This window comes from Notamacropus eugenii, chromosome 4, assembly GCF_028372415.1.
Source record: "Notamacropus eugenii isolate mMacEug1 chromosome 4, mMacEug1.pri_v2, whole genome shotgun sequence".
In the NCBI taxonomy this organism is placed as follows: domain Eukaryota; kingdom Metazoa; phylum Chordata; class Mammalia; order Diprotodontia; family Macropodidae; genus Notamacropus; species Notamacropus eugenii.
In genome coordinates this window covers 81,654,939-81,799,117 of record NC_092875.1, presented here as the reverse complement: position 1 = coordinate 81,799,117, position 144,179 = coordinate 81,654,939, and the positions used below count along the sequence as shown (strand labels likewise).

Genomic DNA, 144,179 nt, shown 5'->3' with positions numbered 1-144,179 from the left:
GAGAAACTTATTCTTTACATGATCAAAGCTAAATTTGCCTCTTGGTAACCTCCAGTCTTTGTCAGTTTCCCTTCTGGTCACTGTTGCATTTTTCTTTCTTATGAACCTCTCAAGTTCAGTCTCATTAGCTCTATATTTTTCACCATGAATGTTTCATTCAGCCATAAGATCCTGCTCAAGACAAGACAGTTTTTGCTCAGAGGTAATCGCAGGGTCTGGCACAGTATGATCTGAAGATAGAAACATATCCTCAGACACAACTCTGGTCCTCACCGAGCCCAGGACTGGCCTCCCTAGTGCATAGCCCCCTCATGTCAGGAACCACCTCCCAAGCCTATTACCATGTTTTGATCCTGGTTGTTCCCCTTCAATGCAAGACTTAGTCCACAGATCAGGATTCTTATCTCTAGCATTATGACCCCTTTTCCTAGGATACTCCTTTCCATTCTAGGACCCACATTCCAATTCCAGAACTCTTTTCCCTAGCTTAAAATTTTACTTAGCACCCTGTAATGCCACTCCCCAGACATAGCTTATATCTCTATCCTTCAGTGAACCCAGAATGGCCCTTCTTAAACTAAAGCATTCCTCTTTTCCACCTCCATCTCCCTGAACTCCATCACCCAGAGGTTAATCATGCCTGGCCAGTGGAATACATGTATTCCTTTCCCAAGGTGTTTCACGCAGCATGATATTGTATCATTCTCACCAACCCTGCCAATCTGAACACCACCATAGGTGCCACTGGCCAAAGGAATTACAGTAAGAGTCTGGGCTGTGTTGAAAGCCGAAGGGGAGGCCAGAGACACATTAAGTTCCTTAGGGTAGAAGTTCCTACTCAGGCAGGCCACAGAATCCTGATCCCTCACCAAGAATATGCTGGGTGATGGGGGCTTGAGATTCTGCAATCAAATGAAATCTTCCTGTCCTTTATCTGGACCTAACCCAGATGTGGGAAGGAAACACATATGACTAACATATAATTTTGAAAAACAATTTTTAACCCCATATTTCCTGCCCCCTCTTCATGTCAGCCTGAGCCTATAGTTAGCGAATAGATTCATGTGACCAAGTAACTATAAAAAACAAACCTCAGCCCCATTTTCTGCCCCAAAACTCAGCCATAGTCTAGTTCCCATATACCCAACTCATATGCCTATGCTGCCCCATAGACCACAGTCTCCTTTCCCCTTCCCAACTCCCCCAACTCCTGGTAGTCACTGATGTTGAAAAGTATCAGGATTTCATTGCTGAGTATCCCAAATCCATGGATTTTATTATGATATGACCCCCAAAGTCCTTTAATGACCTACCATAACCCATCCCCAGGGATTTTAGCTCAGAGTGGGAATGTTAGCTTTGCATGGTCAGAAAGTACACTGTGGTGGCAAGAGGGGACTGGGAGATGGGGAACCTGGTTTCTGCTCTAGACCCAACACTGACTGACTGTGTGACCTAAAGTCTTTGGATTTTCTTAGGACTGAGATAGTAGAAGCACTCAGCAGGCTCCACAACCACATCGATACCACAACCAAAAAACAACTTGTCTGTGTCATCTCCATTGCCCACTCTCCTTGCATGGTGCTATCGGCCACAATCTCTGAGCCCCATGCCCTCAATCTGTAGGAACATCTGGCTGCCAGTGTTTTCCCTGGAGGTGGTGAGTCAAGTCTCCAGCAGCATCTGTAGAACTACTGTTGAAATTGCTTAATCACAGTGGAGCATAGCTGGGGGCTCAAAGATACCAGTCAAGTTTGCTTATCTTGAACTGGAAACCAAAATTTTGGCATTTTAGGTTCAGGGTCTTTCCAACTTGGTGGGAGCCTCCCTCTGACTCCTCCAGCATTGTCTATTCCACTGAATGAATCAGAGATGGAGGTAGTGTAAATAGGGGCAGTCCATCCACAGTGTTTTGATTCCCCTAAACTCCCTCATAACCACACTAACCCATCTCTCCATCTCCACTACAAACGTAGGTAGGGAAGGATATGGGGGATAAAGGACCTAGGACTTCAGGAAAGGCCAATGCTATTGGTGGGATCTAGGAAATCACAGGGGTCAAGGTCAGTCCTGGATTCATCAGGATAGTTCCTGGGTCCAGAGACTTCCCATATTATCAAAGGCTCTTAGCTTCAGAAGATTCCCAAGGGTAGGGAGATAGAGGTTCATGGGTATGGGAAGATTGGCAGGATTATGGTTTCTGGAGTGGGCAAGAGGGAGGGTCTATTTGAAAATAGTGTTAGACAGAGACGTGCATCACCACTGTTCTGGACATAGGATGACTGGAACTACTAATCCAACACAAAGCCACACAAACACACACACACACGCACGCATGCATGCATGCACACACATACACATCCCTGTAGCCATCTTGGGGTCTAACAGAATGTCATGCTTTCCTTACCCCTATACACTTTCCTTGAAAACATGGGAACTTACATGGCAAAACAGTAACTTCTATTCTAGGGCCAAAATTTTCTCATGGTGACACAGGAAAGAACTTAAACCCCTTGTCTCCAGAGAATGGTCCTTAAGAACTGTGGAGGAACATGAGCGTGGCAGGAAATGAGATGAGAATTCCTGGAGTTGATCCCGGGAGAACTCATCAAGGTCATGAAGCTCAGTGAAATGTCTTCAGGTAAGTGTGAGGGACCTCTGTATATACAACCTGTATCAGGTATAGAGATCCTTTTCATGTTACTAATTCAGCTGTAATCAAATAAAGCAGCATTTAAATTTTTTTCAATTAGATATAATTTAAAAATATAGGTTATTTTGTAAATAATCTAACCACTATGTATTTAGTACTTTCAAATAATGTTAACATGAAAATTAAGAAAGGTCACAGGTTCCCCATCCCTGTCCTAGATCAACTTGAAAGAAAGGCTCCTGGGAGGCTAGACATTTAGGAAGAGCTTCACTTTTGCAAAGCCTCAGATCAATGACTTCTGGGGTAACTACATTAATGACTTGTTACCCTTGGTTCTTACCAACTCAATTGCACGAGATTAATTGATCTATTCCCAGGCTAAGCCAGGTAACACAAGATAAGGCTTGAAAGGGAAAGCACCCTGGGATCCATTGGGGGAATCTGATCATAGACTGAATAGTCAAGAAGGAATGGAGACACTCAACAAGCAAGTATAGTTGCCCAGAGATGACTACTCTGCATGTCTCTTCTGGACCTGCTGTACACCTCTCCAAATTATGGCTGACCAATGTCTTAAGAGGATTTTGGGATTTTTGCAATTACATATCTCCCTGTGGAGTTTGGGAACACTTAAGCCAATTAATCCTCCAAAGGTGTTTGGAAATAATTCAGCGAACTACTGAAAGGACTCTGATGCTCCTACAAAGACTCTATCTACACACCCCCATGGAGCATTCCAGAAGGGTTTTCCAATTCTGGTTTGATGAATTCCAAATCATCAGGAATTCATATGATGATATAATTCTCACCTGCAACCTCTTTTCTTCTAAAACTTTTTTATTGATATCTTTTTTATGATTCATTGATTTTCTTTATAAAGATTATCTTCTTAAATTTGACTTCCAAATTTTCTCTAATCCTCCTACCACTCCCCCACACATTAAGAAGACAAGCAATATTATGTAGCATACATAGGAGGTTATGCAAAACATATTAGCCATGATTTTAAAAAAGACAAGAAAAAGAGAATTTTTAAAGTATGCTTGAAGGGTGCAGTCCAAATGGCAGAGCAGAGGGATGGATCTGCTCTAGCTCTCCCCCATAGCCCATAAAATGCATATAAAAAAATGACACTACAAAAATTCTAGAGCAGCAGAAGCCGCAAAATGACAGAGAGGTGTCCATCCCAAAACAACCTGGAAGGCCAACAGGAAATGTCTACCACACTAGGCTTGGAGCAGAGTGCAGCCCAACCTTGGCCATACATGGACAAAACTGGAGCAGACTTCAGGGTGTGGAATCACAGGTAGCAGCTGCAGTTCCCAGATTTCTCAACTCACAAACACCAAAGACAACTTCAAAAGTCAGCAAGAAATCTCTTTCACCTGGGTGAGAGGGACATCTGATCTGAGCTCTGCCTCCAGAGTGACAACAGCATCCACTTTTGGAGCACTTAACAAAATCGAGCAGGTGATTCGAGCAGCTGATCTGGGTCTGAGTTCTGAGTGGTAGTCCTAGGCTGAGGAGGAGTACTGGTGTGGTGGACCCTACTGGCAGATCCTGGGCAGAAAAGAGTGCTTGTGGTTGCTCACAGATCAAAGCATAGGTCAAGAGAGGAGCAAATGCCTCTCCCTTGATTGTGCCACCTTGGAGTAACTGAGAACTTACAGGTACCTAGAATATACCTTCCACGTGACAAAGGATTCAAAAGTCAATTAACTGACTGGGAAATTACCCCCCAAAAAAAGAGGAGGGGAATTTAGACTGTAGAAGGTTACTTTCTCGATGAAAAGGTATTTTCTTCCATTGTTTCAGATGAGGAAGAATAAAGCATACCATCAGAGAAACGCATCAAATCAAGGCTTCTACTTCCAAAACCTCCAAAAAAACATATGCAATGGTCTCAGCCCATGGAACAGCTCAAAAAGAATTTTGAAAATCAGGTAAGAGAGATGGAGGGAAAATTGGGAAGAAAAATGAGAGCAATGCAAGAAAATCATGAAAAATGAGTCAACAGCTTGCCAAAGGAGACCCCAAAAAATGCTGAAGAAAATAACACCTTTAAAAATAGACTAACCCAAATGGCAAAATAGAGATACAAAAAGTCAGTCAAGAGAAGGATGATTTAAAAAGCACAATTGGTCAAATGGAAAAGAAGGTTTGAAAGCTCTTTGAAGAAAATAGTTCTTTAAAAATTAGAATGGAGCAGATAGAAGTTAATGACTATGGGAAATCAAGAAATTGTAAAACAAAGCCAAAAGAATGGAAAAATAGAAGAAAACTTGAAATACCTCACTGAAAAACAACTGACCTGGAAAATAGGTGCAGGAGAGATAATTTAAAAATTATTGGCCTAACTGAAAACCATAATCAAAAAAAAGAGCCAAGGCTGCAAGAAGTTATCAAGGAAAACTGTCCCAATATTCTAGAACCAGAGGATGAAATAGAAATGGAAAAAATTTGCTGATCACTTCCTGAAAGAGATTCCAAAAGGAAAACTCTGAGGAATATTTTAGCCAAATTCCAGAGTTCTCAGATCAAGGAGAAAATATTACAAGCAGCCAGAAAGAAGAATTAGAGTACTGTGAAAATACAATCAAGATTTAGCAGCTTCTACCCTAAGGGATAGAAAGACTTGGAATATGATACTCCAGAAGTCAAAGGAGCTAGGATTAAAACCAAGTATCACCTACCAGTAAAACTGAGTATAATGCTTCAGGGAAAAAAGTGGAATTTCAAAGAAATAGAGGACTTCCAAGTATTCTTCTTGAAAAAACCAGAGCTGAATAGAAAATTTGATTTTCAAATACAAGAATCAAAAGAAACATGAAAAGGTAAACAGCAAAGAAAGGCCTTAAGGAACTTATTAAATTTGAACTGTTTACATTCCTATATGGGAAGATGTTTTTGATAATTCATGAGAACGTTTTCAGTATTAGGGTTGCTACAGGGAATAGACATACGTATATATGTGTCTGTGTGTGTACATGCATATATGCATACATATATGTAGGTGTGTATTTGTATGTATGTATATGTATACTATATATGTGTAGATATGTGTACATGGGTGTATGTATGTATGTGTGTACACATACATACATATATATGTATATATACACATACATAGACAGAGGTCACAGTGGGAGAATACTTTAAAAAAATTTACTGTTGAATGTAATGTACAAGGAGTAAGAGAAAGGGAGGGGTAGAATGTTGCAAATCACTTCACATGAAAGAGAGAAGACAGAGTTTTTCCAATGGTGAAGAAGAGGTGGGAGATGAAAGGAAATAATTGAGCCTTACTCTCATGGAATTTGGCTTAAGGAGGAATAACACACTTAACTGGATATGGAAATCTATTTTACCCTGCAAGAAGGCATGGGGGAAGGGGATAGGAGAGGGAAGATAATAGAAGGAACAGAAAATTGGGGAAAAGGATAGTCAGAACCAAAGAGTATTGTAGGAGGACAGGTCAAGAGAAAGAATGGAATGAATTGAGGACAGGTAGGACAGAGGGAAATGTGGTTAATCTTTTATAACGTAACTATTATGGAAGTGTTTTTCATTGTTACATATGTATTGCCAATATCGAACTCCTTGTTTTCTCAGTGAGGGTGGGTGGGAAGGAGGGAGACAATATGGAACTCAAAACATTAATAATGAATGTTACAAATTGTTTTGCATGCAACTGGAAATTAAGCTATACAGGCAATGGACTGTAGAAATCTATTTTGCCCTACAGAAAAATAGAGGGGAAGGGGGATGGAAGAAGGGTGGGTAAAGGAAGGGAGTATAGACTACGGGAAGGGGTGTATGGGGTGCATACTGTTATTGAGTGGAGGGAGAAAAGAGATGGGGAAAAAATTTTGAATTCAACTTCTTGTGGAAGTGAATGTGGAGAACTGTAAAATAAATAAATTATGTAATGTTTAAAAGTTAATTGATTGATTGATTGATTTTGATCTTTCAATATTCAGTTTTATAAGATTTTGAATTCTAACTTTTCTCCTCCTCCCCAAGATGGCATGCAATTTGTTGTAGGCTATACCTGCATAATCATATTAAACATATTTTCACATTAATCATGTTGTGAAAGAAGGATGAATGCAAAACAGAAAAACCATGAGAAAGAAAAAAAGAGAGAAAATTGTATGCTTCAATCTGCATTCAGACTCCATATTTCTTTCTCTGGATGTGGATAGCATTTTCCATTGTGAGTCTTTTCAAGTGATCTCAGATCACTGTATTACTAAGAAGAGCTAAGTCTAACAAAGTCACTCACCAAATAATGTTGCTGTACAGTGGTGTCCTGGTTCTGCTCACTTCACTTAGCATCCATACTTTCCAGGTTTTCTGAAATCCACCTGACCACCATGTCTTATGGAACAGTAGTATTCCATTCCATTCTTATGCCACATCTTGTTTATCTATTTCCTAAATGATGGGAATCCCTTCAATTTCCAATTCTTGGCCACCATAAAAAGAGCTGCTATAAATATTTTTGTACATATGGTCCCTTTTCTTTTCTTATGATCTCTTTGGAATACACACATAGTAATGGTATTGCTGGATCAAAGGGTATGCATAGCTCTATAGCCCTTTGGGTACCTTGATAATTTCTTGAAATGATTTCTTGGCTCTGTTTTTAATCATGGCTTTCAGGCAGTCCACTAATTCTAAGTTATCTATCCTGGATCTATTTTTCAGGTCAATCATTTTTTCCAATGAGATATTTCACATTGTCTTCTATTTTTTTTTTCATTCTTTTGGTTCTGTTTTATTGTTTCTTGATTTCTCATAAAGTCATTACATTCTATTTCCTTCATTCTAATTTTTAAGGAATTATTTTCTTCAGTGAGATTTTGGACCTCCTTTTACATTTTGCCAGTCCTACTTTTTAAGGCACTCTTCTCCTCATTAGCTTTTTGAACCTCTTTTACCATTTGCTCGGTTTTTTAAGGTGTCACTTTTTCCAGTAATTTTTGGTGTCTCCTACACCAAGCTGTTCACTTTTTTCCCATGATTTTCTTGCATCAATCTCATTTCTTTTCCCAACGTTTCCTCTACCTCTCTTAATTTGTTTTCTAAATCCTTTTTGGGCTCTTCCATGGTCTGATACCAATTCATATTTTACTTGGAGGCTTTGGATAAATGTTTCTGAAAGTGAATGATACTACCCCTTGGGTTGTGTTGAAAAAATCCAGGAGGGTGGTATTAGCATCTGGAACAACTGAGAGCTGTTGAATAAAAAATGAGGGGACAGTGAAGAAAAGACAAGAAAACCATTCACATATGATTTATCTGTTGTGTAACAGAGCTAATGCTCTCTATTTTATTAAATATCTATTTTGCCTCCTAAAGGATTGCGTTCAATTGAGCTGGGCAGGTGAATATTGGTTGTAATTTGACATTTGTTCCTTTGACATCTGAAATATCATTTCCCAATCCCTCCACTCCTTTAACAAGGAAACTGCTGAATCTTGTGTGATCTTGACTTTGGTTCTATGATATTTGAATCATTTCTTTGTGACTGCTTGCAATATTTTCTCCTTGACCTGGGGAGACTGGAATTTGACTACAACATTCTTGGGAGTTTTCATTTGGGGACTTCTTTCAGGAGGTGGGTGTTTCCAAATTATATTTGAGCATCAGGATGTAAGATATTAGAATGGTTTTCCTTTCAAATTTCTTCAAGTATTATATCTAGGGCCTTTCATTGATTATACCTTTCAGGCAGTCCAGTATGCTTAAATTATGTCTCCTAAATCTAATTTCTGGGTTAGTTCTTCAATGAGATGCATCATATTTTTTCTATTTTTTCATTCTTGTTTACTCTATTTTATTGTTTCTTGATGTCTCAGTGAGTAATCAAGGTCTACTTGCTCATTTCTATTTTTTAGGAATCATTTTCTTCAGTGAGTTTTTGCACCTCTTTTTCCATTTGACCACTTCTGCCTTTTAAGGTGTTCTTTTCTTCAGGGAATTTTTGTGCCTCTTTTACCATTTGGCCAATTCTGTTTTTTAAGGTGTTATTTTCTTCAGTATTTTTGGTGTCTCTTTTATCAAGCTGGTAATGCTCTTTTCGTAATGTTCTTGCATCACTTTCATTTCTTTACCAATTTTTCTTCTATCTCTCTTACTTTAGTTCTTCCAGGAATTATTTTGAGGTTTGTGTCCTATTTTCATTTTTCTTTAAGGCTTTGCTTGTAGTTGTTTTAACATTGTTGTGTTGCCTTTATTTTCCTCACCACCACAGTAGCTTTTTAAGGTCAGGTTTTGTTGTTGTTGTTGTTTTCTCATTTTTCCAAACTATTTCTTTACTTAGAACCTTATGTTGTTAAATTTGAGCTCTATTCATTTTGGGGTGGGGAGGCACTGTTCTAAACTTCAGGCTTTTTCTGTGTTGCTTTTTTCAGAACTAGTTCTATGGGTCTCGATGTTTTTGGCACTTCCAAGGTGGCATTAATCTCGGAGAAGTGTGGTCATAGCTCTCTTGATCTGTGCTCTGCTTTTTACTCAGGAAAGGCTCCTCTTTTTCTGTAGCCACAAGCACTAATGTTCCTCTCTGCCTGGAATTGTGACCAAGGTTTCTGCTCCCTTGTGACTGACCACAAGTGCTCCACTCCACCCTAAAACTGCAAAACAGAACTGCATATAGGCAACTGAGTTAACATACAGAACCTGGTCCCATACCCAGTGTTGCCTGAGTGTCCTCTATAAGCTCTTTCTGATGATTTATCCAATCCCCTTACCATCTCTGGGCTGAGAGTTCCTGAAATTCTGCTGAAACTATCACAGTCATCTCCAAGGTCCACCACTGATGCCTCTAAATATGTGCTCCAGGCTGGCTGCCAACTTGATGTCAAAAACTTCTGGTCAAATCCTAAGGTGCTTTCAGATGAAATTATGGCTTATCTCAACTTTTTCCTAACTCCACTGCTCCAATATTCAATGAGACATGTTATTTTAAGGTTATTTGAAGGAGAATATAGAAGAGTTAAGCTGGATTGTCTCTTCTACTCTAGCATTCAGAAATTCAGAAACAACAAATTCCAAAAATGATAAGGAGAAAGTCTCCCAGATACAAAGGAAAGGTCATTTGAATAACATAAGACTATTTTACACCTGGGCAACTAGAAGTCCAGTGGATAGAATATTGAGCCTGGAGTCAGGAAGACTCCTCTCCTTAGTTCAGATCTGACTTCAGACTTACTAGTTGTTTGACCTCTAGGCAACAAAAACTAAAATTGAAGGGATGGAAAAAATTACTATTCATCAAGTGAATCCTAAAAAACCGGGATTCATCATCATGCTGTCAGACAAAGCAAAAACAAACATTTAAAAAATTTAAAAGGAATAAGCAAGGAAACTATACTGTGTTTAAAGGAACCATAGATGGCAAATGAATGAATACCAGTAACAAACTTGTATTTACTCCAAATACTTTGGTATCTATATTCACTAAGAAATTATTATGTGAGCTGAAAGAAAACATAAATAACAACACATTAGTGACAGGAGATTTTAATATCCTTCTATCAATTTTGGATAAGTGAAACAAAAATATAAACAAAAAAGGGTAATATAAAACTGATGAAATTTCTGGAAAAGCTAGACCTAAAAGATTTATAGTGTTTTCTAAATGGGATAGCAAAATATTATACGTTTCGCAGCTCCATGTGGAACTTTTACAAAAATTGACCAGGTACCATGGTACAGGTGTTTAGCTTTAAGTACCTGTGTTATGAGGTAGAAACGGTGATAGAAAAAAGGGGATAAATGTGATAAATGTGTTAAAGATGGAATTCATGAACTTGTAACTAACCAACTTTACCAATGAGTGAGCTTTCACTTGGAGTCCTTCAGGGGTAAAGAATCACTAATCCAAAGAGAAACAAATTTAGTTTCAGGACATTTCTGATGGTTTAGATATTTTCCCTTACATTGAACCAAAATCTGTCCATTCAAAACTTCTATGCAGTTCTGCCTTCTGGAACCAAGACAACCAAGTCTAATTTCTCTTCCCCACGATAATATTTCAACTACTTAAAGGATTTTTATCCAAAAGGATACTAGAGGAGGGAAAGAGCCAGGAAGCCTCCAATGAATTAGCCAAGGCAAGGCCTGATATTGGCCTGTTCAGTTCTATAAGGGCTCCATCTTACTGGGGACCTACGTCAAGGCCTGAATTTCTTATCTGTAGCCTTGTCCCCTCCATTCTACCCCCAACTGCTCTGGTGGCAGAAGGGCTAAGTCCACGTTGATTAAGGTTTCTGGGATATTGTAGCATCAAGGAATGTCTGCATGACTATAAGTCCCAGGTGTCCTTACCACAGCTGCCATCCCCTCCAAATGTCTGGCATGTTTTTATCCCAGGTGTCCCTGAGATCACATCACTGTGTTCCCTTCCTTATCCCCACAGTGACACATGGCTCACTATAAACCCAGAGAAATGGGATCCTGGCAAGGCTACAGAGGTTCTTAGGGAGGATTCACAGATCTAGGAAAAAGCATTTAAAGAAGATGCACAGTTTCTTACAGTGAATACACAATTCAAGCAAACAAGCTATGGATCTACAAAGAGGAGGCACAGACCTTGACAAAAGTACACTGAAGTGTACAGGGGATGTACAGGTTCTACACAGAATTCTTCCTAGAGTGAACTGGAGGTCTGGTGAGGCCCATTCTCTTTACAATGTATGTAGTGGTCTTTATAGAGGACAAACAAAGGATAAACAGGCCCTGAAAAAGATGCTCACACCCTTGATGAAGAATATAGAGGATCCTTAAGGAGGGTGCCCAGGCTCTGCTGAGAATGTCTCTCTATTTCCAGTGAATGCATGTCCCTCTTTAAAGAATGCATAGGTTCTACAGAAGAGGCAAAGAAGACAAAGAACTTACAGAGGTTGTAGAGATTCAAGAAGAATGTCCAGGTTGTTGCAGAGAACATGCAGTCGAGCAAAAGATGAACCAGTGCAATATGGAAGAATCACACGGGATACTTGTGTTCTTTCAGAAGATGAAGAAGATGAAATGCTGTCACAGGGGTGGAGCCAAGATGGCAGAGTAGAAGGAAGAACCTGTAGAAGCTGCACCCTCCCCTTCTTAGCCCATAAAATACCTGTAAAAAATGACTCTGAACAAATTCCAGAGCAGAAAAAAACACAAAATGACAGAGTGAAAGAGATTTCCAGCCCAAGACAGCCTGGAAGGCTGACAGGAAAGGGGTATCACACTGGACGTGGAGTAGAGCACAGCCCAGTTGACCGTGTGGCAGAGACAGGACTGGAGCAGCCTCGAGTGCAAAATCTCTGGCAGCAGCTGCAGTTCCCAGATTCCTCAATCCACAAACACGAAAAGCAGCTTGAAAGGTCAGTGAGAAAGTTCTTTCACCTGCATGAGAAGGGAACACGTTCTGGCCCTGGTGGCCCCAGGGTAGCAGCATTTGCTGCTGCACAGCATCCATTTTAAGAGACCTCAGCCTAAAGCCCCTGGAGGAATTGTGTGGGTGATCTGGATCTCAGCCCTGAGTGGCAACCCTGGGGTGAGGAGGAGTGTTGGCAGGCCTGGTGGAGCTGGTAGAGGCTCTGGAGAGGAAATCCTACTGGTAGATCTTGGGCAGAACAGAGGGTTTGTGGTTGCTCACAGACAAGAGAACAGGCCAGGAAAGGAATAAACACCTCTCCTTTGATTGTACCACCTTGGAGGAACTGAGAACTTACAGTTCCCCAGAGTATACCCTCCTCTTGACAAGGGACTCAAGAGTAAAGTAACTTGCTGGGAAAAAGACCAAAAAGAGGGAAGAAAATAAGACTATAGAAGGCTTTCTTGGTGAACAGGTACTTTCTTCCATCCTTTCAGATGAGGAAGAACAAAGAGCACCATAAGAGGAAGATCTAAAAGTCAAGGCTTCTGCATCCAAAACATGCAAAATAAAAATGCAATGGTCTCAGGCCACGGAAGGACTCAAAAAGGATTTTGAAAATGAAGTAAGAAAGGTGAAGGAAAAATTGGAAAGAGAAATGAAAGCAATGAAAGAAAATCATGAAAAGTGAGTCAACAGCTTGCTAAAGAAGACCCCAAAAAATGTTGAAGAAAATAACACCTTTAAAAATAGGCTAACTCAATTGGCAAAAGAAGTCCAAAAAACGAATGAAGAGAAGAATGCTTTCAAAAGCAGAATTAGCCAAATGGATAAGAAGGTTCAAAAGCTCATTGAAAAAAATAGTTCTTTAAAAATTAGAATGGAGCAGATGGAAGCTAATGGCTTTACGAGAAAACAAAAAATTACAAAACAAAATCAAAAGAATGACAAAATAGAAGACAACGTAACATATGTCACTGGAAAAACAACTGACCTGAAAAATACAAACAGAAGAGACAATTTAAAAATTATGGGACTAGGGGGCCAAGCCAAGATGGTGGACTAGAAAGACACACTTACGCAGGGTCCTCCCCACAGCCCATAAAATACCAGTAGAGAGGGACTCTCAACAAATTTTGGAGCAGCAGAAGTGGGGAACAAGGGAGTGGAGGAGATCTGAAAGGCCCACAGAAACATCGGTTATGCAGGACACAGAGCTGAGCATGGAGCCCAGCCCAGCCTTGGTGCACAGCACCGTGGGATGAGACTCTGGGAGGAGGATACCTCGGGGGCAGAATCTCCAGTCACAGTAGCAGGTCCTCAGATCCCTCAGCCCACAGGCACCAAAGGTCAGTGATGAGGTTTAATCAGCTGGCCAGGAAGTGAGAAGGGACTTCCCATAGCTCCAGCAGCAGGCAGCAACCACAGAGCCAGCACAGCAGCCCTTAGAGAAGCTCCATTGTTTGAGCGTAAAAACCCCTGGGGTCACTGAATCACTGAGTCTTACCTCAGCCCTGGGTGGAGGACCTGGCCCAGCTGGTCTCTGTCTCAAAGTGAATGGTGGCCCTGCCCATCCAGCTTATCAGAAAATCAGCCCCCCCATGCTGACTTTGGAACTGGAGGCCAGGTGGCTGTGGAGAGATAACTGCTAAAATTCTGGGCATAAATATGACTTTCTGCATCAAGACCAGTACACGCTTGATTGTGCTACCTTGGAGGAACTGAGATCTCACAGACTCCCAGAGTATACCCTACTCTTCACAAAGGACCCAAAAGTCAAATAACTGGTTGGGAAAATGCCCAAAAAAGGAAAAAAAAATAGGACCACAGAAAATCACTTTCTTGGTGAACAGATATCTCCTCCCATCCTTGCAGATGAGGAAGAACAATTCTGACCATCAGCAAAAGACAAAGAAGTCAAGGCTTCTGTATCCCAAACATCCAAAATAAATATTCAATAGACTCAGACCATGGAAGAGCTCGAAAAGGATTGTGAAAATCAAGTTAGAGAGGTGGAGGAAAAACTGGGAAGAGAAATGAGAAAGATGCAAGAAAAACATGAAAAGCAGGTCAACACCTTGCTAAAGGAGCCCCAAAAAATGCTGAAGAAAATAACACCTTTAAAAATAGGTGAACTCAATTGGAAAAAGAGGTTCAAAAAGCCAATGGAGAGAAGAATGCTTTAAAAAGCAGAATTAGCAAATGGAAAAGGAGGTTCAAAAGCTCATTGAAGAAAACAGATCTTTCAAAATTACAATGGAACAGATGGAGGCTAATGACTTTATGAAAAACCAAGAAATCACAAAACAAAACCAAAAGAATGAAAAAATGGAACATAATGTGAAATATCTCACTGGAAAAACAACTGGCCTGGAAAATACATACAGGAGAAACAACTTAAAAATTATGGGACTACCTGAAAGTCACGATCAAAAAAAAGAGCCTAGACATCTGCTTTCATGAAATTATCAAGGAAAACTGCCCTGATATTACAGAGGGCAAAATAAATATTGAAGGAATCCACCAATCACCTCCTGAAAGAGACCCAGAAAGAGAAACTCCTAGGAATATTGTGGCCAAATTCCAGAGTTGCCTCGTCAAGGAGAAAATATTGCAAGCAGCGAGAAAGAAACAATTCAAGTATTGTGGAAATACAATCAGGATAACACAAGAGCTTGCAGCTTCTACATTAAGGGATAGAAGGACATGGAACAGGATATTCCAGAAGTCAAAGGAACTAGGACTAAAACCAAGAATCACGTACCTCGCAAAACTGACTATAATACTTCTAAGGAAAAAAATGGGCTTTCAATGATACAGAGGACTTTCAAGTATTCTCGATGAAAAGACCAGAGCTGAAAAGAAAATTTGACGTTCAAACACAAGAATGAAGAGAAACTTGGTAGACATCAAAGAGAAGTCATAAGAGACTTACTAAAGTTGAACTGTTTACATTCCTACATGGAAAGACAATATTTGTAACTCTTGAAACTTTTCAGTATCTGAGTACTGGGTGGGATTACACACACACACACACACACACACACACACACACACACACAGCACAGAGGGAATTGTATAGGATGGGATCATATCTTAAAAAAATGAAATTAAGCAATGAGAGAGAAATATATTGAGAGGAGAAAGGGAGAAATGAAATGGGGCAAATTATCTCTCATAAAAGAGGCAAGCAAAATACTTTTCAGTGGAGGGAAAAAGAGGGGAGGTGAGAGAAAAACATGAAGCTTACTCTCATCACATTTGACTAAAGGAAGGAATAAAATACACACTCATTTTGGTATGAAAACCTATCTTAAAATATAGGAAAGGGGGGAGAAGGGGATAACCGGGGTGGGGGATGATGGAAGGGAGGGCAATGGGAGGAGGGAGCAATTAGAAGTCAACACTCGAGGAGGGACAGTATCAAAAGAGAGAATAGAAGCAATGGGGGGCACGATAGGATGGAGGGAAATATAGTTAGTCTTACACAACACAACTATTATGCATGTCATTTGCAAAGCTACACAGATATGGCCTATATTGAATTGCTTGCCTTCCCAAAGGGAATGGTTGGGGAGGGAGAGAGGACGAGAAGATGGAACTCAAAGTTTTAGGAACAACTGTTGAGTATTGTTCTTGCATACAACTAGGAAATGAGAAACACAGATAATGGGGTATAGAAAGTGGTCTTGCCCTACAGGACAAAAGAGAAGATGCGGACAAGAGAAAGGAGGGATGTTAGAAGAGAGGGCAGATTGGTGATACGGGTAATTAGAATACTTGGCGTTTTGGGGTGGGGGAGGGGAGAAATGGGGAGAAAATTTGGAACCCAAAATTTTGTGAAAATAAATGTTAAACGTGAAATAAATAAATTTTTAAAAAAAATTATGCCACTATCTGAAAGCCATGATGAAATAAAGAACCTAGACATCATCTTTCATGAAATTTTCAAGGAAAACTGCCCCAATATTCTAGAACCAGAGAGTAAAATAAAGATTGAAACAATCCACCAATCAGCTTCTGAAAGAGATCCAAAAAGAGAAACTCCTAGGAATATTGTAGCAAGATTTCAGAATTTCCAATTCATGGAGAAAATATTGCAAGCAGGTAGAAAGAAACAATTGGAGTATTGTGCAAATACAATCAGGATAACACAAGACCTAGTAGCTCCACATTAAGGGACTGAAAGACTTGGAATATAATATTCCGGGAGTCAAAAGAACTATGATTAAAACCAAGAATCACCTACCCAGCAAAACTGAGTACAATATTTCAGGGGGGGAATGGTCATTCAATGAAATAGAGAACTTTCAAGCATTCTTGATGAAAAGACCAGAGATGAATAGAAAATTTGACTTTCAAACACAAGAATTAAGGGAAGCATGAAAAGGAAACAAGAAAGAGAAATCATAAAGGACTTACTAAAGTTGAACTGTTTACATTCCTAAATGGAAAGATGATATTTGTAACTCCTGAAACTTTTCTCAGTATTTGGGTAGTTGGAGGGGTTGTGTACATTATATATGGACAGAGAGCATAAGGTGAGTTGAATAGGAAGGGATGATATCTAAAAAACTAACATTTAGGGATGAGAGAAGAATCTATTGGGAGGAGAACGGGAGAAATGGAATGGGGCAAATTATCTCTCATAAGAGAGGCAAGAAAAAGCTTCTTCAGTGGAAGGGAAAAGGGGGGAGGTGAAAGGGAAAAAGTGACACTCTCATCACATTTGGCTTAAGGAGGGAATAACATGCACACTCAATTTGATATGAAAATCTATTTTACACTACAGGAAAGTGGGGGGAAGGAGACAAGTGGGGTGGGGCAGGAGATGATAGAAAGGAGGGCAAATTGGATGATGGAGCAATTAGAAGTAAACACTTATGAGACGGACAGGGTCAAAAGACAGAATAGAATAAATGGGGGATGGAATAGGATGGAAGGAAATATAGTTAGTCTTACACAACATGACTATTATGGAAGTCTTTTGCAAAACTACACATATAAAGCCTATATTGAATTGCTTGACTTCTCAGTTGGAATGGGTGGTGAGGGAGGAAGGGAGACAAGCTGGAACTCAAAGTTTTAGGACCAAATGTTGAAAACTGTTTTTGCATGCAACTGGGAAATAAGAAATACAAGTAATGGGATACAGAAATCCATCTTGCCCTATAAGAAGAGAGAAGATAGTGATAAGGGAATGGAGGGGTGTGATGGAAGGGAGAGCTGATTGGGGAAAGGAGTAACCAGAATGCCCAGTGTTTGGGGGTTGGGGAGGGAAGAGATGGGGAGAAAATTTAGAACTCAAAATTTTGTGAAAATGAGTGCTGAAAACTAAAAATCAATAAATAAACTTTAAAAAAAAGAAGATGGATAGGCCCATCCCAAAAGTTACATAGGTTCTTTCAGAGGATACACAGGGTCAACAGATGATTTACCTGTTCTTTGAGTGGGTCCACATGTTACTGCTCCCCAAACACACTGTCAAGGTCAAGAGGGTTATGATGTACCATAGTAAGCACTGATTTTTTCTAAGGACTTTATTAATTCTGAATAGCTCTAGCTAAAAACTATAAGGAGGGATTATTTTTGTTCATTTTCTCTCCTTTGGACTCCCAGACTAGTGTACAGATGGGACAGTGGGGAAGGGAAGCATTTTATCTACCACCACCATAGACAAAACCTTCTACAAAAAGAACAGCGAAAGCAACTTAAAGTTGGAACCCATGGCAGTGGAATGCATTCAGCATGAGAGGAGAATTATTACCCCTCTAAATCTGAGCTGCTTACCTCTGCTATTCTTTCTTTCTCCCTTTCTAAGAACAGGACAGAGAGTAGGAACTATAATTATGGACATTTCATTTTAGGAGTTACTTCATGGGTAATTCTGAATTCAAGGGTCCTCAGAGTGCTAAGGTTTCCTGAGTTCTAAGAGCTGGACACCAACCACCCAAAGGGAGATTGCACACTTTTAACAGCACACTTTTCAGAGGAGGAAGAGGACTGCTAACAGGATCATTCTGTAGTTGAAAGGCTAAAGCCCTGCCATGAGGATCCAGAAGCTCTGGATCTACCAACATTCCATGAATTCACTGTGAACTGCTCATATGGCGCAGATCTGAGGTCTCTACTCTCCACTCCTGTCCTCTGGTTTTCTGCATAGGGGAAGATAAACTCCATGACCAAAAGCTTCCTTTTTTCCTCTGGGTTTACTGGCTACAATTCTTGCTCACAGATCAAGCCTTAAACCCAATTCGCTCTGGAGCTCAAAGACTGAACAAGTTCCCACCCACCTAGCACAGAGTGGATGTAATAACTAAACAGTAATTATTTTGCTTTTACCCAGGAACTCTGATGGTCTTCCCCCCCAGTTTGATTTTTTTTTTTAATTAAAGGGACCATCCCTTGAGTAACTTAAAGAAGCCTATGCATTGCATCAGTATATCTCACTCAAATAAGATTGTGATAAGACCTAAGCTTGAAAAACTCAGGGTCTGCATCCTGGGCCCTCTCCAGTTGTCCTCATGAATATCATGCCACTGGACCCAGATGACTCAGGAGAAGAAAGTGAGGTTGGTGACATTGCCCAGTCCTCCCTCACTCAAATCAAAGTCAATTGCAAGTCATGTCACCAAGTTGATGCCATGGTCTTCTGCAAGAATGACGGACAAACACAAGCAGATTTGAGGGAAATAGGTAGTATGAGGTAACTGGAAAGCATCTTTACCTCATGGAAGGCATACAATGAAATATCGTCATGGGTTTTATTCCTATACTTGTTCATGCATGCTGTGAGTCCTTTGTATCTTAACAAAAATCTGTCCTAGATCATTTTTTAAAACTATAGGAAAAAATATGAATCACAAAAGGACAGTTTCAAATCACTAATAAAAAGAGCAATACTAATTAACACAATAGTGAGATTTTGCCTCATGCCCAGAAAATTAGCAAAGATCACTAAAGAAAAATAAGCAGCGTTGGAAGGGCTAAAGGAAGAATGGAACACTGAAACATTGTTGGTGGACCTGAGAATTTCTCCAACTTATTTGGAATTAGGCAAGAAAAGTCATTAAACTGTTTATATTCCTTACCTGGAAGATATTCCACTGTTGGACATATGTTCCCAAAAGGACAAAGATAGAAATGATACCATATGTAACAAAGTATTCACAGCAGCATTTTTTGTGGTAGCAAAAAAAAAACCCCACAAAAACAAAAATTGGAAACAAAGTGTGTACTGGTCAGCTGGGGAATAACTGTACAAATTATGGTATATGACAATGGATTATTATTGTCCCTAGAAAAAAATGTGGGGAATTCAGAGGAAAATGGAAAGACTTACATATCTTGGGAATGAACTGCTGAAGCATGAAATGAGCAGAAATGAGAAAAAAATGTATACAACTGCACAATAATTTAAGTAACAATAACGCTAAAAATAAAGTCAAGCACTATATAGTTATAATGAGTAATTCTGGCTCTGTAGAACGTGTAAGGAAATGTACCTCAATGCTTTCCTTGTATAGAAATTAGAATGTTGTCATTACTGTCATTGTTGTCATTACTATCATTGTCATAACAGTCATTACTGTTAGATGTGGTCACTAGATCAAGAAGGGCGATAGGGAGAGAAGAAAATATGCTTAAATTTGCCCTATGAGTCAATCAGCTCTCTGATTGTTCACCTCTGAAGGTGGACAATATCTTTTCTCATTAGTCCCTTGGAATTATGATTGGCCACTGTGATGATCAAAGTTTCTAAGTCTTTCAAAGATGATTTTCTTTACAATATTGCTGCTATTATTGTATTCACTTTGCATTAGTTCATACAAGTCTTCCCAGGTTTTTCCTGAAACCATCCCATTCATCACTTCTTTTTTTTTTTTTGTAAATAGTATTTTTTTCCAATTACATATAAAGATAGTTTTTAATATTAATTTTTTGTAATTTTGAGTTTCAAATTTTTCTTCCTCCCCAAGACAGCAAGCAGTCTGATATCAGTTCTACATGTGCAATCATATTAAACATCTTTCCACATTAGTGATGTTGTGAAAGACAAAACAGAACAGAAGGGGAAAACCATGAAAAAAAAAAACGAAAATAGTAAGCTTCAATCTGCATTCAGATTCCATAGTTCTTTCTCTGGATGTGGATAGCATTTTCCATCATGAGTCTTTTGGAATTGTCCCCTTCATCATTTCTTACAGTACAATAGTATTCCATTGTATTCATATACCATAGCTTGTTAAACCATTCTTCAATTTATGGGCATCTTCTTACTTTCCAATTTTCTATTGGCACCACAAAAAGAGGTACCATAAATACTTTTTAACATAATGAGTCCTTTTCTTCTTTCTTTGGTCTCTTTGGTATATAGACCTAGTAGTAGTATGGCTAAAGGGTATATAGAATATAACAGTTTAGGGGGCTTAGTTCAAAAGGCTTTCCAGAATGGTTAGACTAGTTTACAATCCAATCAACAGTACATAGAGTACCTGTTTTCCCACAGCCTATTCAGCATTTGTCATTTTCTTTTTTGTCATCTTAACTAATCTAATACATGTGGAGGGATAACTTGGAGTGGTAACTCAGAGTTGTTTTCATTTGTATTTCTCCAAATATGAGTGATTTAGTGCATTTTTCATATAGCAACTGATGGTTTGGATCTCTTTCTCTGAAAATTATCTATTTATATACCTTGATCATTAATTAATTAGGGAATGAAGATTTTCTTGTAAATTTGACTTGATTCTCTAAGGATTTTAGAAATTAACTCTTTGTTAGAAAAACTTACTGCAAATATTTCCCCCCAGTTTCCTGATTTTTTTCCAATTTTAGTTACATTGGTTTTGTTTGTGCAAAAGTTTTTAATTGTATATAATCAAAATTATCTCATTTTACCACCTGTGAACCTCTCTCTCTTATTTGTTCATGAATTCTTCCCTTATACATAGATCTGAAAGGAAAATTCTTCCATGTTCCATTAATTTTATTATGTTGTCACCCTTTATGTCTAAAGTATTTGCCTGTTTTGAGTTCATTTTGTTGTAAGATGTTGGATTCTTCCTAGCTTCTGCCAGACTAATCAACACAATATTGAATAGTAATTGTGATGATGGATATCTTACATGGCTACCTTTTTTTGTAAAAGTTTCTGGCTTATCCCCATTATATATACTGCTGGCTCTTGGTTTGAGATAGTACTTATCACTTTAAAGAAAGTTCCATTTGTTCCCATTCTTTTTAGTGTTTTCAACAGCAATTGGGTCTTATAGTTTGTTAGAAGCTCTTTCTGCATCCATTGAAGTAATTATATAATTTTTATTGTTTTGTCATTGATATGGTCGGTTATGTTCATAACCTTTCCTAATATGGAGCCTGTCCTGCATTCTTCATATAAATCCAGCCTGGGTATGGTATATTGTCTTTATGTAGTCTCTTTGCTAATATTTTATTTAAAATTTTTTAATCAAAATTCATTAGAGAAATGGATCAATAATTTTCTTTCTATTTTTTTCACTCTCCCTGGTTTAGATATGAAGAACATATTTGAAACTAATATTCTTGATGAGTTAGGATTCAAAAAGACCTATACAAGACAAGCCACATCATCAAGCAAAATCTAGTACAGTGGAGTTGAAATGGGATAAATGTAAAGTCTTATACTTGAGTTCCAAAAAAAACCCAAACAACAACAACTTCACAAGTATAAGATGGAGGAAGTGTGACAAGAGAAAAATTCTCCTGAGGAAACAATAGATCTTGGAGTCTTAATGGACTCCCAGGTTCAATGTGGCACTTAAGAAAGTTAGTGCAATCTTACTCTGAACTAAGAGTTATAGTAGCCAGGACTGGGAAAGTAGCAGTGTGGCCAGATTTAGGTCAGATGATCGTCGTGGTGGTGGTGCGGTGGTGATGATGATGATGATGGTAGCAACCAACATCTATATAATACTATATGCCAAACACTGTACCAAGTGAATTAAAATGATTATATCATATGATCCTCACAACAGCTCTGGGAGATAGGGGCTATTATTATCCCCATTTTACAGCTGAGAAAACCCAGTTAAATACATATTAAGTGATTTTCCCAGGGTCAAACTGCTAGTAAGTGTCTGAGGTCAGACTTGAACTCAGGTCTTTCTGACTGCAAGTCTTAGTTTAAAAAGGTCAAGGTCACCCACCGTTTTCTGAGTTATTGCAATTCAAGTTGAGCATTGCTGCTATTTTCTTCTTTTCTTTCTCCTTCATCACATGTGGTCCTTCTGTCCACATGGGGAGTCATACCCTTACATGTGGGTACTCTGTCCAAAGAAATATAAATTTTGGTCACTGGTATTTTGCAAGATATATTGTGGTTCGGTGGCTACATTTTCTTACTTTCCTATTTATTTATTTCATCAATTTGTTTTAAAGCTGGGACAATTAGCTCTTTTCCTCACAGTTTTAACTTCTGCTTTCTTGAAATATAGCTCTGAAAAAAAAAAGGCTTTGAAAAATCCCATTGTAATTCAAATGGAAAAGAGGGATAGAAGATGGATAGAAGAGCTTCATGAGACCTAGGTGCTCTGGAGAAGCACAGCGATAGGAATCAAGCGTCTCTGGGCTTCTCTCCTTGTGCTCCTCCTTGCTATGTGTATTTATTCCCTTCATCTGAGTCTTGCACAACATGCTGAACTGCAGAGCTGACCAAAGTCTGAAGTACAAAAAGCCCCAAAGGACTTGATGGTGACAAGATTATTACACAAGTTTAAAGAAGGCTGCATCCTTGATGGCACCTTTGGAGCCTTTCCCATTCTTAGGTCCAAATTAGAGGTTAAAAGAACTTGAAAAGGAGGATTCATGAGATCTTACAGGCCAGCAAATGATCAATGCACTGTTGAGAGCCTAAGAGACCCAAGGTAAAGTGAAAGGGGCAGAGGGTCTGCAGGCAGGAAATTCAGGAGCAGACCTGAGTCTCTTCTGCTTAACCTAGGGAAGGGAAGGGAAGGGAAGGGAAGGGAAGGGAAGACGGGAAGGGAAAGGAAGGGAAGGGAAGGGAAACAGAGGGAGAGAGAGAGAAAGAGAGAGACAGAGAGAGAGAGAGAGCACAACACAGTATTAGCATCTGGGGCTCTAATCCCAGATTTGTGTCAAGGCCTCTGCCTGAGCCCTAAAAGAGTGAATCTGGTACAGTAATATTTACCTGTCTTCCTTTAGCAGCTGGAGCAAGGGCAGGGACACACTTTGGGCCTTGTTGTTCCAGCTGATGAAAGCCCTGCCCTGAATTCTGGGCTGTACTGTCTGATACTGCCAGTTTTGGGACTGATGCCAGCCATGAACTCCCTGTGGTTCTCAGTTGGGTACCAGTGACAAGACATGGAATAATTCTTGAAGTTAAAGTCAGAGGCCCTGCAGATCAGACTCACAGACTGGCCGTCAGGTGTCACCTTCCTCCTGTCTCTACTACCTGCACCTTGGACCAGGACCCTGCAGAAGACATACCAAAGAGATTAAATCCAACACAAAACTTCCATGAGAAGCCCAGAGATTCCAGGTAGAGGTTCTGATCCCAACCGAGGTTGCCAAGGAGAAAAAGTCAAGCAACTAATAGAAGGAGAAGCTAAGCTTCCAGGACCCTACCACCAGGGAAGAGATAACAGGGAGGAGAAAGGGATAGAGGCATCTAGAAGCTGATTTAGAGCCTCAGTCCCATACAGAGGGTGAGGAAGAGGAAAGAAGCAGTGTAGACAGGACAGATACTTGGGAGAATAAACAATAGCCCTAGGAGGTAGATACTGGAAAGAAGAGTGAGGACCCTGACAGACATACTGGTGACCCTGGCAGGGCTTTCTAAGTAGGATGGGGTCAGCAGTTGTGGTCTAGAGCTGATAATATTTGCATAGATAAAAGTTCTACCCAGATAACAAATGCTTTTAAGAAGGCAGCTGAGCTCAGTGAGCTGTGCCTACCCCACCCCCACCCCCACGCCCACCCCACCCTCACCCAGGAGTCTCAAGGAGGAAGTGGAGCATGAGGTAAATAAACAGGAGCCTGGGCAGGAGAAGGAAGGTAGCACAAAATAACTGTGACTGCAGGGCTAATTGCAAGTTCTACTGGCATTCAAACACTCACGTTTAGTGTTTCTAGTGATGTGGGGTGTGCACCTAGTGTCCTGAAGGATGGGGGTGTTTGGGACATAGATCAACATCTTGAGGTCAACACCATAGCTATACAGTCTAACTCAGCACAGATTAGAAGGTACGTCTGGCCTTTCTAAGCTGTCTCCTTGCTTTACCTCAACCCAGTCCTCCCTCTTTCTCTGTATTCCAAGACTCTGAGGAAACTGGATTCTTGGACACTACACCTTCAGAAGCAACACCAGAATCCAGGAGTAGAACATTATCACAATAGGCCCAAGAGCTACTATGGATTCTCAGGTACCCATGGTCCAGATGACATGTCCAGACTATGGAGTCAAGGAGAGGAAGGAGGGAGCATTGCCAGCTGGGGCAGTCACAGAGGAATAAGTAAGTTGGAATGGTTCATAGAGTACTAGGCTTAGAAATTTAGAGCAGCCAGCTAGTGCATTGGATAAGGACCTTGGACTTGTAGTCAAGAAGACTTGTATTCAAATCCAACCTCAGGCATTAACTAGCTTTGTGACTCCAGACAAGTCATTTAACTTCTATCTGTTTCAGTTTCCACCTCTGTTAAATGAGGATAATAAGTGTACCTATCTCCCAAAAGAATTGCTATGAGGATCAAAAGAGACGATATTCATAAAGCAATTTGAAATCCTCAAAACTCTACATAAATACTTGCTATTATTGTTATTATTAGAACTAAAAGGGACTCCAGAGGCCATTTGTCCAACCCCATTCATTTTACAAATGAGGAAACCAAGGTACAGTGAAATTCAATGATGCCCAAGGTAAACAGATAGACAGAGGTAGAATTTCAACCCAGGGCTTGTGACTTTAGAGTACAATTTATACTATGCCATGCTGGTTAAGTGGGGTAGATGTGTTTGAGAGGAAGAGGTGGTATGAATATAGCAGAGTGAACAGGGAAGAGTAGATGAGATTGGGTGGACATGGTAGCACATGAGGGCTAATAGTGGCATGTGGTAGAGTAGATAAGCCAGAGTGGATGGAATGGAGTGGAAACAATGAAGTGGAATAGTTGAATAGAGAAGGTATTGTTGAGGAGATGTGCTGAGGTTGGGGTTGATAAAATGTGTTGCAGTAGAATATGGGATCAGCATCCAGGGTCCTCCCAGTGGAATGCAGGTGTTCTTTAAGTAGAGTGCATGGAGGGTCAGCAGGTTGGAGTAAATGAGATAAAGGCTCTAAGGGATACTGGATGTTCTAAACATAAAGTGTTCATAATAATAATGGCTAGCATTTACATACCACTAAGGTTTTCTAAGCTGACCTCATAGTAATATGCTTGTGAAACATGGACAGTCTACCAGTTCCATGCCAGGACACTGAATTACTTCCATTTGAACTGTCTTAGGAAGATTCTGAGGATCACCTGGCAGGATAAGACACCAGACACTGAAATCCTTGCTCAAGCTGAAGTGCCAAGTATTCAAACTATGTTCCAGAGAGCACAACTCCAATGGGCTGGCCACATTGTTCGAATGCAACTATACGCTTGCCCAAAAGACTATTTTATGGAGAGCTAGCATGAGGCAGGCAGTCACATGGTGGCCAGAAGAAGCAATACAAGGACACTCTCAGGGTCTTTCTCAAGAACTTTGGATTTGACTGTGCAACATGGGAGACACTGGCACAGGATCGCTCAGGATGGTGTGCCCACATCGGAAAGGGTGCTGTGCTCTTTGAGCAATGCAGAATTGAGTCAGCACAAAGTAAATGTAAGATGCGCAAATTTGGAATATCCACCCCAAATATTCACACAGAATATCTGTACCCAACCTGTGGTAGAGCATTCCGAACTTGTATTGGTCTGTTCAGTCACAGTAAAATACAATGAAATTTCACTTTATCATGGTGATGTCATTTTGGTCCTCTTCAAAGATGAAGGACAACAGCCAACCAACCAACCACATGCACGTTATCTCACTTTGTCTTCATAATCCTGGGAGGTAGGTGCTATTGTGATGCCCATTTTACACATGAGAAAATTGAGGCATTAAGAGCTCAAGTGACATACTTCTCCAAGGTCACATAGCTAGTAAGTATCTGAGGCTGGATTTGAACTCAGGTCTTCAGGACCTAGATCTAACACTTTATCCACTGTACCATATAACTTTTCCAGGCCATGGTGGAGGGGGTGAGGTAAGGAACAGGAAAGGGTGGAGTGGACAAGATCAAGTTAATGAGCTGAGCCACTTTCTTTTCAATAAACGTTTATTGTGTACCTACCATTGGACAAGGCTTTGAGGGAGATGTGAGACATGGACGAGGCATGGAAGCAAGCCCTCATGGAATTTACAACGCAAGTCTACTCAGTTCACTCAGGGAAACTCCCACTGTTCCCATCCTGCTTCTTCTTTTCTTGAATTCTCCTTCCCTGGTTTCTCTTCTACTTCAGAGCCCCTGAATACTACTGGAGAAAATCACCAAAAATCCAGTTGATTTCAGTGACTCCAAATGAATAATGCAAAACCTCAGCAGAGAAGCAGTGAAATAGTAGCTAGAAAGGTGGCTATTTTTCAGGTCTCTCCTTTGTCTTCTCCTTACTCCCTATATTTTACTACCTTGATCTGTGATGATAGTCTCCTCCAGAAGAATATGAGCACTGACAGGGCCAAGCTGTTGTTTTTTTGTTTGCCCAGCACAGTCTCATGCAAGTAGCAGGGACATGGTAATAATTGTTTACTTAAATTAGGCCCAGAGAGCAAGGATCCACAAGTAGGAATTGCAGAGGGGCAAATTTGAACTCTACTTAAAGAAAAGGTAATGTTGCCTGGTGAGTGAACTTGTTACTTTCTCCTTCTCCCTGTCCAACCTTGCCTTATATTACTCCCCTACTCATACACTACATTCTGACCAAACTGGACAACTCTCTACCTAGAACATGCACAGTGACCTAACATTACTATGCCTTTTAGGCTATTTATTATGCTTGTAAAGCATATGTACAACAGCTACCCACTGTGAAGATCTGATATATTTCCTCTATGCTGTCTGAATTGTTGGGCCCCAAAGGGACACAGAAGTGTGGATCTGAATAGCCAAAAGGAATGCTAACACAAAGAGCCTTTCTTGTAGGGTCTAGAGAGAGCTCAAGCTCCAGTGGAAATTCTAATGAAATGAGGCATCTCTCTCTTTGGGGCTTTTATTTGCTCACACTTCCAGTAATCTAAGCTCTCAGTGTTCACACTGGTGACTAAAAGAAAGCTAACTAGGCATGACATCATCAAGCAGTGACTTCAAGCAGGGACAGGGAGTTTAAGGAGATCACAGGTTCAGGAGATGGAGGGAGGTGAATGCAGTGAGCTAAAAACGACATGGTCTTTTAGTCTGATTATGTCTGCTGATGGAAAGAGCCTGAACAAAAGGCAAAACAGAGAAGTGCAGCATGGAATTCAACTGGGGCTGCCTTTAAAGTTTCTTTTTCTTAAATTGTGTAATATCACTTTCTATTTGTTTTAGTAAACATTTAATCTAGATGTAGATTAAATAGTCCTACTGGGTTCATGCTAAGGATTGAAAAATAGACCAAGGACAAAATAAGATGCAGTAAAAATGAGTTACAAATTATGAAAATGAAGGAAATTCAGGTATACCCATAGGCTATATAGGGAAGGCGATAGGAGGGAAAGGTTGCTGAGATATGATTCTGCTAAGGTCAAACAGCCCATACATTAATGAAAAAGAGCTGATGTTTTTCAATATTAGTGTGCCACCTGGTGGCTTTCATGGATAGATCAACTTGCGTAGTTCTTTCAGATCTATTTCTCCCCTTACTGTAGGGATATGCCCAGAAAGACAAGAACACATTAGGTAGGTCGATGGCCTCATATCATTCTCTAAAAACTTTGGACACACTCTCTCAAGCTAGAGACTGCTCCAGAAATCCAGAAGTTGTGGGCGCCACCTTGCTTAGTTCCATAGTGAGATACTACTAGCTTTCTACCTCCCCCAGGATGCTGTTAAAGGAATTGGCTTATAACAAGATCCCAGCTTGGTTCACCTCATCAGTTAATGCTGCTTTTCTCTCCTCAAGATGTAGTACTGTTTTGTACTGGGGACGAGGGTAGAAGTCAGCACATCCAGTGTCTCTTGCCTAAGTTCTACTTATTGAGAACCCCCTGGGTTTGATAACCTATCAACTCAACAAGGAGAGTCTCCTGGTTATTTAAATTATGTAGCATCTAGGAGGTACAGGGGAGAGATATACAAGACTTGGAACTAGTAAGACTTGAGTTCTAATCCTACCTTAGACTCTTGCTAGATGTGTGACCCTGGGCAAGTTTTCTCAGGCTATTTGCTCACCTATAAAATAGTGATAGTAATAACACCTCACAAGGTTGTCATGGGGATTATATGAAATAATATTTTTAAGGGGTCATAGGAAGTAATGTAACTGTAAAAATGCTTTGCAAGCTTTTCCAAGCCTTAAAACACCAGAGAGTGATGGTGATGATGATGCAATAATCAATTAAAGTTGATAGCCATCTCCACTAAAATTCAGATAAACGGTCAGTGTCCAGCCATCATGTGAGTCCTGACTATAGATCTCAACGTGTTCACTCTTCCAAATCATCCTAATTGTAAAGGAATCCTATCCCACTCCACCACCCACTTCCCCCATGTCTTAGATTAGATCTCCCTAGATCATTGCAATTTGTGATCCTATGTCCAATAGTCCTGGGAATATTTGTTTTCTGTGCCTCCATCCTATTTCACCACTACCGCAGCATAAGACTTCCTGACAAGAATGATAGGGCCAGAGGCATTTGTGGGCTGTAGGGGGAGGGAAAAGGGGCAAAAGGGGATTATTCAAAGTACCGAAAACTTCCTCCTGGGACCAAGCGCAGCGACACCCCCGAACCAGGGGCACCTCCGGTGGGGCGGAAAGTTATTTCTGTAAAAAATCCCCTGAATGTTTGCAGTGGCCATTATTTGGAATTATGATGACCTGATTTTTTTTGACCCAGAAGTTTATTAAAACTGGCAAGAAACAGCTTGAAAGTGAGTTGACAACAGTGAACAATTTTACTGCTTCACCACAGAAATACAGACACTTCAGAATCTGAGTCCATAACATGTTGTTTTAAGGGTTAAAGCAGTTCACCTGGAAGAATTTTGCTGATTTTTTTATTTTAGTTAATATTCTTAAGCCAGAACTGTAAGATACGTTTAATCTGTGTAATGAATAATTTAAACAGTTTCAAAATACTGTTTAAACATTGCTGAAGTTTCATGGCAGATATTTTTACCACTATTATAAATTTTAGGTATTTGGAAGTCCACCCTTCTCACTTTGCCATGCATCCTCTTTTTTAGATGAAGAGATAATAAAATCCAGGTCTTTTTCTTCTTCTGTTTAAGTGTAAATATGTTTTCTAAAATGTTGCCCTTAACCAGCAGTGTGGTGGTATTGAGATAGCTGTTGTCTCTCTGCATATGCTGATGCTTAGGAAGGCTCTTCACTTCAGATGTGAAATCTGCTTTTTGCTTTTCACTTTTTGTGTTATAAAACTTTTATTTCATCTGAGTGGTTGCTTATGACAGTGACATGTACACCAGATAATAAAGAAGAAAGGTTTCAGAAAATTTTACGATGTTAAATCCAAGACTAATTCTTGAAATAGCCATATGAGTAATTTAAAACAAAAGGATGGGTAGTTGACTTGAAGTAGCTCTATGTCAAATAGCCAAAGGTCAGGTACCTTCAAGGAACTTGGATATCATTTCAGAGGATACCAAATAAAAAAAAAAAACTGAAAAGAGTGAAGATTCCAGAGAGAAAACAAACATCTTCGTGTACAGTCCTGTTGGGTTTTGGGCTTGCTATAAGGTGTTGGAACCTTGTTTCAACTGAGTTGGAGGGACTGGACCTAAAAAGTGCAGTATGACTTTGCTCCAGCCTGGCTTAATTTTCCTACTCCACCATCATCAACAAAGGATAGAAATTCCAGTCGATTTCTGGAACACAGAAGTCATCACTGAATTTTGAGAAACACTCTGAAAACTTCCAGTGGACAGAGAATCATTTTGATGTTTATCATAGATGACACAACTCTTCAAATGGCTTTAATTCTGGTATTGGATGTCCTAACTTTGGAAACTTTGGAAGGAAAGAAAAAACTGGATGGCCTTCACATGGAAGAAATGGTGCTGAAGACATAAGCCATCGAGGGGGATACCATGGTAGAAGTTCCTGAAGTTTTCGAAGCAGTGCTTTCCATTCTGGAAAAAGCCAAGCACTGCATGAAAACAATACCTCTGACAATGAAACTGGGAAAAAACAAGACAAGGAAGAATGCAAATAATTTGAGGCTGAGGATTTTCCATCTTTAAATCCTGAATATGAGAGAGAGACACCAAAATAAATCTTTAGCTGCAGGTGTATGGGAATATCCTCCGAATCCTAAATCTAGAGCTTCAAGAAGACTGGTCATTAAAAAAGCTAGTACAAGAGATTTACAGGTATCTGGATTCCCTGCAATAGAAAATCTTCATTCTCAGCCAGTTAAAAATGGAACTGGTCCAAGTGTTTATAAAGGATTAGTCCCTAAACCTGCTGTTCCACCTACAAAGCCTACACGATGGAAAAGCGAAATTAAAGAAAATAAAGTTGGAACTCCTTATCCTGATGAGTCTACATATGGCATTGGCAACTTTAATGCCTTCAAATCAACTGCCAAGAATTTTAGTGTATCAACAAATTCAGTTAAAGAGTGTAATCACTCAAATTCCTCTTCTCCTGTGGACAAACTCAATCAGCCTCATCTAACCAAACTGACTGGAATGCCCACTGATAAGAAGAGTGAATTCTTAAAAGCTTTGAAAAGGCACAGAGTGGAGGAAGAACATGAATATGGAAGTCATATTGGACCAGAAAAGGATGATGACTCATTTAATTTGCATAACAGCAACAACACTCACCAGGAAAGGGACACAAACTGAAATTTGATGAAAATGAAATTTCTCAAGAGGACGGCAGCGCCTACATGGTTTCCCAAGAGATCATTCGGTCTTTTACCTTTCCACAAGCTGATGTCCTTTCCAGTTCACTTGAGGAAGAACATAAGTTGCTAAAGGAGATGGCTTGGCAGGAAGACAGTGAAAATGATGAAACGTGCTCCCTGAACAGAGGATGAGATAAGGGAATTCCAAGTCATTAGTGAACAGTTACAGAAGAATGGTCCTAGAAAACATGGTATTTTGAAAAATGGCCTGATCTGGGACTTCAAGTTTGAACTCTGGAAAAACAGGGTTTTCAAACCCACTTTGGGAATGATGACACAGAGACAAGCAGCAGTGACACATCAGATGATGATGATGTGTGAAGGATTCTCTAACAGTTTTAGAAGTTTTACTGTGATACATCTCATACAGGTTGGGGTGAATTGTAAAAATGAACAACTATAATTTATATAGTAAAATACCCCATTAGAAGAAAATATTGGGGGACCTTCTTTTGGAAGAAAACCAAGAATGTTGTGTTGGGCTGTGTTGAACATTAGTATAATTTCTTTGTAAATGAATGCTGTAGAAATGAGGACTTTGGTTGATCCAACATTGACTTTCTTCATCACTGAAGCATTTCTCTATCAATGTAATGATGTAACAAAGGAGATTGTTTCTCATTTCATAAAAAAAAATGTGCGATGTCTTGCAAAGCTGCTGTCTTAAAATGTTCAGGTCTTTAAGAAAAAGGACAATTTTACACTGAAAAAAAAAATGATAGGACCAAGGACAAATCAGTTTGGGAAACATTGACCCCTGCCCTATGGGCCATACTCTTCCCTCAACTTCTTTGAGTCTGGATAAAAGGGTAAGAGGAGGGGGAGTGGGAGCACTTGGCCTCCCCTCCCCCTGCCCTGAGCCACCAGAGCCTCCACACTAAGGTGCTAAAAATCTTGCTATTTATTTGTTCCTTAGGAAGGAAGGCAACAAGCATTTATTAAGGGTCTCCTGTGTGCCAAGAACCAGTGCTAAGTAGTAAATATTATCTCATTTAATCGTTCTGACAACCCCAAGAAGTTGAATTTGAGCTCAGTTCTTTCTGCCTCTTGGACCAGAGCTCTGTCCACTTCTTCACCTAGCTGCTCCTAAGGAGTCTCAGGTTTTATTAAAACCTGAAAAAAAAAATCTATAACTCCCATAGCATAGAATCTATTTCATTCATAGCTTGCAGAGGATCCTTTTGCCCCAGATAATGTCATTTTTAGGGCCTGATGCCCTAAATTTGCCCGAGCCAAGTTTCTTAAGTTCATGAGCACAAGGTCCTAAATCTCCCCAGGGGTGGCCACAAGTAAGGACAGATGGAATCCTCAGGCAGGGGGCCGTAGATCATTTCAACTATGCCAGGGAGGCCACTGGGTTTGCTGGGCTGCTTTCAGAAATTCTTTTGGGAGGCAGTCCACATCAGGAGATCCCTTAACCAGCCTGGTTTAGATTCCTGGGGAAAGTTCCCCTTTGGGAACCATTGTAACTACACTGCAACAGGATATATCCCCTTGCTGGGGCCACACTTAAGTAATTAGCTGAACCTACCATGCTATCAAGGTGCTTCAACTCACTGTCAGTAAGGTTAACTTAACAAGCACCATTGTCCAGTGGCCAAAGAAGCCATTTGAGAAGCATCTCCCAAGACCATGGAAGGAATATGGTTTGTAACTGACCCGGTTCCTCAGAATTTGACTTTTAGACTAGTACCTACCCCACCTGACAGGCTAGATTGGGGATCACAGCTAGGTAGGCTTCTTCCCATTGGCGTAAAGAAAAGGAGCTTTGAAAGGTCTGTACCAAACTACAAAATGGAGTGCCCCATACTCCAACCCAGGGTGATTGTGTGGAGTTTCCATTCAGTCAATTATTAAATCATTTGTTAAGCATTGACTATATGCCTGGGGCAGTACTAAGCACCAAGAATACAGGGAAAGGCCAAAACACAGTCCCTGCCCTCAAGGAGCTCACATTCTAAGCAAAAAGACAACATGCAAACAACTTTACTATATACCATGTAAATAGAAAGCAATTTCAGAAAACAGTCATTTGCTATAGAGGGAGGGACTAGGTAGGACCCAAAAAGGTCAGTGAAAGGATGGGGAGTAGAGAAGTGGGGTGGAGTATGTGAAAACTGTTGTCTCTGGATCGTAGAATATAATTAGGAGAGTCAAGGTGGAAAAGGCTGGAAAGGTAGGAAGTGATTAGGTTATAAAGAGCTTTAAATGCTAAAAGGAGAATTTTATATTTGATCCTGGAGGTTATAAGAAGGCATTGGGGTTTATTGAGTTGGGAGGTGGGAAGGTCAGAGTCAGACGTCCACTTTGGCAACAGAGTGGGTGATAGATTGGAGTTTGCCCACCCACCACTCAATACCTGTAGATCTTACCTTCCATATCCTATGGTTCCCCAAACTCAGCTCTAGAAGACCCAGCTTCCAGAGGGGTTAAGTGGGGGTCACCCAGCCTACAAGCAGTCCAGAGCAAGCTCCTGTCACCCTTTCCTCCTTTATATCCTAGCAAAGTCAGGCTATTTCCTCTCTTGCTTCTTTATTACAATAAGACCAGCCAGGGGACAGTATCCCTTCCACTATTTAGTCCTTGTAGGTTCCTATCTTTTTGTATGCATCTATCTCTGTCCTCAGGCTCAATGGAGACATCCTTCCCAATCCCAAGTTGGAATTTATCTCACAGGTCCCACAGTTCTTGTGTGATCAGTTACCAGGGGCCATAGTAAGCCATTTTAGCTTCAGAGGGAGGGGACAGGTCATGTCTTCCTGACTGCCGCTCTTTCTGAACTTCCTCTCTGGCCATTGAACATGATCCTGCCAACTCTGACAGTTGTTTCAAAAAAGGATCTTACCTGGTACAGTTAAACCCTAGTAGTCTGGGTATGAAAGCAAGTGGTTCCTGAAATAAGATGCTATGGATTATCATTCCCAAGCAGCAGTACCAGAATGAAGGACTTATTGACCCAGGTGTAAACAGACAGTACAAGGATTAGGAAAAGGAGGGGAGGCAGGGGATAGAGTACAGGGCCTGGAGGCAGGAATTCCTGAGTTCAAATGTGACCTCTGAAACTGGGAGGCCCTGGGCAAGTCACCTGACAACTGTTTGCCTCAGTTTCCTTGTTGTAAAATGAGGATGAAAAATAGCACCTATCTTCCAGGTTATAATATTTGTAAAGTGCTGAGAAGAGTGCCTGGCACATAGGTGGTATGTAAATGTTAATCATTATTATCCTTTCAGAGATGAGAAATTAAACAAGAGTAGGTAGAGTTGACCTTATATGTCTGTGGGAAGCCCCTCCCTATGAGTTTAATCAAAAGCTAGGTAGGTCTGCATTCCTTTTCGGTTCTACCAAGTTGCCTCTTCCTGCTATCTACCTAATGACTCCTGAGCTGCCACAAGCCCCAATCTGTGAAAGGCAATTTTTTTCCCCACAAGCAGGATTGGGCAAGGAAGCTACACAAGAGGAACTGGGGGATGGGATGTGGGTCTCACATATCTGAGCCAGGAGTCTTGAGAACAACCTTTAATGGACAGGCTTGGGAATGAATGGCATGGGATGAGGATGGGGGCGGGGGAAAGAAGTAGGCTCAGAATACAGGGAGGAAGCATGAACAAGGAAGATGCTGGTATGTCCATATCCCCAGCATCTCGTTCCCCACCCTTATTGTCACTGCCCTTCAAGGCAACATGGCAGACTCATTGTGACCTCATCATTGTAGGTTGATATCCACACAAAAGTTTTGCAGGTTTCACCATCCATGAGCCTCAGACGACTAATTTATTTGATATGAGCTGAGGGAAGACGATGAGTCAGTTTTATGACCCAGACTCCTCAGATATCACCTCACTCATTGAGTTTAATCCCTGAACACTTCTTTGTTCATTTGTGAGTTTTTGTTGTTGTTGTTTCCTCACACTTGTGACCAAGGGGTCTCTCCTTGGCTTCTGGTCTTCAAAACCATGTCCCAGCAATGCCTTCCCTTAGCACCTGGGGCCTCCTCACCCTGTGACATCCTAATGTGCCTGCAGTCTTTTCAACCTGGGATATGTCTCTATGGAGCCCACCCTCTTTTCCCATTGATGAATTCCACTTGGAGTCCCCATTTTGTAGAGGGACTCAGGCAGGCCTTTATTGTTCCCTTGGTCCTATTCCTGGCCTCTGCACTTCACAACTGTGCCCTTCAGTGTCTTCATTCTTTCCCTTTCCTCCTTATTACCTCCTTTTTGTGTGTTTTCTTCTCCAACCAGAATGGGAACTCCTTGAGGACCACCACTGCCTTTCTGTGCTTATATTTGTATCTCCAGAACTCAGTATGCTTCCTGGCACATATAAAGTGCTTTATAAATGCTTTCTTCTTTCCTTCTCAGGGAGTGTCAGCATTTGAGGTTAAGCTTAAGTACTAGACCCCCAAGTCATTTCCTTATTCTTTTCTCTTACAGCCTGAGGGATTGTGCTATTCATTCCCATTCTTGGCCATTGGTCCTTATCTCCCACTAGGGTTTGTCTCTTCCTGCACCCCTGGGACCTCCTGGATTCCTTCTAGAAGTGTGTACTCCCTGGGGCCTCCTTCTATTTCCTCTCTTACCAGGGAAACAGTGGTTCACACAACACTAACATTTGATCTTTGAGGGTACACAGGACTCTGATTAGACTCAGTTGCATCTCAGAGGAAATCTAGGCTCTAAGTTGTGTCCTAAAGTTTCCTGATAACCCTTACCTCAGGAATAGCCTCGGGGAGAGGTATAGAACATAGATAGTATTAGGGGTTCAAGGAGATCTTGCACCAGGAAGTCTCTCCCTACATTTGACCTACAAATTTAGACTCCTACCCCATGTGATTCCTTCCTTACCTATAGGACAATGGTGACCATCCCAGGGACACAGTAATAGAAGGTAGGTACTGGAAAATGATGAGGCCAATTTTCTCTCCCCTGGGTCCCCAAACTTCACAGTCTGACTTCTGTCACTGTATGCAGCTCCTCCTGACTCCAAGCAGCCCATATGCTGGTATTCATCCAATGAACATGAAGTGGAGGTCACAACCTGAAAATAAGCCTCATGTAGGTAATAGTGGGAATTGTTGCTGCTACCCAAACTGTGGAAATCTGGAGAATGTGAGCTATGAATATCTGTTCCTCCCCACTCCCACTTCCATACCTGACTTCTAAAGAAAGGAATATGCTATTTCAGGGGACACAGACTGAGGATTGACTATTCTGAATCTCAGGGGGGAATGAATTTAACTGAGATCACCGGGATCATTCTGGGGCTCAACTGGTCATGACAGGGTCCAAATGGTGGCTCCCAGAACTTTGTTTCCCAGGCTTCTGGAAAAGCAAATGTCACAAGTCAAGAGTCAGGGAGTCAAAGGCAAAACTCGTCTTGAGGCAACTTATTCCCTTCCCTTCATTTCCCTTTTCCACACACATAAGGGACATCACAGGGACAGAAAGAATAATAACCAAGAAAGGAGACCTGGAAAATAAAGAAGAATCTAAGGGATCAGAGGGTTGAAGGCAGAGAGAAGACTCTGAAATGTCTAGGGGAAGAGGCATGAGATTGTAAGATTGGGTAGGGGGAGATGAAGAGTCAGGGAGGAGACTGAGAAAAAAGAAGCTGAATATGAATGGGGGCTAGGGAGGACAGATACTTGGAAATATGAGGGAGTAAATAATAGACAAGGATTAATGGGATAATTTCATGGGATGGAAGGAACATCAAAAGATCAAGAACACAGTGGTGAACAGGATGTTGATAGCCACAGTCTTCATCAATAGCAGCCTCAAGCCTAGTAGTCCCAGGAGCACCTGGTTCCCTTGCTCAGGTCCTGGTTCCCCTGTTAAAAGAGAAAAAGTTTAAGATCAGGGGAGAAAGGTATTTTGGCTTAATTAGGAATCAGTGATGAGACCTTACAGTCTGGAGAAAATAAGCCCACATTATGAGCTTCCTCTAAAGAAGGGGGTGTTTCACACATGCTGGGTACTCACATACACTTTGCCCCAGCATGGCATACCACGGCATGCTTTAATTGTTGTTTTATCATATGCACCCTTAGTTTTGAGCTATGAAACACACTGAACCAAGAGAATCTGAGTCCAAGGGAAATCATGCCCTAAACAATGGCTTATCTCAGTCACTAAGGTATCACGTACTCTGAGCAATGGATTGTGACACACACTTTGGCCACTTGGTTATTCCTGGTTATTGTGTTGTGGGCTATCACAAGCACTGAGCATGAGTTACTCCACCCTTTTCCCAGGTGATCACACATTCCAATTCCTAGATTATTCCCTTCCCAGTCTGATGCTTTTTATTAAAGGGGCCATCACTTGACTCCCTTCTTAAAGAGGACTCTTCAATGAATGGGTGTTACCTCACTCAAAGTGAGACCCTGAGGAGATCTTAGCTTAAAAGGACCAGGGTCTCCCACTGCATCCTGGACCATCTCCAATCATCCTAATGAGTATCTGGACACTGGATCCAGATGACTCTGGAGGAGCACGTGAGGCTGGTGACCTTGCACAGCCTCCCTCACCCAAATGAAAGCCAATTGCAAGTCATGTCATCATCTCCCTGGTGTCATGGTTCCCTTTGCAAATGAAGGACAAACACAGCAACAAGGCATACACAGAGTTAATTATAATATATAATTAGTACATTATGTACAAAAAGTACATTAGAAAGGTACAAAACAATCTGCTGTCTGAAGACTGAGGGGTAATTAAACTGAGAAGTTTTTGCACAACCAAACCCAATGCAAGCAAAATCCGGAGGGATGTAGTAAATTGGGAAAGAATTTTTACAGCTAAGCTCGGGGATAAAGGCCTCATTTCAAGAATATATAGAGAACTGACTCATATGTATAATCATACAAGTCATTCCCCAATTGATAAATGGTCAAAGGATATGAACAGGCAATTTTCAGAGGAAGAGGTTAAGGCTATCTATAATCATATGAAAAAATGCTCTAAATCACTATTGGTTAGAGAGATGCAAATCAAAACAACTCTGAGGTACCACATCACACCTATAAGATTGGCAAACATGACAGAACAAGAAAATGATAAATGCTGGAGAGGATGTGGGAAAGTTGGAACACTAATTCATTGTTGGTGGAGCTGTGAGCGCATCCAACCATTCTGGAGAGCAATTTGGAACTATGCCCAAAGGGCTACAAAAATGTGCATACCCTTTGACCCAGCAATATCGCTACTAGGACTATATCCCCAAGAAATCATAAAAATGGGAAAGGGTCCCACATGTACAAAAATATTTATAGCAGCACTCTATGTAGTTGCCAAAAACTGGAAGTCAAGGGGATGTCCATCAATTGGGGAATGGCTGAATAAATTATGGTATATGAATGTAATGGAGTACTATTGTGCCATAAGAAATGATGAACAGGAAGACTTCAGAGAGGCCTGGAAGGACTTATATGACCTGATGCTGAGTGAAAGGAGCAGAACCAGGAGAACTTTATACACAGCAACAACCACAGTGTGTGAGAGTTTTTTCTGGTAGACTTAGATTTTTGTAATAACACAAGAACTTCTTACCAAAAAAAAAAAAAAAAATCCCAACGGTGGATCTCAAGGCAAAATGCCTGACACACTCAGAGAGAGAAATATGGAAGTCACTCACATATTGTAGCAGATCATGTTTGTGTATGTGTATGTGTTTATGTATCATGTTCTGATTTGTTATACGATTTCTTTCATTTATCTTAGTCTGACTACATAGCATGACTATAGTGAAAATATACTCAATAGGAAAGTATATGTAGAATCTATACAGAATTGTATGCAGTCGTGGGGAGGGAGGGGGGGAGTGGGGGGTAGGGGGGGGATAAAATCACAATTGTATGGCAGTGATTGTTAAACATTACAAAATAAAAATAAATAAATAAATAAAGAAAGAAAAAAAAAAAGACTGAGGGGTAAAGTCACTGGGGAATAGGAGCTTCAAGGAAGGATAAATGGACAAGGTAGAATTTGAATTAGATTTTTAAAGGTGGGCAAGAATTCAACATACCAAGAAGGGGACACTGAGAAGTTATTGAACACATATGGAAAAACCTGAGAAAATGCAAAAAAATGAGGAAGAACATCTGGTATGTTCAGAGGGCCATGAGTAGGTCAGACTGATGAGAGCTTAGACTATATGGAAGAGAGTAAAATGAGATCACGGTGACATCAGATGGTGGAAGGCCTTGGATGCCAAGCAATAAAGTTGGGACATCATGTGGGAGACCAAAGGAAGTCACTAAAAATTTCTGAACAGGGAAGTGAAATGACTCTGTGTGTGTCTGTGTGTGTGTGTGTGTGTATGTAAAATCTTCCATATATGTAGAAGATTACTCTGGTGATTGCATTGTGATGTAGAAGAGAGAGCAGAGGTGGGAAAACATAACAGAGTAATATCTCAACAATCCAGGAAAATGATAATTAGGGCCTTAACTAGAAAAATGACAATAAGAATGAAGAGGTGCAGACAGGAGTAAAAAATGTAGAGGCAGAAATGGCAGGACTTGGTGACTAATTCACTGTAAGTCTGAAGAGAGATGGAGAACTTACAGTCACTCCCAACATAGGAGAAGAGGTAAACTGAATAGCAGCTGAACACGGGGAAATTTGTCCAAAAATGGGAGAAAAGAGAATAAGCTCCATTTTCGAAATGTTCAGTTTGATGGACCAGTAAGAGAAGTAAAGGCCTGGAGATACAGATTGTGAGTCATCAGTGTGGTCTCAGTAGTGAAGCCAGGGAGTGAAGGAGATTGACAAAGGAGAGAGAAGAGAAAAAAGTACTGGAATGATCCTTAAGGAGTATTCACACTAAAGAGGGTCCAGAGAGGGAGATGGAGAAGGAGCAATTAGAAAGGAGAGTGAAAAATGAAGATAATATAGTGTTTCTGGAGGACAGTGGAAAGGGTGTTCAGTTATGACTGATAGCCTCCATAAAAAGTTGCAGAGAGATCAAAGAAGAATGGAGACTGAAAGGGGCCTCTGGATTTAGTGGTTAGGAAGTCACTGAGAGAATTCACTGTGCAGGGGGGAGGAGTGTGGAAAACAGAGTGAAGAGCTTGGGGAGAAAGTGACTAGAGAGTGATGACAACTCCTAGAATTTTGGCAGTGAAGGGGAGAGGACTGTTGCTATAGAAGTGGGTGGTAATTAGGGTAAAGGGGTTTGGGAAGACCCAAGTTCACCATCAGAGGGAAGTAGCTAGGAGTATAGGAGACATTGGAGATGAAGCAAGGCCCTGGAGGAGGCAGGAGAAGACAGGCTCAATGGCAGAGACTGCACTAGGGACTACTCAAGGTCAGAGTGATGAATTAGAAAGAGTGCTAGACTTAAGAGTCAAGAAAGACTATTATGAAGCATTCTATTTGGATCTCCCTGCTCCAGGTTTTTCACCACTCAAGCTTATTCTCAACAACCACCAAAATGACTTTCCTGAAATGAAGAGCCAACTGCAAGTTAGAATCCAGCCTCTGACATTTACCAACTGTGTGTTGTTGTTCAGTCATTTCAGTTGTGACAAACCTGTTGTGACCCCATTTCGTGTTTTCTTGGCAAGGGTACAGGAGTGGTTTGCCACTTCCTTCTCAAGGACATCCATTTTGTCAGGGAATGAGAAGTTAAATGACTTCCCCTGCATCACAGGAGAAGGAAGTATCTGAGGCTGGATTTGAACTCAGGTCTTCCTGATTCCAGGCCCAGTACTCTAGAGGTCCACTAAGCCACTGGCTGCCCTTTTTATCAACTGTATAATTATGGACAAATCACTAAATCTCTCTGAAGCTCAGGTTTCTTATTTATAAGAAGGAGGAGGAGGCAATAGCTCTGGTACCTCCTTCACAGGGCACTTAGGAGGCTCAAAGGAGATGCTGTATGTAAAGTCATTTGTGGACCTTAAACTGCTGGATACATCTTGGCAAACATTATTCTTTGGTCAGAGGGTGGGAGTATATGATGAAGCTAAAAAAGCATGAGCATGAGAGTGAGGACCAAGAGGGAGACCACCCCTACAGGAGGGCCTCAGGCTCCTTAGGGAAATAGAATGCTGAGATGTCTCCCAAAGCTGCAAGAGTTGTGGGCTGATGAGAGGGTAGAGGAGAAAAATAAGTTATACTGCTATAGGGAATAAAGCTAGAAATGGTGTCGGATTCATTTCACTGGTAGAAGGAAATCCTGGGAGTAACTCCCGCCATCAATGCAAGTTGATATTTTCTCTGCAAATTATCATGTTAGAGATCAGCCTGGAACAACAATGTGCCCACGGGCACACAGCCAGTATACATTAGGGGCAGGATTCAAACCTGGGTTTTCCTAACTTGAAGCTCTGCTCTCTGTTATAATGACAAAAGAAAAGTTAAATAAATACAAATTCAGAGTGAGGACCCAGCTTAAATGCTATGGCATAAATCTATAATGAATAAAGTTAATTCAAGTTAGGTATTTCCTCTACTGAGACTCAGCATCCCCAAATGAGGAGCAGACAAGGTGGGAACTACCAAGGGATGAGAGCGGCTAAGAAAGTGAGGACAAACAGAAGTGAGCTAGTCCCCACCTTGAGCCCTGGATGGGCATGTTCCCTGAAGTTTGGATCTTCACGTAGTCTAAAGGTCTAGGTCATCACTCCCTCCAATTCCTGAGCCACAACTCACACTGAGCCCTTCTGCACATGCTCTGAGCCCTGAGCTATCACATACCTAGGCTGTTTATGTCATGCTTTATAACAAGGCCATGAGGAACCCTGGGGCATTACATTATCAGAGTGGGAGACATGGAGACTATCAGACTAAAACAGACAGAAGTGGTACTCACCAGGGTCCACAGCCACATTTGTCCCAGAAGCAAACATCATCCTGTCTGTATCACCTCCATCACCCATCCTTCTTATGCAGTGATAGTCACCAAGGCTAAGGTCCTGAATCTAGAGAGAAATATGACAGCTGGTGTCCTCCCTGACAGAGGTGATGTGGCCCTCTGGATTATGACAATGGGCTATCCAGGCTGGTCAGCCACAATGGGGCATGTCCAGGGGACCAAAGATACTAGCCTAGTCTTCCTGCATTAAACTGAAAGCCAGATGCTTGGCACTTGAGGCTCATTGTTCTTCCAGCCAGGGGTGGGCCTCTCCCAACTCTTTCAGCAGTATCTCATCTCTTGTACAGGAAAAGGGTGATGGGGGCAGAGTAAGGAGGAACAAATATCTATCCCTCCTAGGAGTGCACATCTTGTGTCCTTATGTCTCCTAAATATCATTCTGTCCTAAACCCTTCTCCCCTCCTTCCAGACTTTAGATGCCAAAGTCAGGGACCATTTTTCTTGAGATATATCATAGGGAAAGAAATGGAAGACATGAGTCCCAGAGCTACATGAACGGGCAAGCATGGTCATTGACAAGGTTCAGGAGTTCCCAGGAATTACGTCTTTTCTTGAGGTTGGCAGGGCAGGAGGGTAGGGGAAGAAGAGGTGAAAGGGAGGGGAAGCTCCCTGGGTCCAACAGTTTCTCAGGTTTGGGGAATTTCTTGGGATTGGAAGGTTAGGTTCCTAGGATCAGAAAAGGGGAAAATCAATACCTTTGGGTTCTTAGGTTTGGGATTCAAAGATTTAGAGACTCACTAGTGTTGGGGATTCCTGGAGTCAGGAGTGGAATATCCTAGCATAAGAAGATTGGGCTGGCTATGGAATATACCCCACATAACCACCACAGGCTTGGGTAGGTGATGACTGTGGTCATCAGCCCAGTCCAAGATTCCTCCCATAATCCTACAGGTTTTGGGAGGTCCAATGGAATAGGATCCCTGCCCATCTTCTCCCACCCAGTTGAGAACATGGAAACTTATGTGGCAGCACAGTCACTTCTGTTCCAGGACCAAAATTTTTCCATTGAGCTCTCTGTGCCACAGGTAAGAACTTAAATTTTCATCCTGGGGAAGGGGAGAGGAAACAGAAACTGGCAGGAGGTGTACTGGAAGATAACAGCAGGATCTAGAAAGAAAGAGGCAGAGACATATGTTTTCATGCTCATGAGAACGCACCAAGTTCATGAAGCCCCAATAAAATGGGGAACTTTAAAAGGTAACCTGACATCATAGTATAGCCTAAGGGTCAGGAGACTTAGGTTTAACTCTGACTCCAGCATGGACTTACTGTATGACCATGGGCAAGTCACTTAACTCTTCAATGTCCCAGTAAACTTTCTAAGACTAAGTTTCAGAGAAGTTTTTGCTCTGCATCGCTGAAGAGAATTTCCTTACTGAGAGCTCTCTATGTCAACAAAACATAGGAATGGTTAAAAACCGTGCTGGGCCACATATTGGGGTCTGGCTGAGGGCAGGTCAAAGCAGACTCAGAGATTCCTCCAGGGTCCCTTCCTTGATAGGATCCCAGGAAGGCCAGACCCTTGGGGATGTCTGGTCTTGGCTAAACTTAAGAATAACTATTGAGATGATTCCTGAAGTGACTACACACTTTTCCTTTCCCATTCTCACTAAGAAAAAATGAGTTAAAGCAATGGTTGGAAAACATCTAGAAAGGAAAATGCTGATTACAAGAAGCCAGCACAGCTTCTTCTAGAACAGGTCATGACATATTGACCTCACAGACGTTTTTATTAACACTGTTACTAAATTGGTAGATGAGGGGGATGCTGTAAATACAGTTTACCTACATCTTAACAAGGCTTGTAGAAAAATTATACTTTGGAGAAGATAAAGAGATGTAGACTAGATGATAAAAGAATTGGATGGATTAAGAGTTAGCTGGTTGGTTGGACAAACAGGAGTTATTAATAGTTCAAAAATCAATGTGTCAGTAGGTCTCCAGTGGAGGGCCCCAGGGATCTGTGCCTCTTAATGCTATTTAATATTTTCACTAATTATTTGTGTAATGGGAAACTGGAACATTGACAAGTGCATTGGTGCATTCCATTGAAGGAAATCCCCATGTGGAGAAAACTAAGGAGCTTGGCTCCAGAAAATACCTTGGAAATAATATGGAGCATGCATAGGCATTCTATAACTGCTTCTAGACTATTAATCATGTGGCTAGGAGGAGCTTTTGTCCATTGGTGGTATAGACAGAACTGGGGGCTTTGTCAAGAAGGCTGTCTGTCAGCTTTGGCCTAGTGTCTGCCTCCTTGTCTTCAGCTGCTCTCTGGAAAGGTCTCATTGACCTGGATTGTAGTGTCTGGTGAGAGACAAAGGAGTAAGGAGAGTGTTTTTGAGGAGCTGTCCCTTTTGTGGCCATGTGGACTTCACCTCTGTCCTTGGCCTCTGTAATGAATGTCCTTTTTCTCTTTGGGGTTGAGGAATAGAATTTCCTATAATGTGCGTTTCAGAAGGTCCAGAGAACTCTCCAGCACACTGGTGTTCCAGAGTCTGGGTTCTGCAGTCATGGACTGAGGTGCAAGGAGTGTTCTTTGGGAGCTACCTTCTTGGATCAGGCCAGTAATGATTGACACAAGGATTCATCTGTCATCCAGACTGCAGGAACTTGATGAGATCCATATTATGTAGGAATTAAACAAAGAGTTTACTCCTGAGGTGTTGAGAGGAAATGTTTATATGTTTGTTCTTGCTGTGTCTTCACTGAAAATACGCCTTAATAAGAGCTCATTGATGTTAAGTGTTAAATGGAACTGGGATGCTCATTATTGGTACCAGACTTGGCAGGGAGTCCTAGGAAGGAATGGAATTGGAAACAGCAACAGCAAAGGTCATTTACTGCTGAAGACATGAAGTTCTCATCACCAACACTGTCTTCCGTTTACCTAAAGGCAAGAAAACTTCATAGATTAGTATCTAACTGTAGAATGGAGGGAGATATGACTAGTAGGACCTCAAGCCAATGGCAGTAGACACACACACACACACACACAACACCACCACCACCACCACCACCACCACCACTACTACCACCACTACCACCACCATCACCACTACACCTCACCAGACAAAAAATACTTCCAGTGCCTGGAACTCAGAGCAGGAGATGTATGTAGGCTGCTGGGATCCCTTTGCACCACCAGAGTCAAGACTGTTTAATTGCCTATACTTAGATCTGGCTTGCAGTCCTAGGTTTTAGTCTTCCTGACTGCGTCTACTCCATCTTGTAGTTTCTCCCAAAGGTTACATGCATCACACAGATCAGTACCCCCAGTTAAAGAAACGCTACTTTAATTTCATTAGGATTAACTGCAAACTCTTTCTGTAAAGCAATCAAGACCTCCACAAGATGGCTCCAATCTAACTTTCTATCCTGGTTATACATTACTCCTCTTCACTTTATGCTCCAATCAAACCCACTGACTACTGTTCACCAAACATGACATTCCATCCTCTCCCTCTCCTTTTCCCCCTGTGATTTTACACTGAAGAGTTCCCATTTCTGGAATGCCCTCCCTCCTCACCATTACCTCTTGGAATCCCTAGTTCTTTTTTGTGCTTAACTCAAGAGACACCTCTTTCAAGTAGCCTTTCTTAATTCTCTCAGGTTTTATGACCCTACCCAATCACTTTTTTTTTTTACATCCTGTATTAATCCAAGAACTCATTGTATAAACCTAATAGAAGGTAAGTTCCTTAGGTAGGAACTATGTTATGTTTAATGTTTATGCCTGCAGCACCTAGAACAGTTCCCAACATGTTTTATTGCTTTTGAGTTGTTTCAGTCATGTCTGACACTTTGCAGCTTTATTTGGGTTTTCTTGGGAAAGATACAGGAGTGGTTTGCCATTTCCTTCCCCAATTCATTTTACAGATGAGGAAACTAGGGCAAAGAGGGTTAAGTAACTTGTCTAGCATAACACAGCTATTAAGCATCTGAGGCCAGATTTGAACTCAAGAAGATTTCCTGACTCAAGCCCAGACTCGCCATCTACTGTGCCATCTTGTTAGTACATAAGAAACTTACTACAGATAGTTCTCACTTTATGCATTGTTGAGGTTCAGCAGATCTCTACATAAAGAAACTTTTATGCAAGATGAAAACAGTAGGAAGAATATGGAGACAAAACCAGCCACCTATGTGACTGTCCAGAAACAAAAGGAAAAACACTTAGGGTCAGACACAGACAGGAGAGGACAGGCAGCACTCTGGGACTGGGAATAGAAACAGAATACCTGAGCATGAATGGATGGAAGAAAGACAAGAGGGGGCTGGACACAGGTTGGGTGGGCTGAGTAGAGCAAAGGTCCGCTCTCTTAGCACTGGAAGTCTTAAGCCAAACCCCCAGTCCCTGCAAAATGTCAGTCTCTCCAGGAGGGACTGCTTTTGCTGGAAGGGGTTTTTTGATGGATAGTTTGGGGAGGGGAGTGGGGAAAGGCTGAGCAGAGAGGCAGGAGCAGAGAGAGCAAGCATAGTACTATGCAATAAAGACTAACATAGGTGGAGTTGTCTTTTTTTTGAATGCTGATTTCTTTCAGAATTCTTTATGTGAAGTCAAATTTGAGTAACGTGAATTTAAGTAAAGCAAAAACTACCTACAAATGTTACTTGGTTGATTGATTGGGATTCACGGAACTTAGTGTACACTCCAGGACTCACAAAGGATTAGTGTCTCACCTTCTGTCTACCCCATGAGTGATTCACACAGGTTAGTAACTCCCTGAGCTCAGTCCTCTTATAGGTCAGAGCCTCCCTGCAAGTCAATAAATGTCCCAATTCCTACCTCTTAGATGGGTCAATAACCTCACCCTCTACCCCAGAGCTCACGTTGCTTAATCACCAAATATTTCTACACCTCATTTTCCTTAGTTGCAAAGTGTAGGGTTTGAATTAGATGATCTCTAAAGCTTATCAGCTGTGAATCTAGGATCCTGTGGTCCTATCGGTCATGCTTCTAAGGCTGGCATCCTCAGAGCTGCCTGTGATTCTTCATTCTCTCTCACTCCCTAAATCAGTCATTTGCTAAGTCTTATAGATTCTGCCTCCCTAGAATCTCTCACTCACCTCCTTCTCCCCAGTCATACATTCACTACCCTAGTTCAGGTATTCATCATCTCTTGACTCAACCATTGTAATAGCCTCCTAATTGGATGCCTGGCTCCCAGTCTTTCCACTCTATAATCCATTCTCCACACAGCTGCCAGAGTAATCTTCTGAAATCACAGAGCTCACCATGTTACTTCCCTGATTAAAAATCTCCTTTGCCTATAGGAAGAATTTAAGGTCTTCCATAATTTGGCTCCCATATACACTTTTAGCTTTATTTTATACTCTGCTTCCTTTCATAAATTCCACATTCCAACTATGGGACCAGCAATATTGCTCTGCTGCATAGGGTGGAATAACTTTTCCTTTCCTTTTTATTTTATTTCTCTTTATTTATTATCTTAAAAAATTTGTTTTAAACTTATATACAAAATGAGAAAAGAAAAAAATTGCTTTGTTTACAGCAGACCATAAGAGAGGATTCATTGTAAAGCAAAAAATTTCCATTTCAAGAATACCTATATAATAAACACTATATATTGTATTCAAAGCTACCCAGCTATTCTTTGCTTCCTTGTTGGCTTTCTTTTGTTCTCCGCTGTACACTTTTTATTTTATTTTTCCCTCCTTTCCCCAATGTCCCTAAAGAAGACTGAAATTAAGCATAGCGATATGTGTGTATACATATATGTGCATGTGCATATGCGTATATGTATACATGCATATATATACATATGCACAGATATCTATAAACATACATACATATATATACACATACAAGTTCATACACGTATATGTAAGACTTTACCGCGCTTATTTCTTCCTATTATCTGTTTCTCTGAAGGTGCATAGCATCTTCCTTTATAGTTCCAAGTCTTTCCAATTTTTTCTAAATCAACCAGATCATCATTTCCCACAGCAATATTTCAACCCAATCACATCCAGAGGGATTGCCTATGAAAGTTTATTTTTCTGAATTTTCTGCGTTCCTTCTATTCTTGGCTATATAGGCTTTTTTTGTACAAGAAAATTTTATTTAAAATTATCAAAATTATCCTTTTTGTTCTTCAAAAATACTTTCATCTTACAGATTATGTCTGATACTACTGAATTTACTTCCTTTACATCCTTTTCCCCTGGTTTCTTCCAAGTTCCTGATGTTTTGTTCTTGAAAATGAAAGTTGTAATTTTTTTCTAACTCAGTAAAATGCATTTTAAAATAATTTAATTGGTATAATATTGAATAAATAGATTTATCAGGTAAAACTGTCATTTTTAAAATTATCTCAGCTTGACTTATCCAAGAAAAATAAATATTACCTCAATTATTTATAATTGAGCTTATTTGTACAAAAATGTTTTATATTTATGCTCATATAGTTCCTGTGCCTGTTTTAGCAGTTATACCTTCAAGTATTTTCTGCTGTCTAGATATTTTAAATGGCCTAAAACAATACTGGAAAACATTGCTGACACATAGTATAGTTTCTCTATTTTTCATTTTTGATTAAATCTATTTTAACTTCAAATTTGTCTGAGATAATAACTATCCCTGCTTTTTTTTACATACTAAGTTTTACTCCTGCTCCTAATTTTATCTTTACGTGTATCTCTCATTTTTATAATGTTTCCTGAAAACATCGAATTCTAATTTTTTAATCTGTTATCCATTTTTGTTTTATGGGTAAATTCATCCCATTCAAATTCTAGGTTACAATTACTTAACGTGTATTTTCCTCCTTATTTTTTCTCACTATCCCTCTCACCCTATTTACTCTCTCTCCTCATTCCTCTGCTTTATTTCTACTTACTACCTTGCCTTCCTATTCCTTAACCAACCCATCCCTCTAAGAATTCGTCCCTTATCCTCTCCCCCAAACCTCCCTCCTTGCTCTCTTATTTCTTTCTGAATTTAGAAGATACTAATATCCTCCTGGATGTGTGTGTGTGTGTGTGTGTGTGTGTGTGTGTGTGTGTGTGTGTATTGTTTCCTCTTTAACCCATTCTCAATGAGAGCAAGCTTCCAGCACTTACTGCCCTTCCCCCCACTACCTTCTTCTTTACATTTTTTTCACTTTATACCTCATTTGTGTGAGATAATTGCTCCTTTCTATGTCTCCCTATGGTTTTATGTTTTTAGATTCAACCCATCCTACTCAACTCAGCCCATCCCTTTCTTTCAAACTACCCAAATAATGATGACAATCATAAAACTGCTGCTAATATTTTAACATATATGAAGTAAATAATTTGATCTTAATAAGTCCCTTCTATTTAGTATTTAATATTTACCTTACATTTCTCCTGGATGTTATATGTCAAATTTTTCCTTAATTTCTAGGGGTTTTGCCACAAAACCCTGAAAGTTTTTGAGTTCATTAAATGTCCCTTTTATTCATTCAAGATCATACTTAACTTTCCTAGGTAAGCTCCTCTTGGTCATAACCCTAGCACTTTTGCCCTATGAAATATATTGTTCCAAGACCTATGGTCCTTCAACATAGTAGCTGTTAGCCCTTGTATAATACATATTGTAGCTCCATGATGTTTAAATTGTTTTTCTTTTTCTTATTGCTTTCAATATGTTCTCCTTAACTTGGGAGCTTTGAAACTTAGCCATGATATTCCTTTAAGTTTTTCTCCTGGAATCTCTTTCAGGGGGTGATTGGTGAATTTTTTTCTATTTCTTCTTTGACTTCTTGTTCTAGGACTTTGGGGCAATTTTCCTTCATAATTGATTGTTATAGGGTATCAAGATTCATTTTTATTGTAATCTTCAGGTAGTTCAACTATTCTTATTTCTCCTCAATCTATTGTTTTTCTGATGAGATGTTTCATTTTCTCTTCTACTTTTTCATTCCTTTGATTGTGTTTAATCATTTCTTGATATTTTAGAATGCCATTAGTAAGTATTCTCTGTAATAGGGATAAATGAAAAGCCTGCCCCATTATTGTACAATATTGTACTAGAAATGCTAGCTTTAGCAATCAAACAAACAAAAAAAAAAGAAATTAAAGGAATAAGAATTGGCCATAAGGAAATAAAACTATCATTTGTTTTTCAGATGATATGATGGTATATTTAAAGAATATTAGAGAATCAACTAAAAAAAACTAGGCAAAAATAACTAACAACATTAAACAAAATTGTAGGATATAAAAGAAACACACCTGAAACATAAACATTTCTGTCTTTTACCCACAAAGTACAGCGTAAGAGACAGAAAAAAATTCCATTTAAAATAACTGTAAACAATATAAAATACTTGGGAATATACTTGCCAAGGCACACATAAGAACTATAAGAACACAGTTACAAAACATTTTTCACACAAAGCTCTAAACAAATGGAGAGCTTTTAATTGCTTATAGGTAGACTGAGCCAACGTAAAAAAAATGATAACGTTACCTAAATTAATTGACCTATTCACTCTCATACCAATCAAACAAACAAAGAATTATTTTATAGAACTAGAAAAAAATCTTAACAAACTTCACCTAGAAGAACAAAAAAAAAATCAAGAAAACCAAGGGAATCAATTTAAGAAAAGGTGAAAAAGAACATGGCCCAGCACTATCATATTTCCAATTCTATTACAAAGTAGTAATTATCAAGGCAATCTGCTGCTAGATAAGAGTAAAGTGGTAGATCAGTGGAATAGTTTACGTACAAAATATATAGAAGTAAATGACCACAGTAGCATAGATCAGCATCTTACATTTGGACATACCAAAATAAGTTAAAAATGGGAATATGCTTTACACATAAAGGATAACATCATACGTAAATTAAAGGAGAACAGAAAAAATTAACTTTCAGATACAAACAAAAATAGAGGATCATAGAAGGTAAAATGAACAATTTTGGTTATATTAAATTCAAGAGGTTTTGCACAAACAAAACCAATGCAGCTAAAATTAGAAGAAAAACAGGAAACTGGGGTGGGCAGGCTATTTTTCAGCAAGTTTCCCTGATAAAGACTTCATTTCTAAAATATATAGGGAACTGAGGCACATTAGTTAAAAATAATAAGAAGTGATGTAAATTGATAAACACCTAAAGGATATGAATAGTTTTCCAACAAAGCTATCAATAATCATATGAAGAAAACGCTTTAAACCACTAACAATTAGCGAAATGCACATTAATGCAACCCAGGTGAGAAAAAAATGCTGCAGGGAATGTGGAAAAATTAGGAACACCAATGCATTGGTAGTAGAGTTGTGAACTGGTCCAATTTTTTTGCAGATCAATTTAGAACTATACCCAAAGTGCTATAAAACCATACATACACGTTGACTCAGCAATACTGCTACTAAATATACATCCAAATGAGCACACAGGAAAAGAACCTATATGTACAGAAATATTTATTGTAGCTCTTATTGCAGTGGCAAAGAATTAGAAACTAAGAAGATGTTCATAAGGTGGGGAATGGCTGAACAAGATGTAGTATATGATTGTAATATAATATTGAATGTAATGTAATTGTGCTGTAAGAAATAATGAAAGGGATAGTTTGAGAAAAACCCAGTGAAATTTATATGAGCTGATACTAAGTGAAGTAAGAAGAACCAGGAGAACATTATACAAAGTAACAGCAATTTTGTAATGGTAATCAACTATGAATGATTTACTCTGATTAATACAATCATTCACAAAAATCCTAAAGGACTGAAGATGCTATCCACCTTCAGAGACAGATCTGATGAACTCTGAGCATATATTGAAGCATATTTTTCTCACTTTATTTTTCTTGCATTTTTTTGCAACATGGCTAACGTGGAAATGTTTTGCATAACTTTATATTTATAATGGATGTCAAATTTCTTATCTGCTCAATGAATGGGACTGGGGTAGAAGGAGGGAAAAGAATTTGGAATTGAAAATAAAAATAAAGGCAATACTTTAAAATTATAGTTTGTTTCAATCAACAAAAATTTGTCTTCTCACACTCCCTGCCAATCCCCCCCAAACTAAATAGAAAACTCATTACAAATATATATAGCCAATCAAAACAAGTGTCCACTTTGGTCATGTACAAAGCAATTTGTCTCCTTTTGTGCTGAGTCCTTCACCTCTTTTTCAGGAGGTAGAGAGCATATTTAATCATTAATTTTCTAGAATCTTAGTTGATCATTGTGCTCAATTCCTAATTCTTTCAAAACTATTTTCCTTTACCTTATATTAGTTGTATAAATTGTTCATATAAAATCTTCCCATAATTCTCATTTCTTATAGCACAATAGCATCTTCTTACAATTATATATTACAATTTGTCCAGCCATTCACCAGTTTAGGGTCACCCCTCAGATTCGCACTCTGGTATGTGGAAAAGAGCTGCCAAAATTGTTGTGCTCTCTTAGAGTTTGTTTCACTTAGGACTAATCCATCCCTTAATCTATATATTCTTCCTTCCTCTGATCAGTTCAGATGAGAGTGAAGTTTAAGTGTTAGCTGCTCTCCCTAATCCCTCTCCTTGTTTGTACAGATGTCTATTTCTAAATTCTGATTATATGACCTAATTTTCCCTAACCTTCCTTTCCCTTCCACTATAGTGTATTCCTATATTTCCATTCTTCTCTTAAAATCATCAACACATAAAACCATTCCCAGGCCTTGTCTAGTTAAACTTCTTCCTATCTTCTTAAATTTCTTCCATAATTCCTGATGATGATAGAATTCAGAGGGGACATATGTATCAGTTCTCCCCCTATTAGAATGTAAGCAGTTTAATCCTCATTTAGTCCTCTATCATTATCCTTTCTTGTTTACCTCATTATTATTCCTGTTGAGGGTTTGTTTTAATTTTGAACTTCAAGTTTTCTTCATGTCTCTGGTGTTTTCATCAGAAATACTTGGAAACAATCTGTTTCATTAATGGTCTTTTTCTCCCCCTGAAGCATGTTACTAATTTTTGCTGGTAAAATATTCTTACTTATAAGCTTACATTCTTTTCCCTTTGGAATATTATATTCCAAGTTCCCTATTCCTTTGCACGAGTGGTTACCAAATCATATATGAGCCTGACTATGGCTCCTTGGAACCTGAATTCTTTCTGGATATTTGCAATGCATTCTTTGACCTGGAAACTGAATTCTGGTTATAATGTTCTTAAGAATTTTTATTTGGGGGTTTCCTTCAGGAAGTGAATAGTGATTCTCTTTCCACTTTGTCCTCTGGTTGTAGAAAATTTGAGCTATTTTCTCTAAAGATTTTTTTGGTCTAGGCTTTTTTATTTGGTTATAGAATTCAGATGGTTCAAGGACTCTCAACGTTTTTCTCTTCAATCTGTTTTTCAGGTCAGTTGCTTTTGCTATACGATATCTCACATCTTCTTTTTTTGTCTTTTGATTTTGTTTTAATATTTGTTGTTACCTCATGAAGTCATTGTCTTCTATTTGGTCCATTCTAATTTTCAGTGATTTTGTTGCTTCGGCAAGATTTTTTTTACCTCCTGTGTCAAGTTATTAATTCCTTTTCCAATCCTTTCTTCCACAGAGCTCATTTCTTTTCCAGTTTTTTCCCCTCTAGCATTCTCATTTCATTCAAAATACTTAAACACTATATAAATGATAACCTTCATTATTAGCTCTGCATTAGCTGATGTCTAGTGACTCCTCAAGAGAAGGAATAGAAAGGAATTCAATGTTCAGTATAAATCATCTAAAGAACAATATGTATTTTGAATATGCAAAATAAATCTTTGACACACCTATAATTGCTTTTACACTCTCCTGGGAAGTTAAAGTTTCAGCATCAGAACATGATGCATTTCACAGGACTACTGAATAGGTACCTCACCTGACTTCAAGGAAGTCTCCTTCAGAATAGATGACCTACCTGGCAGTCCAGGTTTGTATTCATCCTCTTCTTTGCAGGTGTCTTTTCTGGTCCAGAAATTCTGTCTTCTACCAGTCTCTGACCAAGGGATCCAGAATCTCCAATTTCACAAATGCATGAGCTAGCCTCCAAGATTTTGAAGTATCTGTCTCAGGATCACTGTTCAACATCACCTATGATTAGATCAAAAACAAAAACAAGCCATAAAACAAAAGAGGTGGCCAGAGACCCTGGCTCAGCTTCACTTAGAATACCCCCATTCTTGTCAGCATTCTCCTTCAATTCAGGGGCAGACTTGAATAGTATTAACAGAATCTTCAGACTGTAGACAGAAAGAGAAGATGGAATTGAAAAGGGATGATCCCCCTTTTAAAGATCCACTGGATTTGCAGTACTTCTTTGAGTGACTAATAAAGGATTACTTTGGAACATTCAAAATACCTATTATCTTTCAGAACTGAAACACACATGGCTGGCAAGAAGCAGTCAGGGGCTTTAACATCCCCAAAGTGTCTAGATAAGCACATGTCAAAAAGAGGCAAGGCAGGTATAGACGTATACTTTTATAACTATATCTGTCAAAGAAACCACTATTGTTCCTGTTCCCTAAGTTTACATTAGAATCATCTTCAATACCTTATTCTACGTCCCTACACTAATTGATAACCAATCAGCTACCAATCAAGTCTTGTCAAGTCTATCTCTGTCACATCTCTAGCATCCACCTACTCTAGCATCCCTCTACTCACATGGCCTTGACCCAAGTTCAGACTTCCATCACCTCTTAGCTAGACTATTGCACTGGCCTCTTAAATGGTCTCCCTGCTTCATCTCTCCCCTCTCCAATGCACCCTCCATACAGCTGCCAAAGAGATTTCTTAAAATGTAGATCTGATCATGTCACTCTCCTACTTACAGAAAATAAATTTCTGTGGCTCCTTATTGTGCATAGATCAAACTACTGTATTTAGTGTTTAAAGTCTTCACAATCTGGCCCCAACCTGCCTTTCTCGCTTATTGTACACAATTCCCCTTCACATACTCTGTAGTTCAGCCAAATGGACCCGCTTGCCATTCCTTACACAGAACATTCTACCTCACATCTTCATTTGTTTATACACAATATCTTCCCTCTCTTCAAAGACATAGAGTCCATTCTCCATTAGACTATGACCTCCTTGAAAACAGGTGGTTTTTGCTATTGTTTTTATCCCTAGCGCGTAGCACAATGCCTGGAACCACAGCAGGCAGTAATGGTTGATTAACTTGTAAGCTGATACAACAAGCTTCGAGTGGCACCTAGTGGCTCTCACTGATATAGCAGTTCATGTAACGAAGACACGGAAAACACTGCTATCTATCTCCCTTGGGGCAGGGCCCACCTCAATGCAGGATCTTTAATATTTTCTTTTTCTGTGTACATGTTCTACTTCCAAGTAGAATGTAAACTTCTTGAGTTAAAAGACTATGTTTTTTTTATTTTTTATCCCCAGTACTTGGAACAACACCTTATGTATAACTGACAGAAGTCCACCTATATTCAAAAAGGTAGAACTTATCCATAGTATATTTTCAGATCATACGAAAAAATGAGAATTAAACAAAAATAATATTACCAAAAAATTAATATACTACACACACGTTCATTAACCAAGAGTTTAGTTAAAGAAAAATAGTAAATTATTTTAGCATGTTTTATTCATGCCTTTTGTTTTCATATGCCATCTCAACACCATTAATAAACTCTCTCTTTTATAAAAGAGAATAGCTATAAAACAAAAAACATGAAGTGTAGTGACCATATCTCATAATATATACAATATTCTGTCCTGGTCATCCCTTACCTCTTTATTAAGAGGAAGAATGTCTATCCCATTGTCTGGTCTCTAGATGAAAGAATTCAACTTTCTATTCATAGTCTTTTCATATTTGTTATTTTAATCACTGCTTGTATTATTCTCTCAGTTCTGCTTATTTTGCTCCCCATAAATTCATACAAGTCTTTCCCATGTTTCTATGAACCAATAGTTACCATTTATTGCAAAATAATATTCCATTACATTCGAATGCCATAGTTTTTCAGCCATTCCATAAATAAACTGAAATGAATAATAATCTGTATACAAATCTATAGGGCCATACAAAAGCAATTCTTAGGGGCAAATTGATAGCATTTGATAGCTACATTAATAAGAAAAGTAGAAAATAAATTAACTAACCACATGAGAAAAGAAACAAAGCAATAATTCAAAGCAAAGAAAAAGAGAGGAAAAATATTGAAGTAAAGGATAAAATAAACAGAACAGAAAATGTAACAACACTTGAATTTCTTTAAAACCAATGAAAAAAGTGAAATAAGAAAAAAGTCAATAAAGCCGCTAGAATTAGTAAAGCTAATATGAGAAAAGGGGGAAGAAAACAAAAATACAAATGGAAAAGGAGATGTCAAAGCAAATGGAAGGCAGGATCATAAAATGGAAATTATGCTAAGTGTGAAGTCAACAGACCTAGCTTCATTCAAATGCTAGGTCTGACACTACTACCTGTGTGCCCTTGTCAAATTTGTGGCCCCTCTAGCTCTGCCTCTTCATCTGCAAAATGATAGAGTTGGACTAAATAACCTTAAAGATCTTCTAGTTTTAACTCTCTGATTTTACAAAAACACATCAGAAATCCAGAATATTAATAGAAAATGGTACACATAGATTAATAAATTACAGAATTTAAAGGAAGTAGAGGATTATGTACAAAAATATAAAATGCCAAAAATGAAACCACAGAAAATGAATAATTTAAATGGATCCATTTTAGAGCAAGAAAGAAGATAAGTCACCAAAGTGTTATCACACAAAAATCCCTGGTCTAGATGGTTTCAAAAGTAGCCATCATGAGCACATGGGATCCTATATCAAGAATGCAAGGTGGATTCAAGTATATAAAAACTACACCATTAAATATGTGATCCAAAAAAGTTCCCCCTAATACCATACGATTGTATCAAAAGATACCAAGAAATAAAGGCTGACTACTTCCCAGTCAATTCTGCCACTTCCAGAACTTCCCTTTGCTACCATTATTCTGAAGCATATCACCCAATCCAAATACTTGTTGAAGCAAAGTACCAGCCCCCAGTTCACACTCCTTACTTTCACAGAGAGGTCAATGCTGGTGTCACATTTTCCTCTCCAACTCTACCTCTGCCGCCTTGCATGAGAACTTCAGGATTCATGTTGATTTCCACCATTAGCCTCATCATCATTTCCATGCCCTATACTTTCATACATTATTTGGTACCTCGGCTACCTACAATGATGGTTGTGAGTTAGATAGCTATCATCCATGATTCTGAACTCAGTAATTCCCCTTCTAATCATTATTACCAATCTTCTCTCTCTCTCTCTCTCTCCCCCTCTGTCTCTCTCTCTCTCTCTCTCTCTATCTCTCTCTTTCTCTCTCCCCCCCTCTCTCTCTCTCTCTCTCTCTCTCTCCCTCTTTCTCTATTCCCCTCACCACCTGATCATTATCTCTAGTCCTTTCATCCTTCTCTCTTCTTCCAAATAATAATCTCTGCTCTGACCTTATTTCCCTCTCTTCACAGTCTTGACCCTCGAGGTGACTAGTTCTGCTATACAGTCATTGTTATGAATATTTATATTGTAATAAAAAAAAAAAACTATACAGATTACTCCACCTTTGAATCACTTGCAAGCTTGTTTCAGTGATATCCGTGCCCTGCCAATGCTCAGCCCTAGGTCATCCTCACCTCTGCCTTCCCTCCTCCTCCTCCGCCATTACTGAGCACTGCTAGTCCTTTACCTGGGCTGTCAAGGCTCACCACAAATCCGTTATCTTATTTGGGGGCTTACTACTACACCAGAATCATTTTATTCTTCCCTAATTAACTCCAAAGCCCTCTCCCCACAGTACCCCAACCTCTTCTCTTCTGAAACAGCCTATGCCATTCCCAGCAGTCTTTCTTTCAGCAGATAATGTTTCAGTCAAGAAGCATTTATTAAGTGCTCACTATATGCCAGGCATTGCACTAAGCATTAGGGATACAGAGAAAGGCAAAAATGGCCCCGCCCTCCTGGAGCTCACATTATAATCATTCCAATTTTTGCTAAGAAAATTGGGGACTTTTGTTTCATCTCCCCTAATTTATTCCTCAATACATTTTTGCATCTTCATTCTCCCTTACTGTAAGCCGCTACACCTAATTAGTTACCAAATCTTGTTGACTCTGTCGACACAACAGTACTGTCCCCTTTTCTTCACTCTCACAGTTGCCACCTTGAGTTAAGCTTTTATCACCTCTCACTCAGGCCATTATAACAGTGTAATCAGTGTTGCTACCTCCAATCTCTCCCCTGATCAACTGTACTTCCACTCAGCTGCCAAAATAATCTTTATCAGATATACAGCTTAACAATTCTATCCTTTGCTGAAAAAGCTTCAGTGGCTCTCTGTTGTCTTTTGAATACAAATTTCACACCATAGAATTTAAATTCCTCCACTCTCAGCCTCTAATCTATCTACCTATCTAAACTTAAAATATATTACTCCAGTTTATGAAATTTCATGTGCCAGTCAAATTGACCTATTTGCTGTTTCTCGATCACAACAATCTATCTTCTTTCTCAGTGCCTTTGCCCAGACTCAGAATACACTCTTTTCATACCTCTGCTTCTTAGAATTCCTATGTCCTTTTAAGCTCATCTCTACCCCTAAACTGCTAGTGATCCCCTCAAAATTACTTTGCATTGATTTTGTATGTAATTTTGTATAAGAAAGCAAATTCAAACAGCTGGCAGACTTGAGGAGAGAGTTGCCTAGCCAAGCCCTAGGGGAGGAATCTCTTGGGGAAGAAGTGGAGAGAGCCTCAGACTCCTTCCTCGAAACTCACTTCACTGCAGGACAATTTGTGAACTTCAGAGAGTTAGATTTCTCATTGAAGTCCCAGCAGTATCCCTTGAAGCAGAAGCTAACATCAATATTTTCATTCAGGGCCAAGGATAAACTAGACACACCAATGAAAGGCTGTTTCAGGTCTTTAAGGAGCCCAAAAGAAAGTCTTCAAGTCACCTGATGCAGACAATCTACACACCTACTGAAAGAACTGCAAGATGTGGTTACTGAGCTATTGTTATCAATATTTGAAAAAAGCATGCAGAATGGAAAAATTACCATCAGACCAGAGGAGAGTCAAAGGCTGTCCAGATTTTTTTAAGTGGGAAAGAATACAGTCTGCAAAGTGTAGATTTGATTCATATCTTGCTCTATATAACATTTTAAGGTTTGTAAAGCACTTTATAAAAATTACCTCATTTTATTCACAGAAGCATGGGAGGTGTAATTATCATCCCCATTTTACAGATGAGGAAACTGAGGCAAACAGAAGTTAAGTGACTTGACCAAGATATAAAGTAAGTGTCTGAGGCTAGATGTGAACACACACACACACACACACACAGACATACATACATATATATATATACACATGTATGCATATATATCATCTATGCTATGCCAATACATTGTGTATAATACTATATACATATTATGAATATTGCATAATTAACATATATGTGTACATGTGGGTATATATACACATACATTTACATACATAAAGGTTAAGTGACTTGCCCAAGGACTCATAGTCTGAGGCACACATACATGTATATACACACACGTACACACATATTCTATACCAATATAGTATGCACTGCAATTGTGATACCAATTATTGGGACTATTCAAAAGCAGACAATAAAGAAATTATTAATAAGTATCTGAAAGAGGGACATGGTCATTACAAATCACATTATTCCATCAAACCAAGCTTATTTCTTCTTTCAATAGGGTTATTAAACTAGCAACATTAGTAGGTAGCACTTACAGCACGTTTCAAGTTTGCAAAGCACTTTACATATATTATCTTCCTTGATCCGAACAACAGTCCTGTGGGGCAGGGGCCATTATTATTCCCATTTTATAAATGATAAAACTGAGGTTGAAAGGTTATATGAATTGCCCAGGTTCAAATAACAAGTAACTGTCTAAGGCAGGATTCAAACTCATCTCTTAGAAAAACATTTCATAAAATATTTCAAAGAATTTGTTTAAAAGATAAAGGTATATTACAGGATAATACAAAATCCAACATGATCTTGACAGGCTAAATCCTTGTGCTAAGTCTAAGGTGATGAAATTCAATAGTGGTATATATACAGTTTGGGCTTTAAAAAACCAACTTCACAAAATCAACTCACAAATAACAGGGAACCATGGTTATATGGAAGTTTGTCTGAAAAAAAGATCTGGAATTTTAGTGCACTGTAAGCCCAATATGGATCACTATTATGATATATCTTCTGAAAAGTTAGTACAATATTGGGCTGCATTAGAAGAGGCATTGTTTCCACAAATAAGGAAGCAACATTTTACCCTAAAGGCAGCCCTGGAGTCAGCAGGATCTGAGTTCAAATCAGGCCTCAGACACTTACTAGCTGTGTGACCTTAACCCTGCTTCAGTTCCTCATCAATAAAATTAATTGGATCCAGTATCTGCGCCAAGAAAATCCCAAAGGGGATCACAAAGAGTAGGACCCCACTAATCAAAAAAACAAAGTGAAACTCCACACTAATGAGGATATTTCTGGAGCACTGTGTTGTTCTGGGAACAAAAGAAAGAAAAATTAATAAGGTCAAGATTATCCAGAGGAAGGTAACCAGGACGATGAAAAGTCCAAATCATATCAGGAGTTGGTGACATTTAGCTTGGAGAAGATGAACCTAGTGGGGAATATGTATGTTCACTGTCTCTAAGTATCTGACGAACTGTCATGTGGAAGTAGAGTTATACATGTTTTATGTGGCCAGAATCGCGGACAATGGGGTGGTAGTTGCAAAAGAGGCAAATTGAGACTTCATGAAAGATAACCTTCTTAACATTTAGAGTCCACCTGTGGTGGAATGGTCTGCCAAGGATGGTGTTACAATCTCTGTCAACGATGATCTTCAAGCAAGGGAACTATAATCACTTGTCTTATATTTCAGATTAGGGATTCCTTTTTATGATGACTAGTGGCAGGACTACTAAGGACATTCCCAACTCAAAAACTGTAAAATCATATGTAATGGCAATTATGAGAGATGAAAATCGTCCATCAATAGACCTGCCCATTAAGGAAAGTTTGATTAGGGGAGATTTGTTTTGTAGGAAGGCCCAAACCTTTTGTTAATTTCTAACGAAGTGATGGTTCTCAAGAGTTGTGATGCCTTCTGGCTCTGAAAATTATATAACTGAGATGAGGTTTTACTTTGGAGCTTACTTGTTGGATGTGTTTGCTGGGCCAGATGAGAGACTGGGCAGCCACTAAGGGAATGGGATGAACTCACCCATAAAATCGATCAAAAACCAGGACCTGACAATATGTTGTTTATAAGAAACACATTTAAAAATGAGAGACACATATCGAGTAAAAAATAAAGGACTGAAGTATAATTTATTGTGCTTCACCTAACATACAAAAATAAAAAGCGGAGGAAGCAATCATGATCTCAGACAAAGTTAAAACTAAAATAGATTTAGTTAAAAGAGATAAATAGGAAACGTACATTATGTTAAAAGATATCATAGGATCATGAAGTAATATCAGAACTAAATATATATGCACCAAATACCATAGCATCAAATTTATAGGGAAAAAACTAAAGGAATTACAGATGAAAATAGAATGCAAAACTATAATAGTGGGGAGCTGCAACTTTCTCCTATCAGAACTAGAGAAATCTAACCAAAAATAAATAAGAAGTCAAGGCAATAAATAGAATCATAGATCAGCTAGATATGACAGACACCTGGACAAAAGTGCATAGGAATAGAAAGGAATAAATTTTTTCCTCAGGAGTATATGGCATCTTTACAAAATTTGACTATATATTATGACATAAAAATCTTATAGTAAAATGAAGATAAGCAGAAATATCAAGTGTGCCTTTTCCAACCATAATGCAATAAAATTACATTTAGTAAATGATCATGGACACACAGATTAAAGATTAGTTAGAAACTAAATAACCTAATCTTAAAGAATGAGTGGGTGAAAAACAAAGCATATAAAAATAAATTTTATTAAACAGAATAGTAACAATGAAACAAGATAATAAAACATAATGACTGCAGCAAAACTAGTTATCACAGGAAAAATATTATCTTTAAATGCTTGCATCAACAAAATAGAGAAAGGGCAGATCAATTGAACTGATACGTAATTAAAAACTAGAAAAAAGAACACATTAAAAATCCTTAAACAATAAACTCTAAACTCTGAAAATTAAATGGGATATGAATAAATTGAATGAAAAAAGTCATTGAATCAATGAATAAAACTAAGCTGTTTTTTAAAAAATGAAAAGATAGATAAATTAATGATGAACATGATTTTTAAAGATATATCACTAATATAAAAATTAAAATGGTGACTATACCACTAATCAAGACAAAGTAATTGTTAAGAGTTATTTTGCCCAATTCTCTGCCAATAAATTTAACAATTTAAGTGAAATGAGAAAATACTTACAAAAATATATGCTGTCCTCATTAACAGAAAAAGAAATCGAATATTAAAATGAGTCTATTTTAGCAAAAGAAATTAGGCAGACCAAAAGTGAGCTTCCTAAGAAAAAAACATCAGGACCAGACAGATTTATATGTGAATTCTTCCAAATATTTAATGATCACCTAATTTCAATATTCAATAAACAATTTGGAATAGTAGGCAAAAAAGGAGTTCTACCAAGTCCTTTTCACAGCTGCTTACCAACCTCTGGTAGGCACCTTTCACTTAACTTTCCCCTATGACTCCAAAAAATCTCCAGCTTGCACAACAGTCACACTCCAATAAAATTGTCTCAGCAGACAGGCTAAACCACATTGAGAGTAACTGACAAGCCTCAAATCTTTGAAGAGTTACAGGTTAGTTCAACCTTGGGCAGGGACTGACTTGGGCACAATAATAATTTTTTTCTGTAAGTGATCAAAGAGGTAGCAGATGGCCACCAGTCGATGTGACTTGAAAGGCAAGCTTCACAAATTAGACAAGTAGCTGTCATGCAAGTTGCACTAGGGTGATGTCTGGAGAAACCAGTCTTTCTTAATTAAATCTATTATCCTTTCTGTATCACAATAACTCCTTAATGAACTAAAAGAAAAAAAGGTATACCTGGGGAGGAGTGGCTTACCTATCCCAGTCACTCAGACACAAGGGAATTGCCTAGCGTTGTACTGCTGTTTCCACTTCTTCACCACAAGTTCATACATAGTGAATAGTTGCTTCAAAATAATAGCATTAAAAGATACAATTACAGGAATTTCCATATGATCCCAAATGATGCCTATTTATTATTCCAAAGTTTCATTTCTCCATTTTGGATAAGAGAGGTCCTAGTTCCTCAAGTGGACGTGCTGCCCAGTTTCACAATACCCTGTTAGTAGGACTCATGTCCAGGAACCTCAGAGACAAAGATCTCTCAAGAGGATTAACCATGGTTTTCTCCCAGCATGAAGCCATTTATTAGTATTATAATTTTTTAGTTTTAAAAATACACATTCTAATAATCACATAATAGATATATTTATAATATAGCAGTATTCATATTGAAAAGAAGAAATTTCCTTTAACTGCTCCTCAGCTTTCTTGTCCTTAAAAACATCATCAATCAAATAATAATAATTTTGTTAAATGCCTCTAAAGCTTGTCAATTCATCCAAAGCCATTGATCTGATTACCCCTGCATTTTCATGCTAATTACAGTAGTTTATGTCGTACCTACCATGTGCCAGGTTTTTTTCTATCTTCAAAGTTACTTAAGCTTGTTTTATTAATAATGTAAAATGTTTAATCTATAATTTCTTAGTTTTGTTAACATTCCATGCCAGTCAGAAGAAGTGCTTGTGAATAAGACAGCATTTAGTTCACTTGTATTTCTGCAAGGTCTGAACTCTGCAGTGCTCTTCCTTTACTCAAGCCAAGCCCTGTGTTAAGTACTTCACAACTATGTGTTTCTCCCAACAACCCTGGGAGATAGGTGTAAATATTTATTTTTCCCTTTGTACATACAAGGGCAGATTAGATTCTCTGATTTACTACCATTACAATATTTTCAACCTAATCAATTTTGATTCATAACGACTAGTGGCCATAACTAAACTTCATTTTGCACAAGGTTCCATTATGTTTAGTTGGCTCATATTCAAAAATTTCATGGTGATATTCTCGATTTCCCATTAGTGCTTCTTTGTTTCTTTGAGTTACCCAAAGAGCCACACCAATTCCATTAAATTTTCTAAAGTACTAATCCTTTACCATAACTATTTAAAGCAGAGCAAAGAAATAATTCTTTCTCTATCAATGAGTTAATTAAGATGTATTTTATGCTAAATCTTTTCTATTTCAGTAGAATTAAGACTCTTTCTGAAATTTCCTTTTCAAAATTTCCAAACCCTTTACTTTCAAACTCTGAATCTGAGCAATGTCTATGCAAACAGACTACAACTTCCTTTACCCTTTGCCTTTGACTCATCCTTCTTATGTCCTTATGCAGAAGTACTCTTACTTTCTTATACTTCTTTGACTTGTTCTTCTACTTGACCCTAGGGAAGACTCACTGACACAGAGCAGAGTAAGAGATTAGTTCACAAAGGCTCCTGAGGCTCCCATCTTTGCCTCTAAAGTACCTCCTTTTGTTCCAAAGTGCCTGTAACTGGGGGACCATCAGGGACATCATAGATGAGGGTGAGGTGCTGAGAAAATAATGAGCCTAATTTTAGAAGAAAAACCATGGGAACCATAATAATATGAAACACTGGACAGCATTTCACAGCATTTTAGTATTAGAAGGGAATCTGACATCATGCAGTCTAACCTATACCTGAAAAAGAATCTACAAATATGAGAAATTGGATCATCCAGTATCTTCTTACCCTTCAGTGATGGTGAACCCTTGCCATTTCCAGAATGCCACAAAGATCCAGGTAGGATTGGACTTAGAGATTTTGTCTTTGACCTCAGTGCCATGCAATGCCATCCAGAACCAGGTTCCTGTTCCTATTCCTATTCATGTTCCTCCAGGAAGAAGAAATAGAGTCTAGCCACTGGTCCAGGTCAGCAGATATTTGAGAAGTTCCAGCAAATCCTGGGGAGATGACATGACTGAAAAAACACACGGAAAAGACCTGACAGCTTTAAAGAGCTAAAAGCATAATATGAAAAAGAATAACAGGAAACACAGTGTCCGGGAAGAGGGAATAGTTTTAACTGAACTCTGTTCTGAAACACTGTATTCAGTTATGGGTAACACATTTTAGTAACGATGGTAACAGACAAGATGGCTTCCAGAGGACAAGGACCACAAGAAAAAAATACACCAGGCAATACGAAGAATAGTTAAAGAACCTGAAGATCTTTAGTCTAAAGAAGAGAGTTGAGTTGTAGGAAAATGATCCTGAAGTATCTGAAAGACCCGCATGTAAACAAGTTAGAAGACTTGCCTTGCTTGGTCATTGAAGAAACTACCACAAGCAATGCGTTGTGGGGCAGAGGTCTGCATCTCTTATTTACATTTCTTTTACTTATTTCTATTTTTAATACATGATTATCTGCCAATAATTTGTCTTTCTGTATTGATTTATGAATTCTTTATGGCCTAGAGCATGATTTTTAAAACATGTATCAAGTATCCCTCTAAACTGTTTTCTCTAAGATTTCCATTCAGCTTTCTCCAAAAATGTATGAAAATAAGCATTTTAAATATTCTGTTCAATTCTGATTTTTTATCTATTATATTTGTCATATTCCAAAATATTGTTAATGAACATCATATACAAATGTATCCATATATCATATATATGTGTACATATATAGGCATTTTATATATATATATGTATGTATTTCAATTAGCCTTTCCTTTAAGTGATTAGCTTCTATGCAATTTGGTGAATATATATTTAATATAAAATATTCATAGTATTCCATTCTTTAGGCACAGTGTAGCTTCCTATTTGTCTCTCTCAAAGCTCTTTTTTCTGCCTTTTCTGAAATTACGATGAATGACAACATAAATACAGTGAATACACTGGTACAGTGGATTTGGAATTAGTAGAATTTAATTTAAACCCTGGCTGTTTCTTTTTACTTGTATGACCTTAAGGAAAATCACTTAGCCTGGTTGTGCACCAGTTTACTCATTTATCAAATGGGGAGCTTGGACTTAATAACCTCTGAGCTCTTTTCCACCTTGAAATCTGTAATCTTATGATTTGTATATTATGGCTTCAATTGAAACAGAATAAATTTTATTCTGGCCTATAGCTTTAAATATTTCTACATCCCTATGCTTTAGTTATGCTTCCTACAGGCAACTTATTAGGCTGTTTTCTAATCCAATCTGCAAGATTTAACACACTTCTCAGACTTACTGTGGAACTCATAGCAATCTGGCTTTTAACCCCACAACTCAACAAACTGCTTTCTCCAAAGTTGCCAATGAGTTCTTAACTGCTAAATCCTGTGGTTGTTTCTCAGTGATCATCCCTTTTGACTTCTTACCAACATTTAACCCTGTTGACCACACTCTTCTCCTGGATATTCTCTCCACTATTGACTTTCATGAAAATGCTTTCTCCTATTCTCCCCCCATACCACCGTTTTAGTCCCTTTAGCTGGATTTTCATCCATGTCTAATTCTCTGAGCATAGATCTCCTTCAAGGCTCTGTCTTGGGATATTATCTCTTCTCCTTATGTAATCTATTTTTGAACTTATCAATTCCAAGGATTCAATTGTCATTTCTATGCAAATGACTCCTAAACCTATATGTTCAACCCTAACTAATTCTTCTCCTCAGTTCAATCCCCCCTTCAACAAATGTCCAATGGACTTTTCTACCTCAATGTCTTCTAGGCATCTTAAATTCAAACTCTTTATATTCCTCCCTTAACTTGTCTTTCTCCAAATTTTTCTACTTCTTTCCTACCATTCCTCTAGTTGCCCAGATTCACAGACTTAGAGTCTTATTTGACTCTTCCCTCTTTCTTACCTTCCATGTCCAACCAATAACCCAAGTTTTGTTAATTCTACCTCTACAATATCTCCCCTGTCTCTCCAGTTACATGGTTATCACCCTAGTTCTGGCCTTCCTCAGACTCCAACTAACTTTTTCAAGCATATTTCACTTTCTTTCCCTTCTCTGTGTTCCATCCCCACTAACCTTCCTGATGCTCCCCAAACACAATAGTCCATCTTCCATCTGCCTCTCTTTATATTCCTTTCTTTACTTAGAGTTTTTATCTTCTTTCAAGGACTCATCCAAGAACCACTTCCTTCATCCTCCTCATTGTTATTGCTTGCTTCCTCTTCAATTTATATTATTTTTAGTTTTCTGTGACTATATACACAGAACTTAGGATTTGGAAAGTAACCTTAGCAACCAACTATATGTAACCTAACCCATGCTCCCCAAAAGAATCCCCACTACCATATGCTTGAGAAGTAGTCATCCAGCCTTTTTTAGAGAGCTCCAGTGCAGGGCACCCTGTCACCTATCAAAGCAGCTCATTTCATAAACAGACACACACACACACACATTTGTTGTTGTTCAGTTGTTTCAGCCATGTTTGACTCTTTGTGACCCCATGTGGGATTTTCTTGGCAGAGATATTGGAATGATTTGCCATTTTCTTCTATAGTTCATTTTACAGGTGAGGAAATTGAGGCAAATAGGGTTAAATGACTTGCTTAGGATCACACAGTTATTAAGTATCTGAGACCAGATTTGAACTCAAGAAAATGAGTCTTCCTAAGCATAGCACTCTATCTACCATACCATCTAGTTGTATGTATGTGCATGTATAACATTCTAAATATTATATATACATACGTGCACACAAGTGTCTGTGTGTGTTTGTGAAATTACTGGGAAGTTTTTGCTGATAGCAAGCCCAAATTTACCTTTTTGAAACTTCCATCTACTGATCCTGTTTCTACCCTTTGGAGTCAAAGAGAATAAGTTTAATTCCTCTTTCCCATGACACCCCTTCAAATGCTTGAAAATTACTATCATTTCCTCCCTAAATCTTCTCTTCTCTAGGCTAAACATCCCCAGGTCCCTTAACTGTCAAGGCCCTTCACCATACTGGTCACTCTCCTGTGGATACTTTCTAGTTTATCAATGTTATATATTCTCCAGGAAGAATGTTAAGTTCCTTGAGACTGAAACTTTTTTGTTTTGTCATTATATCTTCAACATTTACCCTCACTCAGTGGAAACCTAATAAACATGAATTGAGTTAAAACTATGAGATAATGAACTTGGGTATGTTAGGAAGAGAGGTGGGTCTGGGGTAGAAGAATTATGATCATTATGGATATGTGGAATCTGATATGCCTATAGGACATCAGTTGGAAATGAAATTCAGAAGAGAGACTGGAAGTAGAAATGTGAATTTCAGTCATTTACTTAAAGATGCTGAGGGCCAGCTAGGTGGCACAGTGGAGAGAATGCTGGGTTTGGAGTCAAGAACATTCATCTTCCTGAGCTTAAATCTGGCCTCATACACTTACCAGCTGTGAGACAATGGGTAAGTCATTTAACCCTGTTTGACTCAGTTTCCTCATCTGTAAAATGGCAAACCACTTAAATATCTTTGCCACAAAAACCACAAATGGGGTCATGAAGAATGGGACATGAATGAAAAACAACTGAACAACAACTTAAAGATGATAGCTAAATCCAGAGGAGCTCAGAGAGAAAAACAGAGAGAGGAGATCCACAGAGATCCTTTGGATATACACTCATGTAAAATTGGGTTATGAATGATGATCCATCAAAGGAGAAAGAGAAGGAATACTCAAACTGCTCTGAGTAGTGTGATGAAAACCCAAGGAATAGAGAGTATCCAGAAAGCTATCACATATTCACTTGTGCCATTTTTAATAATTGGTCTGCTTGTGCCTTCAAATGAGGTCATTATAGTATTAGTTTTACTTCATTGTTTTACTTTGTTGTGAGAGCCCTCTCATGGAAAGGGGGTAAACTGTAAGAGTTTATAATAGAATAAAAAGAACTCATGAATAAAACTTTTTTTAAAAAAACATTACTTTCCTACTAATTGATTTCTTCTACTACCACATCATTTGTTCTTAGATCTAAGCCATTCTCTTCTTCAAAGAATCAGTCATGTAAAAAATATTTTTTCCACCAGTTGTTCCAAGCTCTCAAGCCTTATGCTTGTCTTCTTCTTCTTTACTGATTTAATATCCAGTTTTATAGCTACCACACCTCCTTTCATCACTTTTACGCAGTTTGTTAACCACTTTGAAGATTCTTCAGGCAGATTCATTTTTGCTTCTGAGCATCTATTGTTCTTTCTATAAATTTCACCTTTTTTTAAACCCCCGAATATCCATTGTATTGGGACATTTCTATCTTTTTTTTACACTTTTGGGGTTATTTTTTAAAATTCATTTATTCATTTTTAGATTAAAACATTCAGCTCCACAAGCCCTTGAGTTTTAAATTTCTCCCCCTCTCCAAGACAACATGCAATCTCATATAGGCTCTACATACACATTCATATTAAACATATTTTCACATTAGTCATGTTGTAAAGAAGAATAGACAAAGGAAAGAATGGAACATTCAAAGGGACATTTTTTTCTTACTCCCTCTTTGGTTACTTTTCATTTTCTTGTAAGGTTAGCTTCCCAGTAATGATTTTCTTTTTCCTTTTCACTTGTTCTCTTTTACTAAATTTGGCACAATTACTGCTGTTTTGAGGTGAAGTTAGGGAGATGAGCTCAGTTATAACCGCTCATTTATCCATTTTAGGATGCTCATCTCACCTCTTCCATAACAGCATATATTCACCCACAATGTTATCAGAATCGTCACATTTGACACAGAATTCATTAATCTATGAAGTGCCACATCGGGAAGTAGAAATAACACAAGAGAAAGTCTAAAAGAATGGCTAGCCCAGATGGCAACACAATCTTGAAGGCACTAGGTGATCATTTTTATAAGATCTCAAGAGGAAGAAATCCAAAGAACGGGGGAAATAACCACCATTGGTGGTAATAATACCCCCCAAGGGGTAATTTAGAGGACATCATTAAGTATTTGATTTATATGCTTCTATTTGAAGTCTTTATCAGAATAATCTTCACCTATTTACTGGGTATGTAATGAAAATATGAGAATGACAGATAAACTTTTGTACATTATTTCTTAATAGAATACATTAGAGTTACAAAATTGATGGAAAAGTTCAGACTTTCTTTAAGATGCCATGACATTTGAATACAAAAAACCTTATAAGTCAGTAGAGCAATTCGTAGCTTTAAAAGCCCTCCCTTCCACAAGGAATCTCTTGTGTGTGTTGAGGTCAGACAGAATTCCTTGATAAATGCAACAAAGATAACTCTATTCAGTGACCCTCTGTTATTAAACATTCCTCATATTTATTCACAGAGGAATAAAACAGGAAGATATATGTGTTCACCCTTCGTTGCCAAAGAATACCATGCCATTAGAGAAATAATGACATGACTTGCACTTGGCTTTGTTTTTGAGTGAGGGAGGGCTATGCAGGTCATCAGCCTCACTTCTCCTCCAGAGCCATCTGAATTCAGTGACCAGATATTCATCAGGATGACTGGAGATGACCCAGGATGAGGCAATTGGGGTTAAGTGACTTGCCCAAGGTCACACAGCTAGTGAGTGTCAAGTGTCTGAGGTGAGATTTGAACTCAGGCCCTCCTGACTCCTGCACTGGTGCTCTATCAACTGCACCACCTAGCTGCCCCCACAGGAAGATATATGCACAAAGGGGAGTATCGCTATCATAGTGGATGTCCTACGCAGATAGCAAGTTGAAGAAGGTTTCCCTCCCAATGATGCCTTCCAGATGTTCCTGTTTGTAGGTAATCTTGTGCTTATTGCATCACTCTCCAGAATAATAGGGGCCTGCCTTCTAAGGAAGTCCATGGATATCAGAAGGAGTTAGCATAACTGTCCACAGAAGAAAAAACAAATAAATGAAAAAAACTCCTTGCTATCCAGAAAATGACATGCACCTCAAAAGCCAGTCTACTGGATCTAGAACAGGTACAGCAGAAGGAAAATGAGTTGAGTCCAGAATTACCTTGCATTTCAGAAATTCAACAATGTTTTTAACTACCCAAAGATGAATCTGACATGAAAATCTGTCTTTGAATTAAGTTCTGATAATACTATATGGTCTGGAATTTGAAATTCCACAATCTTCAAAGAATCAAAGTTATTGGTTTATATCAGCAAAAATACTAGTACACTCGTAAGGTGAATGGTTGGAATAAATAAACGGGAGCATATTTCCAAAGAGAATTTATACAGAAGAAGCAAAATAAAATATACTGTTCAGTATATAAATAAACAGAAAGAAGTGGGTGACCATGTGGCAAAAGAGAGAACAGAAGGACATTCAGATTGCTACATTAGTACTCACAAAATATAAAAGGTCCTGGAGAAAGGCCCAAAGTACATTAGGTAGATTCTCTGTGGAGGTTCTACAGGAGAACATAAACATCAATTGTATAAAATCAAAAGATATAGAGGGGTTGCAATCTACAGTAAATGGGAAGAATATATTGATGAGATCATAGATCCACTGAAGTGTTAGAGGACCAGGGTTCAGGATATAGACTGAAAGTCTCCCTTCTGTTCCTCCTCCATGGGTCTAAAATACTGACACTTGGAATGTGGGGGCAGTATCATAAGAACATCACAGGAGCAAGAGAGAACCTTCCTCCTATGCTGCAGTCTCCAGAAAGGAGCTTCCATTGTTGGATATGACCACCCTTTATTTCTGTCGCAACCAGGTGGCACTGAAGGTAGAACACAAAACTTGGACTCAGGAAGACCTTCCTTTGAATTCTGGCTTAGATACCTACTGTAGTTGACAACCCTAGGCAAGTCACTTGACTTAGTCTGTTTCCCAATCTGCAAAATTGGGATAATAATAGCCCCTACTTCACAGGGTTGCTGTGAGGATCAAGTGAGCTAACATAAAGTGCTTTACAAACGATGAAAAACTATATAAGTGCTACCTAGCTCCTATTAGCTATTACTCTATTAGCTATTTTGACCCTAACTTTAAGTCCCAAAATCACATAAGAGACTCAGGATGACTTCTAGAAGAATCCTCAGGGCTGGGTGGCAAACCCAACAAAAGCATATGTTGGGTGAATAGAGATGAGAGTGATGCTACATGGAACCCAGTAAGGCAACCAATCAACAAGCATTTAAGTACCTACTATATGCAAGGCACTGTGCTAGGCTGTGGGGACATGAAGTTCCCCATCAACGGATACCAAAGGAATCCTTATTCCATACCCAGGCAGGCCAGGGGAATACTGGGCAGAGTAAACCTTGAAGGGAGGACTGGGAGAAGAAGTCTAAAGAGAAGAGACAATAAGTACCAGAGGGTGAGCAGAGGTCTCAAGAGAAGAAGGGAAGAGTAAAGGGAAGGGCAGGTTTCAGGTGAGGGAGAAGAGGGAAACAGAGAAAAAAGATGGTCCTGGCAAAGAAAAGAAAAAGGAAGAAGGGCTAGGTCTTGGGATGGGAAAAAAAGAATTGGTAAGAACATGTTGAGGAGGTCAGGGAAAAAAGAATAGAGGTGTAGAAAGAGGGAGAGAGAATGAAAGAACAGGCATGGAGTCAGAGCAGCGTGGAGAAGGGGACAGAGGATGGCGAGGGAAGAGAAGTATAGAGAGGTCTGAAAAGGTAGGGGTAGCTATGTTGGAGCAGAAAGTAGAGCAGGGAAGGGATGGATTGGAAATGGAGGAACAGAGAGAGTAAAGGATGAAGAGGATGATGGATGGTCAGAGAACAGAAGAGAATGAATGAAGATGAGAGAGATCCAGAAGAGAGGGGGAAGGGAATGAAATGAATGGATAGAAGGTGTGGTGCATAAGGGGAAGGGACTGAGAAAGTAGGAGGGGAGAAGAAACAACACAGGAGAAAAAGAAGGGAGGGGCAGGGAACTGAGGAAGATGAAGGGGGAGGGAAAGTAAGAATGGAGAAGGGGGTGGGGTAATGGAGGAACACAAGGGAGTGGGGATAGGGAGGTAGAAGGGGCAGGGGTAGAGTAACAGAATGGGGAAAGCATAAAGGGTCAAAACTCTAAGGAGAAGGAAGGGGGAGAAATGGAAGGGACAGAAAAAGAGGTAGAGGGGATGAAGGCGAAGGGATTAATGGGGTAGAAGGAAAAGGGATGGAGGGATCCAGAGCTGGAGGATGAACGGGCAAGGGCCCGATAAGGCTGTGGAGAGGAGGTGAGGAAGGGAAGAGAGGATGGAGGGATTGTTGAGATGGATGAAGAGGGAGGGGGAGCAGGGGACTGAAGTGGAGGGGATAGAGGGACAAATCGAGGAAAGGAAGAAGGGGAGGACGGATGGGTAGGGGGCTGAGAAGGGGGAAGAAGAGAAGAATGGGAGAGGAAGAGGAGAGGGAGGGATTTAAGTAGGAGAGAGTGGAAAAGGAAGGGTCCCGCGCTTGGCGGATCTGGGCAGGCTTGGGAGCGGAGGCTCACCTGCCGTGGGCACCTCAGTGGGCTTCAACTCGAGGCTCGGGAGGCACCAAGCCGCTTCTACAGCAGGACTCAGACCAGAAGAGCGCCGCAGACCCTGTCCCGAAGTCTACTCAATCCGTTGGCACTCGGAGTCTGAGAAAGCCTCGTGGTCTCCGTGTTGCTCCGACTGTAGGCACTGCCTACTGCAGCACCTGCCTTGTCCAGGGGGGTGCGCTGGGCAACCTCACCTCCAGAAGCTGGCCTGGAGGCTGAGCTGGATAACCAGTGCAGAGGACCCAGAGAGCTGGCGAGGGGGGCGCTAAGAGAACGAAGTAAAAGCAGAGTCCATGAGGGCGGGTCTACAAGGACGTAGCGAAGAAGAGCGTGGTTAATTGGAGGGGCGGGGTCAAGAACCTGCCCAAGGTCTAGGACAGCTCCTTATTTTCCTTTGCCCCCAGTCCCCACTGTCACTTCGATTTCTGAGTCCCTGAAGCTAGTTGCCTTTGAGTCCGCGCTGCCACCAGAGACCCTTCTTCCTACAGACCGATCCCCAAACAGGAGTCATCACCTGGATACGACCGTCTTTCATGGGTAGCGAGGGTGCAGCTTCGACCCATCAGTCCATTTCGTAGACTCAACGCTTCGGGAGACTCAGACACCCAGGGCCTGCTGAAATCACCCCAGGGTAAATGTTAAATCCTATTTCCTGCTTTATCCCTCCAGCACACACCGCCTCCCACCTTAGAGTTCTTACTGGTTTGTACCCCCGCCCCCTCACCTCATACTGCCTCCCCAGAACTCAAATATTTCCCACCTCTCAGAGATCACTTGGGTATGTTTCTCCACAGAGGACATTTGGGTCAGTTTTCCCCTGCTTCACCCTTCCTTGTCTTTCTTGGGTACATGTAGCTGCCTGTCACTCTCCAGCTCAAATGAATGATTCTTCAGGGTCCCATGGATGAGTGCAACAGTTGGAATAGCTCCTGTAAGTATACTGTTGATAGGTAGGCAATCAGGCATGTAAAAAGTCTTCTCCCTTTGGAGGCTGTGCCAGAATCAAGACAAGAAGTACTTCTTGATCACCATGTACCGCCTGAATATTCCCTTCCTTCACTCGGTTGAGTTCCAGGGACTGCTGTGTTCTTGGTAGTCACCACCCATTCTCCCAACAGGGCTTAGTTCCTCCTAGGCCACCAGCTGAAGGCAAAGCAAGCTATTAGTCTCAATTCACCCCTGGGTCATTCTAGAGAACCTCAGTCTGTTGCCTCTACTCCCACTAGTCCCCCTCTCTTCTTAAATGCTCTGCAACCTGGTTTCCAATATCATTCAGCTGAAACTTCATGTAGAAGGCAGAATTTCTATATAATTCAAGAAGAACATATTTAGTGTTAACATTTTTGCGTCCCAGACACTTAGTTAACTAAGTTAGTTAGCTGGACACATCATCATTTGATCCTTGCAATCACTCTGGGAGGTAGTGACAAAGCAGGTACTTAATAAATCTTTATTGACTTATTAACTGAAGTCACACCTCTTTTTTTGTAAGATGGATTAGGGAGAAAAAATGAAAAATAGCCCAGTCTTTGCCTTTAAGAAGCCTTCAATCTATCAGAAGGATATATTGATCACATATTTAAGCTTAACTGTGCACTAAAACTTTTGGGACACATTGTACACAGGTATTCTCCAAGACTGATAATGACAGGGACAAGGGAGAGAGCTAGGCAAAGTGTTCTAGGAAAATTTGAAGAGGGACAGAATATTTTCAGCTGGAGACTCAAGGAGATGGCTCCTGAAATGGTACTTGGAAGAAGAGAAGGGTTACAATAGATGATGGAAGCATATTCAGGGTCTAGGGCACCTGATGCACAGAGATGAGAGATGGAATGAAGACTGGGGAATAAGAGCACAGTTAGGTTGCATGAGTGTGTATAGGAGTATCATGTGAAATAAGACAGGAATGAGAGAGTGGAGGACCTTGAGTGCCAGGCAAAGAAGTCTGTATTCTTGAGAGTAGCTAACTTGAAAAGTTTTTGAGCAGAAATGTGATCTGGTCACATCTGCATCATGAGTCAATCAGCATTAATTTAGTGTTTTTCAGGTGCCTGTGCTAAGCACCAAGGAGAAAGAGAAAGGCAAAAGCAATCCCTACCCCAAAGAGCTCACTTGTTAATGTGAGGGGGAGAAAGCAGGTGAATAACTAGAGACATACAAAATGTATAGAGAGAGTGGATAAAGGCCATTCTTAGAGAGGGGCGGTGCTCCAGCAGAACGTGGGGTTTGAGCTATTTCTGGAAGGAAGCTGAGGAAATTAAGAGGCAGAGATGAGGAGGAAGAGCATTCCAGGCAAAGGGGACAGCCATCACAAAGGCAGAGAGATGAGAGGGGGAGGGTCCTGGTCAAAGTGCAGCAAGTAGGCTGATGAGGCTGGATTGTAGAGTTTGTGGGGGTGGGAGTAGGGAGAAAAGGGTAAGAAGACTGGGAGGGTAGGAAAGGATTAATTTATGAAGAGCCTTAAATGCCAGGGGAATTTATGTCTTGGCAGCTGGGGGAGGGATGACATAATTGAGAGATTAGGCATAGGGATACAACTTCAGAAGTTGTTATAGTAGTAGTTCGTGTTAGAAGTGATGAATATTTGAAGGAAGGGTGGGTGCTGGGGGAAGAGAGAGAAGAAAATGGATTCTGACGATGATGCAGAAATAGAATCAACATAATTTTATATGTAATCGATAATTGTTTAGATTTAGAGATGATGGAAAGGACTCTAAGGTTTCAGACCTGCATGACTGAGAGGGGGGTGGGTGATGATGTCATCAAAAGAAACAGATTATTTAGTGAGAGCAGGAGAAATCTTCAGCTTGAGTCACATTGAATTTTAGTTTCTGACAGCACCTAAAAGTGGACTTGAAGGAAGAGAAAGATGTTATCAGTCAGAAATGATAAAGGGAATGTATCTGCCACACGGGATACTTCCTGGACAAAGGTGCAGAGAAGTTCAGTAGGTAACTGGAGAGTGTGTTAGGGAGAAACTTGGGTAGAGATGTTGGTTTGGGAATTATCCAAATAGGTGATAAGCCCTGGGAGTGGCAGAGATCACCAAGGGAGAAAACGTGGAGAAGTAAGAAGCTGAGAAGAGAACCTTGTTGCACATCAACACTTCAGGTGCTAGGAGGAGATCATGGCAAGAGTATCTCACTGGCAGAGAGCTCAGAGAGAACAATACCATGGGAGGCAAAAACGGGTAGAATATCAAGGAGGAGGTTGTCAATAGTGTTGAATGTTTTAGAGAGATAAAGGAAGACAATGGCAGGGGAAGTAAAGGTCACTGGATTTGGCAGCAAGGATATTATTAGTGACAAAGGAAACAGATGTTCCAGCAGGAGTAGTGGGGATAGAATCTAGATTCTCAAGAGGCATTTAGAGTTAGGGTTAGGGTGAAGAGGTAGATACGGCAAAGTATGGGTTGCTCTTTCCAGCAGTGTGAAGTGTAGAACAGGATATTACTTTGGGTAATGAATGGTCAAGGGAAGGTTTTATTATTTTTCAATTAATTGTTTTTCAGTTATGGAGCATTTATTTTCTATTTCTGCCATCCACTTTCATTCAGCACTGGGGGATGTGAGAGTGAGGAATAAGAAAAGCCCTTTGAACAAAGAGAATGAAGCAAAACAAATTCCAAATTGGCAGTCTACAAATGTGTGTCTTAGACTGCCTATTAGTCCCTCACCTCTCTGTCCGGAAGTGGGTAACATTTTTTATCATCAGTTCTCTGCAATCACGATTAATCAGAGTTCTTAAGTCTTTCAAGATTGTTCATCTCTACAATATTGGTGTTAGAGTACAAATTTTTTCTTTGTTCTCATCAATTCATACAAACCTTCCAGGTTTCTCTGGAAAAAATCACTTTATGTTTTACTGTACAAAAGATTCCATTACATTCATATTCCGTAATTTGTTCAGCAATGTTTCCAATTAATGGGTATCCCTTTAGTTTCCAGTTTGGGGCTGCAATGAAAACAACTGTTTTAAAAATTCTTGTATGTATAGGACATTTTTCTCTTTGATTTCTTTGTAATATAGGCCCAATACTCTTTCAAAGGACATGCACAGTCTAGTAACTTTTTGGACAAATTTCCAGATTGTTCGCTGGAATGGTTTGACCAATTCAAGGTTCCACCAAAAGTGCATTAAAGTGTTTCTTTTTCTGTAACCTTTCCAGTATGTGAATTACCCTTGTTGTCAACTTTGCAATCTGATACGTATGAAGTGGGATGTAAGAACTGCTTTAATTTGTATTTCTCTATTATTAATGATTTAGAGAAGTTTTTCCTATGGCTTCAGAGAGCTTGAATATCTTCCCCTGACAGCTGCCTGTTCATAGCCTTTATCCACTTATTGATTGATAAATGGCCATAAAAATTCAACAGAACTAATAATGAAACATGCTACCTACAAGATAGGGAGGTGAGGAATTTAGAGTGCAACACACACACACACACACACACACACACACACACACACACACACACACACACACACACACACACCTTTTAGACATGACCAATGGGGAAATTTGTTTTCCTTGATATACATGTTTTGAAGGGTTTTATTCTTTCATTCCCAATTTGGGGAGGGAACAGGAGCACTCAGGAACTTTGGTGATTGAAAATACATGTTTTTAAAGAGAGGAAAAGTTTTGAATAACCACTATGGGAAATGCAATAAGCAATCATATTTTTTGAAGGATCTAGCTGAGGTGAAGTGGGGCAAATTTGTACTGAAGCCACTTACATTATCACATGACTTTCTGAAGCAATGTTTATTGTTCTTATTCAGTCATGTCGAACTCTCTGTGATCTTGTGGACATTGTCCATGGCAAAGATATTAGAGTAGTTTGCCATTTCCATCTCTAGTGGATCCTATTGTTAGGCAAACAGAGAGTAAAAGGCAAGTGGTAGTTGTGAAGATTAGAAGCTGATGTTTAGAAGGATGAATGTTAAAAGGACAAGGATGTGTATGTTTGGGGAAAGTTCAGGGATGGTTCCAAATGGTTTTGAGCTGATTGACGTTAGAGTTAAGAGTGTGAATAAAGGGAAGTAAGACCAAAACAAAGGTCATAGACTAGAAGAATATGGAAGGGTTGATGCATCATAAGTTATGCTGAGGATGCAGAGTAGGCAGCAAGGAAAGTAGGACAAGGTATTATCATCAGATGGGAATATTTCAGAGTTTGTGAAGTTGAGGGTGAGCAATTTCAGGTAATGTTGGAGCTATCACCACCCCTGTGGATAAATGGTGTAGAAAGGAGACAAATTCTGAGGATGTTGAGCTTGATGAACTGAGAACCAAGGGAGATAGCAGTTGTAACTTAAACATCAAAATCACCAAGGAGGGGTGTGGTGGAGGAGAAGATGGCAATCAGGTGGTATAATAATTATGACAGAGACCTCTAAGAAATTTCTATATGTTGCTCATCAGCATTGTATGTTCAGGGAGGAGGAGAAAGTGAGGTTGGTGACCTTGCACAGCCCTCACTCAAAACAAAGTCAAGTGCAAGTCTGTCTCCCTCTCCCCTTCCTTTGAGGCTTTGGGGTTTGCTAGCTCGATATCCTTCCTCCCTTCATCCTTTGCTCCTTTCCTTCTTTCCTTACTTCCTTCCTTATTTCCTTCCTTCTTGTTCCAAAAACCTTAAACCCAGTGCACGCTGAAGCCCAGGAGCTGGACAACAAGAAGTCCCTGCCCCTGCTCTGCTTAACTGCTGACTTAGAGTGATTATCACTAGTAACAGTTTCTGTTGATTTAGATGTTTGTTCTTTTGTTCATTAAAAGGGCCATTCCCTGGCTGCTTCTGAAAGAGGCCTACTCACTCAATGGGCATTACCTCCCTCTAAGTGAGTACCTGAAAAGACCAGCCTAAGAAGGCCAAGGCCTCCATTGCATCCTGGGTCATCCATCTCCAGTCATCCTGATGAACATCTGGTCACTAGACCCAGATGGCTCAGGAGGAGAAAGTGGGGTTGGTGACCTTGCACAGCCCTCCTCACTCAAAACAAAGTCAACTGCAAGTCATGTCATCATTTCTCTGGTGTCATGGTCTTCTTCCAAAATGAAGGACAAACATATGCTCAGGGAAATGGGTAAAAATACCTCTATATCAAAGGTAAACTTTTATTTATAAGGCATCTCAAAAAGTCATTCTGTTAAAGTTTCCTTGTGCTCAGAGAACTGTGAAGGAAGTCCCAATTAATCTCCCAGGGAGTCTTGGCACCCTCCCTGACTCATTTCTTTCTTCTTATCTTCAGAACCACACCTTACCAAACCCGTTTTTTCCCCATAATCATTCCCCTCCTGATCACACCCATCCCTCAGCACAGCACCTTAGTAAATGATTGATAAATCAGTATTAAAAAGTGCTTTTCTTCCTTCTTTCCATTCTTTCCTTTTTCCTTTCTTTCTTCTTTCCTTCCTTTCCTTTTCCTTTTTCCTTCCTTCTTTTTCTCCTACTTTCCTTCCTTTCATTCTGCTATCACTTTTCCTTTCCCTTTTTTTCTTGTACCTAGCCATTCAGCACATTCAAATAAGCATTATAAGATCAGAGAACATTAGAAATTTTCCCACATGTTCTACCATAGTTGTGGAGCAGTGGAACATTTTGAGTTGTATAACAAATTAAATAACTGTAGGGGACAAAAGAAGATTAAATTTGACTATAGAAAAGCAAAGGATGATTCTCAGGCATTAGGTAAGCTTTGGATGCTCCAGTCATATTATACCCCTAGTATCATGAAAACCCTTAGCTAAACAGATAGTCCCCTACTCTGTCCCTACTCAGCCACCCAAGTGGGCAAGGGACAAGGAAAAGCTTCCAAATATAAACGTTTTTTTCCCCCAGCACCACCACAGTATGATGCTTGTGGTCATACAGTCCTGGCACTGCCTTGTAAACACTCCAAATGAGTTCTTGAGTTACCTTCCTTAAACTTCCATAAAGGCCAGGTAACATGATGTTACACAGTGAGGGAATGTCCTATCTAAATTGTCTGCCAGGTGCAACTCTACTCAAACCAAGGAGTCTATTGAGAGCTTCAGGCATATGTAGGGGACATCTTTCCAAAAGACCACAATAGCCCCTCTGTCAATCAATAAATATTTAATAAGTACCTACTTTGTTTTAGATATTGTGGGGATACATATCCCTGGGGATACAAAGGAAGGTGAAGAAAAAACAATTCTTGCACTCAAGGATTTCACAGCCTAATAAGGGAGACAAGTTATAAATAACTGCATGCATTCAAACTTTATCTATAATAATTGGTAAATAATCAACAGAGGGAAGGCATTAGGATTAAGGGGGATAGAAAAAGTCTTCCTATAGAAGGCAGGATTTTGAAGGAAACCAGGAAAGCCAGGAGGAGGAGAGTAAGCATCCTACACATGCAGTCAGCCAGAGAAAATGTCTGGAGTCAGGAGATGGAATGTCTTTGAGCAACATCAAGGAGGCCAGTGTTACTGAATTGTAGGATATATGTGTGTGAGACTTCCCAAAAGAGGAAATCTGGGAGGAAAAGATCCTCAGAATTTTTGACCAGAACAGAAACAATGCTATTGACAAAAATTCATCCATCAGTCCCCAAATAATGAGCAAGTAAGGCTTGGACTGGGATCTGTCCATGGCCAATCAGTGAGAACCAGAATTATTTGGGTTTCAAAGTACAGTCAAGTAGCTCGATTTGAATCCCAATAGCCTTTGTAAAAAGCCTTGTTTAGCAGAGCTATATTTCAAGAAATCAGGAATGAAAACTACATGAGACAAAACAGTTAAATGTTCCAGTTTTTAAAAAAGGATAGAATAAATAAATAAATCAATAAATAGGAAGAAAAAAGTCTAGGCCCCAAATGTCAAGATGCCTTCTGAAATATAAGCAATCAAAAGCACATGTAAAGATATGACTCCCCAAGTGGACAGAGGAAAAAGAGATGAAGTGGGGAAGGAGAAGAAGAGAAAGAAGAAGGGGAGGTAGAGGAAGAGGACAGAGGACATAGCAGTATTGCCCAACTGGAGCCGCTTAATTACATCCTCAAGGGGGCAAATTAGTACTACTCACAGATTGTTGTTTGTCCTTCATTCTCAAAGAGGACCAGTGACATCATGAGTGTGATGTCTTGACTTGGAAGTGAATTGGATTTAAGTTTGACAGGGCTGTGCAAAGTCATCTGCCTCACTCTCTCCTCCATAGTCAGTGGATTCCAGGGGCAAAAGATAGTTGGGATTACTGAGGATGGCCCCCACTTTTTTGAGGATTTTAGCCACAAAAGAAAAGAAAGATAACCAGGATGGATGGGACAAGTGAGGAGTTCTTGGAGATGGGCATTTTAGGCAGTAAGGAAAGAGCCACTAGACAGAGAGAGATTGAAGATGAATGAGAAAGCAGGATTAATAGAAAAGAGCAATCTGCTGAATTAGAACAGGATCACCTGCTCATGTAGAGAAGTCTGTCTTGCAAGGAAAAGCATGGAGATGGTAGCACTTCATCTCAGTGGTGTGAAATGAAGAGAAGGAGTGGAAAAGGAGCTATCCATGAATGACCTCAATTTTTTTCAGTAAAATATGAGTCAAGGTTCTCAGCTGGAAGGGTTTGGGAGGGGAACCATTGGAGGTTTGAAGAGGGATAAAAAGGTTTGGAAGAGCCATTTTGGAGAGTGGTCTACTGAGTGGATATGGGAGCTCGAAAAGGATTGCCTTGCTTAAGGCCAAGTTAAGATTATATAACACAAATTTATAGTGACCCTAGTCAGCGCAATTTCATCATTTTCTCCATCTTCATTCAGCAGCAGTGTGTGTAGCACACAAGGAAGCAAAGAATGAGTGGGAGTGATCCAAGGCTGAGGTATGAAGGGCCATGATTTACAAGAAGATGAGGGGGTAAGGGACTCCAGAGAAGAAGACAGTGTAGTCTTAAACCAATTCACCAAGAGGTCAAGATGGGGAAAGGAGGAGAGTGTAGCTAGTAAGGAGGTGATTGCCTGCGAGAGAACTGAGGGCCTGAGATACTGGGGATCATGACATGGATGAAGAACAGGGTTTAGGGATGCAAGACAGAAGGAATAGATTGGGATCAGATAAGACAATTTCAAAGCTCATGAACATAGAAATGGTATATTTATGAATGTGGCAAGAATCAGGGTATGATCATGTTTGTGGGTGGCTTAAATGGGATAGAGGAGTAACTGGTCAAAGGCAATGAATAAGTTGAGGAACTAGGAATCTAAGGTATCTGAGGAACTATCTATCTATCAATGTGTGTGTGTGTGTGTGTGTGTGTGTGTGTGTGTGTATGTGTGTGTGTTGAAGTCCCTTAGTGTAAAGACAAGAGTTGAGGATAGACTGTGAGCCAAGCACTGAACTCATGAAATGAATAAAGGGTGTTAGATGGATGTCTCTAGACAACTACCAGAAATTATTCAGTTATAGAGAGGGATTGAGTGGACCTTAAAGGAGGTGAGATTACTGAGTGATAGTAGTAGAGAGAAAATCTAGAGAAAGCAGTGGGAAGCAAGGTGCATTGCAGCTCTCCCATCTTGACCAGTGAACTGGAGAAATAAGTGAAAGTGCAGCCAGTGTTGGAAATATTGGCCAGGGAGATTCTGTTATCAAGAGAAAGCCAAGTCTTGGTGAGGAGAAAAGGATGGAAGGAGTGAGGGGAAAAAAAGATTTGAAGATGAAAGAAAGTTTGTTGTTTCTGGACCACGGGTATCAGAGGGCTCAGCTGATGGAGTGGATAACTATAGAATGGGATATGGGGTGGCATTGTGGGGAATGGGAATAAGGGATCTGGCAGTGGGGTACAGAAAATAGTGTTTGAATGATGACCAGCAGTTTGGAAACATTGGGATGGTGGAGGGTTATGATCAGAGAGGAGTTTGTTAATTATTGAGGAGTAAGTTTAGGTATATTTTCATTTCCCATAAGAATGAAGGAAACAAACATTTATTAAGTACCGACTATGTGCCAGACACTGTGAAGCACTTTTTAAATATCTCATTTGGACCTCACAACTACACTGGGAATAAATGCTATGATTATCCCCATTTTACAGTTGAGGCAACTGAGACAAAGGTTAAGTGACTTGCCCAGGTTCACTTAGCTAATATGTGTTGTCTAGAGTTATACTGGAATTCAGAAAAGACTGAGTCTTCTTGGAAGACTTCAGATACAGTCCTCTATCCACTGCACCATTTGGGTGCCTCTGTTCACATAGCAGTCTACAGGTCCTTGAGGTGGGGGTTCTCTAAAAGTCTTAGGGAAAGGGTTTTTGGAGCTGAAGGAACATTATTCCTCTTTCCAAAGACAAAAGGCTAGATAGAAAATTTGGTGGAATGGCCTCCAGTGGGCACACAGCTATGATCTCTTGATCAAAATATTCATAGTTGGATATGATAACTCTACAGCACCTACCCTACTTTTAGAATCTCTTGTGTCAGTCAATCAAACCTGCTTCTTACATTCAAAGGACAGAGTTGCTCAGCATACCATGGTCATATAGTTAACTACACATAGCAGAAATGAACAGAAAAGCTTTAAGTGCTTGCATGTGGAGTTCCCTACCCATCAATTTTCTCCCGCAGTCACGGGTAGTGAATAGAATTGAAAGCTGGAGTTGCATGTCTAAGACCTTAAAAAAGCACAGTGAGAGCTACCTCCCCTTTCATTTCAGCAGCTAATGGAATTTTCAAGAGTTGCCAGGCCCAGCTACTCTGCTCTTGATCACCACATGCCTCAGATTCAGGGGACCATCTGTCTCAGCTCTTCCTTCCATGGTCCTTTAACCAAAAGAAAGAGTCTTGGGCTAAAATTCCAGTTTCACAGTTCCAGTTCTAAAGTGTCAATCTGATGACCAGGGCAGCTTGATACCCATCCCCCATGGGGCAGCTTCAGGGGGAACAAAACCCAAAGGCACAACAGAGATTGGTTTCTTTTATCTAGAGCAGGCCTGCACAACTTGGCAGTAGATAGGAGCCAAAATTGAGAGAGGATAAAGTTCTTCAGGCCGAACATAAGTTTTTAGCAGCTCACTTTCTAAGTAAAGGTAACTAGATAGAGAATGAAGAAGGTTGGTTGCTGCAGGTGACATGACAAACAGAAGAGTATTGGCAGTGGGGGGCTATCCTTAATCCTTTGGTGGGCTGCAAATGGACTGAGGGTAGTATGTTATGTGGGCCTGGTCTAGATAAACCAAGCTTGACAGAACTGCCTTTAAACGTTAAAGAAACACTTAAATGGAAGAGAAAATTTTGGTTTTAAGTCTCTGCCCAAAAGGATGGAAGGAAAGAAGGGAAAAGATAGTGGGGGGTAAAAAGACACCTCTTCATTCACTTGGACTCATGGTTGGGGATGAGGAGGACATCCACTAATGATCAGATTTATCTTCTACTTTGGTGCTGCCATCCCATCTCCCTGGGGTAGGTGAAGACCTTGACTGCCCTGATTCCATGCTCCAGTATATATTGATTGCTCCTCAGACATCTACAGCCCCTCTGCCAGAATCAGCGTAGGTCTCTCAATCTTTTTCCTGAAACTGCTGAAAGACTCATTCAAGCCATTTCTGGAGTTGCATCATTCTCATCTGTTAATTTCCAATATTTCCCTGACCAGGAAAGTGAGAAAAACTCCCAATGCCAGAATTCTCGGAGAAGTTTTAAACTACTTCCCCCATGAGATCTCCAACACTGCTCTCTTACTAAGAAAGGGATCAGATGTATCATTACTTTTTTGTTTGTTTCCCAGAGCCTAATTAAAAATGGGGCAAAAGAATTACTGAAAGCAGAGAGAAAGTTGAGGGATTCTGTTCTTTTTTCCTTCCCATAATCTTTCAAGTCATTCAGTTTCTTATTACCTAACAACTTTTCCCATTAACTACTCTTTGTTTCCTTCCTTTGCCTCTTCTTTCTTTCTCCATGTCTTCACTAACCCTTGTGGAGCCCCTGTTTTTTGCCGCTTAGACCTCAGACAATTGGAGAAGACAGTTTCTGGAGTTCTTATGATCTAGAAGGCTTAGAAGGCTGTGTGTAATTCTGCCAATATATGAACCAAGTGAAAGAAATGATTATTGTTCTCTTATATTAATAACTAATAGCTACTGGGAGATCTGGGATTTTTTCCCTTCCTATTTCCTCATTCTCTTCTAGGTCAAATCAGCCCCTGAAGAATGGGGCTGATAATAAGCTGGGGAAGCCCATTGTGTTCCACTAAGCTTGGGTGGGGGAGGGTAGATCCTTTCTCTAGATGGCTGGGGGCTAAGGGTGGTCTAGGGATAAGAGTGACATAATCAGTCTTATTCCCCTATCCCCTTATTAGAATAGGTCCACTTTTCCTTATAATATTCATTCTCATTAATTATTACCTAATTAGGGAATTACCATATGTAGGGAATATTCTTCCATGGGTATATCAGCATCAATAGGCTGCTATGATCCATCTTTGCTTTGTGAGAGATACAATTTTGATGAGGTTGAAATTCTCATATGAGGACCTACTGCATTTTTTTGGCACAGTTATAATTTTAATGGTTAATAATTAATAGGAAAAATATCACTGCTATCAGCATTATACTTTTGAACTTCTTGTGAGGTGCCATAGAATGTAGTTCAGGAAGTGAGATCCTGGGAAAAACATGGTTCAGAAGGAGTTGGATGGTTACAGTGGCTGCTCAGAATTGGAGGCAGAAAGATTTGATTTCACTTTCTGCCTCTGACACTTTGAATAACTGTGGAAACCTGGACCAGTCCCTTAACCTTTCAGTCTCAGTTTGCTCCTATGTAAAATGGGATTTATAACAGCACACGCCACACATAATAATTGCTGAGGATCAAGTGGGAACAATTCAATAAATATTTATTAAGTGCCCTCTAAGTGCCAAGCACTGTGCTAAGCACTAGAGAAGGAAGGAAGGAAGGAAGGAAGGAAGGAAGGGATGAAGGAAGGAAGGAAGGGATGAAGGAAGGAAGGAAGGAAGGAAGGAAGGAAGGAAGGAAGGAAGGAAAGAAGGAAGGAAGGAAGGAAGAAAAGAAGGAAGAAAAAGGGGGAGGTAGTGACAAAGGGAGGAAAGGAGGAAGGGGAAGTTAGGAAGGAAGGGGATGAATAGAAGGACAGGAAGGGAAAGAGGAAGGAGGAAGAAAGGAGAAGGCAAAAAAGTAGGAAGGGAGGGAGGGGAACAGAGGATAGGAGAGAGAAAGTAAAGAAGGTAAGAAGAAAGGTAGGAAAGAAGGCAGGAAAGAAGGAAGGATTATTCCTATTTATCTTCAATATTACGTATTTGTCATAACTATTTGCAAGTTGTCTCCCCCATTAGATTGTGAACTTGAGAGGACAAATTGTCTTCTGTCTTTTCTTGTATCCCTTGCACTTAGCACAATGTGTGGCACATGGTAGACACTTAGTAAATGATTATTGACTGACTGACTGACTCCCCAAAATCTACAAAGCAGCACCTCTTTTCACTCTTTGTACTAACACAATCCTTGTTGCCTCCTCTATATAGTCTAACTTTATTCTCTGTAAGGATGTTCTGTTCTGAGGTTGATAGTTTTTGGTGTTTGGGGGGAGATATCTGTGGGTGAGGAATGGGTGCAAGTAAGTACCAGGGAGACCCAATGCTGAGTTTATTGACTGAGAAGCTTAGAATGTATGGCCATGGCCCCTGCTCTTCCTATGCTCAGCCACAGCTCCATCCTCTGCCCTGAGTAGGGACAAGGATGCCCCTCTCTTCAGGAAGGATGTCCCTGTAACTGACCTTCCACTTGGACAGAAGATTGCCAAAGAACAATATAGAATGCCTTTTCTTGTGCCAGGACAAAATATGCAGGTCAGATTCTCCTGAGTTGGCATGATATGTGTCAGATGAGGAAAAGACAATTCCAGTGCATCCACAGATGAGAAGTATGATAAAGAGCATGACTGGTGTGTGGGCAATTTCATAGTCATTTTCTTTATCTTTCTCACTCTTCTTCGGAAGAAAGTGTGATGAAAAGCCAGGGCAGGGAATTCCTCTTGAACCCAATTTGAGCTAGGAAGGTAGAGAATTTGAAAACTTGGTGCCTCCACCCTTCCCCACCCATTTAACCCAACAATAGCACCAATAATCTCTATAATAAACACCCTTGGGGGTTTTCTGGAGTGCCTTGTTCATAAGGCAATAGAGATAAGAAAGTTAGAGTAGTACAATATGGATCACAGTCTGAGTTCCTTTCTCTTCAGGGGTCTATGAGTGGAGCTAAGGAATTGTCTCTGATTCCCTGGATGCTCCCACTAACAACTTCCATCCCTGTGTCTGGTGGTCTCAGTCCCCTCTTGGAATGTCCCGTGCATGAGAAAACATGGGTGCAAAGAAGTGCTAATGAGCTGTCTTTGATGACAATAGGACCACAGGAGATGCACTTCTCTCTACTTCACTACCTTCTCTCTTCAGCTGGAGAGTTGGGCCAGTGGTCATCTTCTATGAGACAGATTGGTTGGAGGAAACTCATACTTCCAGTCTTTTGGAGGTTCTGATTCCTTTAGTCAGAGCTGACACTCAAGGGGCATAGGGTAGAGCCTGAGTGATTATGACCTTGACCCTTGGTGTCCTCTTTCAGAACTGATAACATTTAATATCATTTTTGGACTTTAATAAAGGCCAGTGCTTAAATTAATCAATCAGAGGAAGAGCCTGGACCTAACAGACTCTTTGTTCTCTGAAGTAAACTCAGAGAATACCTCTTTTTAGGTCAACAAAATCAGATGGGGTTGACTGAGCTTACTTTGTAAGACCCTTAATGTGAGACACTATCTTGAATAATGGTACTTTTTCCATGTCTTAATATTTTGTGGACATATACTATGTTATGGAATGTTAATGGCAAAGAAAACACAGATATCCTGGATTGTAATTTAAATTGAAATTGTCAACTCCATTATTTTATTGTATTTGCAACCCACCCAATTAAGAAATTCCTTTCTCATGGTGTGGTTGATCACATATGGAGACCATAAATCTGAGGGACACAGACACCCTTGGCTTGTCCTGAAAGAGATTTACGTCTGGTCATTTCTGTAACAATCAGTCAGAGATTTCCTTCTCTGGCTCCATGGCCACATAACCACTATCTTTAAGGGAATAAACAATATGCATTTAGCCTGTTTGCCTTTTTAAACCAAACTTTCAGGTCAACAGAAGATATTTTGAAACATGCCTTTTGGTGGCAGCTTAATGAGATCCTGGCAATGACGTAGTCAATGGAAGCACGCATTTATCGTTGTTATTTGTAGGCACAGCACAGTTCACGAGGTAATGGTGACATGGGGGTGAGGATGGGGGACAGAGTAAGTGGACAATATTAAAGGATTGTCCTCCTATATATTGAGTGTCAACTCCCCATCCTCATTTTGTTCTTACTCTTATCTCTGGACAATCCAGACCCCAAGTATCCCTTTTTCCCTATCAAAGACAAGTGTGACTCACCCCAGTTTCCCACAGCAGTATCTAGATGTCTCTTGCTCTTGATAAGTTTTGGGATGGGAAGAGGGGAGGAGCCCCTGAGAATGAAACAAGTTCTGTATAATTTGGTATGTCAGGTAATCCAGGGGTGGTGGAGAAAGCCAGCTGTGGGCTGAGAATGTGGGTAGAAGAAGAGACAAGTTGTTCCAGCCATCCTAGAAGAGGGCACAGGGAAGGGAAACCATGTAGTCTACCTTGGACCAGTTTCTAAGAGCTGACAAGCATTAATTAGTCTGCTCTTCAGGGTTGTTCTCAAGGAGGACTGGATAAACTGGCTTGCTTGGAGTCTCATTTTGATCTTCACAATCTTAGGAATAATAATTAGGGCAATTCTACATGATTATTTTACCATTTTCTACAATACTGTTGTTTTCAATGAATATCACCAATATTGAGAAAATCATCCTTGTGCTGCCAGTGCCAAAGTAGTTTTTAACCCATATTCAACTTATCCTTACAAATTTGTCTTTCTGGCAAGTGAGGCTTGTCGATCAGACTGGCTAGCATATAGAAAATGGTCAGACTTCCCTGGAGAAGGAGATAAAGATGTTCCAGGGTTTGACCCAGAGTCTCACTTAATGCTCAGTTTGGGGGGTGGGGTAATGGGAAAATGTTCACAACGGGGAGACTAATAAAGATGAAGCCAGGGGAAAGCGATGGACCAAGGAAGAAGCTAGGCCAGAAGACCTGGACTTGAGCTGGAGGCACCTAAGGAAGAAGATGTGGGCTGGGACAAAAAGCAAGGTCGTAGTTTCTTTATTGCTCCATCCCTATTCCCTCCCTCCTTTTTTCTTTCTTTCACTGTACTCCCTCTCTTCTTTTTCCTGCTTACTCTCTCCTTCCTTCTGTCTAAAGCTGGAAATAGTTCCAATCTACCAGGCCAGTGCCTCTCATCCCTACATCCTCCCTTGAAGGGGAGGGGTGTTGCTTCCCACCTTCTGTTCTTTCACTTTTCTAGTTCCAGCTGGTTCACAACTTCACCATCCCTCCAACACCTAATGCTTCATGATAATCATGCTCCTTGGCTGAGGAAGTTTCCCAAAGGGGAAAAGAGAACTGTACTTCTCTCTGCCTACCTCAAGGAAACAGGAAGTTCAGTATTCATAACTGTGTCTCCAATCTAAATCAACAATGCATGGGAGTGGTTCTATCAAGGAGGGGGAAGTTCTTCATGTTATTAATTTAGCTGTAATCAAATAAGGCCACTTTCAAGAAACATCAATTAGATATATTTTTAAATGTATATTATTTTGTAAAACTCTAACTACTATGTAGTTAATAATTTCAAAAAATGAAAACTATTTGTTCATTTTAACGTTAACTAAGGCTACATGTGACCTTAAGGCCTTACATTCCCTATCCCTAGGCTGTACCATTGATTTGACCTCCAAACCATACACGCCTCATGTCCCTATCCCTTCCACCCCCAGTGAATTTGTCTCAATAGCTCTAACTCCTTGTTGGGCGGTATTTCCTTTGAAATATCTGTTCTCCTTTCTTCATCCTTTCCAGCAAATATTCCTCCAGTGTCCTTCTTAGAGCAAGGACTCTGGACAAATCTTGAAATATATCCTGAGGAATCTCAGGTCTCATGTTTTCCCCAGGACAGGTCTGGTTTTCCCATAACCCATGGAACACTGAGACTATTGCTGATATAGGGCACAAACGCCCCTCCTGGAGCTAATTCTGAATGATCTCTTGTAGTCTGGAGTTCTGTGAGGACCTTCTGAGTCACAGACTTGATTCTAGATCAACTTCATTGATTTTCTGAAATGAACAATGAGTATGCCGAAAGGAGCCAGGCCTCTCATCTAACACCCTAGACTACAGGGCTAACCAAATTTCTTCCATCTATTGCACAGCCCAATATTATGACTGCTGTATGTCACTGAGCAAAAATTGAGTAAAAATGTTAGCATGCAAACTTGTTTTCTGTAGACCCCGGAAGGTACCTTCAGGACACCTCTGACATCAGAGAGGATGATGGGAATTATGTGTACTTCATCTTCTTTCCGCATGGTTCAGATGTCTTCCAGTAGGTCTTTATTTTGAAAGCTTTCATTCTGTATAGTTAGGGTATTATGAGTATTCAATATGATAACATTTAAAAAGTACATATAAATTTTAAAATACTAAAAATTTGGTTCTTAATCAGTTGTTATTATTGTCATTTTTGTATCACAGAATGTCAAAGCTGAAAGAGAAATCAGTGAGATTAGACTTATTCTATCTAACCCAATGTGAGAAAACTAGTAACAATGGAGTAGATGTCACAAAGAAGCAAATTTTAGTTTGGTGGCAGGGAAAACTTCCTAACACTTAAAGCTGTCCATAAGTGGAATGAGCCACCTCAGAGCATTGTTGGTTCACTATGGCAAGAGGTCTTTAAGCAAAAGCATATTGGGTACCCTGTAGTAGGGAGTGTTTTCTATGCATGTGCTCCACTAGGTGGTCTCTGAGGAACCTTTTCCCTCTAATATTGTATAATTCTGTGATGTAGTACAATCTACACTTGAAAAAGAAATGCCAACTACATTTTCTGCCAGCTCTCATATTCCGATGAGTTGGTAAAATGACAAACACAAAAGGAAAAAGAAGAGGGACATGATACATGCTTTCTAAGCCCTTTTGAAAACATAGCGTTGTCCCTTTGGCTATGTATATGCATACATATATTGTGATATTGCAGACATCAAGGGTATGAGCACAGTTCAGCAAGGAATACCCCACAAATGCTACCATGGCAAGACTGAATAGGTCTATAATATTATTAAACATGCTGTAGGCATTGTTGTAAACAAACAGGTCAAGGGCAAGATTCTAATCTAGACAATTAACGTGCATATTGAGCATATTAAGCATTCCAAGAGCATAAATAGCTTCCTGAAGTGAGTAAAGGAAAATTATCAGAACAACAGGGAAGCTAAAGAAGAAGGTACTTGGGTTCAACCAAAATGCCAGCCTGTTCCACTTAGAGAAGTACATTGTGTGAATAATTTACACATAATTCAAGTTTTATTTGTTGTTATTCTTTCCAGTCATTGTATGTATAGTTTTCGTGGTTCTCCTTAATACACTTTGTATCAATGTATATGTCTTCTTATGCTTCTCTATATCCTTTTTACCTATAATTTCTTTAAAGACAATGATATTCTCTTACATTCACGATTCACAAATATTTTTACCCATTCCATAATCAATCAGATCTACTTTGTTTCCAGTTATTTTCTCCTACAGAAGGTTACTTGAAGTATCTTGGCATGTTATGTGCTTTCCTTTCTGATCTTGCTTTCCTTATGGCATTTTCCCAGCAGGGGAATCTTTGGGTTAAAGATAGAGACATTTTAGTCATTTTCTTAGCATGATTCCAAATTGTTTTCCAGAATACTTACACCAATTTACAGATTCAGCACCGGTGTCTCAGTTTCACTGCCTTTCCACAGCTTCTGCAACATCACATGTTCCTAATTTTTGTCTTCTTTGCCAATATACTGGAACAAATTTGACTTGCAGCAAATTTTACTTGGTGTTTGTTTGTGTACCATTCCTTGGCTCATGTTCTTTGACCGTTAAGGAATGGCCCTTAGTCTCATATTTCTGTAATTTCCATATATACATATGTGTATATTGGATATCATACCCCTAAAAAAGAGATATTTGATGAAAATTTTTCCCACTTGGCAACTTCCTTTCTACTCCTGGTGATGCTTATTTTATTCATACAAAATATTTTCAATTTCATGTCATTTTAGGAGGTCTAGAAAAAGCAATCAAATGTAAACTTTTTTTCCTCAGCATCTCACAGTATGATACTTGGGGTACTACAGTGGTGGCACTGCCTTGTAAACATTCTAAATTGGCTCTTATGTTGCCTTCCTTAAACCTTCAGAAAGGGCATGTGACAGGATCTTACACAGTGAGGGAATGTCCTATCTGAATTACCTATTAAGTGGCACTCTACTCAAGCCAAGGAGTCTCTTGAGACCCTCAGGCACATGCGTGAGAGACATCTTTCCAAAAGACTTCAATATCCCCCCAGCTGGTCAATAAACATTTAGTAAGTACATACTATGTGTTAGACATTGTGTTAAACACTGGGGATACAAAAGAAGCAAAAGACAGTTCCTTCTCTCAAGGATTTCACAGCCTAACAGGGGAAACAACATATAAATAATTATGTACATACAAACTATAGTCATAATAAATGGAAAATTGATAATTGTTCTTCATGTTTGAAGAGGACCAAAATGACACCACCATGATAAAGTGAAATTTCAGTGTGTTCCACTATGACTGATCAGACCAATACAAGCCCAGAATGTTCTACCACAGGTTGGGCACAAATAATCTGTATGAATATTTGGGGTGGATATCCCAAATATGCACATCCTGCTTTTACTTTGTACTGCCTCAATTCTGCTTTACTCAAAGAGCACAGCACTCTTTTTGATGTGGGCACACCATACTGAGCAATCCTGTACCAGTGTCTTCCATGTTGCACAGTCAAATTCAAAGTTCTTGAGAGAGACTTTGAGAGTGTCCTCGTATTGCTTCTTCTGGCCACCATGTGATTGCCTGCTTCTTGTGAGTTCTCCATAAAATAGTCTTTTTGGCAAGCAAACATTTTGCATTCCAACAATGTGGCCAGGCCATCAGAGTTGGGCTCTCTGAAGCATAGTTTGAATACTTCACAGTTCAGTTTCAGCAAGGACTTCAGTGTCTGGTACCTTATAGTGCCAGGTGATAATCAGAATCTTCCCAAGACAGTTCAAATGGAAGCGATTCAGTTTCTGGCATAGAGTTGGCAGACTGTCCATGTTTCACAGGCATACAACAATGAAGTCAGCACAATGGCTCTTCAGTCTTCAGTCTGTGCTTCCTTTTCCATCTGTCCAATTATTCCTTTTGAAGAGTTATTTTCTCTACTTAATTTTTGTACTTCCTTTTCCTTTTGTTCAATTTTCCTTTTCAAAGAGATGTTCTCATCAGGGAATTCTTTTTGTATACTTTTAAAATCATTGGCCAGTTTTTCTGGCCAATCTCAAGATAAAAAAGAAAGTCCTTTATTCAGTTCTTGCAAGAAGTGGGCATCAACCTTCCCTTGGGCAGTCTAGAGCAGGGATGCACTGTAGAGAAGCAGAAACATGGTTATATAGCTAAAAAAACGAGAAACCCACCCTCCCTTACCCTTTTGGTCAAGAGCCTGAGCAAGCAACTCATTTTTAGAAATTTGCCCCAGATACAAGAAATAAGGAAAGGGAAATCAAGGGCCTGAGCAAGCAACTTATTTTCAGAAATTTGTCTCAGACACAAAGAATTGAGGAAGAGACTGAATAAATAACTCCCCTATTAAGAAAATCTTGGGAGAGGGGGACAGGTGGTTTCACAACTTCAAGTTTCCCCATATCATATGATTTCTGAAAAATTGAAACTCTGGCCTAGAGTCTGATCTACTTCAGATTTAAATTCTTGAGAAGTTTTAGCTAGCCATCACACTCACTTCTCTTCTCCTGACAACATGGGGAGTTATATCCTTACATGTGGTTTTAATTGCTTATACTTTGCAAGATATCTTTGCATTTGGGAGCTAGACCTTTTTTCTTCTTCCTTATTTATCTATTCTATCATTTAAAAACTGGGACAATTAACTCTGTTATCTCATGTAGTTTTCATTCATTATTTCTTGAAGTATACCTCTGGTAAACCAGGCTTGGATAAGGTCCATCGAGATTCAAATAGAGCTAATTGACTATGCCTCTAAATCCAGATCACTCAGGCTCTCACTGATTGTTCAATAATGGGTCCAGGCCAAGCCTCTCCTGTTCATCGTTTGGGTTTTGATGGCTCAGAGTCAGTGTAAATAGCAATTGTTTCTGTTCTGGCCAGAAACTCTGAAGGTCTTCCCCTCCCAGACTGATTCTTTTGAGAAGTCTCACACACACACACACACACACACACGTACGCACGCACGCACGCACGTGTGCACACAAATATATTCTGCAATCCAGTATCACTGGACTCCTGGATGTTCCTCAAACAAAACATTGCATCTCCTGACTCTCCAGGCAATTTCTCTGGCTGTCTTCATGTCTAGGTACTCACTCTCATCTCCACCTCCTGGCTTTCCTGACTTCCTTCAAGTATCAGTTCAAAATATTACCTTCTACAGGAAGCCTTTCTCTATCCTCCTTAATTCTCCTTCGCTCTATTGATTATTTCCGATTTATTATGGTTAAAGTTTGTATGGACATAATTATTTATATGTTGTTTCCATTCTTAGGCGTAAAACGTGGGAAGAAAGATGAGAAATGTCAGAGGTGGAATTAAGAGAACTTTGATATTGGCTCTTGGGGATGAAGGGAGGGAAAACAATCCAAAAAGACCAAAAGAGTTTCACACACATGGGAAAAGGAGGTTGGAAGGAGGCAGGGATTTTGAGGGGAATGATATCCATTTCAGCTTCAGGAATGTGAATATCAGCAGATTATTTTCAGTCAACAAGTGCAAGAAAGAGCCTGATCCCTGTCTTTAGGGACCAGGTTCTCCTGGGAATAAATTCAGTCTATTCAAGAACCCAGAGCCAGAGCCCTTTAATAGAAGAGGCATCTCTATCCCCACATGGGAAACAATAGACCTGATGCTGGACCAGGAAGCTGGGGACGCCCTCAGCTCTGGGCTCCCAAGAGTACTGAGTCCAGACCTTTTCCCATAAATGGGTATCAGGCTCGTCCTTCTTCTCTATTAGGTTTTAATCTCGTGCGCCCAGAGAGCTCATGGGAAAATACTGAAAGTTTCAGTTTATCTCATGTATAGGGCCTCACCAGAAGGAAGTACAGAGGGAATTAGCATAAAATGTGGAGCAGTACAGGATTGTTATATGTTTCTTCCACACAAAAGAAATGCTGGAAAAACAAGTGTCATAGGTATGTATTTGCAAAGATTTAAAACATTAAAAGTAACCCATAACTCCAATTTTATTCTCTTAGGAGTTTGACATTTAAATGAGCTACTTCACTTTTCCTTTGACTCTGCAATGTCCAAACAATTCCTTCAAGGCTCATGTTTTCTGGGAAGTCTGCCAAGTTTTGCCCTCATTCTCCTATCACTCTAATCTTCTGTGAGCCAGATGTAGCTCAAGAAAACTATGCTACCTGTCAGCACCAACTAAGGGCCCCAGGACCTCTCAAAGGCCTATCTCAGGACCATTATTGGTCAGTTTTGCTCGAGGATAGGAACATGAAGCAGAAGAAAGCCAAGAACCAGTCTCAGGCTCTCCTAGGCAACTAATACTGTCACATGTGAACAGTTACCATTGCTGCCAAGGTCACAGGATTTAGAAGATGTCCTTCTCATCCTTTCATGAGAATTCCCAGAAAGACAGAGTTCTGAGCCACAAGTTGAAAAGAGAGGAAAAAGGGAGCAGCAGTTGAATGGACCGCTCTTCCTGGCTCAGTGACCAGTCCTCTTTGAAACATCCCTCTCACTCTATTGCCAACACAATGACTTTGAGATTGCTGCATCATTCTGAAACATTGAGTCCTTCAAACCCATGTTTCAGAAATTTCTGAGTGCAGTCAATTCCCCAAGCTTCAGTGGGGTTTCTCTAGCGAGAGTAGATCATAAGATGCCCCTGATTATTCCCAATAATGTCTTTCTACTTTTGTAATGCACTCCTAGGTTGGTTCGTACCCAATTTACAGCATCAGTCATACCAGTTGGCTCTCCAGAGGAGTAGTTGTTTCCAGAGGCAGCAAGATAGTGCAGTGAATGGAATGCTGGGCCTGAAGTCAAGAACACATGGGTTGAAATTCAGCCTCACACAGTTACTAGTTATGGGACCTTGAACAAGTTACTTAACCACTATATGCTTTGGTTTTCTCAACTATAAAATAGGAATGATAATAATCCATCTACCTTCTGGGGTGATGCAGGGATCATATGAGATAATATTTGTAAAGCACTTAGTACAGTGTCTGGCTACCAAGTACCCATTATGTACTTAATTGCTGCCTTTATTCTTTCATTTTCAGGATTCTAATGGTAACTTTGTGGGTTTGGATGAGCAGCTCATCTTGTTACTGTTTCCCCCCCACCCTTACAACATGACCCGGTTTCCATGCTGCTCATTTTCTCAGTCCAGCTAGTTATGGCCAGGCACATATTAGAGATTACTTTGTCAAAGAAAAAAATGGGAAACAGAGAGTCATAGGAAATTTATCTATGCAGAGATTAACCCATGGCACCAAAGGCTTCCAGTCCAAGGCCCTTTTAGAAACTGTCCCTAATAACTACCTTGTACAACCATTCTTCTCTTTCCTGAGTCTCACTTTTCCCTTCACAATAGACTTTGGTTCCACCTCATCCCCTCTTTACAGCAGGGCTCCTAACAGTCCAGCCTCCATCTGAAGATGGCTCCCACCTCTCTGGGTCCAGATAGTGTTTCAGCTACACCTACTAGCCCTATCATCTGATCCACCTTTATGCAATGAGCTCCCAACATTTCAAACTCACTGTTTTGGCTTTCTGTACTTTGTTTTAACTTTCAATTTAGGTAGAACACAGAATCTACCCCCACTCCAGGAGACCTCCCCTACGTGCCAAGGTAGTCAATGTCAGAATTACCATGTGTGACCTTCCATAAGTCTCCTTCTGTCTTTTGGCTGTTTCTTCTGTGTTAAAATGTGTAGACTGGGTGAATGTGGAGTGAGATGTAGTGGTGGAGTGGGGGAAGGTTAAACCTGAACATCTCCAAGGTCGCATCCCTCTTTGTGACTCCACAATATTACAATTTCCCACTCCCTCCACTGCCCCCACCCCACAATATTTTACCGGAGGTTCATGGCTTGAGAGAGGACTTCCTGGGAGGTCCCTGGGGTCTGTTGTGGGAGGAAGGCATGAACTTTCAGTGGAGAAATACCTGGGAGTGAAGCAAAGACGAATTGTGTTGGAATCAAGCAGACATGGGCTCATATTCCACTGCTGATACTAACGCTATGACTATGGGAAAATCCCTTAAACTCTTTGATGTTCAGTTTACTCTCTTTGATACTCAGTTTACTCATCTTTAAAATGGGGGTAGTAAACTTATATTATCTACTTCTTAGAATTCTTGTGAGATTTACTTGAAATGATGCCTGTAAAATGTCTTGCAGTTTTCAAATTGAGATGCAAAAAGTATAACACTATTGTTATTGGAGAGAAAGAACTGACTGTTAAACTCTTGTCCTTGCCCAAGACAATACAATATCAGATATTTCTAAATGGGTATAAAATATGAACTCTGACCAGATCACCATCGGAACCTGTAATTCTTGAGGTTTCTGAGTGGACAAGAGGCCTCAGGACCAAAACTGGGCTAAAGGAATTTGAGAGCTGGAGGCACTTGAGAACCAGGAGGACTAAGGGGACTCAGGGAATAAGGGACAAAAATAATTGAGAAACAGAGGTAAAGTCAAGTTCCTGAACATTCAGAGCAAGACAGAAAGGAAAATGGGACTGGAAAGAACCCTAGGGGGAAGCCATTAAGTAAGATTTGGGAATAATCACCCAGTAGCAAATTGGTACTTGCAATACCAGTCACAAACAGTCCTCACAGCAATCCTAGGAAATACGTGTAATCATTACTCCCATTTTACAGTTGAGGAACAGAGGCAGAAAAGACAATAAACAGCCAGAGTGACTTGGGTTTAAAGGCACAGTCAGGTAGCACTGTTTGAATCCCAATACGCTTTATCAAAACCTGGTCTATCAAAGCTATGTTTCAAGAAATCATGAATGAAAACTATGTGAAACAAAAAGGTTTAATTGTAACAGTTTTTTAAAAAAATAGAATAAATAAATAGGGAAGAAAAAAAGCCAACTCTCCAAACTTCAAGATATCTTGCAAAATATATGCAATCAAAAGCACTTATAAGGATATGACTCTCCCCCTGGACAGAGGGAAAAGAGAAGGAGAATGGGGGTGGCAGAAAGATGGACAGAGGAAATAGCAGCATTGCCCAAATGGAACTACTCATTTGGGTCCCCAAAGAGTTAGCTACTACTACTCACACACTGTTGTTTTCCTTTCATTCCCAAAAAAGAACCAGTATCATCAGGAGGCTATATCTTCACTAGTAAGTGAGTTGGACTTAAGTGAGGCAGGCCTATGCAAAGCCATCTGCCTCACTCTATCCTCCAGAGTCAAAGGAGTACAGTGGCAAGACATTAGTCAGCATAGAGTACAATGGCCCCCACCTTCTCAAGAAGTATAGTCACCAAGAAGAGAAAAGTTAGCCAGGATGGTTGGGTCAAGGGAGGGGTTTTTGAGGATGTGTGTAGGTAGGAAGTAAAGGAGACAAAAGACAGAATAAGTTTGAAGATCAATGAGAGAGTGGAGATATTAGGATCAATCTGCTGAATTAGAACGAGATCACTTGTGCATGTAGAAAGTTTTCTTTTGCAAGGAAAACATGGAGATGGTAGCAAAAGCTATCTGAGTGGTGTGAAATGAGGAATGAAAAGGGAGCTATGCATGAATGATCTCAAATGTTTTTTCAGTAAAATATGAAACAAAGTCCTCAACTAGGAAGGTAGAAGAAGCAGGGAGCCATGGGAGGTTTGAAGATGAATAAAAGATTTGGAAGAACCACTGTGGAGAAAAGGATAGTGAGTTGATATGGGAGTTATAAAAGGATTGTCTTGCTCAAGACCCAGTTGAAGTTACATAACACATAGTTGTAGTGAACCTAGTCAGCACAGTTTCATCATTTTCTCCAGCTTCATTCAGCAGCACTGTGTAATAGACAAGGAAGCAAAATGTGAGAGGAATCCAAGGCTGAGTTATGGAAGGGCAAGATTTACAAGAGAATGAGGGGATAAGGGACTCAGGAGAGGAGGACAATGTAGATTTAAACCAGTTCACCAAGAGGTAAAGACAGAGAAAGGAGGAGAGTGTAGCTAGTAGAGGGATGATTGCCTGGGAGAGAACTGAGGGACTGAGAGACTGAGGGTTATGATGTGGATGAAGAACAAGGTTAGGGGTTGCAAGGCAGAAGGAAAGATGAAATGATAGTAGATTATGATTAGATAAAGAAGTTTCAAAGCTCATGAGCACAGAAGTGGTACATGTGTGGAAGTGGCAAGATCAAGGGCATAATTTTGTGGGCAGCTTAAATTAGGTAGAGGGGTAACTAGTCAGGGGAATAAATAAGTTGAAGAACTAGGAACTTGGGGTGTCTGATGAGCTATGTATATAAGGTGAAGTCCCCTAGTGTAAAGGCAGGAGTTGAGAAGAGACTGTGAGTTAAATACTGAACTCCTGAAGTAAAGAATGCGAGTGTCCTGGAGGTCTATAGAGAATAACTACCAGAAATAATTGAATGGTAGATGTAGAATGAGTGAGCCTTAAAGGAGGAGAGATTACTGAGGGATAGTAGTAGAGAGAAAATCTGGAGACAGTAATGAGGAACAAGGAGAATTGCAAGGCCCCCATCTTGATCAGTGAGATGGAGAAATATGACCAGGGAGATTCTGTTACTAAGAGAAAGCCAGATCTCAGTGAGGGTCAATAGATGGAAGGAGTTGGAAAGGAAAGGTTTGAAGATGATAGCAAGTCTGTGTCTCTGGAGCAGACATATCAGAGACCAAAGTAGAAGAAATGGGTAACTGTTGAATGAGACACTGGGTGGGGCTGAGGGGAATGGCAATAAGGGATGGGGGATGTGCCCAGGGAGGGTGTTGAAAATGCATTTGAATGATGACCAGGGGTTTAGAATCTTCGGTATGGGGGCAGGTTATGACCAGAGGAAATTTTGTTCATTATTGAGGAATGAGTTTAGATAGATTTTCATTTTCCATAAGAAGGAAGGAAACAATCATTTATTAAGTGTCTACTATGTGCCAGATGCTCTGCTAAGCATTTTGTAGATACCTCACTTGATCCTCACAACAACCCTATGTATAAGTTCTATCATTATCCCCATTTGCAGTTGAGGGAACTAAGGCAGACACAAGTTAAATTACTTGCCCAGGTTCACATAGCTAATAAGTGAATAAAGTTAGATTGGAAGTCAGAAAGGCCTTTATCTTCTTGGAAGACTTCAAGTTCAGGGCTCTGTCTACTGCACCACTTAGGTGCCCTTGTTCACATAGAGGTTTGGCATCCTTTAGTGTGGAGTCCTCTAAAAGAAGTAAGTAAAAGTATAATTGCAGCTGAAGGAATCATGTTATTCCCCTTCCCAAAGGCAAGAAACCAGGCTGGAGATGTGGCAGACTGGCCAGCAGTGGGCACATATCTATGGCCTCTTGGTGAAAATATCCAAAGATGAACATGATAACTCTGGTGAAAATATCCAAAGATGAACATGATAACTCTGGAGTCCCTATCCTGCTCTTAGAATTTCTTCTGTCAGTCAAGTAAATCTGCTTCTCACATTCAAAGGACACAGTCACTCAGCATACTGTGGTCATATAGTTAACTACATATAGCAAAAATGAACAGAAAAGCATTAAATGGATCTACATGGAAACCTCTGCCCCCACCCCCAATCACTCCCACACTTACAGGTAGTGAACAGGATTAAAAACTGGGGTTATATGTCTAAGACTTTAGGAAAGCACAGTGGCAGAGAGCCACCTCTCTTTTCATTTCAGCAACTAATGAGATTTTTAGTTGCCAAGCCCAGCCACTCTACTTTCCGTCTCCATGTGCCTCAGATTCAGGGGAGTACTGGTCATGGTCCCAGCTCTTTCTTCCCTGGCCCTATCACCTGAAGAAAGACTCTTGGGCTAAAGCTCCAGCTCCATAGTTCCAGTCTTAAAGTGTCAATCTGATGACCAGTGCAGCTTGGTACCCATCCCCCATGGGGTAGGCTTCAAGGAGTACAAAACTCAAAGGCAAAATAGAGATTGATTTCTTTTATCTAGAGCAGGCCTGCTCAAGTTGCAGTAGGTAGGGGTCAAAATTAAAATAGGCTGAACTTCTTCAGGCCAAAGAGAGATTTTTAACAGCTCACTTTCTAAGTAAAGGTAACTAGAGAGAGACTGGTAATGGTTGGTTGTCCCAAGTCAGGTTATAAACGGGAGAGAGTGAGAAGTGGAAGGCTGCCCAAAATCCTTGGGCCAGCCACAAGCACACTGAGGGCTGTATGTTGTGCAGGTTTTTGGTCTAGAAGAATGAATTTTAACAAAACTACCTTTAAACATTGACGAACTGTTTAAATGGAACAGAAAATTTTGAATTTAAGTCCTTGCTCAGAAGGATGGAAGGGTGGGAGGAGAAAAAAGACAGCTCTTCATTCGTCTGGATTCATGGCTCGTGGTGAGGAGGACATCTATTAATGACCAGGGTTATCCCTGGGATAAATGAAGAGCTTGGCTGCCCTGGTGCCATGCTCAACTCCATCTTCACCATCTCTGCCAGAATCACTGTCTGCTTCTGTATCTCCTTCCTGAAACTCCTAAAAGACTCATTCAAGCCATCTCTGGTGTTGCATCATTCTCATCTACTAATTCCCAGTATTTCCCTGGACAAGAAAATGAGCAAAACTCCAACTCCCAGAATTCTCAGAGAAGTTTTAAGCTACATCCCCAATGAGATCGCCAACACTGCCCTCTTAACCAGAGAGGGTCCACATATTTCATTACCTGTTTGTTGGTTTGTTGCCCATGGCCTAATTAAGAATGGAGTAGGAGAATCACTGAAAGCTAAGAGATTCTGTTCTTTTTCCTTCCCATAATCTTTCAAGTCTTTCAATTACTTATTACCTAACATTGACCTGAAAATTTGGTTAAAAGAGGCAAACAGGCTAGGTGGTACATATATGTATTATTTATTCCCCTAAAGCTAGCAGAATACATATATGTATACAGCCAGATCAAGTTTGACTGCCTGACAAAAGGAACAAGAAGGCTTAAGTACATTTTAGAACAATCCCAACTCAGGGTCTCTATGTCTGTGAAATTTATGACCTCCATACATGTTTAACCATAATATGAAAAAGGAATTTTATTAATTGAATAGGTGGTAAATACAATAAAATAAAAGAGTTGACAAACTGTCAATCAAAATTATGACCCAGGATATTTGTTTTCTTTATCATTAACATGCCATAAAATAGTATGTGTCCATAAAATATTAAGATAAGAAAAAATTTCATTATTTAAGATAGTGTCTTAGGTTAAGGGTCTCATCCTTCATGGCCATAAAAAGAAAAAATGCTCTTCAGTCACCCCCATCTGACCTTGTTGACATAGGAAGAGGTATTCTCTGAGTACACTCAGAGAGCAAAGAAGAGAGCAAAAGTTAGACCAAAAGCTTTTTCTTGTGATTGATTAATTCAGGCTCTGGCCCTTTTTGAATTTCAAATGATTTTAAGTGGTTATCACTAATAACCTTCCCAGTAACCACTTTGCCTCTTCTTTCTCTCTTCATGTCTTCACTAACCCATCTGAAGCCACTTTTTTGGCTACTTCTAAGACTTCAAACAATTGGAGAAGATAGTCTCTAGAGTCCTTACAATCTAAAAGGCTTACAAGGAGTATGATTCTGCTAATTTATGAACCAAATGAGAGAAATTATTATTGCTCTCTTGTATTAAAGACTGTGTGGGGTATGAGACTCTTACCCAAAACTTTATAAAATAATAAAGAGGCTTCTCGAGGTAAGAACAGAAAGTGTTTTATTCAGTTCTCACAAGAAAGGGGTGTCCCTCCCCCAGGATGGGACTAGTGGAAGGAGGCAGTTTACAGAGAACAAAGCACCATCATATGCCCTAATACAGAGAATCCTGCCCCCTACTATCCCACCTCTCCATTGGCTGGGAGTTTACAGTGTAAGCACAAAAAACTAGACAAGACCCGAGAAATCAGGTAACCAGGATCCACCTATCCAAATACACTTCCTTATCTAATACCTGACTAATTGTTGATGTGGCTATTCTACAACTAAAGTAAAAAGGAGGGGAGGGGGTGAAGAGGGAACTGTATGATGTGGCCATATTATAATGAACAAAGAGAGATTTGATTAACTTCCAAGAAATTCCAGCTATAGTCCATTATGTCCTTATTTGGTAAAATACCACTGTTCAGGTAGCACTATCACAGAGAGAAGGGGGGAAAGTTAGGGAAGGGCCCTAACTGTCCACAAACCCTGGATTCCTGGAAATTAGGCATCTGGAGAGATAGGCCTTATGGAAAATAAATTTTATTTAGAAAATATAATATTCCCCATATTTTATTATTAGAAGTCTTCACAATATCCTTATTTCACTCATAACCAATTACTTTGGGGGAAATCTAGGATGTTTTCCCTTCCTATTTCTTCATCCTCTACTAGGTCAAATCAGCCATTGAAGAATAGGGCTGATAATGAGATTGACTTTAACATTCTCCTCAATCCTGTTCAGACCCCACCCAACAGGGGATGCCCATTTTGTTCTTCTAGGCTTGGGTGGGGGAGAGTAGTTCCTTGGTCTAGATGGCTGGGAGATGAGGGTGGCCTGAGAGTAAGAGTGATACAATCAAAGTCACATTCCCCTAGCCCCTCATTAGAATAGGTCCCTTTTCATCATAATATTGATTCTTCTCATTAATTGTTAACTAATCAGAGTTGTTTGCCATCTGTGGAGAACACTCACCTTCCCAAGGCCACATAAGCATCAATAGGCTGTCATGATCCATCTTTGGTTTAAGAGAGATGGCCAAATGACCTTCATTTTCTTAGTTATTTGCTAGACATAATTAATAAAATTACTAATAACCCAGAAATCATGTCTCTCACACTTTTTATGCATTACATGACAATGAGGGAACAAATCTGTTCTGATTTCTGTTGAGATGAGACTTTGAATCCTGGCTCCTGGTAGCATGTGGTCACTCTTGATTAGGCCCATCTGTCCCATCAGAGGAGAAAAAAGGGTGTTTTTCTACTCTGAGAGAGTATAAACAACATACTGCATCACAGTTTCACGAGTAACCAAATCCAAGTGCTTAAACCAGTGTGGAAAAAGAATTTACAGCTCTGGTGTGAAGTCTAGAAAATTAGTCCTAAGTAGATCTGGGAGAAAACACATTGGAAGGGTGTGTTCTAGGTAAGATGTTGATTTGCCTTATTCCTCTTCTCCACCTGACACTTCCTACTTATGTAGAGATGAAATTCTAATCCTATTTCTTTCTCCCTATTGTGCTAGGTTCCAATGCCAATATTTAGGTTTCAATAGAAAGAGAAAAAGAAAGGAAATGGGAAGATTGGGAGGGAGAGATAGAAAAATGGGAAACCAAGGAAGAAAGAAGAAAGTGTCAAGGGAGGGGTGTAAAAGTAGTATCATTTTGCCCAGCTTCTAGTGACCTAGCACACATACACATGTATAGATACACACTCACACATGTGCACACACATATGCACACACACACACACACACACACCACCATCACCACCCCCACCACCACCACCACTACCATCATCAACATCACCACCATCACCACACAGTTATTGTATTCATGGAAAGGAAGAAGTTCCAAAGACTAGAAGTTCCCAAGTTAATTTGACTAAGGAATGTTTTTGGTTTTCAAATACATTGACAGAACTCATAATTTTAATCAGAATGGGCCATGGAACATGCCATGGGATTGCAGAAGCGCAGTGTGAGATTCAAACTAAATTTGCAATTAAAAAGGTTATGTGATTGTTGTGATTTTGGTGTGGGAAGTGACTGATATTATTTTCTTGTGGGAAACAATTGCATTTTTTTGGCACATGTATGATTTTAGTGGCTAATAAATTAAGAGGAAAATTGTCACTGGTATCAACATTAGCATTTTGATCTTCTCATGAGGTGCCATAGAACACAGTTAAGGAAGTGAGACCATGAGAACATCGTGGTTCAAAAGGAGTTGGGTGGTGCAGCTTGGAGTTGGAATCAGAAAGTTCACTTTTTGCCTCAGACACTTACTCTCTGTGTGACCCTAGCCCTGTCCCTTAACCTCAGTTTTGCTCTCAGGTAAAATAGTGTTAATAACAGCACACAGCATACAGGATTATTGCTGAGGATCAAGTGAGAACAATTCAATTCAACAAAAATTTATTAAGCACCTTCTATGTATCAACCACTGGGCTAAGCACTAGGAAAGGAATGGATGAATGAAAGAAGGAAGGAGAGGAAGGGAAGGAGAAGGGAAGGAGCAAGAAGAAAGGAAGACAGGGAGGAAGGAAATGATGGAGAAAGGGAACAATGATGGGAGGAAAGCAGTGAGGGATGGAAGAAGGGAGGATGGAAGGAAGGGAGAAAAAGAGATGGATGGAAGGGGAGAAAGGAGGAAAGAAAAGAAGGAAGGAAGGAGAGAAGAAAGTAAAGAAGAAAGGAAGGGAGGAAGGGAAGGAGCAGGAAAGAGAAGGAGGGAGGAAAGAAAGACTATTTACTCTTTGTTTTCAAAATAGGCATATTTGTACATTACTTTTTTGAAATTGTCTCCCAATTAGACTGAGGTCCTTGAGAGCAGAGATTCTCTTTTTGCCTTTTTTCTATCCCCTGCACTTAACACAATGCCTGGCACATAGTAGGCACTGAATAAATGTTTATTGAATAACTGGTTGAATCCCCACAATATAGAAACAGCAATTCTTCACACCTACCACACTAATATATTCCTTGTAGACCCTTTTCTATAGTCTAACTTTGTTCACAATAGATATGCTCTGTCCCGAGGTTGGTAGACAGCTTCTGGAACTTGAATGGAAGTTACTGTGGTTGAGGAATGAGTGCAAGGAATGGAAGAGGGAGCATCAGGAGATAGAGAGAGCCAGGGATGGGGTTAGTGGTTGGTAGCCTGGAATGTATGGCCATGGCCCCTGTTCTTCCTATGCTCAGCCAGATTTTCATCCTCCTCCCTCAGCAGAGCCAGAGATGCCCCTCTCCACAGGAAGAATGTCCCTTTAAGTGACCTTCCTCTACTTGAAGAAGGGGAGAAGCTTCCCAAAGACTAATATGGAATGTCTTTTCCTGTGCCAGGACAGAATATGCAGGTCAGATTCTCCTGAGTTGGCATGTTATGTTTCAGGTGAGGAAGCAACCATTCCAATGGATCCCCAGTTGGGAAATATGATAAGGAACATCACTGGCTTGTGGATAATGTCATCTTTATTGGCTATCCTTTTATTTCTCGACAAAAGAGGTAAGTATGAACAAAAGTCAGGGCAAGGAATTCCTGTTGAGCCCTATGGGACAATTTGAGCACAGAAGGTGCAGGGATATGAGCACTTGGTGCATCCCCCCTCTCCTAACACATTAACCCTACAAGAGCACCAGTAATACCTATAATAAACACCCTTTAGGATTTTCTGTGGTGCTTTGCTCCAAGATAATACAGACAGAAAAGTTACAGGAGTACAAGACATATCTCAGTCTCAGAGCTCCTCTTTCCTCAGGGGTCTATGATTGGAGCTAAGGAACTATCTCTAAGTACCTAGATCCTCCAGCTTACATCTTCTATTCCCGCGGCTGGTGGCCTCTATCCTCTTCTGGAATGTTCTCTGTATGAGAAAACATGGAATCAAAGAAGTGGAAATAAGCTGTCTTTGGGGACTACAAGAGATTCATATCTCTCCATTTCAGTACCTTTTCTCTTTAGCAGGAGAGTTGGGCCAGTGGTCATCTTCTATGAGCCAGATTTAGCTGGAGAAAACTTGTACTCCTACTCCTTTGGGAGCTCCTGAGCCCTTGAGTCAGAGTTGATAGTTCAGGAGTTAGGGGAGAGTCTAAGTGGTTATGCCCTTGACCCTTCTTATCCTCTTTCAGAAAGACTTCAAAAACGTGGCTTTTGGTGGAACCTGACTGGGGTCGTGGCAGTGACTTTTTCAATAGAAGTGGGTGTTACTATTTGCTATCTTTGGGCCTGGCACAGTTGCACAGGTAATGTTGACTTGGGGCAGAGATGGGGAGAGAACAATTGGACAATATTAAAGGACAGTCCTCATGAAATACTCACCGGGAGTCAACTCCCTGTCCTCAATCTGTTCTTACTCCAATCTCTGGACAGTCCTGACCTCAACAATCCCTTTTTCCCTTTCAAAGACAGGGATGGAAATGTGGGCCAAGATGGTGGAGGGAAAGAAGAGATGAATCTGAGCTCTACCATAAATTCCTTCAGATACCTTTAAAAAGTGAATCTGAACAAATTTTGTAGTGGTAGAATTCACTAGAAGACAGAGTTTGGCAGATTTCCCACTCAGGACAGGCCAGAAGGTCAATGGGAAGCATCTTTTTTACATGGGGTTGGGGGAGCACAGAGTGCATAGGCTGCACTGGGGCAGACTGCCATAGCAAAGGGGAATGGATATGGCCCCAGGTGGGCTGAAGCAGAGGCAGCAATGCAGATTCTCAAATATATCAGCACAGGACAGGAGTCTAGCAGAACTGAGTGAGAGAGAAATGCTGGTACCCTAGTAACAGCAGAAGTCACTCCTGAGACTATCAGCCAACAGATTTGATGTTTGAATGTCACCTACCTCAATGTCTGGGAGCCAAGATGGCAGAGTAAATGTAAATGTTCTCATCCTACCCTTGTTGCCCTTGAAAAACCCAGAGAATATTTCCCCAGGGAATTGGAAGAAGGAGCATAGCAGTCTCTCAGCTTGGAATTCTCGGGAGATCAATGAGAAGAGTGTATCTTGCTTTGGCTGAAGGGGACTAGTACAGGATCAGAGGCATTCCAGCAAGTATGAAGTCAGCATACCAACAGGAGATTCTGAGCTCCAAGGAGGGTGAAGCCTGTAAGCACCAACACTGAGGAAAAGGCAATTACCATGGTCAACAAGGAAATCAGAAAAGCAAAGACCATAGAATCTTACAATGTGAACAGAGAAGACCAAAATATGAATGCAGAAGAGGACAGCACTGACAGACTTCAAAAGGGAATATGAACTGATCTCAAACCCAAAAAACATTCTTGGAAGAACTCAAGAAGGATTTTTAAAAGCCAAAATACAGAGGTAAGAGAAAAATTGCCCAAAGACTGACAAAATGATTGACAAAACTGACAAAATGAAAAAAGAATTCAATGTAAAGATCAGTTCCCTAAAAAGTAAAATTGGCCAAATGGATAAGGAAGCATAAAACCTAACTAGGAAAACTGGACACATGGAAAAGTAAGTACAAAAGCTAACTGAAGAAAACAGTTTATTAAAAATTAGAATTGGGCAAGTGGAAGTTAATGACTCTGTGAGATATCAAGAATCAGTCAAACAAAATCTAAAGATAAAATATATGAAATATATGAAAATGTAAAATATCTCATTGGAAAAGCAACTGACCTGGAAAATGGATCCAGGAGAGAAAAATCTAAAGAATTATTGGTGTACCAGAAGTCCATGTTGAAAAAAAAAGCCTGGAAAATATCTACCAAGAAATCATCAGGGAAAACTGCCCTGAGATCCTAGATCGAGAGGGCAAAGTCTTCATTGAAAGAATCCACCGATCACCTTCTAAAAGAGATCCCAAATGGAAAATGCCAGAACTATAAAGTTAAGGAGAAAATACTGCAAACAGACAGAAAGAAACAATTCAAATATCAAGGAACAACAGTCAGGATCACACAGGATCTTAAAACTCCTACATTAAAAGACTGGGGGGTGGGGAGGTGGAGACAAGATGACAGAGTAGAAAGACACACATATGCAGGCTCTCTCCACACAGTCCATAAAATACCTGTAGAGAGGAACTCTCAACAAATTTTGGAGCAGCAGAAGTGGAGAACAACAGAGTGGAGGAGATTTCCAGCCCAGGGTGACCTGAAAGGCCCATGGGAAATGTGAGGTTTACAACACGTAGAGAGGAGCCCAGCCCAGCCTTGGCCACACTGGTGTGGTGGGGCGCAGTGCAGCTCGGGGAGGAGGACACCTCAGGGGAAGAATCTCCAGTCCCAGCAGCAGCAGGTCTGCAGATCCCTCAACCCATAGGCGCCAAAGATCACAGATGGGGTTTTTTCAGCTGGACAGGAAGAGAGAAGGGCCTTCCCATAGCTCTGTTCCTAGACAGCAGCCGCAGAGGCCACATCAGGCAGGCGGCAACAGTTCCCACCACAGCTCCTACAGCAGCCTGCATCCACTGGTGGATCATAAAAGCGCTGAGGGCACTAAGGGGCTGAATATTGCCTCAGCCCTGTGTAGAGGCCCTGAGGGAGCTGATCTTTATCTCACGCTGAATAGCAGTGGAACTGGAGGCCAGGTAGCTGTGGAGAGGAAACGGCTAAGATTCTGGGCACAAACATCTCTGCCTACTCCCAGACCAGTGTACATGCTTGATTTTGCCAACAAGAAGGAACTGAGATCTTACAGATTCCCAGAGAATAGCTTACTCTTGACAAAGGAACCAAAAGTCAAGTAAGTGGTTGGGAAAATGCCCCAAAATGGGCAAAAAATAAGACTATAGAAGGTTGCTTTCATAGTGAACAGATATCTTCTCCCATCCTTTCTGAAGAGGAAGAACAATGCTTACTGTCAAGGAAAGATGTAAAAGTCAAGGATTCTGTAGTCCAAACATCCAAAATAAATATTCAGTGGTCTCAAGCCATGGAAGCGCTCAGAAAGGATTTTGAAAATCAAGTAAGAGAGATGGAGGAAAAACTGGGAAGAGAAATGAGAGAGATGCAAGAAAAGCATGAAAAGCGAGTTAACACATTACTAATGGAGACTCAAAAAAAATGCTGAACAAAACATCACCTTGAAAAATAGGATAACTCTATTGGCAGAGGTTCAAAAAGCCAATGAGGAGAAGAAGGCTTTAAAAAGCAGAATTAGCCAAATGGAAAAGGAGGTTCAAAAGCTCACTAAAGAAAATAGTTCTTTAAAAATGGAATGGAACAGATGGAGGCTCATGACTTTATGAGAAACCAAGAAATCACAAAACAAAACCAAAAGAATGAAAATATGGAAGATAATGGGAAATATCTCATTGGAAAAACAACTGACCTGGAAAATAGATCCAGGAGACACAATTTAAAAATTATGGGACTACCTGAAAGCCATGATCAAAAAAAAGAGCCTTGACATCATTTTCATGAAATTATCAAGTAAAACTACCCTGATATTCTAGAACCAGGGGGCAAAATAAATACGGAAAGACTCCACCAATCACCTCCTAAAAGAGATCCAAAATGAGAAACTCTTGGGAACATTGTGGCCAAATTCCAGAGTTCCCAGATCAAGGGGAAAATATTGCAAGCAGCTAGAAAGAAACAATTCAAGTATTGTGGAAATACAATCAGGATAACACAAGATCTAGTAGCTTCTACATTAAAAGACTGAAGGACATGGAATACTATATTCCAGAAGTCAAAGGAACTAGGACTAAAACCAAGAATCACCTACTCAGCAAAACTGAGTATAATACTTCAGGAAAAAAATCGTCTTTCAATGAAATCGAGGACTTTCAAGCATTCTTGATGAAAAGACCAGAGCCAAAAAGAAAATTTGACCTTCACACACAAGAACGAAGAGAAGCATGAAAAGGTCAACAGCAAAGAGAAATCATAAGGGACTTAGCAAAGTTGAACTATTTAGATTCCGACATGGAAAGACAATATTTGTAACTCTTGAAAGTTTTTTCAATATCTGGGGAGTTGGTGGGATTACAACACACAGTGAGAGAGAGACAGAGACAGAGAGAGAGAGAGAGAGAGAGAGAGAGAGAGAGAGAGAGAGAGAGAGAGAGAGAGAGAGAGAGAGAGCACAGGGTGAAATGAATAGGATGGGATCATATCTTTAAAAAATGAAATTAAGTGGTGAGAGACAAATATATTGGGAGGAGAAAGGGAGAAATAGAATGGGATAAATTATCTCTCATAAAAGAGGCAAGTAAAAGACTTTTCAGTGGAGGGATAACAAGGGGAGGTGAGAGAAAAACCATAAAGCTTACTCTCATCACACTGGACTAAAGGAATGAATAAAATGCACACTCATTTTGGTATGAAAACCTATCTTACAATACAGGAAAGTGGGGGAGAATGGGATAAGTAAGGTGGGAGGATGATGGAAGGGAGGGCAATGGGAGTAGGAAGAAGTTAGAAGTCAACATTCTTGGGGAAGTATAGGATCAAAAGAGAGAATAGAAGAAATGGGGGTCAGGATAGGATGGAGGGAAATATAGTTAGTCTTACACAACACAACTATTATGGAAGTCATTTCCAAAACTACGCAGATATGGCCTATATTGAATTCCTTGCCATCCCAAAGGGAATGGGTGGGGAGGGAGAGAGGAAGAGAAGTTGGAATTCAAAGTTTTAGGAAAAACTGTTGAGTACTGTTCTTGCATACAACTGGGAAATGAGAAACACAGATAATGGGGTATACAAAGTTGTCTTGCCCTTTAGGACAAAAGAGAAGATGGGGATAAGGGAAGGGAGGGCTGTTAGAAGGGAGGACAGATTGGTGATAGGGGTAATTAGAATGCTTGGCGTTTTGGGGTGGGGAAGGGGAGAAATGGGGAGAAAATTTGGAACCCAAAATTTTGTGGAAATGAATGTTGAAAACTTAAATAAATAAATTTTTAAAAAAACATTGCAGGGACTGAAATATAAAAATTCTGTAAGACAAAGGAGCTTAGACTACTAGCAAAGCTCAACTATGTAGCAAAACTGAGCATAATCTTTCAGGCAAGGAGATGGACGTTCAGTGAAATAAGGGATTTCCAGACCTTCCTGATGAAAAGGTCAGAGCTCAATAGAAAATTTGATCTTCAAATACAAGACTCAAGAGAGGCATAAAAAGGTAAACACAGGTAAAAGAAACTTCTTATTCAATGTGGGCAAACTATTTACATTCCTATATGAGAGAAAGATACGTGTTAATCTTGAGAAATGTATATTTATTATGACATTTAAAAGGGATATACATAGATGGAGGGAGTGGGTATAAATTAGCTGATGTGATGATATAAAACATAATCAATGGGTGCAAAGAGACTGTAATGGGAGAAAAGTAAAGGAGGAGGCAGAAAAAAGTTAATTACATCACAGGAAGAGGCACAATAACTAATTATAGTTGAGGGAAAGAGAGGAGGGAGATGAGCATTGTTTGAGCTTTATTCTTATCTGATTTGGTTCAAGGAGGGAACTACATACTTGGTTAAGTATGGAAATCTAACTTGCCCTACAGGCATTAGAAGGAGAGGGGGGGGGGAAAGAAAATGGAGGGGGGAGGGGTTTAAAAGGGAAGGAAGATTAAGGGAGGCAGTGGTCAAAGCAAAGCTCTTTTGGGGAGGGGAAGGGGGAAGGGAGGAATAAAACATAAATGGGGGAACAGGCATAAGATGGAGAGAAAAACACAAATAATAATCATAACTGTGAATGTGAATGGGATGAAGTCTTCCATAAAATGGAGGTAGATAGCAGAATGGATTAAAAACCATAATCCTACAATATGTTGCTTACAAGAAACACATTTGAAACAGGGGGATACACAAAGGGAAAAGGGAAAAGGTTGGAGCAGAAAATATTATGCCTCAGCTGATGTAAAAAAGCAGGGGTCACAATCCTACTCTCAGACAAAGCAAAAGCAAAAATAGATCTAATCCAAATGTATAAGGAAGGAAACTATATTCTGCTAAAAGTCACCAGAGACAATGAAATAATATCATTACTAAACATATATGCACCAAGTGGTATAGCATCCAAATTCTTTTTTTTATGCTTTTGTTTATTTTTACATTTCAACATTCATTTCCACAAAATTTTCAGTTCCAGTTTTTCTCCCCATCTCTCCCCTCCCTCCACCCCATAACACCTTGCATACCTCTTCCCTCAATGTGCCCTCCCTTCTGTCACACCCCACCTTTCCCTTATCCCCATCTTCTCTCTTATCCTGTAGGGCAAGATAGATATCTACACTCCATCACCTGTATTTCTGATTTCCCAGATACACACAATAACAATTCTCAACATTCATTCCTAATACTTTGAATTTCAACTTCTCTCCCTTCCTCCTTCCCCACCCATCCCCACTGCGAAAGCAAACAATTCAGTACAGGCTATATATGTGTCACTTGGCAAAAGACTTCGATAATAGTCATGTTGTGTAAGACTAACTATATTTCCCTCCATCTTACCCTGTCCCCCATTTCTTCTATTCTCTCATTTGGCCTTGTCCCTTACCAATAGTGTTTACTTCTAATTACTCTCTTCTCTCATTTGCCCTCCCTTCTTTCATCCCCCCCACCCCACTTGTCCACTTCTCCCCTACTTTCCTGTAGTGTAACACAGATTTTCATAACAAATTGAGAGAGCATGTTATTCCCTCCGTAAGCCACATGTGAAGAAATTAAGCTTCACTTTTCCCCCTCTCACCTCCTCCCTTTTCTGCTCCATTGAAAAAGATTTTTTTATTTCTTTTATAAGTGATAATTTGCCCCATTCCATTTCTCCCTTTCTCCTCCCAATATATTCCTCTCTCAACCCTTAATTTTATTTTTTATACATATCATTCCTTCTGATTCAACTCAACCTGTGCTTTCTGTTTATATGTGTGTCTGTGTGTGTGTGTCTGTGTGGGTGTGTGTGTGTGTGTGTGTGTGTGTGTGTGTGTGTGTGTGTATAATCCCTCCAACTACCCAAATACTGAGAAAAGTCTCAAGAGTTACAAATATTATCTTTCTATGTAGGAATGTAAACAGATCAGCTTTAGAAAGTCCTTTATGATTTTACTTTCCTGTTTACCTTTTAATACTTCTCTTCATTCTTGTGTTTGAAAGTTAAATTTTCTTTTCAGCTCTGGTCTTTTCATCAAGAATGCTTGAAAGTCCTCTATATCATTGAATGACCATTTTTTTCCCCTGAAGTATTATACTCAGTTTTGCTGAGTAGGTGATTCTTGGCTTCAATCCCAGTTCCTTTGACTGTTGAAACATCCTATTCCAAGCCCTTCTGTCTCTTAATGTAGAAGCTGCCAGATCCTGGTTATCCTGATTGTATTTCCACAATACTTGAATTGTTTCTTTCTAGCTGCTTGCAATATTTTCTCCTTCACCTGGGAACTCTGAAATTTGGCCCCAATATTCCTCAGAGTTTCTCTCTTTGTATCTCTCTCAGGAGGTGATCAGTGGATTCTTTCAATATTTATTTTAGCCTCTGGTTCTAGAGTATCAGGACAGTTTTCCTTGATAATTTCATGAAAGATAATGTCTAGGCTCTTTTTTGATTATGGCTTTCAGGTCATCCCATAATTTTTAAACTGTCTCTCCTGAATCTGTTTTCCAGGTCAGTTCTTCTTCCAATGAGATATTTCACATTATCTTCTATTTTGTCATTCTTTTGGCTTTATTTTCTAATTTCTTGATTTATCATATACTCTTTAGCTTCCCTCAGCTCCACTCTCATTTTTAAGGAACTATGTTCTTCAATGAGCTTTTGAACTTCCTTTTCCCTTGGGTTGATTCTGCTTTTTGAAGCCTTCTTCTCCTCCTTGGCTTGTTTGACCTCTTTTTCTAATTGAGTTCACCTACTTTTAAAGGTGTTATTTTCTTCAGTATTTTCTGGGTCTCCTTTACCAAGCTCTTGACTTGCTTTTCAAGCTCTTCAATGGCCTAAGCTCACAGCATATTCATTTTGGAGGTACTGGATGCAGAAGCCTTGACTTCCTCTGACAGTATGCATTGTTCTTCCTCATCCAAAAAAGTGGAAGAAATACCTGTTCACCAAGAAATTAGCCTTTTATGGTCCCATTTTTTCGCCTTTTTGGGGCATTTTCCCAGCCAGTTACTTGACTTCTGAATCTTTTGTCAAGAGGAGTATCCTAGTGCTCTTCCTCACCCCAGGACCATGCTCAGGGCTGGGGTTAAGATCAGCTGCTCAATTCCCCCAAGGCTTTAGGCAGAGCAGGGCTACCACCACTGGTACCACTACTGCCACTGCCATCTTTGGCCCACATGGGGGGGACCCTGCTCCCATCTCATCCAGTTGGGAAAACCCTCTTACTGACCTTTGAAGCTTTCTTTGGCACTTGTGGGTTGAGGGATCTGAGACCCTTTCTTCTGGGGATTCTGCCCCAGAGGCCTGTTCCAGTACTGTTCCTCCTGGTGCCAGGGCTCAGCTCTACTCTGCTCAGCATCCCATACAATAAACCTTTCCTGTCAGCCCCCCAGGTTACCTTTTTCTGGAAATCTCATTTACTCTGTTGTTCTGTGGCTTCTGTTGCTCTAGAATTTGCTGAGAGTCATTTTTTAGAGATAATTTTTGGCTGTGGGGAAAGAGCTAGAGTCTGTGCTTCTTTCCACTCTGCCATCTTGGCTCCACCACCCCTAGCATCCAAATTCTTAGAGGAGGAGCTAAGGGAATTACAGGAAGAAACAGAGAGCAAAACTATACTTGTGGGTGACCTCAACCTCTCATTTTCTGAACTTGATAAATCTAACCTCAAAAAAAAGCAAGAAAAGACTTAAGGATGTGAATAGAATTTTGAATAAGGTACACATGATAGACCTCTGGAGAAAACTGAATGGGAGTAGAAAGGAATATACATTTTTTTCAGTGTATATATGGCACATACACAAAAACTGACCATGTGCTAGGGGCATAAAAACCACACAATCCAGTGCAGAAAGGCAAAGATAGTTAATGTATCCTTTTCAGATCATGATGCAATAAAAATTTTATGTATTAAAGGACCATGAAACGATAGGTCAAAAATTATTTGGAAACTAAATAATCTGATCCTAAAGGATGAGTGGGTCAAACAACAAATCATAGAAAAAATAAATAATTTCTTTCAAGAGAATGCCAAGAATGAGACAACCCATCAAAACTTACAAAATGCAGCAAAAGCAGTTCTTAGGGGAAGTTTTACATCATTGAAAGCTTACATGAACAAAATAGAGAAAGAGGAGATTAGGGAATTGTGGCACAAAACTGAAAAAGCTAGAAGAAGAACAAATTAAATATCCCCAATTAAATACCAAGTTAGAAATACTAAAAACTAAAGGAGAGATTAATAAAATTGAAATTAAGAAAATTACTGAACTAGTAAATAAAACTAAGAGTTGGTTTTATAAAAAACAACAATAAAATTGATAAGCCTTTGACAAATTTGATTTAAAAAAGGAAATAAGAAAACTAAATTACAAATATCGAAAATGAAAAGGGTAAACTCATTTCCAAAGAAGAGGAAATTTAAAATATAATTAGAAATTACTTTGCCTGACTATATGCCCATAATTTGACAATCTAATTGAAACAGGTGAATAATAAATATTGTCCAGATTAACCATAGAGTAGGTAAAATATTTAAATAACCCCATCTCTGAGAAAGAAATTGAACAAGCCATCAGTGAACTCCCTAGGAAAAAAATCTCCAGGGCTACATGGATTTACAAGAAAATGCTATCAAACATTTAAAGAACAGTTAATCCCAATACTATATAGAGTATTTGGGGAAATTGGTGAAGGAGTCGTCTCACATCCTTTTTATGATAAAAATATGCTTCTGATACCTAAACTGGGAAGAACCAAAACAGAGAAAATTATAGACCAATTTTCCTAGTGAATACAAATGCAAAAAATTTGTATAAGATATGAGCAAAAAAGATTATAGCCACTTATCATGAGAATAATGTATTATGGTCAGGTAGGATTTATGCCAGGAATGCAGGACTGGTTCAATATTAGGAAAACTATCAGTATTATTGATAAAATCAACAACAAAACTAAAACAACAAGACAATACCATACAATTATCTCAATAGATGCAGAAAAACCTTTTGAGAAAATACAACACCCACTCCTATTGAAAATACTGGAGAACATAGGAATAAGTGGAGAATTTCTTAAAAGAATGAGTGGTATCTACCTAAAACCATCAGCAAGCATCAAATATAATGGGGATAAGCTAGATATATTTCCAGTACCATCAGGTGAAACAAGGATGTCCATTATCACCACTGTCATTCAATATGATACTAGAAAAGTTAACTTCAGCAATAAGAAAAGAAAATGAAATTCAAGGAATTAGAATAGGCAAGGAAGAAACTAAGTTATCACTCTCTGCAGATGATATGATGATGTACTTAGATACTAGAGAATCAAGTATAAAACTACTTGATATAATAAAATCTTTGGCAAAATTGCAGGATACAAAATAAACCCACATAAATCACCTGCATTTCTATATATTACTAACAAAGTCCAATAGCAAGAGATAGAAAGAGAATTCCCAATTAAATTTACTGTAGACACTATAAAATACTTGGGAATCCAGCTGCCAAAGCAAACCCAGGGACTATATGAACACAATTGCAAAACACTTTTCTCACAAATAAAGTCAGATTTAAGTAATTGGAAAAACATATGTTGCTCGTGAGTAGGCCTAGCTAATATAATAAAAATGAGACTTCTATCTAAATTAATTTACTTATTCAGTGCCATACAAACCAAACTACCAGAAAATTATTTTCTAGAGCTAGAAAAATATAACATCAAAATTCATCTGGAAGAACAAAAGATCCAGAATACCAAGGGAATTAATGGAAAGAAATGTTAGGCAAGATAGCCTACCCATATCATATCTCAAAATGTATTATAAAGCAGCAATCATAAAAGTCACTTGGTTCTGGCTAAGAAATGGAGGGGTGGATCAGTGGAATAGTTAGGTACACAAGATGGAGTAATCAGTGATTATAGCACTCTACTATTTGATAAACCCAAAGACTCCAGCTTCTGGAATAAGAACACACTCTTTGGCAAAAACTGCAGGGAAAACTGGATAAAATTGTGGTGGAAACTGGGCATAGACCAATGCCTGACATCTTACACCAGAGTAATGTCCAAATGGGTACACAATCTAGGTCTTAAGGCTGATATTATAAACAAATTTTGGGAGGAAGGAATAGCTGGTCACATTTATAAAGGATGAAGAAATTTGTGACCTAACAAGAGATAGTGAACATTATAAAATGCAAAATGGATAATTTTGATTACATTAAACTGAAAAGTTTTTGTACAAACAAACCCAATGCAACCAAGATTAGGAGGGAAGCAGAAAACCGGGAAAGAATCTTTGCAGCTAGTATCTTTGATAAAGGCCTCATTTCTAAAATGTATAGAGAACTGAATATAATTTACAAGAATGAAGTCATTCCCCGTTGGTAAATGGTCAAACGATATGAACAGGCAGTTTGCAGAGGAAGAAATTAAAGATATATATAGACATAGGAAAAAATGCTCTAAATCACAATTGATTAGAGACACAAATCAAAACAACTCTGAGGTACCACATCATATTTATCAAATTGACAAAACAGAAAGATGATGAATGCTGGAGAAGATGTGGGAGAGTTGTAACATTAATTCATTGTTGGTGGAACTATGAAATGATCCAGCCATTCTGGAGAGTAATTTGGAACTATCCCCAAAGGGCTATAAAAATGAAGATAGCCTTTGGCCCAGCAATGTTGCTTCTAGGGCTGTGTCCCAAAGAGATCATAAAAATGGGAAAAGGACCCACATGTACAAAAATATTTATAGCAGCTTTTTTTGTGGTGGCCAAGAACTGGAGATCAAGGGAATGCCCATCAATTGGGTAATGGCTGAACAAGTTGTGGTATATGGATGTAATGGAATTCTATTGTACTATAAGACATGATGAATAGGAAGACTTCAGAGAGATCTGGAAGGACTTTTATGAACTGATGCTGAGTGAAAGGAGCAAAACAGGAGAACATTATACACAGTAACAGTCACAGTATACAAGTGCTGATTTTGATAGTCTTATCCCTTCACAGCAATGCAAGGACCTAAAACATTTTCAAAAGACTCCTAATGCAAAATGCCATCCACATCAAAAAAGAGAACTATAGAATCAAAATGCAGAATGAAGCAAACTATTTTCTCATTTGTTATATTTTGGTTTTGGTTTGGTTTTCCACATGGTTTCTCCCATTCATTTTAAATTTTCTGTGCAACATGACTAATGTGAAAATGTATTTCATAAGAATGTATGTGTAGAACCCATATAAGACTGCATGCCATCTCAGGGAGGGATATGGGAGGGAGGGGGAGAAAACTTAAAACATATGGAAGTGATTGTTGCAAGTTCCAATAAAATAATAATGATAAAAAAGACAAGTGTGACTCACCCCAGGTTCCCACAGTAGCATAGTGATTTCTCTTCTCCACATGTGAAGTGGCCGAGAGATTTCTTGAGGAATTTGGGTGTGGAGAGAGGGGAGGATTCCAAGTTGTGTATAATTTGGTGTGACTGCTAATCCAGAGGTGGTGGGAGAAAGCCAGCTGTATACCGTAACTGAGTGTAGAAGAGACAAGTGGCTCCAGCCACTGGGAAGGGAATCTGCATAGTCTACCTTGGACAGGATTCTAAGAAGTAACAAGCTTTGTTCTCCTCTCCAGGGTTTATTCTCAAGGAGGACTGGATGAACTGGCTTGCTTGGAGCATCATGTTGATCTTCATCATATTCATAATAATAAGAATTTGGAAAGTGATGTTTTTCGAATTCTTTGTTATAATACTGTTTTCAATGAATTCTGGCAATGTTGAGAACATCATCTTTCTGTTCCCTCTACTAAAGATGATTTTACTTTTTCTTCTTGTGAACTTCTTTATTTAAAGTTTTGAGTTCCAAATTCTATCCCTCCCCCCTTCCGTAAGACTGTTATAGGTTGTACATGTGCAATTATGTAAAATATTTCCAGCTACAGACTGGCAATTAATGCAAGAATTAATAAAAGCTTTCCTGGTTTTACAAAAAGTATTGTTCTTTGTTTAAGGTGAGTCTTCTTTCTATGTAAAGCTATAACTAGCACCCAATTACCGGGACAGCACCTCTCATTCTTACATCCTTCTCAGGGAAGGGGGAAGTGTTGCTTCCCACCTTCTGTGCTTTCTCCTTTCTAGTGCCAGATGGTCCACAACCTCACCATTCCTCCATCCCCTGATGCTTCATGATACTTACGCAAAGGGGAAGAGGAGACTCCACTTCTCTACCCCTATCTCAAGGAAACTGCAAGCTCTGGGATTCATGCTTCTGCCACCAATCTGTCAACGATGCATAGAAGTGGCTATACCCTAGACTTGAACTCCAACAACATGGACGAGATATCTATTGGCAAGGGGGTACCAAGAGAGAAAGAAAAGACCCTTAGGATCCCAGACTGGGACATGAGAAGATGCTGGTAATCTACTGTAATACAGTAGGTGGGGGGAAGGGTTTATAAGGTAATGAGTTCAGTTTTGCATATGTTAAGTTTAAACTGTCTGCGGTGGGGGAAGGGAAGGTTTATCTATTAAGTCCCTACTATGTGCCAAGTCTTGTGCTAAGTGTCTTACAAATATCACCTCATTTGGTCTTCATAACAAGTCTGTGAGGTAGGTGCTATTATCCCCACTGATTACTTCCTTAAAGACCAAGCCTTTAAACCCAAAACACTAGCTCTCATAGACTGATCACCAATAGGGCCCAGTCCAAACTTCACTTGGTCATTGTTTGGGCTCTGATGGCTCAGAGTGAGTATACATAGCAATTATTTCTGTTTGGACCAGAATCCCTGAGAGTCTTCCCCCTCCCAGACTGATTTATTTTTTTAATTAGGTAAAGCCTCATTGCTTACCTAGTCCTAATCACTGAATGGTCATTGCGCCAGTCAAAATGAGACCTGGGAAAGCCCTTAACTTAAAAAGGCCAAAGTTCTCCACTGCATCAAGAGGCATCTCCAGTCCTCCTGATCCATATCTTGCCACTGGACCCAGATGGCTCTGTAGGAAAGAGTGAGACCAATGACTTTGCACAGTTCTGCCTCACTTCAATCCAATTCACTTGCAAGTCATGGCATCACCTTCCTGATGTCATGGCAAGGACAAATAATAACAACCTATCAATTTTCTATGCAAATACCCTTGGTTTCCTTCCTTTGCCTCTTCTTTCTCTCTTGAATTCTTCATTACCCATATGGAGCCACATTTTTGCTGCTTCTAAGAATTCAGACAATTAGAGAAGTTGGTCTCTGAACTCATGATCTAGGAGGCTTACAAAGCTGTGTGACCGCTTATACTTCACAAGATATCCTGGGGTTTGGTGGCTTGACTTTCTTTTCTTCTTCCCCATTTATTTATTCTACATTTTTCTTTTTAAACTGGAACAATTAACTCTTTCATCTCATGTGATTGCTCATTCATGATTTCTTGAAATATGGCTCTGGTAAACAAGGCTTTGATAAAGCCCACTGGGATTCAAATAGAGCTTCTTGACTAAGCCATTGAATCCAAATCTCTCTGCCTCTCATTACTGACCAAGAATAGGTAACAGCACAAGCCCTACTTGTTCGTTTGATGGCTTATAATGGTACTTTCTGATTGGCTGTGATTGAACCTAGGATTGAAGAACCTGAAGAATCTTTATCCTTTGTGTTGTGGAAGAGTTTGGAGGTATTTTAGTGAAAGAGACTATTCTTAGGATGATAGAGCTAGCGTTCAAAGGACCTCGCAGGCCATCTATCCCAACCCCCAGTTGTATGAATGAGGAAACAGAGTCAAGGAGGTTAAGTGGAGAAGTGAGCATCAAAGATGAGACTTAAACCCAGACCCTCTATCTCATTCCACTGTATTTCTTGAATAATCATTCCATGTCACTAGAGAATCACTAAGGAGGCAAAAAAGAGATGATTTCTAACTAGACAAAAAAGGAACTCAAATATCATCTAGTTTTCATGTTTCCTTTAAATGCAATTCTAATAACCTCCTTTTAGTATATTATGTATGATTTCTTGTATTCTGCTCTCAGAAAAGAATTGCTCATGCCATCTGGAATATGGAGAGACAATGGCAAGAAGTGAAAGAGGGAGTAGATATCAGACTATGGCATTTATTTATGAGGTGCAATGCCAATGGCAGAAGAAGAGAAAAGGTAATTAAGAATGGGGTATGGCCAATATCTCAGTCCAGAAAACCAAAGGAGCTCAGGGCCTGGGAAGGTAGAAATGACTATGGATTTTGAGGTGGAATTCAGGGATCAGAGAAATTAATGAAATATGAAAACTTTCCAAGACAAAGATCCCCATAGATGAGTTCAGAGAAAGACTTCTGCTATATGTTACACATTGCTTATTTCTCCAGAGTGTCCACAAAGAATCATGGTGTACTTTTTCAAATGTTGGGATGAAATTGTGGTGTGTTATATGTAAGACAGGATTACCTAAACAGCAAATGAGTGGTTCCAGACAGAACAGTGCAGTAGGAAGGTGTTGAGACAGAGAAGAAGAAGACAGAGGAGAAACAGGGAAGAATTTGAAGGCAGTTTTGGGTTACAAGACAATGGATTGAGCAATAAATGATTGTGCAAAGGAGAAGAAAAAATCTCAGTAAGATCATGCCTCAGTCCTTAGGATCCAGCTTTCAAGTTCTGGGAAATAAAAAAGAGGTCAATGTGGGCATTTCAAGGAGAAGGGAAACTGAGAAAGATGAGGAAATGAAGCTCGATGGTCAGATGGTCTCCATCACACAAGGAAGAAACAGAAGGGAGGGAGAAAGGAGATAAGTGACAGAAACCCAGGGATTCAGCATTTGTGATGGGTAAAGACGTGTCATTGAATGCGATGGGAACATAGGTAGGTTGAGGTCTGAAACAGGGATATGGAGATTTAGTATATATGATAGGGAGGAGTATGGAAGGATAGTAACTGTTATAGGGACACAGTATAGTAAGTGACAGGGATCACAAGGGGATCTGTAAGTGTAAGAGCGACATTGGAAGGCCAGTGTCTTATGAAAAGAACACAAGAAGTGAATCCTTCTGATGAGGGGAGGGGGTGTTAATCAGTAAATGCGACACACTTACTGATTAGAGTTCTGGAATCAGGTAGCTGCCAGTAGTGGCCTGGAGTAACTTTCTCCAGAAATATAGGAAGGTGCCAAGCTTTCTCCTACATACAAACCTCTGACTTCAATCTGGGCAAGTTCAGGTCCATACTCTGGAGAAGGATGCCTGTGTTTCCTCATATATGGTTTCAGAAAAGAGCAAGAGATAGAGGGAGGAAATCTGTGAGAGGTGGGTTTAGCAGCACTGACCCCAAGAATAAAAGCAGAGATGATATATGAGACTTCAAGGAAATAAGGAAGCATCTCTAAACCAGTCTCGGGAGTAATGACCAATTTGAGTCTAGCGAAAAGAGAGTATACCTTGGGGATGGTGACAAAGATATCTATTCCTCTGGGAACAGGGTGTTAGTATAGCTACTTTTAGTTCTCACTCTGCCCTCAATTCACCAGGCATCAGAGATGTAAACTGGGATACAGTGTGATTGGATGAAACTTTATTGGGAGGGGAGCACAGAGGTAAGTAGACAGTACAGTCTACAGACAGTACAGTGGACCCTCTGCCTATGTTACACTTGGGGTGATGGCTAGGATTTCCTCTGATGGAGAGAAGGCTGTCTTCCCATTTGAGGCTACACAACAAGGTTCAGATACCTCAAAATGAGTAAAATATACTTTCTTCCTTGCTAAGAGAGGGTCCCTTAGTGGCAACGTGGATTTGATACCGTCTCTTTCTTAGACAGACAGAAGTGTCCTCTTTTCTCAGAGCTACAATATGGTAGATCCTCTGTCTGCGCACTGAACTATCACTTCCCACTTCAGACTAGCCTCTTGAGTACCCTGCCTCTCCCTCTTATAGTGTTTGATCATGGGTAGGGTTATAAACCAGAAGAGAGACCTGAGCTCAAAGATGAAAACTACCGCTCCCCAGAAAAGGGGATATGGAAGCCCAAAAATGAGTCCCATACTTGTGGTCTGTTTTCAGTTCCTGATTATATCAATGGAAATTCAGTTTTCACACTCACTGCCCTAGTAACAGCTCATTTGCTACTGGACTAATTTTTCCCCTAGTCCTAGGTAATTTCTCCCCCTCTGGTCTCATTTATCCTTCCTTTCTTGCTCTGGACACATTTTCAGGCACTGAACTATACCTGTATCCCTCCATTATTTCAGTCCCTCATTCCCTGAGTCCCCTTAATCCCCTTGGTCCTGAGGTGCCTTTAACTCTCAAATTCCTTTAGTCCTGTTTTAGTCCAGAAGGCTCTTCTCCATTCAAAAGCCTAAAGAGTTACAGGTTCTGCTGAGGACCTAGTTAGAGTTTATAATTTGGACCTATTTGAAAGTATCTTATATTGTGTGACCTTGAGTCTCACAAAGAGAAGTTAATAACTGGTCCTTTCTCTGCAATATTAATATTGTATTATTATTATTTCTCTAAAATATTATTAAAATATCATTATTATGTGTATTATTGTACAATTAATAATAGTCATAGTGATAATAATAGTGATAGAGATAAACATTTTGCATCACAATTTGAATATTGCAAAACATTTTATAGACATAATTTCAAAGAAAACTCATAAGAATTCTGAGAAACAAATACTAGAAGTTGTACAATCCCCATTTTTAAAGAGGAGGAAACTGAGTATCAAAGAGTTAAGAGATTTTCCCATGGTCACAGAGTTAGTGTTACTAGTGAGATATGAGCCCAGATCTGCTTGATTCCAACTTTCTATCCACTGCCTCATCTGTGCTTCACTTCCTGGTATCGCACCCTTCACAGCAAATTCACACACTCGCTCGCCTTTACCCCAGAAGACCCTAGGGACCTCCCAGAAGTCCTCTCTCAAGTCATCAGGTTCTCTGGTCCATTTCTTATGATAAAACATTGGGGGTAGGGCAGCAGAGGAAGTGGATAATCATAGCACTGTGGAATCACAAAGAGAGATGGGACCTTGAAGATGATCTAGTCCAACAATGTCCCCACTCCACCATTACATCCCACTCCACATTCACCCAATCTACATATTTTAATGCAGGAAAAAGCAGCCAAAATACAGAAGGAGACTTCTGTAAGGTCATACATGGTATTTGTGACATTGTCTACCTCGGCACCTGGAGGAGGTCTCCTAAAATAGGGGTGGATTCTGTATTCTGCCTAAAGTGAAATTTAAAATAAAGTATAGAAAGCCAAGGCAGTAAGTTTGAAATGGCAGGAGTTTATTGGGTAGGGTTGAGTCAGGTAACAGAATGTGGTGACAAGTCACCCAGGAGGTGGAGCTGGGCCAAGAAAGACAAATGACATCTTCAGATGGAGGCTGGACTGTTAGCAGCCCTGTTGTAAGAGGGAATCAGCTACAGCCAAAAACTATTGCGAAGGGGAAAGTGAAAGAGCAGGGGAGCTGTATAAGGCATTATCAAGGACAGTCTCTGAGGGGACATTGGATTGGTGGTCTCTGGTGCCATGGGTTATTCTCTTCATAGATAAATCTCATGGCTCTCTGTTGCCTGTTTATGTTCTTTGATACAGGGGACTCTGGTTTGTGACTGGACGTAATAAGCTGGGCTGAGGGAATAAGCAGCATAGAAACCAGATCACAAGATGGGGGGGAAGGGGACACCCGGTGACAAGATGAGCTGCTCATGCAAAGCATTCAACCTCAATACAAATATGTCTTTAGTGTCTGCTACATTGCTTTATTCTCAGCAATGGAAGAGATAGGTAAGTACTTAGAGAGACAGAGAGAGAGAGAGAGAGCTCTACAGATAGACAGACAAACAGATAGATAGATAGCACTATGATACAGGATAGAATATCATATGTGAATAGGAGAAGTCAAGCAGTGGGATGAGAGAGAGAGAGAGAGCTATTCTAATCTGTGGGACGGAGAAAGGTTTTTTTGGAAGCAGTGATGACTGAGCTGGGTCTTAGGAAGATAAGGAATGAAAAATGATCATTCTCAGACTACAATAATGAAAACTATACCTTTACTGAGTCTCATCAAATGATGGAGTAATCAAGGACTTTACAAACATTAAAGTGCTATATACATGCTAGCTATTTGAGGAGCCAAGGTCTTGCAGTGGATAGGTAAATTACTGGAGTCAGGAAGACATGACTTTAAGTTGAAAGAAATTTTTAAAAAATGCCTTAGGCTAATCCCATTATATATCCAAAAATCTTTAAATAGATATGTGATATGAACATTAAATATTAATATTTCAATATCATTAATTTATTATATAAAAATATTAATATTTAAAAGGAGAACAAGGTATCTTTCAGAGGTGTAACTGAGAGAGAGAGAGAGAAGGGATCACCTCTCTCCAGAATAGATAATCTGTATTACATGAATTGAAAATATTTTGTGTGAATAAAATGAACATCATCAGAATTTAAAAGGAAGTGGCCAACTGGGGGGAAAATGCTTGAAATATCTCTTCTTTAAAAGGTGTGACATCTGGTATATGTAGAGAACTATAAAAATATATCAAGCTAAGAACCATTAATTAATGGATACGTGGTTAAAGAATATGAGACAAGAAATGTTAAATGACAAAACGTGTAAAATTTTCTCCAAATTAAATTTGCTCTAGTGAATTGGAAAAGATCACAAAAACTAGGAATATCTAATGTTACAGCTGTAAAAAGATAGCCATGCTGATGTACTGCTGGGGGTTCTGCAAGCTGATCCAAGTATTGAGGAAAACAATTTGGAAGCATGCTACGAAAATTATTAAAATGTCTATACTTCTAACCCAGAGATTCTTAAGAAAAAGACAGAGGAAGGCACATAATACAAGGAATATCATCACCAAATTCCAGAATTATCATGGAGAAAATACTGCAAGCAACCAGAAAAAATTCAAATATCATGTAGCCACAGTAAGAGTTACGAAGGACTTAGCAACTTCTACATTAAATAATCAGAGGGCTTGGAATATGATATTCTGGGATGCAAAGGAGCTTGGAATAAAACCAAGAATCAACTCCCCAGAAAAATTTAACATGATCTTTCAGGGGAAAAGATGGACACACAAGAAAAAAGGGAACCTGCAATCATTCTTGATGAAAGACCAGAGCTGATGGGAAAATTCAGTCTTCAAATACAAAACTCAAGAGAAGCATAGAAAGGTAAACAGGAAAGAAAAAAAAACCATGCTATTCAATGAGGTTAAATGACTTACATTCCTACACAGGAAGAAGACACTTGTAACTCTTGAGAATTGTGTCTTTATTAGGCCAATTAAAAAGGGTTTACATAGACAGAGGATGTCTATATAAGTAAGATTGCTGACCCCTTTGAAGTTGTCTTTCCTTCAGAAAAGCAGATCAAAGAACCTGTGTTAGCAGGCCATCCTGGGTGTGCTAGGGTGCTTACTACAACCCAAAGCACCTTCTTCATACCCACCCTATGAATTAAGAAGCGTCAGCATTACTGATGCTCAATTACTTTGTGCCAAATGGAAATTTGAGGTTAGATAATAGGAAAAAAATTCTAACATTTGGGACCATCTAAAACCATGACTTTACCATGATGATATTAAAAAAAATTAAGGGCTGAAGAGGAAAGGGGGTGCACAATAGGTTAAATTATATCACATGAAGAGACACAAAACACCTATTGCAGTAGAGGGAAAGAAGAGAGGGAGATAAGCACTGTTTGAAATTTACTTTCATCAGATTTGGCTCAAAGAGGGAATGACATACACAGTTGTGTATAAAAATCTCTCTCACCCTATAAGGAGGTAGTAGGAGAAAGGGAAAAGAAAAGGGAAGGGGTCAATAAAAGAGAGAGCAGACTGAGGGAGGTGGTGTTCAGAAGTAAAATACTTGTGAGGAGGGATAGAGGAAAAGGAGAGAGAAAAGTAGAAACAGGGCAGAGAAGAAGATGGAGGAAAATACAAAATTGGTAATCATAATTGTTAATGGGAATGGTATGAACTCTCCCATAAAACAAAAGTGGATAGCAGAGTGAATTAAAAGCCATAATCCTACTATATGTTGTATGCAAGAAAAACATCTGAAGCAGAGGCATACACACAGAAAAAAGGTAAAAGATTGGAGTCGAATTTGTTATGCTTCGGCTGAAGAAAAATTAAAAAGCCTGGGTAGCAATCCTGATGTCAGACAAAGCAAAAGCAAAAATAGATCTAATTAAAAGAGATAAGGAAGGAAACTGTACCGTGCTAAAAGGTGCCTTAAACAATGAAGCAATATGAGCACCAAATATATATGCACCAAGTAGTATAGCATCCACATTCTTAGAAAAGTTAAATGAATCACATGAAGAAATAGACATCAAAACTATACTAGTGGGGAACCTCAACCTTCCCCTCTCAGAACTAGATAAATCCAAGGAAAATATAAACAATAAAGAAGTTAATGAGATGAACAGAATTTTGGAAAAGTTAGAAATGACAAGCCTCTGAAGAAAATTGAATGAGGATAGAAAACAATATACCTTTTTTCTTAGCAGTGAATGGCACACAAAAATTGACCACATATTAGAGCATAAAAACCTCAAAACCAAATATGGAAAGGAAGAAATATCAAATGCATCCCTTTCAGATAATAATGCTATAAAAATTACACTGGAAATTACGTTGCCTAAGGGGAAACTTACTTATGGGAAAGCTTGCTTTCAGGAAGACTTTCACACCTTTGGTACTAAACTAATTAGGCACTGAATCAAGTGGGTTTTGATGCCTTCTGACTCTAAGTCTATTAGTTCAAAACCACATATACTGGAAGGTTGGTATTTTATTTTGGGGCTCACTCAAGGGAAGGATGTGTCTTTATGATTTGGCCAGCTGAGATTCTGAGTATCCATTGTTAAGGGTCCCCCTGGTTTTGAGAACCCAGATGTTGGCACTCCCTAATCTGATGATTATGTATGTATTACTTTGTTTAGACAGTTGCATCCCTGTCTATAGGAACTCTGTGGTAATTTTTCTTTACTTTTCTGCTTGTATTTTCTGAATAACCTTTGCCTTCTTTACTTTTATATCATGAATTAAAGTAAGATTGCTGACCCCTTTGAAGTTGTCTTTCCTTCAGAAAAGCAGATCAAAGAACCTGTGTGAGCAGGCCATCTTGGGTGTGCTAGGGGGCTTACTACTACCCAGAGCACCTTCTTCATAGCCACCCTATGAATTAGGAAGCGTCAGTATTACTGATGTTCAATTATTTTATACCACATGGAAATTTGAGGTTAGAGAGTAGGAAAAAATTTCCTAACATTTATGACCATCTGAAACCAGAACTGGTTGACCATGTAACAAGCTGTCTCTCATTGGAGGCCTTTAAACAGAGACTAGATGACTGCTTAGTGTATGGGTTACAGGGGAATTCTTTCTCAGGTATGGGTTCAAGTGAATGACCACTCAGCTGTGACCACTTTCTAGCTCTGAAATGACTCTGTGAGGAAGCACAATGACAGGGGCACAATGAGCCAAACAAGCGAAAATGGTGAAGCACAATTTCCACCAGCAGATCCCCACCCCAAGCAGCTTGCAGAGGCAGACAGATGGCACAGTAGTTGATCTAGATTCGGGAATACATGATTTCAAATCTGGCCTCAGACACGTAGTAGCTGTATGACCCAAGGCTAGTCTCTTTGCATCAATTTAAAACTATGGAAATAATAGCACCTATAACCCAAGATTGTCATGAGCATCAAATACTTGTAAAACACCTTGCAAACCTCAGGACTAGCTATTATTATTGTCATCATCATCTTCACCATCCCATTAGTTCACAAGGTCTTACTGCTGACCCCTGTTGGCATCCATAGTCAGGTTCCTAATAGCATGAATTCATCCCCTTGTCAGCCTCACACAAAGGTTCCAGGACAAAGGAGGGAAGAGAAGAACTGGTATCACAGTAGGCTAAGCTGGCAGATCCAAGTGTAGTTTGCCTGTAACTACCCCAACATGATACAAAGAGCCTCAGAGCAGGGCAAGCTTTTTTCTTTGTTGTTGGACTAAGGAAATGAGGAAAGCTATATCATGAGGAATATGGACCCAGGAATGAAGTCTGCAGCCTAAAGGGTCTTAATTGTAGCTGGGACAATTATGGGTCCTTGCGTTCATTCTGGAGTTATCTTGAGTTTACCCAAAGGTCATTCTGGGGTCCCCAAAGAGATGCAGAATCCAAGTGGCAAAATCTCAGAACTTCTTAGAAGTGAAATGTCAAGTAGTCAGATGCCATACCACGGCCCTGTCCATTAAAATTTTCCTCAAGGTCAAGTCTCAAGAAGGAGAGGTAATGAGATGGAAGGATTACTGAAGGGGCAGAGATGAGACCAAGGTGAAGCAGAGCCTGAGTGAAGCTGAAGAAGGGTGAATGGATATCTGAGGTGAGAAAGAAGAGACCACAACAGAGAGGAGGCTGAAAGGCAAATGGGGCATAGTGAGTGAGGAGGAAATCATGGGGAAATTCTCACAGATTAGAGGGGATTCTGTGAGAAATGAACAACATTTACAGCAAAGGGACTAAGAAGGGGTCTGAGGGACAGAGAAGATTCTGAGGAAACAGAATGGAGACTGAGAAAAAGGGTGAAAATGAGCTGTGGCTGGAAGTATAAAGGAGAATCTGAGGAGACAGAAAGGAGATTAATGGTCTGAGAGATGCTAGAAGGAATGGAAAGATCGGCTAAAGCTGGACATGTGCCTCAGAAGAGCAAGGCCATGGTGGCAAAGAGGACATTGATTGCCACAGTCTTCATGCATGCATAGCAGTCTCAGTACCATCACAATGAGGAGTAGCTTGTTCCCTTGCCCAGGCCTCTCTGCAGGGGACAAGGGTCAAGGTCAAGGGGAGACAGGATACATTCTAGGGGCCCACCTTAAGTAGTAGAAACATTAATCCTGGCTAACATTTATGTACTGTTTATAAGATTTGAAAAACAATCTACACAAAATCTCATGAGATTTTCACCAAAACAACATGAGGTAAGTACTACAGTTTTTACTGTCATTTTATCAATGAGAAAACTGCCTCAGACAGTTTGAGTGACTTGTCAAAGTTCATTTAGCTAATAGGTATTATAGATGAGATTCAAATTTAGGTCTTCTGACTCCAAATAGGACAAAGCCATATGTGACTCTCTAGGTCTTCAAGTGAGGCCCTTTGACTGAATCCAAACTTCATAGAACAAATTCCCTTAATAATAGGATTTCTTCTATAAAATTTGGATTCAGTCAAAGAGCCACTTTTGAGGACCTACAGGGTCACATGTGGTCTCAAGGCCTTAGGTTCTCCACCCTTGAATGAGGTATATCCTAGGCATTCCAAACTGAGCATGACCAAAATGGAACTTATCACCTTTCTGCCTAAATCTATCTTTCCTCTAAATTTTCCCACTTATTTTAAGGAACCACCATCCTTCTAGTCATCCAGATTCACAACTTAGCACCACTTCATTTCTTTCTCCTCCCTAACCCCACATACCCAGTCTATTATCAGGTCTTTTCAGTTCTCTATATCTTGTCCCCCTTCTATCCATACATATAGACACCACCCTGGTTTAGAGTCCCATCATTTCTTACTTAAACTGTGGCAACAGCCTCCTAATTGATTTTCCTGCTTCTAGTCGGTCCCCTTCTCAAATTTATCCTCTACACAGTTGTCAGAATTATCTTCCTAAAACACAAGTCTCACCATGTCATTTTCTCAGCTCAAGAATCTTACATGGCTCCGTATTGACTCCAGGATGAATCGTAGTCTTTCACAATTTGGTTCTAATCCATTTCTCCATGTTTAATGCACATCATTCCCTCTTCACACATTTCATGTTTCAAATCATCTTTCCTATTTGCTGTTCCCCAAACTTGCATTTTATCTCCCAGATACCCTTGCCCCACCTCCCAGTTTGGAATTCATTCCTTCCTCAATTCCATTCTTACAATTCCTAATGTCCTTCAAGGCTCAGATCTTGAATCAATTCAAACATGAAGCCCTTCCTCATGTCCTTATTCATTGGTGCTCATTCCCTTCTCAGACAATCATGTATACACTGATCTGTACGTATGCGGTGTCCTGCCCTCCAGTAGAATGTAAGCTCCTAAAGGGCAAGGAATGCTTTTCATTTTTCCCCTGAATCCCTGATGTCTTGCACAAGGTCAGTGCTCATTAATATTTGTTAGATTATATTGGATTTGTTATGAAATTTGGATGAGGTGAAAGAATCAAAATAACTTCAATTGTTCAAGCATGGGCTGAATGCAACAGTAACAGAAATAGTGATGGAACAACTGAAGGAACAAGTTTAAAGGAAACGATAACAAGCTCTATTTGAAGTAGGATGTCTGCTGCAACTGTGGAGGATGAGGGTATGGAGAAGAAAGAAAGGATGCTTGGAGTAATCACTGTGAGGAATAATTATCAAGAGAGTGAGTTATGAAGGAGCATTTGGGCTCAGTTCAGTTTATGGAGTACCGCATTTCCTGAGACTTGGGTAACATTATATACTTTCAAACCTGAATTATGACACAACCAAACTGTGAAACATCACACACTCCATACCTGGGCTGATTGTAGCTCTGAACCCTGGGCTATCCAATTATTAAAGTAGGACACATAGACCCAACAGGATCATAGATTCAGAGAACTTCACTTAGAAAGGACCTGAGTAGCTAACTGCTCCAACGTGTGCCTAGAAGGAATTCCCTTTACAGCATATACCTAACTGGTTTCATCCAGTCTTAGCTGAAAGTGCCTTAATGAAGGGGTCCCATAGCCTCCTCAGATGGCCTGTTCCACTTTTGGACAGTTCTAATATTGAGAAACTTATTCTTTACATGATCAAAGCTAAATTTGCCTCTTGGTAACCTCCAGTCTTTGTCAGTTTCCCTTCTGGTCACTGTTGCATTTTTCTTTCTTATGAACCTCTCAAGTTCAGTCTCATTAGCTCTATATTTTTCACCATGAATGTTTCATTCAGCCATAAGATCCTGCTCAAGACAAGACAGTTTTTGCTCAGAGGTAATCGCAGGGTCTGGCACAGTATGATCTGAAGATAGAAACATATCCTCAGACACAACTCTGGTCCTCACCGAGCCCAGGACTGGCCTCCCTAGTGCATAGCCCCCTCATGTCAGGAACCACCTCCCAAGCCTATTACCATGTTTTGATCCTGGTTGTTCCCCTTCAATGCAAGACTTAGTCCACAGATCAGGATTCTTATCTCTAGCATTATGACCCCTTTTCCTAGGATACTCCTTTCCATTCTAGGACCCACATTCCAATTCCAGAACTCTTTTCCCTAGCTTAAAATTTTACTTAGCACCCTGTAATGCCACTCCCCAGACATAGCTTATATCTCTATCCTTCAGTGAACCCAGAATGGCCCTTCTTAAACTAAAGCATTCCTCTTTTCCACCTCCATCTCCCTGAACTCCATCACCCAGAGGTTAATCATACCTGGCCAGTGGAATACATGTATTCCTTTCCCAAGGTGTTTCACGCAGCATGATATTGTATCATTCTCACCAACCCTGCCAATCTGAACACCACCATAGGTGCCACTGGCCAAAGGAATTACAGTAAGAGTCTGGGCTGTGTTGAAAGCCGAAGGGGAGGCCAGAGACACATTAAGTTCCTTAGGGTAGAAGTTCCTACTCAGGCAGGCCACAGAATCCTGATCCCTCACCAAGAATATGCTGGGTGATGGGGGCTTGAGATTCTGCAATCAAATGAAATCTTCCTGTCCTTTATCTGGACCTAACCCAGATGTGGGAAGGAAACACATATGACTAACATATAATTTTGAAAAACAATTTTTAACCCCATATTTCCTGCCCCCTCTTCATGTCAGCCTGAGCCTATAGTTAGCGAATAGATTCATGTGACCAAGTAACTATAAAAAACAAACCTCAGCCCCATTTTCTGCCCCAAAACTCAGCCATAGTCTAGTTCCCATATACCCAACTCATATGCCTATGCTGCCCCATAGACCACAGTCTCCTTTCCCCTTCCCAACTCCCCCAACTCCTGGTAGTCACTGATGTTGAAAAGTATCAGGATTTCATTGCTGAGTATCCCAAATCCATGGATTTTATTATGATATGACCCCCAAAGTCCTTTAATGACCTACCATAACCCATCCCCAGGGATTTTAGCTCAGAGTGGGAATGTTAGCTTTGCATGGTCAGAAAGTACACTGTGGTGGCAAGAGGGGACTGGGAGATGGGGAACCTGGTTTCTGCTCTAGACCCAACACTGACTGACTGTGTGACCTAAAGTCTTTGGATTTTCTTAGGACTGAGATAGTAGAAGCACTCAGCAGGCTCCACAACCACATCGATACCACAACCAAAAAACAACTTGTCTGTGTCATCTCCATTGCCCACTCTCCTTGCATGGTGCTATCGGCCACAATCTCTGAGCCCCATGCCCTCAATCTGTAGGAACATCTGGCTGCCAGTGTTTTCCCTGGAGGTGGTGAGTCAAGTCTCCAGCAGCATCTGTAGAACTACTGTTGAAATTGCTTAATCACAGTGGAGCATAGCTGGGGGCTCAAAGATACCAGTCAAGTTTGCTTATCTTGAACTGGAAACCAAAATTTTGGCATTTTAGGTTCAGGGTCTTTCCAACTTGGTGGGAGCCTCCCTCTGACTCCTCCAGCATTGTCTATTCCACTGAATGAATCAGAGATGGAGGTAGTGTAAATAGGGGCAGTCCATCCACAGTGTTTTGATTCCCCTAAACTCCCTCATAACCACACTAACCCATCTCTCCATCTCCACTACAAACGTAGGTAGGGAAGGATATGGGGGATAAAGGACCTAGGACTTCAGGAAAGGCCAATGCTATTGGTGGGATCTAGGAAATCACAGGGGTCAAGGTCAGTCCTGGATTCATCAGGATAGTTCCTGGGTCCAGAGACTTCCCATATTATCAAAGGCTCTTAGCTTCAGAAGATTCCCAAGGGTAGGGAGATAGAGGTTCATGGGTATGGGAAGATTGGCAGGATTATGGTTTCTGGAGTGGGCAAGAGGGAGGGTCTATTTGAAAATAGTGTTAGACAGAGACGTGCATCACCACTGTTCTGGACATAGGATGACTGGAACTACTAATCCAACACAAAGCCACACAAACACACACACACACGCACGCATGCATGCATGCACACACATACACATCCCTGTAGCCATCTTGGGGTCTAACAGAATGTCATGCTTTCCTTACCCCTATACACTTTCCTTGAAAACATGGGAACTTACATGGCAAAACAGTAACTTCTATTCTAGGGCCAAAATTTTCTCATGGTGACACAGGAAAGAACTTAAACCCCTTGTCTCCAGAGAATGGTCCTTAAGAACTGTGGAGGAACATGAGCGTGGCAGGAAATGAGATGAGAATTCCTGGAGTTGATCCCGGGAGAACTCATCAAGGTCATGAAGCTCAGTGAAATGTCTTCAGGTAAGTGTGAGGGACCTCTGTATATACAACCTGTATCAGGTATAGAGATCCTTTTCATGTTACTAATTCAGCTGTAATCAAATAAAGCAGCATTTAAATTTTTTTCAATTAGATATAATTTAAAAATATAGGTTATTTTGTAAATAATCTAACCACTATGTATTTAGTACTTTCAAATAATGTTAACATGAAAATTAAGAAAGGTCACAGGTTCCCCATCCCTGTCCTAGATCAACTTGAAAGAAAGGCTCCTGGGAGGCTAGACATTTAGGAAGAGCTTCACTTTTGCAAAGCCTCAGATCAATGACTTCTGGGGTAACTACATTAATGACTTGTTACCCTTGGTTCTTACCAACTCAATTGCACGAGATTAATTGATCTATTCCCAGGCTAAGCCAGGTAACACAAGATAAGGCTTGAAAGGGAAAGCACCCTGGGATCCATTGGGGGAATCTGATCATAGACTGAATAGTCAAGAAGGAATGGAGACACTCAACAAGCAAGTATAGTTGCCCAGAGATGACTACTCTGCATGTCTCTTCTGGACCTGCTGTACACCTCTCCAAATTATGGCTGACCAATGTCTTAAGAGGATTTTGGGATTTTTGCAATTACATATCTCCCTGTGGAGTTTGGGAACACTTAAGCCAATTAATCCTCCAAAGGTGTTTGGAAATAATTCAGCGAACTACTGAAAGGACTCTGATGCTCCTACAAAGACTCTATCTACACACCCCCATGGAGCATTCCAGAAGGGTTTTCCAATTCTGGTTTGATGAATTCCAAATCATCAGGAATTCATATGATGATATAATTCTCACCTGCAACCTCTTTTCTTCTAAAACTTTTTTATTGATATCTTTTTTATGATTCATTGATTTTCTTTATAAAGATTATCTTCTTAAATTTGACTTCCAAATTTTCTCTAATCCTCCTACCACTCCCCCACACATTAAGAAGACAAGCAATATTATGTAGCATACATAGGAGGTTATGCAAAACATATTAGCCATGATTTTAAAAAAGACAAGAAAAAGAGAATTTTTAAAGTATGCTTGAAGGGTGCAGTCCAAATGGCAGAGCAGAGGGATGGATCTGCTCTAGCTCTCCCCCATAGCCCATAAAATGCATATAAAAAAATGACACTACAAAAATTCTAGAGCAGCAGAAGCCGCAAAATGACAGAGAGGTGTCCATCCCAAAACAACCTGGAAGGCCAACAGGAAATGTCTACCACACTAGGCTTGGAGCAGAGTGCAGCCCAACCTTGGCCATACATGGACAAAACTGGAGCAGACTTCAGGGTGTGGAATCACAGGTAGCAGCTGCAGTTCCCAGATTTCTCAACTCACAAACACCAAAGACAACTTCAAAAGTCAGCAAGAAATCTCTTTCACCTGGGTGAGAGGGACATCTGATCTGAGCTCTGCCTCCAGAGTGACAACAGCATCCACTTTTGGAGCACTTAACAAAATCGAGCAGGTGATTCGAGCAGCTGATCTGGGTCTGAGTTCTGAGTGGTAGTCCTAGGCTGAGGAGGAGTACTGGTGTGGTGGACCCTACTGGCAGATCCTGGGCAGAAAAGAGTGCTTGTGGTTGCTCACAGATCAAAGCATAGGTCAAGAGAGGAGCAAATGCCTCTCCCTTGATTGTGCCACCTTGGAGTAACTGAGAACTTACAGGTACCTAGAATATACCTTCCACGTGACAAAGGATTCAAAAGTCAATTAACTGACTGGGAAATTACCCCCCAAAAAAAGAGGAGGGGAATTTAGACTGTAGAAGGTTACTTTCTCGATGAAAAGGTATTTTCTTCCATTGTTTCAGATGAGGAAGAATAAAGCATACCATCAGAGAAACGCATCAAATCAAGGCTTCTACTTCCAAAACCTCCAAAAAAACATATGCAATGGTCTCAGCCCATGGAACAGCTCAAAAAGAATTTTGAAAATCAGGTAAGAGAGATGGAGGGAAAATTGGGAAGAAAAATGAGAGCAATGCAAGAAAATCATGAAAAATGAGTCAACAGCTTGCCAAAGGAGACCCCAAAAAATGCTGAAGAAAATAACACCTTTAAAAATAGACTAACCCAAATGGCAAAATAGAGATACAAAAAGTCAGTCAAGAGAAGGATGATTTAAAAAGCACAATTGGTCAAATGGAAAAGAAGGTTTGAAAGCTCTTTGAAGAAAATAGTTCTTTAAAAATTAGAATGGAGCAGATAGAAGTTAATGACTATGGGAAATCAAGAAATTGTAAAACAAAGCCAAAAGAATGGAAAAATAGAAGAAAACTTGAAATACCTCACTGAAAAACAACTGACCTGGAAAATAGGTGCAGGAGAGATAATTTAAAAATTATTGGCCTAACTGAAAACCATAATCAAAAAAAAGAGCCAAGGCTGCAAGAAGTTATCAAGGAAAACTGTCCCAATATTCTAGAACCAGAGGATGAAATAGAAATGGAAAAAATTTGCTGATCACTTCCTGAAAGAGATTCCAAAAGGAAAACTCTGAGGAATATTTTAGCCAAATTCCAGAGTTCTCAGATCAAGGAGAAAATATTACAAGCAGCCAGAAAGAAGAATTAGAGTACTGTGAAAATACAATCAAGATTTAGCAGCTTCTACCCTAAGGGATAGAAAGACTTGGAATATGATACTCCAGAAGTCAAAGGAGCTAGGATTAAAACCAAGTATCACCTACCAGTAAAACTGAGTATAATGCTTCAGGGAAAAAAGTGGAATTTCAAAGAAATAGAGGACTTCCAAGTATTCTTCTTGAAAAAACCAGAGCTGAATAGAAAATTTGATTTTCAAATACAAGAATCAAAAGAAACATGAAAAGGTAAACAGCAAAGAAAGGCCTTAAGGAACTTATTAAATTTGAACTGTTTACATTCCTATATGGGAAGATGTTTTTGATAATTCATGAGAACGTTTTCAGTATTAGGGTTGCTACAGGGAATAGACATACGTATATATGTGTCTGTGTGTGTACATGCATATATGCATACATATATGTAGGTGTGTATTTGTATGTATGTATATGTATACTATATATGTGTAGATATGTGTACATGGGTGTATGTATGTATGTGTGTACACATACATACATATATATGTATATATACACATACATAGACAGAGGTCACAGTGGGAGAATACTTTAAAAAAATTTACTGTTGAATGTAATGTACAAGGAGTAAGAGAAAGGGAGGGGTAGAATGTTGCAAATCACTTCACATGAAAGAGAGAAGACAGAGTTTTTCCAATGGTGAAGAAGAGGTGGGAGATGAAAGGAAATAATTGAGCCTTACTCTCATGGAATTTGGCTTAAGGAGGAATAACACACTTAACTGGATATGGAAATCTATTTTACCCTGCAAGAAGGCATGGGGGAAGGGGATAGGAGAGGGAAGATAATAGAAGGAACAGAAAATTGGGGAAAAGGATAGTCAGAACCAAAGAGTATTGTAGGAGGACAGGTCAAGAGAAAGAATGGAATGAATTGAGGACAGGTAGGACAGAGGGAAATGTGGTTAATCTTTTATAACGTAACTATTATGGAAGTGTTTTTCATTGTTACATATGTATTGCCAATATCGAACTCCTTGTTTTCTCAGTGAGGGTGGGTGGGAAGGAGGGAGACAATATGGAACTCAAAACATTAATAATGAATGTTACAAATTGTTTTGCATGCAACTGGAAATTAAGCTATACAGGCAATGGACTGTAGAAATCTATTTTGCCCTACAGAAAAATAGAGGGGAAGGGGGATGGAAGAAGGGTGGGTAAAGGAAGGGAGTATAGACTACGGGAAGGGGTGTATGGGGTGCATACTGTTATTGAGTGGAGAGAGAGAAGAGATGGGGAAAAAATTTTAAATTCAAATTCTTGTGGAAGTGAATGTGGAGAACTGAAAAATAAATAAATTATGTAATGTTTAAAAGTTAATTGATTGATTGATTGATTTTGATCTTTCAATATTCACTTTTATAAGATTTTGAATCCTAACTTTTCTCCTCCTCCCCAAGATGGCATGCAATTTGTTGTAGGCTATACCTGCATAATCATATTAAACATATTTTCACATTAATCATGTTGTGAAAGAAGGATGAATGCAAAACAGAAAAACCATGAGAAAGAAAAAAAGAGAGAAAATTGTATGCTTCAATCTGCATTCAGACTCCATATTTCTTTCTCTGGATGTGGATAGCGTTTTCCATTGTGAGTCTTTTCAAGTGATCTCAGATCACTGTATTACTAAGAAGAGCTAAGTCTAACAAAGTCACTCACCAAATAATGTTGCTGTACAGTGGTGTCCTGGTTCTGCTCACTTCACTTAGCATCCATACTTTCCAGGTTTTCTGAAATCCACCTGACCACCATGTCTTATGGAACAGTAGTATTCCATTCCATTCTTATGCCACATCTTGTTTATCTATTTCCTAAATGATGGGAATCCCTTCAATTTCCAATTCTTGGCCACCATAAAAAGAGCTGCTATAAATATTTTTGTACATATGGTCCCTTTTCTTTTCTTATGATCTCTTTGGAATACACACATAGTAATGGTATTGCTGGATCAAAGGGTATGCATAGCTCTATAGCCCTTTGGGTACCTTGATAATTTCTTGAAATGATTTCTTGGCTCTGTTTTTAATCATGGCTTTCAGGCAGTCCACTAATTCTAAGTTATCTATCCTGGATCTATTTTTCAGGTCAATCATTTTTTCCAATGAGATATTTCACATTGTCTTCTATTTTTTTTTCATTCTTTTGGTTCTGTTTTATTGTTTCTTGATTTCTCATAAAGTCATTACATTCTATTTCCTTCATTCTAATTTTTAAGGAATTATTTTCTTCAGTGAGATTTTGGACCTCCTTTTACATTTTGCCAGTCCTACTTTTTAAGGCACTCTTCTCCTCATTAGCTTTTTGAACCTCTTTTACCATTTGCTCGGTTTTTTAAGGTGTCACTTTTTCCAGTAATTGTTGGTGTCTCCTACACCAAGCTGTTCACTTTTTTCCCATGATTTTCTTGCATCAATCTCATTTCTTTTCCCAATGTTTCCTCTACCTCTCTTAATTTGTTTTCTAAATCCTTTTTGGGCTCTTCCATGGTCTGATACCAATTCATATTTTACTTGGAGGCTTTGGATAAATGTTTCTGAAAATGAATGATACTACCCCTTGGGTTGTGTTGAAAAAATCCAGGAGGGTGGTATTAGCATCTGGAACAACTGAGAGCTGTTGAATAAAAAATAAGGGGACAGTCAAGGAAAGACGAGAAAACCATTCACATATGATTTATCTGTTGTGTAACAGAGCTAATGCTCTCTATTTTATTAAATATCTATTTTGCCTCCTGAAGGATTGCGTTCAATTGAGCTGGGCAGGTGAATATTGGTTGTAATTTGACATTTGTTCCTTTGACATCTGAAATATCATTTCCCAATCCCTCCACTCCTTTAACAAGGAAACTGCTGAATCTTGTGTGATCTTGACTTTGGATCTATGATATTTGAATCATTTCTTTGTGACTGCTTGCAATATTTTCTCCTTGACCTGGGGAGACTGGAATTTGACTACAACATTCTTGGGAGTTTTCATTTGGGGACTTCTTTCAGGAGGTGGGTGTTTCCAAATTATATTTGAGCATCAGGATGTAAGATATTAGAATGGTTTTCCTTTCAAATTTCTTCAAGTATTATGTCTAGGGCCTTTCATTGATTATACCTTTCAGGCAGTCCAGTATGCTTAAATTATGTCTCCTAAATCTAATTTCTGGGTTAGTTCTTCAATGAGATGCATCATATTTTTTCTATTTTTTCATTCTTGTTTACTCTATTTTATTGTTTCTTGATGTCTCAGTGAGTAATCAAGGTCTACTTGCTCATTTCTATTTTTTAGGAATCATTTTCTTCAGTGAGTTTTTGCACCTCTTTTTCCATTTGACCACTTCTGCCTTTTAAAGTGTTCTTTTCTTCAGGGAATTTTTGTGCCTCTTTTACCATTTGGCCAATTCTGTTTTTTAAGGTGTTATTTTCTTCAGTATTTTTGGTGTCTCTTTTATCAAGCTGGTAATGCTCTTTTCATAATGTTCTTGCATCACTTTCATTTCTTTACCAATTTTTCTTCTATCTCTCTTACTTTAGTTCTTCCAGGAATTATTTTGAGGTTTGTGTCCTATTTTCATTTTTCTTTAAGGCTTTGCTTGTAGTTGTTTTAACATTGTTGTGTTGCCTTTATTTTCCTCACCACCACAGTAGCTTTTTAAGGTCAGGTTTTGTTGTTGTTGTTGTTTTCTCATTTTTCCAAACTATTTCTTTACTTAGAACCTTATGTTGTTAAATTTGAGCTCTATTCATTTTGGGGTGGGGAGGTACTGTTCTAAACTTCAGGCATTTTCTGTGTTGCTATTTTCAGAACTAGTTCTGGGGATCTGGATGTTTTTGGCACTTCCAAGGTGGTGTTAATCTGGGAGAAGTGTGGTCATAGCTCTCCTGATCTGTGCTCTGATTTTTACTCAGGAAAGGCTCCTCTTTTTCTGCAGCCACAAGCACTAATGTTTCTCTCTGCCTGGAACTGTGACTAAAATTTCTGCTCCCTTGTGACTGACCACAAGTGCTCCACTCCACCCTAAAACTGCAAAACAGAACTGCATATAGGCAACTGAGTTAACATACAGAACCTGGTCCCATACCCAGTGTTGCCTGAGTGTCCTCTATAAGCTCTTTCTAACGATTTATCCAATCCCCTTACCATCTCTGGGCTGAGAGTTCCTGAAATTCTGCTGAAACTATCACAGTCATCTCCAAGGTCCACCACTGATGCCTCTAAATATGTGCTCCAGGCTGGCTGCCAACTTGATGTCAAAAACTTCTGGTCAAATCCTAAGGTGCTTTCAGATGAAATTATGGCTTATCTCAACTTTTTCCTAACTCCACTGCTCCAATATTCAATGAGACATGTTATTTTAAGGTTATTTGAAGGAGAATATAGAAGAGTTAAGCTGGATTGTCTCTTCTACTCTAGCATTCAGAAATTCAGAAACAACAAATTCCAAAAATGATAAGGAGAAAGTCTCCCAGATACAAAGGAAAGGTCATTTGAATAACATAAGACTATTTTACACCTGGGCAACTAGAAGTCCAGTGGATAGAATATTGAGCCTGGAGTCAGGAAGACTCCTCTCCTTAGTTCAGATCTGACTTCAGACTTACTAGTTGTTTGACCTCTAGGCAACAAAAACTAAAATTGAAGGGATGGAAAAAATTACTATTCATCAAGTGAATCCTAAAAAACCGGGATTCATCATCATGCTGTCAGACAAAGCAAAAACAAACATTCAAAAAATTTAAAAGGAATAAGCAAGGAAACTATACTGTGCTTAAAGGAACCATAGATGGCAAATGAATGAATACCAGTAACAAACTTGTATTTACTCCAAATACTTTGGTATCTATATTCACTAAGAAATTATTATGTGAGCTGAAAGAAAACATAGATAACAACACATTAGTGACAGGAGATTTTAATATCCTTCTATCAATTTTGGATAAGTGAAACAAAAATATAAACAAAAAAAGGTAATATAAAACTGATGAAATTTCTGGAAAAGCTAGACCTAAAAGATTTATAGTGTTTTCTAAATGGGATAGCAAAATATTATACGTTTCGCAGCTCCATGTGGAACTTTTACAAAAATTGACCAGGTACCATGGTACAGGTGTTTAGCTTTAAGTACCTGTGTTTTGAGGTAGAAACGGTGATAGAAAAAAGGGGATAAATGTGATAAATGTGTTAAAGATGGAATTCATGAACTTGTAACTTACCAACTTTATCAATGAGTGAGCTTTCACTTGG

General features: G+C 39.7%; 1 long non-coding RNA gene and 3 pseudogenes across 1 annotated transcript; 2 read left to right on the top strand and 2 right to left on the bottom strand.

Moving 5' to 3' along the window:
* Nucleotides 1-153: 153 nt before the first annotated feature.
* On the bottom strand, nt 154-23,832 carry LOC140502262 (uncharacterized; annotated as a pseudogene).
* Nucleotides 23,833-30,232: 6,400 nt separating this feature from the next.
* LOC140500193 (vasculin-like) lies at nt 30,233-31,497 on the top strand (annotated as a pseudogene).
* A 5,034-nt stretch (nt 31,498-36,531) lies between these two features.
* On the bottom strand, nt 36,532-135,514 carry LOC140502261 (immunoglobulin gamma-1 heavy chain-like; annotated as a pseudogene).
* On the top strand, nt 73,568-120,820 carry LOC140500189 (uncharacterized). Its single transcript, XR_011965631.1, has 4 exons — nt 73,568-74,247; nt 107,136-107,249; nt 107,873-107,986; nt 120,462-120,820. It is a non-coding gene; the product is annotated as an uncharacterized lncRNA (long non-coding RNA).
* Nucleotides 135,515-144,179: the final 8,665 nt, after the last annotated feature.